At 36.9% G+C, this 136,667-nt stretch overlaps 16 protein-coding genes and 1 pseudogene across 25 annotated transcripts; 6 read left to right on the plus strand and 11 right to left on the minus strand.

Annotated features, from left to right (window-relative positions):
* Positions 1–586: 586 nt before the first annotated feature.
* Positions 587–4,580, minus strand: LOC113733290 (histone H3-like centromeric protein CENH3). Of its 3 annotated transcripts, none has more exons than XR_011841070.1 (7): positions 4,341–4,580; positions 4,177–4,217; positions 4,029–4,071; positions 3,743–3,870; positions 1,776–1,850; positions 1,409–1,562; positions 587–983 (listed from the first exon to the last, which is right to left on the minus strand). XR_011841070.1 is itself a non-coding variant. In XM_027259594.2 (7 exons), exons 1-6 carry the CDS (start codon positions 4,393–4,395, stop codon positions 1,453–1,455), a joined length of 411 nt encoding a protein of 136 aa, XP_027115395.1. In that variant the 5' UTR covers positions 4,396–4,580; the 3' UTR covers positions 587–983; positions 1,409–1,452. The 3 variants fall into 3 exon arrangements, 2 of the variants coding, with proteins under 2 accessions (XP_027115395.1, XP_027115394.1); XM_027259594.2 differs by having other exon boundaries at positions 1,409–1,521; XM_027259593.2 differs by having other exon boundaries at positions 660–983; positions 1,409–1,484.
* A 1,729-nt stretch (positions 4,581–6,309) lies between these two features.
* On the minus strand, positions 6,310–17,921 carry LOC113733292 (uncharacterized). The gene is made up of 17 exons (XM_072077909.1): positions 17,613–17,921; positions 17,417–17,490; positions 16,238–16,318; positions 15,009–15,093; positions 14,442–14,539; positions 13,589–13,676; positions 12,518–12,866; positions 11,487–11,735; positions 10,803–10,862; positions 9,482–10,181; positions 8,485–8,587; positions 8,289–8,372; positions 8,132–8,203; positions 7,969–8,043; positions 7,537–7,617; positions 7,074–7,319; positions 6,310–6,696 (listed from the first exon to the last, which is right to left on the minus strand). Exons 1-17 carry the CDS (start codon positions 17,892–17,894, stop codon positions 6,649–6,651), a joined length of 2,775 nt encoding a protein of 924 aa, XP_071934010.1. The 5' UTR covers positions 17,895–17,921; the 3' UTR covers positions 6,310–6,648.
* A 1,366-nt stretch (positions 17,922–19,287) lies between these two features.
* On the plus strand, positions 19,288–26,482 carry LOC113733293 (pentatricopeptide repeat-containing protein At4g01030, mitochondrial). The gene is given in 4 exon segments (XM_072081251.1): positions 19,288–19,724; positions 24,534–24,949; positions 24,951–25,188; positions 25,191–26,482. Coding segments are annotated over 4 exon segments (1,248 nt in total). The 5' UTR covers positions 19,288–19,654; the 3' UTR covers positions 25,715–26,482.
* Positions 19,719–21,854, plus strand: LOC113733294 (protein WHAT'S THIS FACTOR 1 homolog, chloroplastic). Its single transcript, XM_027259600.2, has one exon. It carries the CDS (start codon positions 19,850–19,852, stop codon positions 21,443–21,445), a length of 1,596 nt encoding a protein of 531 aa, XP_027115401.1. The 5' UTR covers positions 19,719–19,849; the 3' UTR covers positions 21,446–21,854.
* An 805-nt stretch (positions 26,483–27,287) lies between the features above and the next one.
* Positions 27,288–30,005, minus strand: LOC140037114 (abscisic acid receptor PYL9-like). Its single transcript, XM_072081252.1, has 3 exons — positions 29,690–30,005; positions 28,833–29,048; positions 27,288–27,895 (listed from the first exon to the last, which is right to left on the minus strand). Exons 1-3 carry the CDS (start codon positions 29,801–29,803, stop codon positions 27,683–27,685), a joined length of 543 nt encoding a protein of 180 aa, XP_071937353.1. The 5' UTR covers positions 29,804–30,005; the 3' UTR covers positions 27,288–27,682.
* A 12,141-nt stretch (positions 30,006–42,146) lies between these two features.
* Positions 42,147–45,784, plus strand: LOC140037115 (phospholipase A1 PLIP1, chloroplastic-like). The gene is made up of 5 exons (XM_072081253.1): positions 42,147–43,381; positions 43,645–44,172; positions 44,404–44,463; positions 44,556–44,972; positions 45,162–45,784. Exons 1-5 carry the CDS (start codon positions 42,728–42,730, stop codon positions 45,576–45,578), a joined length of 2,076 nt encoding a protein of 691 aa, XP_071937354.1. The 5' UTR covers positions 42,147–42,727; the 3' UTR covers positions 45,579–45,784.
* An 828-nt stretch (positions 45,785–46,612) lies between these two features.
* Positions 46,613–49,010, minus strand: LOC140037116 (zinc finger CCCH domain-containing protein 1-like; annotated as a pseudogene).
* A 1,956-nt stretch (positions 49,011–50,966) lies between these two features.
* Positions 50,967–62,350, plus strand: LOC113733297 (uncharacterized). Its single transcript, XM_027259605.2, has 9 exons — positions 50,967–52,284; positions 53,526–53,714; positions 54,506–54,598; positions 54,738–54,920; positions 54,999–55,101; positions 55,194–55,379; positions 57,094–59,552; positions 60,484–61,073; positions 61,730–62,350. Exons 1-9 carry the CDS (start codon positions 52,057–52,059, stop codon positions 61,737–61,739), a joined length of 4,041 nt encoding a protein of 1,346 aa, XP_027115406.1. The 5' UTR covers positions 50,967–52,056; the 3' UTR covers positions 61,740–62,350.
* Positions 62,351–62,839: 489 nt separating this feature from the next.
* Positions 62,840–69,686, minus strand: LOC113733298 (DEAD-box ATP-dependent RNA helicase 31). The gene is made up of 10 exons (XM_027259606.2): positions 68,326–69,686; positions 67,991–68,097; positions 67,336–67,391; positions 66,573–66,797; positions 65,611–65,817; positions 65,442–65,528; positions 65,219–65,314; positions 64,088–64,303; positions 63,330–63,512; positions 62,840–63,172 (listed from the first exon to the last, which is right to left on the minus strand). Exons 1-10 carry the CDS (start codon positions 69,531–69,533, stop codon positions 62,945–62,947), a joined length of 2,613 nt encoding a protein of 870 aa, XP_027115407.1. The 5' UTR covers positions 69,534–69,686; the 3' UTR covers positions 62,840–62,944.
* Positions 69,687–73,658: 3,972 nt separating this feature from the next.
* LOC113733299 (cyclic nucleotide-gated ion channel 1) lies at positions 73,659–79,895 on the plus strand. Of its 3 annotated transcripts, none has more exons than XM_027259608.2 (8): positions 73,659–73,848; positions 74,740–75,313; positions 75,588–75,800; positions 76,426–76,721; positions 77,695–77,806; positions 78,238–78,474; positions 78,612–79,006; positions 79,335–79,895. In XM_027259608.2, the coding sequence occupies exons 1-8, from the start codon at positions 73,820–73,822 to the stop codon at positions 79,636–79,638; spliced, it is 2,160 nt and encodes a 719-aa protein (XP_027115409.1). In that variant the 5' UTR covers positions 73,659–73,819; the 3' UTR covers positions 79,639–79,895. The 3 variants fall into 3 exon arrangements, with proteins under 3 accessions (XP_027115409.1, XP_027115410.1, XP_071937356.1); XM_027259609.2 differs by having other exon boundaries at positions 75,588–75,791; XM_072081255.1 differs by lacking the exon at positions 75,588–75,800.
* Positions 79,896–80,269: 374 nt separating this feature from the next.
* On the minus strand, positions 80,270–88,238 carry LOC140037117 (long chain acyl-CoA synthetase 4-like). Its single transcript, XM_072081256.1, has 19 exons — positions 88,059–88,238; positions 87,734–87,797; positions 87,550–87,639; positions 87,144–87,200; positions 86,710–86,758; positions 85,967–86,043; positions 85,834–85,873; positions 85,658–85,752; positions 84,791–84,958; positions 84,213–84,323; positions 84,054–84,141; positions 83,711–83,777; positions 82,658–82,733; positions 82,442–82,559; positions 81,840–82,088; positions 81,612–81,751; positions 81,182–81,364; positions 80,854–80,973; positions 80,270–80,505 (listed from the first exon to the last, which is right to left on the minus strand). The coding sequence occupies exons 1-19, from the start codon at positions 88,208–88,210 to the stop codon at positions 80,470–80,472; spliced, it is 1,980 nt and encodes a 659-aa protein (XP_071937357.1). The 5' UTR covers positions 88,211–88,238; the 3' UTR covers positions 80,270–80,469.
* A 2,315-nt stretch (positions 88,239–90,553) lies between these two features.
* Positions 90,554–92,003, minus strand: LOC140037118 (non-specific lipid-transfer protein A-like). The gene is made up of 3 exons (XM_072081258.1): positions 91,872–92,003; positions 90,867–91,257; positions 90,554–90,789 (listed from the first exon to the last, which is right to left on the minus strand). The coding sequence occupies exons 2-3, from the start codon at positions 91,217–91,219 to the stop codon at positions 90,774–90,776; spliced, it is 369 nt and encodes a 122-aa protein (XP_071937359.1). The 5' UTR covers positions 91,220–91,257; positions 91,872–92,003; the 3' UTR covers positions 90,554–90,773.
* On the minus strand, positions 91,665–98,391 carry LOC113733301 (beclin-1-like protein). Of its 3 annotated transcripts, none has more exons than XM_027259612.2 (11): positions 98,061–98,391; positions 96,389–96,753; positions 96,089–96,259; positions 95,616–95,740; positions 95,377–95,425; positions 95,045–95,203; positions 94,321–94,406; positions 94,080–94,151; positions 93,441–93,587; positions 92,120–92,366; positions 91,665–92,008 (listed from the first exon to the last, which is right to left on the minus strand). In XM_027259612.2, exons 1-10 carry the CDS (start codon positions 98,236–98,238, stop codon positions 92,141–92,143), a joined length of 1,578 nt encoding a protein of 525 aa, XP_027115413.1. In that variant the 5' UTR covers positions 98,239–98,391; the 3' UTR covers positions 91,665–92,008; positions 92,120–92,140. The 3 variants fall into 3 exon arrangements, with proteins under 3 accessions (XP_027115413.1, XP_027115412.1, XP_027115414.1); XM_027259613.2 differs by having other exon boundaries at positions 91,967–92,008; positions 92,124–92,366; XM_027259611.2 differs by having other exon boundaries at positions 91,665–92,366.
* Positions 98,392–104,433: 6,042 nt separating this feature from the next.
* Positions 104,434–108,177, plus strand: LOC140037119 (uncharacterized). 2 transcript variants are annotated; one of them, XM_072081259.1, is made up of 3 exons: positions 104,434–105,298; positions 106,132–106,744; positions 107,712–108,177. In XM_072081259.1, the coding sequence occupies exons 1-3, from the start codon at positions 104,568–104,570 to the stop codon at positions 107,856–107,858; spliced, it is 1,491 nt and encodes a 496-aa protein (XP_071937360.1). In that variant the 5' UTR covers positions 104,434–104,567; the 3' UTR covers positions 107,859–108,177. The 2 variants fall into 2 exon arrangements, with proteins under 2 accessions (XP_071937360.1, XP_071937361.1); XM_072081260.1 differs by having other exon boundaries at positions 106,135–106,744.
* Positions 108,178–108,924: 747 nt separating this feature from the next.
* On the minus strand, positions 108,925–112,716 carry LOC140037120 (putative RING-H2 finger protein ATL21A). Of its 2 annotated transcripts, XM_072081262.1 has the most exons (3): positions 110,746–112,716; positions 110,263–110,340; positions 108,925–109,637 (listed from the first exon to the last, which is right to left on the minus strand). In XM_072081262.1, exons 1-3 carry the CDS (start codon positions 110,924–110,926, stop codon positions 109,216–109,218), a joined length of 681 nt encoding a protein of 226 aa, XP_071937363.1. In that variant the 5' UTR covers positions 110,927–112,716; the 3' UTR covers positions 108,925–109,215. The 2 variants fall into 2 exon arrangements, with proteins under 2 accessions (XP_071937363.1, XP_071937362.1); XM_072081261.1 differs by having other exon boundaries at positions 110,263–112,716.
* A 1,380-nt stretch (positions 112,717–114,096) lies between these two features.
* LOC140037121 (probable F-box protein At3g61730) lies at positions 114,097–118,370 on the minus strand. Its single transcript, XM_072081264.1, has 8 exons — positions 118,246–118,370; positions 116,750–116,949; positions 116,597–116,641; positions 115,710–115,874; positions 115,557–115,604; positions 115,004–115,174; positions 114,594–114,701; positions 114,097–114,452 (listed from the first exon to the last, which is right to left on the minus strand). The coding sequence occupies exons 1-8, from the start codon at positions 118,332–118,334 to the stop codon at positions 114,370–114,372; spliced, it is 909 nt and encodes a 302-aa protein (XP_071937365.1). The 5' UTR covers positions 118,335–118,370; the 3' UTR covers positions 114,097–114,369.
* Positions 118,371–121,035: 2,665 nt separating this feature from the next.
* LOC140003796 (histone-lysine N-methyltransferase ATX3-like) lies at positions 121,036–132,135 on the minus strand. Of its 2 annotated transcripts, XM_072081263.1 has the most exons (24): positions 131,980–132,135; positions 130,265–131,461; positions 130,090–130,145; positions 129,814–130,009; positions 129,003–129,134; positions 128,844–128,912; positions 128,652–128,720; positions 128,470–128,558; positions 128,293–128,385; positions 127,095–127,230; positions 126,381–126,453; positions 126,180–126,279; positions 125,969–126,093; positions 125,738–125,883; positions 125,280–125,384; positions 123,695–123,759; positions 123,301–123,520; positions 123,097–123,183; positions 122,927–122,983; positions 122,607–122,696; positions 122,350–122,436; positions 122,132–122,206; positions 121,518–121,605; positions 121,036–121,335 (listed from the first exon to the last, which is right to left on the minus strand). In XM_072081263.1, exons 2-24 carry the CDS (start codon positions 131,243–131,245, stop codon positions 121,205–121,207), a joined length of 3,270 nt encoding a protein of 1,089 aa, XP_071937364.1. In that variant the 5' UTR covers positions 131,246–131,461; positions 131,980–132,135; the 3' UTR covers positions 121,036–121,204. The 2 variants fall into 2 exon arrangements, with proteins under 2 accessions (XP_071937364.1, XP_027115421.1); XM_027259620.2 differs by lacking the exon at positions 131,980–132,135 and having other exon boundaries at positions 121,505–121,605; positions 130,265–131,973.
* Between the last annotated feature and the right edge of the window lie 4,532 nt (positions 132,136–136,667).

Below are 136,667 nucleotides of genomic sequence, written 5' to 3' on the forward strand. Positions count from 1 at the left end.
GACGAGGCAAACTTAGAAACATAATAGTTCATCATCTCATCGGTGAGCTGCGTCCGAGATTGTGAATTTATTGATGCTCTTCGCCCCAATTTAAACAAGAGAAAGGGCCAAAATGTGAAACAAAAATCAAAACGCCGACTCCCAGCTAAAACAGATACAAGCCATTGCTTACCCCAATTTCTGCTCGCACACAAGAAGACCTTAGCAATCCAAGAATATCTGTTCAAAAAAGGTAGCAAGGCAACCTTCAAAGAAATGCGGACACGAGTGGTATTTTAAAAGGGGAAAAAAATTGATTCTCATGTTCACACCCACTTTAATGTTTGTTTAGGCTTATAGGAAAGATGCTTGCTAAGGCTCTTTACTCCATGGGGAGTTTTCGCGGGCTTGCCTCTGCCCCATTTGTCTGTGTGACAAATTACACACGTTGAGGATAGAAAATCAGCTAATAGCATTCAAAGGAGAAACAAAGCTGATGTGCAAATGTTTTACCCTTTTCCAAGTCTATAGCTAAAAAAAATGTCTAGATGTATACACTAGAGGAGTATCGTGCTCGAAGATGGTAAGTAGGGCGAAATAAAGGACATCAGACCAAAAACTCATCTCGTCCACCTTGTTTCTGCAAAAAGCAGACAGGTTAGTTGACCCAATCTACAAGATGACTGACAATTTTGTATGGTATGTATCAGCAACATAAGCTACAAAGCCGTCTTCACCACAGATGACAATTTTCATTCTATACTTGGCTACTCAATTTTCAGATTACCTACAGCTGAAGAAGTGTATCTAAATACAAAATAAAAAGAAGTCATAGCTTACAATCTGCACAACAGTGACAACAAAGCTTCTAAAGCCTCTGATACAGGCAAATGAATAATCCAGTAATTGGCCATTAAACATTGGGCAGCATTGCAAATGGGATGCTTCTCACCAAGGTTGGCCCTTTCCTCCAAGACGTCGTGCCAATTCCCAATCTTTTTTCACTGAGTGGCAAGAAGCAAAAGAAGATTCAATATTCTTCAAATACGAGAACCAAAATTATCAGCATCAATGTCCAAAGTGCACACAGAGGGATCCACTATGACTTGGAACTGAGAAAAAAAAATGGAAATCTGAAAATGGATTTATTTGTTTATCACTTTAGAGCTGGATGAGTAGTCGTAGCTCAGGAACCAAAGTACTACTCATGGGCCAGGTACTAGAACCAGTGCTTCAAACTGTCATATACAGTCCAAAATGTGAACACTTGATTACTTTGAGTTACAAATAGAGTAGATGACAACAGTCATATAAATAGCAAGTGTTATGACAATGGAAACAATGCTTCAAAAAACTTCCATAAAACTCACAAATGAATTACCACTCAGAAACAACAAATTGAGGACATTCAAGAAAGACCAGAACTTACTAAGTGTTACGCGCTTTGCATGGATTGCACATAGCATTGCATCCTCAAACAACTGAACCAGGTAATCCTCTGCAGCCTATGAGCGGAGTGAAATAATCCCCAGTGGTTATCCACTAGTGTTGATGAATGAAGAAAATGTATTTTACCATATACACTGATCAAAAACCAATAAAAAATAAAAACCACACAAATAATCCCCAGTGGTTATCCACTAGTATGTATTTTACCATATACACTGAATAGTGAAACTGAAAATTAAAAACAATAAAAAATAAACTGTCTACACATAAACCACGCAAATTACTGCAACTACTAAGACAACCAAAACATTGGAAAGACAAACCTATCAATCTAAAATCTTTCTTACCTCCTGAAGTGCCACCAAGGCTTCAGCTGTCCAACGAGTAACATCTAGTGTATAAAAGTTGCTAATTTCTTTCACCTAGATTATAAGTAGTAATCAGAACCTACAATTGGAATGAAGAACAAAGCAAGGAGTATACAACTTCCTTTACTGAATAAAATGACAGTCACAGACAGTAAAAGAAAGATAGAAAGTGCAGGGGATACATGTTGAAAAGCAAAGAAGAAATTGCTCTAAGGTTTCGTTTAGTTCTTAAGTTTCGCCTTTATGTCTTAGAAATCTGAAATCCTGGAAATGATATTCCAGGAATTCCAGATCCAGTCTGAAATAGTTTTTCTTATGATGTTGGTTTCACCAGAAAACTGACAAGATATCTGGGAAAAAAAATTATGTGCACATTAAGAATGAATAAGTTATCTCTAATGTTATCCTACTTACTTGTCACCCCAAAACTAATTATCTCACCTCCATACGATCCAATAGAAGTTAAACAAAATCTAAAGTTGCATTAGATTATCCCCCGTACAAACTTAGCCACACAAGGGAAAATACAAAATGAGTAATTCAATCACATCTAATGCTGTCTAATATTATGAACCAAAATGCGTCATGACCATAACATCTGGATCATTTGAAATGCAAGACAGCCCAAAAAGCTACAAGGAATTCTATACTATCTCTAGCACTTGAAATTCATTGTTTTAAAAAAATATACTTAGCATATCATAGCTGTAACTGGAATTTGCAAGGTATTGGAAATGTAAACTCTTTCTTTGCCAGTTTATTTCTAATTCCTAACTCAATCACGGATTCAAAATGATCAAGCCGTCAAATTCACAATCTCCAAACCAACAAAAATAATTATAGTCATAACAATAATAATAACCCCATAACAGTGATAACAACAAACTAACAAAGTTAAACATACAGCCTTCTTACACGCCCATGGCAAATCATGACCAAGATGCAAATCATGCAAATACATATGCATATAATGGATAGGGCGTGTATGGAAAAATAAGAAGAGAGACTAAATCTGGACCGACTGTATCTGCATGCATACTTGGAATCCTGGTTGAAAGACATCTATAGCCAGGAGGAGCAAACTCAAAGCAATTATATGACATCATCAGACCTTATTCAAGAAAACTAATTTGCTCTACTTAGCACTCATATTTTTACTTTGTAGTCATATTTGCACACAAATATCTACTAACACATGACAAGCACAGACATCTTCAAACATTACTCAGTTCATGAAGTTGTCAGTGTACACTACGAATTGACAATTAGTTGAAGCGTTCATTGATGACGTGCTTTCAAAAACAAGAGCTTATGCTGATTTAGTGTAGGAGATGTACCCTACAACATCAACAGTGATGCCCATGAGTTAGTTAATCAACATTCACTATTCTAATTTTCTAGCAGAAAACAAGTTTACTGAAGCAATTAATCAAAAAACAGAGTCATAACCCGACAACAATACAACTGACAACGTCAAGATCATGACCTACAGAAATTCAACTACATATACAGACAAGACTGCTGTAGAATGACATTGCAGAATCCAATTATCTCTTACAAAATTTGGGCAAGATATATTCAAAGCTCCGTTACAACAGTTAAAGCCTCAAACATCAGAACTATGAGGATGCAAGTACCCGTATTTGTAGAGCAGCTCAAAGTTCACATGTGTTAAGACATGAAAGGACAAACTTTACTTAGCTGTCAATGCTTTCGGGAAGTGGGTTCTAGGTCGACTTTCAGCCTAATATCCCCAAACTATATGTTTCATATGAAACTATTACAAGATTTCGAAAATATAAAACACCTAATATAACATTAATTAAAAAATCTAGTACAGATCTTTAAGTATGCATATAAACAGGTTGCCCCACTCATCGGCACACTCACAAGCATGAATCCTGGACAAGCCTATAGAGAAAAACAGAAACAAAGCGGAAAATTACAAGTCTAATGAAAGGAGCAGCAGGAATGAGGAGTTTCCAAGTCCTCTGGAAATGCCGAATTTCCCTAAGAGCCACCGTCCCTGGCCTGTGCCGATATTTCTTTTTCTGCCTTCCCGCCTGTCTCGGACCTTTAATCGAACACATAAGAAACCAAAATCAACATTTCCCCCAAAACCAGCCCTCACCTATAATTCTCTGAAGATATACTGAGTTCACATTTCCACTAAAAAAGGGGAAAGAAAATTTCACAGAAGAAAAATTTAACAACTTTCTAGATTTCGCTCACTTGTTTTTGCTGCTGGGCTCCTCGGACTTCTCCTCGTAGGCGTCTGTTAACTCCAAAAATATATATACATATACATAAAACAAATTAGTCAAACGGCGTAGTAATGCGTCTAAAAAATGGAGAGAGGGAGGGAAGTGAAAAGGAGTACCGCAGCAGCGGAAGAAGTGGCGGTTCCGGCAGTGGCGACGCCTGAAAATTGACAGGGGAAAAAATAAAATTAGGGTTTAAACAAAAAAAAGAAAAGAAAAGAAAAGAAGAATCAATTACTGAAAATTCAGAAAAAGAACGAAGAGATGGGAAGAAAGGAATAACCGGTGGGTTTAGTATGATTTCGGGTTCGTGAAGCCGGGTGTTTGGTTCTCGCCATCAATTTTACTTTTTTTTTTTTTTGGTTTCTTCTTGTTTTGAAGTAGTACTAGTAGAATAAGGAGGTGGAGGGAAATTGATGAAAGTTGAATCGAGTTGTGAGTTGCAACGGTAGGATAATCTTGGGTTTCCCGCTCGATTTCAGTTTCGATTTTGGTGCTGTAGTTGTTTCGGTTTGGGTTTGGGTAAAACCCGTATCGTCTCTGATGGTGATGGGTTTCCCGGCCTTTTGTAATCCCGTTTGGCAAGTAAGTTTTTTGAGTGTTTGTTTAAAATTTTACTGTAATTTATTGTAGAAGTTTTTAAAAAAATTGTTGAAGTGTATTTTTTTTGAATATTTTGAAGTGTAGAGTTTAAAAATTTTGAGAAATTTTTTGAGATTATTGTAGCTAAAGTTTTTAAAAAACTTGTAGCAGATAAACTTGACAAAAAACTTGTCTGCCAATACACTAATACGTGGCTTAAAAGTTCATTACTACTACAATTACGTGTTTAGATGCTGCTACTACTATACTTGTTAAGCTATAATGACATTTGTGTCATGGATCCTACTAGGATTTGTTTGATGATCTCAGAAGGGCTTTGATGATTAAGTTTTAGGCAAAGATTACTGCAACTGGTTAATTTGAAATTGATTTTGCCCCCCTCCCACCTAAGGAACAGCTTCATAATCAATTGCTTTTTGGCACTGTTTTATTCATAAGTAACCAAAGGTAGTACTCCTCATAGATGGTTCTTAAGCCTTGCATGTTTGATCATATTTTCTCATCTTCAATTTATGCATAGTTAGATTGATAATAGTGTATTGTGTCTGCGAATCTCACAAGGCATAAGGTGAAAAATAGATTATAGGAGTCTTTTGATTCTCCTTGTAGGGCTGCTGTCCCGGCGAGTCGAGTCATTCGCAATTAACTTGCCAGCAGCTTTGTCAAATGCTCAACTTGAACTTGATCGGTAGCTCGATGCATATAACAAGTCAAGTTCGAACCTTCATTTGTGCAATTCGAGTGCTCGTCGAGTAGCTTGATTATTAGTATATTATTTATCTTATATTCTATTTTAATTATGAAATGACTAATAAAGATTTATGTTTTAGGTAATTTACCATAAATGTTGTCTACTCAATAAAATTTATAAATGGCAAAAAATGTGATATTGTAATAACTGAAAAAGAAATGAGAATTTTAGATAGCTTACCATAAATTTTTGAGCTTATTTTTTTCGAGTTTTATTTTGCGCCCTAGAACTTGTTAAAGTTTGAGACTAGTCTCAAGCTTCAAGTAGCCGAGCTCAAGCTTGGAAATGCATTTTGTTGAGTTGAGTCGAGTTATATAATTTTTTGTCCGCTCGAGTTCAAACAGCCTCATATAGCATCGAGTTCGAACTCTAGCATAGCAGTACGCGAACTCAACTCGACTCATTAACACCCTTACTCCCATGTAGTCTAAAATTGTGAAAACATGCAACAAAATAAGAAACATGAGAACAAAAGAAATCTCCCCTTTCAGACTGAGCTGGGCTCTTTCATGACATAAATTTCTCGCAATTGAAATCCATCTAATCCTCTGCTTTCATGTTTCTGCATATAACACCTCAAGATTCAGAAAAGAAAAAGTTTTATTAGATCACATCTTCAGAGAGAGACCACGCATTGAACATTGCGGATTCATGCACAGAGCCATTTTTTGCCTGCAGATGCGATGGCCTGCTTGCAGCTGTCAGTCTATGTATTGCTTGACAATTACACAATCCCAAACAGTCCACCGGACCCGGCAGGTTTTGATGAATTGTGCACATAGTAAGATGCCCGAATCAGGCATATTTCAAAGACGCAATTAGGAATCCCTTGTTTAACACCAGACACTTCTAAGTTGTGGACTGTAAGAGCATGGATACGAAGGAAATGTAACGATACTAGCATTCAAGCATCATCAACTTTCTTCATTCACCCTTTGCTTACTGTCCGTTTCTCATGAGTTTAAGATGGTGAAATCAAGCACATCAGTAAACCCAAATAGATCTAAACCTAACCACACAACATATAAGATGTTACTCCAAACCAGAGATGCCGCAACTAACTTAAGTATCGTCAACTGATGGAAATCGTGTCCCTGGATCTTTCACTTAGGTAATCACAAGTTCAAAAATTTTCAGCGAGCAGCACATATTGAAGAATTCATGAAGTAGCTCTGCCATGTCCCGACTCAAACCTGCATTTTAAGTGCCTGAAGCTTAAAAATTTGCACTTCAAACTTTATGGTTGTGCAGGCATAGGAGATGCTGGAGGCTTCAGATCCGGATACTGCAATTGGATGAAAAAAATGGCAGAAAAAAGAGGCATTAATGAACTTCATCAAATTGTTTGCAGATCAACTTGGACGGTAAAAAACAAAAAGATTCGTTCCTAGGAGGGGAACAGCAGGGATAACTGAAGATATTTGGTTTCCCTCCATTGCTATAACCTTTAAACTGAAACCGTCCGACACATATTTTCTTTACCCATTGACTTTATCAAGTACCAAAATTTGCTGCCAAGTGTTGGCTTGAGGGAGGAACATCCTTTTGTGCTATCAGATGGCCAGAAGATAATGACCAGTTGGTTACAGGAAGATGTGCCTGCTGAGGGGCTTGCTTTGTTGCATAAACATAAATATCATTAGACAACCGCAAAGAACTTACATTAGGGTAAGGAGAAAGAGGTCTTGAAATTCCAGGCAGTGAATCTGTTTCAACTTCTGCTTTAGGAACTGAATTGATTTCTGCTGTTGGCTCTGCGACTGCTTCTACTTTAGATGGCGCATCACTCACCCCAGGAACCGATTCAACTCTCTCTGTCGTGCTACCAATTGTACCAGGGTTTGCTTCTGTAGGTGCAGGTAGCGCCTTGCTAGTCACGGGTAACGGTAGAAGAGCCTTCCCAATTAGCTGAATTGAATAGAAAGCAGAACGGAACATATCATGAATTGAATTAGTAGAACCAAATATCATCCTTTAGAACAAAGAAACCCAGTTATTAATAGAGGAAGGAGCAAAGCAAAAAGAAATTAAAGAACATACAAACTCGCATTCAAATAAAGGAGACAAGTTCACGAAACTAAGAGATAGATGCAACGGATTGGTAATTAAGTGTCATGCAGCTTACCTTAACATCACCTACAAGCTCCTTAGGGGCAACCTTCGTGGTCAAAAACTCGTCAACTTTCTCTAGAGTTTTCTTCCTATCCTGTCAAAACAGAGTGGAGAAATATTTGCACAGTTTCTCACGTCCAGAGCATGTTTTAGCAAAAGCATGGATACAAGGCTCTATTGGTTTACATAAAATGTCTCGAGGTATGCATAAATGCTTTTTTGGATTTTGGCAGCTAAATTTGAGTGCTATAAGAACAGGGAAGGACCTTTCAAGATCTTACTAAAGAATCTAAATAAATAAACAAAACACAAGTCATAGATGCTGCACAAATAAAAGGACCTTCAAGGTTGAATTGAACAAGTGGACTCTCATTCTCTCCAGCACATGGAGAGGGCAATTTCAAGGCAATATCATTGCGGAAACTAAAAATAGCATTACACAAACCTCTGCAAACAGGAATTTTTGGCCAATTAACTGGACAAGCGCAGCTGAACCTAATACTTGCAGAATTGTTTCGACCTAAGAAAGGTATAAAAACGTTAGCAGCAATCCTCCTAAAGAAACACGATCATTAGCCTTTGAATGAGAAAGCATTGAGTAGTCTAACCTCTGAGAATGCTAGCAATCCTAATCCAGTTGCAGCAGCAATGCCAAGAATTACAGATGTCGCATCTGCCTCCTGAAAAAACAAAGTGGATTAAAGCTTTTACTTCCAACTATCATAAAAGATTGACCTAGAATACAGCATGCATCGGGACACATACACCAACGGTACCACCAATTGTGTCAGTCAAATTGCTGAGATCAAGGCTGAATTTCTTTGGAAGAGTCCACGGAAGACCACTGCTCTGCATTTTCAACACTCAAAATATAAGTTTCAATTGAACTATTGCATAAATTAATAGTAAAGCCTAAATGCTTTTACATAATTGAAAAACGTTTTTTAGGTTATGCAGCAACCATCCATCCTCGGGATCCTTCTGCTCCATCTCTGATTGCATAAGCAGCTTTGAAGCCATTTGCTGTCACAAGCTCCGCAACCAGTTCTGAGTTCCCATTAAATCTGGCTTCACCAAAAGGTTAACAACTTACAATTGAAATTTATACGTCAATGTTCAGAAAAGAGCCAAAAGGGAAACTTTTGTAGACATGTTAGGGAAAATAAATAGAACAAGCATTTGCAAGCAAGAAAGCTCTGTGTGCAAAAGACCATCAGAAAATATAAGTTAAATATAGACCACCTCCGGCTGATGAAGAACATTAGATCTTGTAGTAACTGGATGACTACAAAATTCAAGCTTTGCTTAAATAAGTGTGATAAGTGTATGGTTTATTCCTCAAGAAACCTGAAAGTAGCCCTAATTGAATGACTACAACATTCAAGCCTACCTTAATTTTTCATGTGCTTAACCTCAGAAACCAATGCCGATGGAGTCCGGACCTATCACTGAAAGTCTATGATAAGGCTAATTACTGACTATGGCTTAGAAGGATGAGCTAGGGAACTTAAAATTCACTTGAATGATGCTTCAGCAGTAAATTTTTTAGCCGAAGCCCTCAATAATGACTACAACTGCAACAACTTCGTCAAATAGAATTTAACTTGATTCTCAGTTTTTTATATTTTTTATTTTTTCCGGCTACATGAGGCCTCATTGAACTAGTAAACAGTTATGGCATCAGAACAATGCAATGTACAACAGTTCGGCAATAGATTTTTACACGTTGGTCAGTCTGATACAAAGAAATTATGTGGTTTGGAGCACTAATGATGTGAGTCATGGTCAATGAAGGCATAATGCAAAGTGTCTGATTGAAATCAATGTGCTATCGAAGTATGTTTGTCTTTCCCCGACTTGTCGAGCTTTAACTTGGAATTACTATTGAACTTGGGAGACATTCTAGCCCATTGACATGAACAATAAGAAGTGAAGAAAGAAAGGGATCATAATCTTACTTGTCTAGGATGAATAGTGTAGTGTTTTCTGGTTCCTTAAACTTTAAAGACAATTTCTTCAAGAACCCCAGCTTATCATCACCTTTATAAGCAACAGCCACTGGCTTCTTCTTCAAACCTCGAACATCCGGACTGCCTACTCGCCTTAATTCTACCGGTGGTCTTATATCAAGCAGTTGAGCACTGGCATCATCATTCAATTTTGCATAAGCAGCCTTGGCAGACTCAACACCCCATGGCTTAGACTTACCAAACACCTGAGATAAAAGAAGTGGCACAGCCAAAATGGCTACACCCCCACCTACAACTAGAGGATTTTCCGCTACAAAGTTGGTAACACTATCAATAACTCCACTGACATCAAAGGCATCCAAGTCTAAACTGGGGAATTCCCCCAGTGACTGCTGTAATGCTTCCTCATATGATAGTGCTTCAGCTGATCCACTACCAAGAACGGAGGATAGTAGCACTATACCCGCACCAATAGTTTTCGGTAAAGCCCCAGCTACTTTTGCAGAATCCCTCCTAAAATTTGCTAATGTCGGGCACGTCTTGATCTGAGGAACTGCGTGGAACGGTAGATATTTTCTGGGTTCAGTTCTTCTTTCTGAAAGTACAGATAGTGGGGTCAAACCGACAGCATTAAGGGCCTCCATTGCATAATTCTGGATAATCAGATATCTATTGCTCAGAAAGCCTTAACCGCTTCAAGAATTGTAATTGAAAGGTTGCCTCGAGTCAAAAATTGAATCTTTTGAAGACTGGAATTCTGTCATGCCCAATTGAGTCAGTGGGTTTCGAGTTTGATGTTTTGATATTTCAGCTATGGTCATGAGTATGGAAAGTTTGGTGATGCGAACTGGGATGACTATCGAACCACTTGCGGGGTGACACGTGGCAAGTGAGGATCGCAGCTTTGGTGATCATGTTGGCTGTATGGTTGGATGCTTTCGTTGATTTGTGGCTGAGAATTTTCTGAGGAAGTTTATAGAATAGAAACTCTGGTGATGATGTTAAATTGTTCAAGCAGTACCACGATTTCAACGCTCCACAGTACACAGCCCTCTAAGGATTGACGAATGCTAATCTCTCCTACTTTAATTTTTTTTTTTTTTTTTTTTTTTTGTCAACACAGGGGTATCTGGGGGTAGCGGTCTGGGACGACTGGATACCTGACACCGCCATTAACCCCAACTAATCCCACTGCGCCTGAGAGAGCGGGCCCCACCGAATCATCAGGAATTTACCCCGGCTGCCCTTTCTTGGAATCGAACCCAGGCCCTTCTCACTCAATGGAGCTACAAGGACCGCCCGAGCAAACCGTGGGGGGCAATCTCTCCTACTTTAATGACTTTGAAGATGTTAACAAATAGCTGTTCTGCTGCAACATTACACGCAAGCAAAATTGCAGTTACTACTGACTGCCTAATCCTGACACTTGATGTTGTTCACTTTTGAGCAATTATACCAAAAATAGTACTGTAGTATGTTCCATTGTTCCAAGACTCAACCATTAATTAATAACATCCGTAAAGAAGAAAAAATCTCAACGGTTTTTCCCTCAATTGTCAGGCACAAGACGAGGTTCCAACTATAAACTTGACAGCGAATAAAACCCTCATCGATATGCCTTGTTTGAACTCCATTTAAGAGTTGTCGACTTGTCATCTGATAACACACATGCAGGCGGAATGATAAGTGGACACTGAATTGCCCAAACCTTTTAATATTACTGTAACAGTCTACTTTATCAGGAAACTATCTATCATAGAATCACCAGTCTCCACAAAAAGGTAGGAAATGAAGGGGAGCAAAAATGTGAACCAAGTAAAAAAACAAAAAATAGCAGTCGATTCATGTAAAGCTGCATCTCTTGTAGACTTAGAAACAACTAGTACAACTTTATCAGGAAAAACTACAAGAAAAAACATGTTACTTAGCTTACAAAATCATGGAACTCAGGTTACTGAATCTAAGAACACGGCAGCGGTGGGCAGTGGTCGTCATAAGATCTCAAAAAAGTAATCCAAACCTTGCCCAATCTCCCAAATCGAGATGCCAGCACCCCACAAACGAGCTTCCTCAAGCCGTGCAGCAATTGACATCAGTGACGGGTAGAACACGATATGCTTGATATGTTTGTCATCAGAGTACAAGAAAAAATGCTCAGCACTGTTCTTTTCCCATTGCAATACAGGCCTGTGCTGCTCCAGCAAAGAAAGATAATCTCTGCCTAGGATTGGTTCCCCACCTCCTGCAAATGCACATTGAAGGAAATGTAAATCAAATATTTTTCAGCAAAAAAACATTACATGTTACCAGGAATTCAACAAGCAGAACAAAAAATCAATTAAGCTCAGAATCTCATGCTTTGACCATATATTTCATTCTATTTTATCTTCTTCATTTTCCTTAGTGTCTCATCAAATGTAAGCCACATTTCAGGGGAGAAATCAAAAGGGAAAGAAGGAAGATGGTTTCTTTCACTTTACTTTCCTTGGTTGAACATAGAAAATAAGAGGGAAAGAGGTGTCAACATGAAAAACATTGTGTTATCCCCAGACTAGTTCCAGGTAAAAACAGGGGAATTTGATTGCATAAGCTACTTGTTAAGTATGTAAATATGAGGAAGAAATACTTGAAATCTACAAAGCTCAATATATGATAATGCTGCATAGTTTAATATAAATTCCCTGTTACTTTTTCCCGTAAAGACAATCCTTTGGGCCCACTCTCATCAGCCAAACTTCTCTAAAGCTACTTTAACAAGTAATTCTTGAAAATTTTATGTATATTACTTTATCTAGCTATTTCCAATAAGTACAAGTCTTGAATAGCCCTAAATAGAGTAGCTATAACGGTGCTTTAAGTTTACATAAGCTAAACGCAAGACTCCTGAATAGGTTTTCACATAACCATAGCTAGAATCAACCTATGTCAGGCAAAGTATGACAACCTCTTCACACACGTATGCTGTTAGATGCTACCCAGAAATGAACATAATATGGAGGGTAAATAAGAAAATCTTACTCATACCTCCCGAATGCATGAAATCTTTTCCATAGAAATTGATGCCAAGAAATATCTTTTTAGCCAACCCCTGACTGCCATTGTCAGAACCAAGAAGAAGCTTCAAGATGGAGCGGATCCACTTCAAAGGTGCATTGGGACCCGGATTATGAGGAACTGAGAAATCATATGTCATAAGAGAGAAACCATCTACGACGTTACTCAAGCTTAGCAGATCTTCTGGTCCAAAATCATGTGGCTGTAGTTGATCTGAATATGGTGGGCCTATAACATAGACTAAGAACAAAGTCTGCCCATTTCTCTCGAGGATTACTGAATGCATAGCTTCTCCTAGTTGCTTTATAAATTGCAAGGCCTAGACGTTGAAAAAGAAGTAAAGGCTCAATAAGTGGTAATAATGCTACTGTTGTTGTTGTTAACAAACAGCAAAAAGCACCAAACTGCATGAAGTGCTATTACTAAATCAACTCCGACATAACTATATATGTGCCATTTCAAAGATAACTGTCTGATAGGTAAAGCTATCTAGCTGTCTCTACAGATCATCAATAGCGTGCATCAGATATCACAATTAAATCTAAAGTTCAAGGGCTGATCCAGCACACTTCTATGCTCCTTCATAACTAAGGTTCTCACCACCTGTCCCAGCAAATTGAGGCCCATAACTGGCTTGGCATCTTTTATTTTCTCTTAGAATTTTGATAACCAAGAACCTGGGTCAGGCTAGGCTGTTCATTTACCAACTAGGGGCAACCTGAACCAGTTGCCAGGAATCAACCTGTAGCATGTGCCTAACCCTGAAAGTCAGGAGTTTTTCCCTTCGCCAATAGGCCATTTTGATATACTCAAATTGGTGACTAAAAAGGTTGAGCTTCATGACTTCATATGGTAAGAAGACTATTTGTCAGATTTTGAAGAAAAACATTTTTTCCCAAACCCAAGTTTATGTTAGTCATGAAACTAATCAAGAAATGGCGAAAATTGGCCAAGTAAGAAAGCTGAAATTGTGTCAGAAATACTTAAAGTAGTGTAACCCTCATATACAAGAAAAGAAAGGATTTGAGGAGGTAAGCATACCATCTTCCTCATTTCTGGATTATGCAAGACACCATAGTTTGCCCACCTTGACCAAGATTCAAGTACAATACCATCATAATCCATTTCCCTGTACAAAGGGTGCCAAAAGATGTTTAGACTGATGAAAACCATATCTAACAAAGAGGAGACTAAAACAGTCCACAATTTCATACAAGACCAAGGCACAGGCATTTGAATTCTAATTACTTGGAGCATGATGAACAAGAGAAATAATTTAAAAGAAACTAAATCCAAAGGCATTATAACTACTACACACAGGACTGCAGCCAGTTTGCCGTGAACTAGATGGCTAAAAGTTTATTAAATAATCATCCAAAGTGTGTCTGGAAAATGCAGCTTTTTCCTTTGCCCCTGTTATGTCCAACTAAAATATTGGTGGAAAATACCCTTCTGTCTTGCAGCAAATCATCATACCCTCTCACTGTCAGTCAGATTGCTGCTGAAGTTTTACCAATGCTCATACTTTCAGCCTCAATACACATACACCAAAAATAAATAAACAAATAAAATAAATAAAAAAATGGAGGAGAAGCCTGATAGAATTATGATTAATATGTCCATACCACATAATACAAGCTTTTTAAACATCAACAAGGGATGAGGTACTTATGTTTCAAATCAAGTTAGAACCTGACGTTAGATTTCCTCATAGAAAGTGTTTGATAATATCTCTCCATATTTAAATAAATATAATCCTTACCATTGACCACTGTGTCAAAACTAATGTCACATACAAAAACACAAGAAAACATGAAGCCAAAAGATGTAAGTGATTCTAAAGGAGCACCAAAATTTTATGAAACATCATCTCAGAGAAAACAAAGGTACTTACTTGCATTCTGCTACAATAAGGTTGATGACTTTTTTCCTTTGTTTCTTCTTGGTTAGCAGATCCACAGGGATTGCTTCCAAAACAACTCTTGGTAATATCTACTAGAGCATCAGAATAAGGAAACCGTCCTTAAAGTCAAGTATTGGAGAAAAAGGTGCAAAATGCTTCTAAAATCGCATTTAGAAGATGGTCAAGGGGACCGTTTAAATGCAGATACTCATGGAAGACTTGAAACAAATCAATCAGCACACCAATTATAGTAATTTTATGTACCAGCTTGAAAAATTACAATTGACCTGCGGAAAGTGGAAAGCTGTTCAAGGGTAAAAAGGGATCCTAGATATGGGCAAGAAAATGTGTTTGTGTGTGTATGTTTCAGTATAACTGAAGCTTTCTTATTTTCTTTTTCTCCCCTTTCCAGAGTATTTTGCATCAACCACTTGCCATTCTAGTACTTTTTCTATTGCAAACCGTGATTTCCAATTTTAAAGACCTAAGTAGATTCCTTAATTCTGCTTTAGAATGACAGAACATAGAATCTTCACATAACAGGTAATTTGGCCAAACCTTAGCATCACCCTTCATTCTAATATCCGAAATCCATCCAGTATCAGCATTATGTCTTCCGTCTAGAATAAATGTGCTTCCTTCGCTGCCATGAGACAAACTGATCAGCATAGAATTTGAAAGAGGGAAACAAAGCATTAAGGAAATTGAGCAATAAACTGGAAACCAATTGGCAGTGATCGGAATGACCCAAAGATCCCCATTATCTTTCTTAGTAGCCTTCAGAACTGATGCAGAACTTTTATCCTTTAATATACATATAAAAGAGCAAGATTTACATACATTTCTGATAAGATTTATTCAGCATGCAGCACTTGACAACATGAAGATCTGGATTTTATTTCTTTTGATAAAAAAGCTAACATACACCATGGTGGTTAAGGATAAACATCCAATACCCTACCCTGCACTCCACAAGGGTTCACAAGGTGCTTTACAAGATGTATATCCACTCAATTATTTATGACATCTTCACCCGTGTATTCCTACTCAAAACATAACCTACTTACACAGCTTAATTACAAAAGTTTCAGGTAAAAGTTGCTCTCAAGAAAAATAGTTTCTTCACTTCCTCCAGTTGCTTTCCCTTCCCCTATGTGCCCTCACATCTCTTGTTTGTAATTTTCCAAGCCTTCCAATCAATGATGCTTCGTGGCTTTCATTCCAAGTGCAAAATAGTGTCAAACAAACCAGTTAGCAGGTTAAATTATCATTTATCTCCTAAGTAGCATATGCTACTACAGGACAAAAATGCTTTGGTTATCTCCACACTTACAAGTCATTAACCTCATCTCCCTCCCTTTCCACCTAATTTTTCATTTTTAGAATAATTGAGTTGCTTTAGCATATTGCTTTTCTGAATATGCAACCACTATGGTGAAGGAATTATTAAACATCCCTCTGTTTATATCACCTTCTCTTCTTGAAATTTATAACTTTGCTAATAAAGTTTGATTTTGAGACAGTCAACCTGTCTTACACAACAACCTCTAGAAACCAATTAGCAGCAAGATAGGATCACAGGACCATCATAGACGTGCTAGAGAGATAGACAATAGGAACTAGTGCCTGCTGATCATCTTGAACAATAGAAGTGAACAAGTGCAGTAACAAGTGCAGTAACTTATAGCATGCATGAACAAGTGCAGTAACAAGTGCAGTAACTTATAGCAACTTATAGCATGCATGAACAAGTGCAGTAAATCACCATGAGACTGCAGATTCCATACCTCTTAAGTTCATACCACACAGGTGATATATGTGTCAGCTTAGAAGTGAACTTCTTGGCCAGGTCATATCCTTTTGAGTTCCTGCCCCATATATTCTTTAACAATGAAATCTCCATTTAAAAATCAAGAGAACAACAATTTTGCTAACAAAAATGTACTTAAACAAATGCCTGACACCAATACCATTAAACAGAGTCGAAGGTCAAAATTTTTATTTTCTATTTTAGAAAAATACAACAAAATAACTAATTGCACCTAATCTCCCTTTCATTCAGGTTTTTGACTCAATATTGCAAGATCAAACCCCCTACTTTCAGCTGGAGGTTCTTAAAAAGCAAAATCAAGTGTCACCCCAGTCTTCGATTCTGATCAGTGGTACAAACAATAGAGTGTCAGTATCTAGTGCATGTAAAAGTTTAATGCAGTCAAGAACTAGACTCTAATGTTCTTTGGGATTTTTGTTTCTATTTTTTTCTTTAGATTAAATTAATCCATCCTACACACACTCAGTATTTTACATAAGCGGATTTAGAATCAGGACTACAGAAATTACCTAACTGGATCCAGTTTATGACACCCCCCCCCCCCGGCCTTATAGACCATGTGGCATATTCAATAGCCACATGAGTTTTCTTGCGTCATAGTATATCGCTCACTAGTCACTACATTTAATATATCATCATACATTACCATGATCATGTGACTCTTAAATATAGTATTCCATAACCTGGGCTTGTAGACCGGATCTATTAAGTATTTTTTTACCAGATTAATTGGTGTATTTTACAGACTTACAATCAGCACAATGACCTCTGTTCAAATGGGCAAGTGTGGCATGCATCTAGAGCAGCACATTACACAGCCGGTGTGGTTAATTTTTATTCCAAATTGGTGTTAGAGACTACTAGTAGTACTTACTAAAAGAAAAAAAGAAAAATTCAGAAGTTTTAAGTTGATAATCCATTTCTTTAAACACCTATAAATTTTTAACTTCGTATATTATACCAATATCAGCAATAACATGAACAAAAAAAAAAAAAAAACTAAATACATAAACACAGAAAGCATCAATGAGGTATTCAAAAAAATTTATCTTATCAAGAAAGGTATTCAAAAAAATTAAGAACATATAAGATCTTCTAATGATTAACTTCATAAAAGTGTAATATATGAAAATACCAAGGAGTAATATATGCCAGCACAGGATTTTCAAACTGCCGCCGACTCACATTTTCCGAAACCTTCATATGCTCCTGCATTTCTTGAAAATTTGAGCAACGAATAAATTCCTCTCAATCAAAACTCAATCTTTTCAAGTAACACAATTGAAGAGCAGAGTGCCCTTGAAAAAAAAAATGAAGCGCAGAGCGCGTACAGCGAGGACTTCACGGTAATATACGTCAGTCTTAACAAGGCCTCTCCGGTAAACATCCGGTAGATTCGGGACCGTAGCCGTATACGGTGAGTAGATTCTACGGTAAACGATCGCTGAAATGGCGGGAAATATGATGAAGACGAGGAACAAGGTAATAGTTCGCTTGCGTTCTTGGCTCGTTGGAGTCTCCACTGAGTCCACGTGCCGGTGATCGGACGTTTCAACTCTGCTGGATCGGCGGTCGGAGTTGGGTCCGACTCGCCGGTGTGTTTTCTTGCCCATATCCCTCTTAACGGACCTTGCTTCAATCTAAGAAAGAAAGTGAGACTATATAGTACGAGTGTAATCTCACTAAGCCACATTTTTCCAGCTTAATTAATAATAAATTTTCTATCCAAAATTTTGATAAAATGACACTAATGCCCATACACGCTCCTACAAAAAAAAAAAAAAAAAAGGCCATACACACTAGTGAGTTTGTTTGGATAAGAGTTTATTTGGATGATTTATTTGAGATATTTACTGTAGCACTTTTTGTGATGTGATGTATGTGAGATAAAAAGGTGATTGGAAAGATAAAAAGGTGATTGGGATTTGTGAAAACAAATTTTGCAAATCAAATTATCTTTGTCCAAACAAACTCAGTACTGATAGTTGGATAATGCTTTATTGGGGAAAAAAATACTGGTCATATAGCATAAAAAATTTTAAAAAATAAAATATGGGAAAATATCAAAGAGTTGAAAAAGTTTGTTAAAGGGTTAGAAAGTTATAAAAGAATTCGCAAAACTTTTACACTAGTTTTCAGTTGCTTCTTCTTCTTCCTTTAAATTATAAGTGAATAAGTTTCGATAAATTTCGCTTGCTTTGTAGTCTCAGAAGATTATCACAAGTGAATAAGATGTGAATTCGTATTTTTGGGTTACACTTACACTTTGCTTCATATTTTGTTGGGTACTAAATTATTTGGTTAAAAATTGTGAGATTCTATAAAAACATTTTCTACTTTAATTTTTATTTTTCAATCGCCTTTTTTATTTCATATAAAAATGTTACAATAAAAAGATTTCTAAATAATTTTCATTTCCATAGCACTCATTAACTTTATTTAATCTAAAATAGGCACGTTATTAGTATTGAGATTGACAATTTGAGTTGCTTAGACTTTTTTACAAAATTTTTAGCTTTTTTGGTAAATTGCTACAAGACAAAATATATGGTGTAGTCTTCTTAAAATGAATTTAGCAACTATTGTAAAAATAGACATTTGTTAGGGTTACAATTACTACACGTTCAAAAATTAGTTAGGAACATTTTCGTCAAACAAAATATACCTTCTTCATCTTAACCCGTTAACAGATCAATCATGAGGGATAAAGTGTATACATTTGGAGTTTATGGAGGCAATGTGTCGTTAAGGGTCAAGTTCAAGAGAACAAAATGTAATTAATCCTTATATTTATTCATGAGATTTGGTGTATATTATCTTTTGAAATTAACTCAAGCTGCAATCTGTAATAGTAGTAGCTATATAAAATTCACCTATGAAATTTTAGAGTGATTATGGTCTAGAATCGAAACAAATTATTTAAGATATATATTCATCACTAATATATATATATATAGACACACACTATATATTCACTGCCACGTATTTGCACTACTATAAGTCCAACCATTATTGCAAAGCTCCTTTAGAATATTAGACGACTTCCTGACATTTTCATACCAAAGTAAAAAGGGCGACAATTAAACCTAGATCCTCGAGTAACCTTCAAAAGCCGGCAACTTTTGAAGGCGCCCAGGGGACTTAACCATTAGACGACTTCAATTGTTCGTTTTTTGTTAGCTTCAAGAAGCTTGGATAAATGGCAATCCAAACAAGCCCTTAAGCTTGCAACTAATGGTTCTTTTTTTTTTTTTTGGGGTCAGTACGGCGTTGTTGCAACTAAGGGTTCATGACATGGACAATTTTAACCCTCGACTGCTTTTTGTAAACACGAAGATAACAAGAGAAATATCTGCACAAAGGGGTTTAGCTGATGAACCCTACCCAAAGTCAATCATTTTCTCATCTTCAAACTTCATTTACCCATTTCCAAGCCCAACAAGGTCAGTTAAATCTTCAGCTTTCTTGACGAATTTATTCATTTGTATGCCATTGTAATTGCTCTCTGATGTTAGCTTATTGGCTGAAAAACGTGTTTGATGCATATTTCTGGAAATAAACTGACAAAATGGAACGTAATTTCTTGTTATCTCCCCACAAGATTTCACCACCCGTTGCTGCTTTTCCATTTTGCATCTCCTATGAATCCTATTTACGTCAAAAGCCCCAATGTTCTTTGAGGACACCTTTCTCAGTTTGTAGAAGAAACTTGGAAAAGACACTATTTTTGGGTGAAAGTTTGGTTTTCCAGGAAAAAAATGACTTTTGGGGTGATTCAAGGAGAACCCATGTGCCCCTCTTGCCTATAAGGTCAGGTGCTGTGAAGAGGAGGAAAGAGCTTCCTCTTGATAATGTAATCCAAAGGGATAAGAAGCTCAAATTGGTTTTAAAAATTAGGAAGATTTTGATGAGTCAGCCTGATAGGATAATGGCGCTTCGTCATTTAGGTAGGTTTAGAAGAGCATTAGGTCTGGATAAGAAAAGGCGATTTATCGCATTGTTGAGGAAGTTTCCAGCTGTGTTTGAGATCGTGGAAGAAGGGGCTTATTCGCTTAGGTTTAAGTTGACTCCTGAGGCGGAGAGGCTATATTTAGAGGAAATGAAGATTAAGAATGAGATGGAGGATCTCCTAGTTGTCAAGTTGAGGAAATTGTTGATGATGTCAGCTGATAAGCGGATTCTTTTGGAGAAGATTGCCCACTTGAAGAATGATATTGGGCTTCCTTTAGAGTTTTGTGACACGATATGCCAGCGATACCCACAATATTTCAAGGTTGTGTCTACTGGGCGGGGACAGGCGTTGGAGTTAACTCATTGGGATCCTGAGCTTGCTGTCTCTGCTGCAGAGCTTGCAGAAGAGGAGAATCGGGAAAGAGAGCTGGAAGAGAGAAATTTGATTATTGATAGGCCACTGAAATTCAGTAGAGTGAAGTTACCTAGGGGTCTTAATCTTTCAAAAGGAGAGATGAGAAGGATTTCTCAGTTCAGGGACATGCCATACATTTCACCTTATTCTGACTTCTCTAATTTGAGATCTGGAACAATAGAGAAAGAAAAACATGCTTGTGGTGTTGTTCATGAAATATTAAGCCTCACTGTTGAGAAGAGAACCCTTGTGGACCACCTGACTCATTTTCGAGAGGAATTTAGGTTTTCTCAGCAGCTTCGTGGAATGCTCGTTAGGCATCCTGATATGTTTTATGTCTCTCTTAAAGGGGATAGGGACTCTGTTTTTCTTCGTGAAGCATATAGTGATTCTCAATTAATAGAAAAAGATAGACTCTTGCTCATCAAAGAGAAGCTTCGTTCCCTTGTTGCTGTTCCACGATTCCCAAGAACGCCCATTCCAAAAACTGGCACAGGTGGAGAAGAAGGAAGTGAGGCAGAAGAGGCAAGCAGTGCAGAAGAGGAAGATGAATGGTTGGACATTGATAGTTTTGCTGGTGATAAATTGGATGATGATGAAGATTTTGATGAAGATGATCTAGATTTTGAAGACAATTGGAGCAGTGATGAAGATGATTTATCCCCAGACTTAAATGGTGATGATGGAATTATGAACCTTGAAGCACACAAACAAAGCAGGAAAATAGATGACTCAGAGAAAGAAGATAAGCCTCTTGTTCCAGTCTTTCCAGATGGCCGGCCAAGAGAACGCTGGTAAACTCATGGAGTGTTTTAAAATGCAAGAGGCTTTCATATTTTTGAAAGGCCCTGTGCCCTGGGAGAGTGACAAAAGGTGTGCTATCCTTTCAACATTGGGTTTGCACGAGGTTCATAACAGCGGAGAAGAGTGTTAGGCACTTTGTTTGAAAGGTTAGCATTTCTCAGAGACTAAGTTTTGGGACTTCACATCCACTGTAAAGTCAAAATGGTCCTTGAGAGAGAGAGTGAGAGAGGGAGGAGAATAAGATTGAATGTTTAGCATATCTTTCTTTTAAGTAAAAAAGAGCAGAAGATCTTATCTTGATGTTTGCCGAGCTCGCAGGCATTGCATTTCTGCTGCATCTGACAGCTTGTTCATATTATGTTATATTATTTCCATGATATGAACTACACACTTCTTTCCGAAACTCTTGAAATTAGAAGTAAAGTCTGCATTTTATTTGTTTGCTTTGTTTACAAGTACAAATTGCTGTGGTTGATTACATTTTACTCCAGTTCATGCAATTAACCTTGAGGAAGTTCTGGCGCTAGCATCCTACTGTTTAAATCTTAACTGATAACCATTCTTAGTCCAAGTATTAGATTTTTGTCGTAGTTTTTATATGAGGTTCTTACATGCAGTCTCTGCTTCTCTGATGACCTTGTCCACGTTGAATTAGGAAGACTATAAATCTCAATTTGGATAATAGTCCTTTGCAGTAACCAAAGGAAAAAGGAATGTATTCATCACAAAAAAGTTTGCCAAATTATGTGTTCATGGCAAGCTTCATAAATTTGAATAGAGCAATTTGATTTGTAAATCTGTTTGCTACACAATTCCAAAAAGAAGTTTGGTGAGCATGCTTTTCTGCGTTGGTCAGGAGTGACTTCCTACACCAGAGTTAATGGATAAAGACTTTTTGGCAAGGGGTGAAGTTGTCAGGACACTCCAGGATTCTCTCGACTATAAACATCGCTACAATCATGAGCTCATGGATATTCCCTTATGCTGATTCACTAGCTGCTTCCATTTCTTGAAGAGAATATAATGTTGCTTTTGCAAAGCAGCCGAAAATATCTTAGGTTTATTTTGATTAGGTATCCGACCGGTTATGGCTTCTTTAGGGGAAGTCTTGGAACTGAAACGTTGACTTTAGCTCCAGAGTTAACGAATGTCGACCTCCTCCATCGTTGGACTGCCTTGTAGTTAAGACTCTTTGTTCGATTTCTTGGACACATTTGAAGAATGGTTCCCGTCCCTCAACTTAATTATTTAACCAAGATATCTTGTTGGCTGTATTCTTTCATTTTCTTCCGTTGTTTCTTCATTTATCTGCAATCAAGGCATCCAATCACTCGTAAACCAATATTTTGGGGCCTAAACATATGCTCTCCATGTCATATATTAATAAACCTGTAATTTTAGTCTCGAGGAGCATAAAGATTATAAGCTTGCCGACCCAAATTACAGTACAAATGTGACTTTTTGAAAAAATTTAAGGGTGATTGCCCTCCAGTTCCGTTCCTTCTCCATATTCAGTGATCTCGTCTGCCATGTTTGTTCTACAGAGCTAAAGACATCCAAAAAACAATAATGTATGCAGACTGTTCTTATCAAAATCAAATTTACATGTGTCATATTCAAGCTCTGGTTTTCTGTTCATAGACTTCATCAGTGGAGATGCGGGAAGCCCTGATGTCCTAGAAAAGTCTGAGCTTCGAAACAAATAAGATGTTTCAGCTTTGCTCGTAGATGGCAGCTACAGAATGCGGGTGAAGTGTTCCGCATAGGTTTCTGCGGCGCTGCACAGAGATTTAGCGAAAGAAACAAGCATTATAAGTTTTATTGTCAACCCGTTGTATACTGAAAGAGACATAAGGTCGAATATTTGACACAAAATTTTGAAGCCAAAATTGGGGAATTAGCTTTGTATGTACCAAGCATTTTTTTTCCTACTCTCGGAAGCATTTTTTTCTAACTCCTTTGATGCATGGGATATTAACTAGGCTTTTGTGAGCCGTTAATTAAGGCTAATGACTAGTGGTAGAACGGATTGAAAGCATGTCAATATGAAAAGCAAGGCCAAACAGACATTATTTTGCCAGTCCAATATAATTCACTGTCCTCAAGGTCGAGGATAAAGAAGAACCCGTTCCAACTTGAGGCATATATATATCCGGCCGGCTTAAACAAAAAGATTGATAATAATCATTATGCACAAGAATTGTGCTTACGTCGGGATAATGAGATCAATATAGTGGGTAGGGGTGAAAATTGAAATGCTTTATCCGATGCTTTATTCTTTATGTCAGAAGGGTTGACTCTTAATTATCTTTGCAGGCCGAATCTTTGTTTACTTTAGGTGGACTTGCATCAGGAATCAAATGGATCTGGTCTTGCTAATAATGTATGATTCCCGAAGGATATTAAGGTCCCACCAAACACACCGTAACTAATCGAAGGCTCATGCTTTATTAGCTATAAATACCGCTTGCACTGGTTCCAAATTCACTGGATGGTATATATTATATTTGGTGATGTGGAAGCTTCAAACGTTAAGCCAGACATAGTAACCTGAAATTGCCTTATGTCTGGGCATTTGGCTTGTGGATTGTACCAAGAAGTTGTAAGCATTCTGTGGAAAATGCAAAATGCAGGTTTTAAGCCAAACTCAGGCTCTATAACTAGTGCCCTTCAAGCAATATCTGAATTGGAACAATTCAGTTTTGGGAAGGAAATCCATTGCTTTGTCATTAGAAGCGGCCTAGACTATGACCCGCATCTAGGTGCTTCATTGCTAGACATGTAGTAGAGAATGATGATTTAATAAATGCCCAAAGAGTCTTTGATAATATGGAGAACCGGAGTTTTTTTACTTGGAATTGTGTGATTTCAGGATATGTATATAGAGGACTTTTTGATGAAGCACTTAATCTTTTGGATCAGATCAAGGAGGAAGCACTTAAACCTGATTTAGTGACTTATAACATTCTGGTTTCTGGGTATTCAACTTTAGGCTGTGTTATGGAAGCCTTGGCCATGATTCGCCAAATGAAAATTTCTGGTCTGACTCCTAACGTTGTCTCATGGACTGCTTTAATATCAGGTTGTACACAGAATGGGTATTACAAGGATGCACTCAAGTATTCCATTGAGACGCAGAAGGTAGGCATCAAACCAAACTCAGCCACACTAGCAAGCTTACTTTGAGCTTGTGCAGGTTTGTCTATGTTGCAGAAAGGAAAAGAGGTACACTGCAATAGTATCAGAAATGCTTTTCTTCAGGATGTATTTGTGACTACGGCTCTTATTGACATGTACAGTAAGCGTGGCAGCTTAAAAAATGGCTATGAGGTTTTTCAGAAAATTGAGAACAAGACATTAACTTCTTGGAATGCCATGATCGGGGGTTTAGCAACATACAGCCTTGGAAAGGATGCAATTTCACTTTTTCGAGAAATGCAAGGCAGAGATGTTAAGCCTGATGCCATAACCTTGACAGCTGTCCTCTCTGGCTGCAAGGAACTCTGGCTTGATAAATGAGGCCTAGGAGTATTTTGACGGTATGGAGATGGATTATGGGATAATACCTACAATTGAGCATTACTCTTGCATGGTTGATCTACTTGGAAGGGCTGGGTATCTTGACGAAGCATGGGACCTAATTCACAAAATGCCAATGTTGCCAGATGCTACAGTTTGGGGGGCTTTCCTTTCATCATGCCGAATCCACAAAAACTTGGAGCTTGGAGAGATTGCAGCACAAAGCTTTTTAACTATGTCTGGCTGCTAACTATGAATCTATATTCAGCCCTAGACAGATGGAAGGATGTGGATCGCATCGGAGAGTTGATGGAAGCTAACCGTGTCAAAGTTGGTCATGTTTGGAGCTGGATACAACTGAACCAAACGGTTCACATATTCTCTGCTCTAGGAAAACCACATCCAGATAAAGGGGAGATCCATTTTGAGTTATATCAGTTGATTTCTGAGATGAAGAATTTGGGGTATGTGCCTGCTACTGAATGTGTCTACCAGAACGTTAACACAAGGGAAAAGGAGAAGCTATTGCTTAGCCACACCGAGAAATTGGCAATTACATTTGGGTCAATCCAAACAAAAGATAGCATACCAACAAGGGTGATTAAGAGCACAAGAACTTGTTTAGACTGTCACACACTGGTGAAATATATCTCTTTGTTGAGAAGACGAGATATCTTTCTCAAAGATGGTCTTTGTTTTCATCATTTCTCGGATGGTGAATGTTCATGCAACGACTTCTGGTGATCGTGTTTCAGTAATTTGCTTCTTCCTTTATGCACCAAGTTAACAGTTCCAGTAAAACTAAGAATAAGATCTAAAAGATATTTCATCTTGGCTGAGACAAAGCTAATCTGCACAGCAGGCAGTAAAATGAGATGAAGGAACAGTAGGATGCTGAACATAGATATTCCTGGGGAGCAATGAACCAAGCCAAATCCATGAAGTAAACAAAACCAAGAAAATACATGACAGTTAACTCTTGATTCTCCTCTTTTATCTACTTGAATAGCATACTGGAATACATAAAATGCAGCATTACTGGTTGTTGGGCTGCATTGTTTGCACAAATAGGTATCAGGTTCGACACTTGGCCTTTATATCAGAATTTATGTGTTAATTTCATATTGTTGGTGAAGTCTTTTAAGCATCTATGGCAGCAAGAAACTGGCAACCTTGAAGGATTAAGATGGAAAACGACACGGACACCACTCCACCACTAGCCGAGCTGAAACTCTCCTATACTGAGATAATTGCAGTTGGTGCGACTTCTGCAACTTGATTATCTTGAAAAAAGAGAGCTTCCCGCATGGAAAACCCACGAAATTACAAACATACGTCCATGGCCATAATATCTTCTTGAGATAGAAGTAGTTTTGTCAAACAGTTCCATACTATTGATGGTCTGTATTGTAAATTTGGTATATATTTCAATTTCGGTCTTCTTTTAGAGCAATCTTTTAATTTAATGAATTCAGAAGACAAGTGGTACTAATTTCTTTTTAGTTTTCTACATCTTTTTAAATTTCTGATTTCTAATTATCTTTGCTTGATTTCCTTGATGTTGGTGTTGCACTCCAAATTTCACTTCAATAAAATGCATAGAACCAGTACACTTCAGAAACCATTCCAACTGTTCAATTTTGGTGTTAGTTTGATTAACTACAGCATTAGTTTTAAGTTCCAGGTTAAACTTGGTCCCTTGAATTAATGGGGATGCTGTCGAGTAGTACCAAAATTGCTTAATGTATAGACAAGGGATGCTTAATGTATAGATTAAGAATGCTGTTGAGTTGAGCCGAACTCGGGTGGTACCATACTCGAGCTTTTGATCGCCGTTGACTTGACTTTCATGATTTTATCTAATGCCAGCGTATTTAAGAAGCTAATTTTAGATCAAAGTACGGTGGGCCTGCCCTAGTGTTGGTCTAATATTTCAATTGATGGCTCTACCGATTGTCGTACGGTCCCTTAGTTATCTCAAGCCGAATCCCCAAGACTTCTCAGAAGTTCTTCTTTTTTATGGTATGTTCCCCCGGGTAGAAGTAACTAGCCATAAAGAGCACTTATTAGGTTCTCTGCTCTGGGAAAGATATATCAAGTTGAAAAGGTAAAGGTCATTTAGCATTACGATTTGTCTTCATCCTAAAACACAAAAATTAGGACCGGACAACACAATTAGTTTACGCCTTTTCTTTGCTTTATCAAAGTGGGAAATTTCTCTTTACCAACATCTACATGAAACCATCAATAGCAGCGAGAAACATCAACATTTTAGAAGCACCAACAACTTATCAAGCCCAGGAATAATCAAGCACCGTAACAAAGAAACAGCGGCCACAGGTTTATTTTCTCTTGATACTACCCTAAACAAGGAAAGGCAACAAGACGCGCCACGGTCAAAGTTTCCAGACTAGAGCATTAATAGTTTGATACCCACATATATATATATATATATATACACAATATTTACAATACATAGCACAGACACTTCAAACAGCCAATCCAGGAACATAACGGAAGCAGATAAACTAATTTCCTATATCCACTAAATACCAGCGCTGCTAAAGTTCTCACTCCCAGAAGCAGTTGAAATTGAAAAGAAATGACCAATGGAAGCAAAATTGATCCGCTCAATCAAATCTGCCCAGCATTTTCCTATGGAACCTCTTGACAGAGTCACCAGGTTCCATTATTCCTATGACCAGCTCAAGTTCAGTTGATGGGCATAATGTTTTCCTGCATCGCCATCCTCTCAGAGACATCAGCTAAAGATTTGAGGTTGCAATTGATCAAAGCCTTGACAAAGTAGCATGTCTCATCTTGAGTATTCCCTTGTGGTACATCCACAACAAACGACTCGGTGACAACTGTTCCCGGTCTGCCATCAATTATCTCGGGATGCACGGTAAGGATGGAAGAATAGTTCTGCAAAAGAAGTAAACAAAGGATGGCCCATGTGAGCATAAGCTGTGTAAGCTGTGCCTAAGTATCTACATTACAGATCTGCAACACGTTTAACTATTATCCTCCTAGTTCTTCCTTTGTTTTTTTTCCAGGAGTGGGGGTATCTTAATGTTGGGGTAGGGGACAAGAAGCATCTGATTAACTGCATATGATGTTAGACAATCAAACACCATGCAAATAAAACAGGGAATGCTAATTCCAGATACAGCCAATATGATGAAATAGGAACTGCTACTTCCAGATACAAACAATATGAATCTACCAGCCAAATTATAGTCAAAACTCAGCAAACACTACTGTCTTTCGCTGGTTGTTCTGCAACCGAGTGATGAACGCAACCACAACATGGCTTTTAGAATTTAGAGGAATCACTTCAAGGAACTTGTGAATTAGATTCCGAAATTTCTTGCCAAGAGATAAAACACCAATTACAGATGTCTGAACAGTCTAGATTTCATTTAAGGATAAAACCAAGAAAGAAACCTTAAGACTGTAAAATTTTTCTAGTGACCACTAAGTCAAAATATTCATCACTCCATGCTCAAAGGACTTGCAACGACTGTGTAGTACACATGTAAGAGAGTAAAAGCTCAACCATTTATGAGCGGACATGTTCTTTCTTACTTCTTACCCTTTTGTTGAGCTTAAGAAAAAGCAAAAATGCATCTCAACTACACCAGAAAACAGTGTCACTTTGTCTGTAACTGCCATAGCCATCTTAATGGACCAAAATGCTAGTCGATAGTATTATGAATTACCTGAACTGTAGAAAACAATCATTTACGTTTTATCATCTCGTATTACAATGTTAATAGCATAACCCTCGTCATTCTTTTCTTCCGGAAGAACCACAAATCCAATCCATTTGAAACAAGCAGAAAGCGGATTGAGGCCTTACCTTGAGCCTGTGGTCACCACCAACAATCTTGATCCCAAGAATGTGCTTCTCATCATCAAGAAGTTCCAATCTTTCAGTGCTGGTGGTTGCAGGAAGCCCTGACCTCACATTCACCTCTCTAACACTCCCAATCTTAAGGTCACCTTTCACAATGCACGTGCTAACAAAGGGCTTATACCTCTGTGGCTGATCAAATCTCCTCACCAGTGACCAAACCTACACCCAAGTACAAAACATCAAATGTCTTGATAAATTTGAATACCCTTCAAGTAAATAGTATCAAATACAATTGTATACGATGTTTAGGTGAAGGGGACCAGAATTCAAAATCCCTTTTTCCAGACTATGTGACTTTCTTGTCAAGCAAACGAAACCCGACTAAAATCCCAATTCAAGATTCAAGAAACTCAAAAATCAGAAAACTCAATTATCCACCCACAGAAATGGAGTTTCCACAAAAGAATAAAAAATTAACCAAGATTCAAATCGAACCCGCCTAGTGTCAAGCCTTACAAAGTCAAATTATCAAAGAAAGATGCATTAAGGAAGTAAATATATTGAGGTTAAACAATCAAGAAGCCAAACTGAGCACCAAAAATTGAATCTTTTATCCCATCAAATACAAGAAGCACCACCAATCATCAAACTTATATGTAAGGATTGCATTTTCCAAGAAATTAATGCAAGCCCTTTGCAAGAAATAAGAAAAAAAAAACAAAGACAAAATCTTGTAATATACTATTGGATTTTTAATCAAGAAAAACAAGCATACAGGGGAGTATGTGACTGCAGGCAGTAATATGCACCATTTTTTCCCCTTTTTTGAGAGAAATAAGCAAGAGGGAAGGAGGGATTACGATATCGACAGGGGCTCTAATGTGTTTGACAACAGAGGAAGAGCACGGGTGCTCGGTGGGCTGGTGGCTGCCCTGCATGCGGTTTCTTCTGTTTAAGTAGCTGACTGCCTCCATATGAAATTCTTTACCCAAAAATCATAAAAATCCCAGTTATTTTTGGGTTCTGTCTAGCAAAGAAAAGGCTCTACAAGCAATTGTTTCGGCTCCTTGTGTTTGGGTAAAGTTAACACGAAAAATATGAGAGAGAGAGATAGAGAGGAGAGAGAGCAGACTCGAAAGGTAATAAATGCGGAGAGTCTTGACTTGTAAGTGGCTCAAAGAAGATATGTTTATCAGTTTATCTACTACTCCTAGTCCTAGAAGCAGCAGTACCGGTAAATAATAATGAAGAAATTCAATGCCAAGAATGGGAGGGAGAGGGCAAGGGAGACTCCGCCGGCCGTCCAACCAATGGGAGTAGAAAAACAGAAATAGAGAGGCCCCCAACAACGCAAACCAAACCTACTCCTTCCCATCCCCAATTGGTAGAAAGGGCCCTCCACTTTTTTATTCACGTTTTATTCTTCCTATTAAACAACCTTATCTCCATGACCTACCTCAACTCAACCTGCATGCATGTCGTTATTGTTCTCCAGTACAAAAATTATTAGTATGTGTTTTTATTTTAGAAGTGCATCAGTTTCCCCACTTCTATGCCGGTACATAAATGGAAGATAGAGAGGTAATAAACTAAACACTCCTTAGTTACCACGAAATGCTCTGCTCAGGTAAATAGTAATAGTACACTACTATTTTTGTGGGTGGAATGAACAACATTTGCTTAGATCGATAATCTGTACTTATTTTGAAGGGGTTAATTAAACTACAAAAGAATCTTTGTGTGTAAACTCCTACAAATTTTTAAGAATATTTTAACAAGAGCTAATTCAGTAATGTAAAAAAAAAAAAATCATTTGCCATTTGTCATGTAAGTACGTACTATCATTAGTAAATACCCGATTTTATCCCCAAGGAGGAATATTATTATATTTTTAGATACTCATTTCTTGGCTTCCAATTCGATGCTAGTACTTTTGGCTTTCTCTACTAGTAGTGTTCAGTCTGCAGTGCCGAACTTTTGAAACCTTATGAGAAATATTTTTTTTCTGACTGTTCGGAGTCTCCAAGCGTGCAAATGGTAAAAAGACAAGTTAGATATACTTTGATACATACTAGATACATGAATGCACCCAATAATATAACTGCATCATCTCACATGATCAGTACTAGATACATGAATGCACCCAATAATATAACTGCATCTTCTCACATGACCAGTACTCTGGTAAATTTTGTTTTTATGTCCCAATATTTGATTTTGATATTGACTTCTTTTTTTTTTCTAATCTTTTTCGTACGCGTGTCTCGTGGTGATTGGATTATAAGTAGTACAATGATTAGTCATTGCTCTGTCTTCCAACGTTGGGATTTTAGCGCCTAGCATTTGTAGTAATCCCCCCTGACCCTGGCCCTGTTTGAAACTTGAGTTTTTTGGGAGTTTGTCTAAAACTTTAGTGTAGTGCATTGTAGAAGTTTTTCAAAAAGTTTTGTAGAAATTTTTGTAAAGTGAAAAACTTTTTTTTTCTTTTCTTTTTTTTCTTTCTTTCCTTTTTCTTTTCTTTCCTCTCTTCTTCTTCTTCTTCTTCCTTTTTCTTCTTCTTCTTTCTTTCTTTCCTCCCGGTTACCTCCCAACAGCAACTCATGCCCGCCACCTCCGCGCCACCCCTCTCCTCCCTTTCCCCTTCTCCTTCCCTCCGCCTTTCCCCCGCTCTCCCCCGCCCCCCCCCTATGCCCACCATCCCTTTCCCCCACTCTCCCCCGCCACCCCCTGTGCCCCACCACCCTCCCTGCCCTTTTCCCAGCGCGACCCCCTCCCCCCGCCACCCCCTGCCCTTTCCCCAGCGCGACCCCCTCCCCCCTGCCCTTTCCCCAGCATGCACCTTCTCCACAGCCATCAACAAGCCAGGCGCATCTCCGCAAGATGGGGGACGAAACAGCGGTGGTGGTCGACACCGGCGGTGGTGGTCGACACCGGCGGTGGTGGTCGACACCGGCGGTGGTGTGGGTTGGGATAGGGGTGGAAGAAGAAAAAAAGGGGAGGAGATTTTTTTTTGTGTTTTGGGTATTTTGAAATGTGTAGGTAAAAATCTTTGAAAAGATTTTTTGGGATTCCTGTAGCAAAAGTTGTTAAAAAACTTCTAGGTAAAAAACTTGTCCAAAAACCTGGCTTCCAAACAGGCCCCTGGTTTCACATGATCGTGGCTGAGGATCAACACTAGAGCCCGCTAGTGGAGCACCACCATGTGCACGGCTTGTTTTTGTGAAACGGTTCAAACCAAGAATCAAGACCACCCCTACCGTGGCGAGCTCTATTATCGTGTACTAGCACACATGTTCCAAAATATTTGTCATATGGTACGGTACTGATATGGTCTCCATTAATGATGCAAAGTCGTCAGTCCATCCTTCTTGCTCCCCCCCATCTCACAGCGTTGGTGTGGCTAATGGAGTAAAAAGTACCGACCCCTTTTTTTTTTTTTGGCATGCTCTTCAGCAGTTGAATGAATGGGGTCTACAACCAATGGCGCATAATATCCCACGCCTACTGGACTCCTCACCGAGTTTACTTGGTCGATCAATGTTAATGTTGCTACTGGATTCATCTGTTTTCACTCACACTGACAGCGACATGCTTTGGCAATTCAAAGTTCTTTATTTTTTGGGTAAAAAATGAAAGATTACGTGAGTTTTACTCCCATGATTTCTACAGAGATTCTTACAAAAGTTCCACCAATGGACTTCTCACATCAATAACGAAATTGGACACGCATTATTTTTATTAGAAAAGTCAGCTCGATCATACTAAACGAGCCAACTTACATTGATGTCAATTCAAAGGATTGAAAAAAAGAAAAAGGTTGCGACAAGCAGCACCTGCATCTTTGCAATAGAGTAGTGCAAATTCTTTCTTGTATCATTTTTACCTTCTTTGCTTTAAAAATACTTGCAAATGGATCAAAATATCCTGTTTTTAACTTTTAAGTCACCTTTATACCGTAGCATAGGAGATTCAGTTGCTAGAAGGAGAACTTGAAATGTAGGTCTTTTCAAGGACAAGAATAAATGCTGACCTCCACCACATTGATGATTGATCTTTATCTACACCCATGCATTACACTAAACGGGTGTCAGCAAATTCTGACAGAATTAATAGTCCAAAAACTACATGGGTGTCACCCACGACCCCCACCGATGATGATCGTGTTTTAAATTTTGAAACCTCAACCTTAATGATGGCAGAGTTAGATAAATGCGTCTCAAGGAAATACTTCTAAATCAGCTCAAACATCTCTTAGTAATAACTCGCGACTATTTTATGAAGAAGATGGAAGCCAAAAAATATGATCACAGTCCATATTAAGATTATGTCTACGCGTGGCTATCTGGATTATGTCTAATAATCAATCAAAAAAGTCAATTTTGTTCAATTAATTGTCCCAACTTTATTCGCCTGCCTGAACTTGGAAATGGTATATTCCTATTACTAGTATTACAGTGCGTTATTTGAGCATGCAGGGGAAAAAAAACAAAACTTGAATAAGAAAAGGACGGTCACTGCCATTTGATCCAGTGGTCATCACCATTAAAGGTGATGCTGGAGGTCAGGGGTTCAATCCCTGCCTCCCACAATTTTGTCACACTTTATGGCGGTCTTAATTGACCTTCATCGATGGAATCTGTACTCACATCGAACCCCCTTCCCTTCTCCTTAGATTAGGTTATAGAACATCTATCGTTTCGACAAAAAAAAAAAAAGAATAAGAAAGGGACGGTACAAAAGCGTTGTCTGGCCCAGCTCTATAGGTGGCATGCTGCAAGTCCAATCAAATTATTTCGGATGCTGGCCCATTTCCGGTGTTCCTAGAATCTGGCATTGAAATCCCGTACTCAAACTCGTGTTGGAAAACAATTGGCTTCTTAAAATCCGAAAAAAAATTCTCATGCAGATTGGAGACGAGGAATTTCTGATCTCAAAAAGTTTACTACAGTACCTTTTTCTCAAATGATGACTGATCCAGGAGGCAGATTACTATTGGTTGAAGCCGAACATAATTGACCATTGCTTTTTCTATGACTATTATCCCTTTGTTCCTTCCTTAGTCTCCGCCCTTTTTTTTTTTTTCCTTCAAATTGAAGAAAACGCTTTTGGTACGATTGACCAGTTCCAATCATTTCTCTCTTCTTCTCCTTTTGTTTTTTAGGGAATATATTCACACTCTCATTTTAATCTCTACGCCTCAATTTTTTCACTTAATAAATAATAATTAATATTACTGCCCTTTTTTTGTCAAAACGGCACCAGAGACCATCACTTTGCTCGACTGCGTGAAAAGTGAATCTCGTTAGCTCTGACAGTGAATCATTCCTTCGTCAACTTAGAAGTGAGGCATATATATATGCTTGCTTGAAATGAAGCCAACTGAACTTCTCCAATGATGTAAATGCACTCGCTGCTTCACTCAGCAAAGCCACTAGAACGGTAAAGATAAAATGCAAAACGGATAATACTACGATTTATCCCAAAAAAAAAAAGAGAAGAAAACTTTTAATTTTATCTTTTCCACACCCACTCTCGTAAAAGATAAGCCACATAAGAAGTGATCCATGATTCTAGAGGTATCAATTACAATCCTATTATATTAACTCATCAAAAATCGCCCACTAATAACCCTTTTAGACCCGTCAATTAAATATATCTAATTAGTGGGTAGTGGATTGATTCGACTCACTCATTTATGCTTATTTAAATATAATTATATATTTAAATTAAACTTTTAGTGAGTATTAAGTAAATAAATTTGAATTTCTTACTGATGTAATAACAATAAAATACAGTTATCTTTTGTAAAACAACGTATGAAAAAATAAAGAATAGAATTTTAAATGACTCATAAATGAGTAATTGAGTATACATATACCCATTTATTAAATGGATATAAATGAGTTGATTCATTTATACCCATTATTCAATTATAACATGCCAAAACCTGTTCGAGCCACTCATTTTGACACCTGTAGTCCTAATTAAGTAAGGAGTTAAACTTAGATCATCACAACTGCCCTCTTTCGTATGAATAGAAATATGGGTTAATACCACTTTCCGCCGCTTCAAGTACTCTTAGATTCTCACTTTGATTCTTAAATTTTAAAATGGGATAATTTAGACCTTAAAGTATAAACTTTATATATCTTACTTGAGTAAAATATGTTTCATATTAGTACATAAAGTATAAAATCTTTTGTGCTTCAATACCTAAAGTGTGACTAATATTATATTTAGATGAGATAGATTTCATACTTTAAGGGCTAAAGTGGAAAAAGAATTTACTTAAGTGTGATAAATTCTATATGTTGGAGACTAAAATATCACATTTTAAAGTTTAGGGATCAAAGTATAAGTCTGAATATAATTGAAGAGCGCAAAGTAAAATTAAACATATAAAATATTGGAAAATTATATGGTAAAACCACCTTAGTGGTAGCGAGGCAACATGACATTCCACTTTTATAACGCGGATATCAATTAAACCATTGACTCGGTCAAGCCTACGACGATGGACCGTCATTGTTGCATTTTGCACCTGTGATACACCTGAACGTTGCTTTAAACAAGCGACTTACTAAATGAGTCTGTCTAACACGCGCGTATATTGGACATTGGTTAAGATGTATTTCAAATGAATGTTTGAAAAAAATAAAAAATAATTAGAAAAAAATGTATAAATATAAAGAAGAATGATAATTGTTAGTATGTGTATATACACGACAGGTTATGTGAAATTTAGATTTGTTAACGAATGTTTATTAAATATTCGTTAAAAAATCCTTAGTAAATTTGTTCGAGAACAAGCAACCATGCATTAACATGCCGGGTTTGGTACAGGTCGTATAGAGGCAAGGGAATAATAATATTGATTAGATTATACAAATTGTTATCATCGTTGTTTGGAAAACAAAAACAAAAACAAAAACAAAAACAAGGGAACAAGGGGCAAGGGAAGAATGACAAGCAAAAGTCAGAAGTTGAATTCGTGACAGGGCCATTAAGCATAGAAGCAAATGGAAATATTAGGCCTTATCCATCCGCGTTGATTGAAAGCAATGGACCTGGACCCATCCCTCCCCCTAATCACGGTATCAATCTTCTTTTAATCAAATCATCGCATATCTAGCAAGTGACATCTACTTGAGTTTCCAACATCAAATTCAGGTGGAAGATATTTTTTTTAAAAAAAAATTTCAACCTCAATGGGAAGTTACATTAAATCAAGATAATACAGAAATTCTTGATTCCACTGTCAAAGCAATGAAAGGAGCAAAGAGAAAATGACATTTTTGGTGGGGATATTTTCTAATTATATCTTATGCAGCTTTATCTTTTCCTTTTCCCTTTTTCCGTACTTTCTTCTTCCCTTAAATTTGCTCACGACAAGGCTGACATAGACAATGCAATTACTAGTGGCGGAGTCGAATGACTTTTCTTTGGGTGCAAAAATGCATAGCAAGTCCTTCAACAACATCTATATTCCATGTCTTAACCCTGGATAAGTTCATATTAAGGGTGTAACCGAGTCTAATTACAAATATTATAATGTTCACATTTGTTTGACTATTTTATTGAATTTAAAAATGTATTTAAACTTGATTCATTTATCTATCAAGCAAAATTCAAAAGAAATTTTATCGAGTCAAACTCGAGTCGAGATCGAATAATTTGAGATTTTCATCAATAAATTCAATTTTGTGCCAATCGAGCTAACCTTGAATCGAGTTTAAAATTTTATTGAACATGAAATATTGTTCAAATTTGATTTGATTTATTGGCGAATCAAACTTAAATAAGTTCTTACTGACCAAACTCGATTTGACTATCGAGCAACTTGGTTCTTACTGACCAAAATTTTGTCGAGGCTCACAAATTCTTTTTAGGACATACACTTGGCTATAATTGATATTTTACACGACGCAATTGAGGCACGTAGGGGCATGAACGTGATTTCCTTTATTTTCATATATTGCTTAGGTATAATTAGAAGGAAAAATCACAAAAAGTGCCCCCTAAGGTTTGTAGTGTTTTATATTTTACCCCATAACATTATCTTTTTGGCACTTTTATCCCCTTTGTTAGTCCACTTTAGCAAATAATCCATTGAAACATTAAACTAGATGAAAATATCCCTTATTCGAACAGTTAAAATTTCGAACGAAAATGCCCCCATCTATTATTTATAAAAAAATGTTTCCCTTCAAGTCCATAAATATTTTGTTATCATTTTATCATTCATCAGAGTCTTTAATCTTCCAAGTCCTATATTTGCAGCTGAAAAAGGGGGAAAATGGCCCAAAGTTCTTCAAATTCATTTCGTTGCTCTTCCTCTAAATGTTGTCCATTACAGCATTTAAAAGAATCAAATTAAGAAACCTGTGGGTGGATGTTATAAAATAGCACTCTTAAGAATATTATGGACACCAAAAAAAATTCTGAAAGGATATTTCTTGGTTGTTCAAATTATAAGGTATGATTTGTATGATAAATTAATGTTTTTTTTTAACTTTTAGACAAAATAATTTGTAAAACAAGAAATCTGTTTTTTTAGAATCATCAAGCATATGATTTTCTTGTTTTTCTTTGCAAAATAGATTAGTAAGAGCGGGCTTTTTCCTCCAATAAAAGTATTGTTGGAAAAAATATTACCCGATCCGAACTCATAGGCAATTTTGTCTATCCATTTACCAGGGATACTATTGTCGTTTACCTCTTAACTATCAACACAGTTGAATGCTTTAACTACCAGTCAAGGGATTGAGTGTCAAAAAAATAATATTATGGGGACTTTTTTTGATTCCCCCTAATTGGAATTGTACTTGACTCGTTAAAGCCCAAATGAACAGTAGATTTAGCAAAGACGTCAACAGCTACTTACACCTATAATTGTCAATGGTAATTGTACCATTCGACCAAGATACTAGCAGAATAAATATAGACGTTGAATAATAATGGTAGATATTAACACAATAACGTGTAAGAATACAACAAATTTTTTCACTTTTTGAAATTTGCATCCAAACATTAGGTTACTGTCTCCATTTGTTATTTTAAAGTATCTATATTATATGATGCAATTGTCAATAACGCCTTTGGCCCACTCACACAACTTACCGATAGCTCAGAAATCAGCCTTTTTTTTTTTTTGCACTTGATGTCAAAGTATAGCCTTGAAATTAACTAAAATTAAGCACAAGCTGCAAAATCAATTATAAAAGAGCAGAAGTGTCCAAATATTAGGATCGTTTTGTTTCATACAAACAAAAATAAAGAGGAAAAGAAAAGCAAAAAGTATATTCGCAAGAACGAGTTTAAATCCGTTCACGGGCTCAAATGTTTAAAAAGCACAAGTCAGTCAAAGACGGGGGAGCGCTAATGAAAATATTGCAAGGCGTAAAGTGAAACTCGGAACAATAATATTATTACAAGGGGAGTTTAGTATGGTTTAACCAAATCGAAGGCTTAAAATCCACTTTGGACCTTTTAAACTATAGATGCCTTTCCACTTTAGTTTTTAAATTTCAATTTTAGACATTTTATCCTTAAAGTATGATATACATCTCAAGAAACTGTCAAAATTAATGGAATAGTAGATAAGTGATTCTCAAACTTTAAGAACTAGAGTGAGATAAATTTTATACTTTAATAAATAAAGCATTCAAAATTAAAGTTAAAATTAAAGTGAAAATACGTCCGTAGCGTAGATTAAGGGTCCAAAGTGAAATTTATCTCAAATTCGAACATACCAAGCTTTTAAGGTCTGCTAACCTTCCCCTCCCCATTTATATGTTGCAATTACCAATCATGCCCCAATCCAAGGGTAATAATGGACTGAACTCAAGCAGCAGTAGTTCAAGCATGGAGAATTTTTTTTTGATCAATTGTCATCATCTATAACTACTCTTACTTCTACTCTAACCAATTATGGGGATGACCCAATAGGGTCACGGGGAATCGAGGGGAGTTGAACCACTATCGGACCATACGGGTATATTACTCACCCATATAAATATAAGAAAGATCACATTAAATGGCAACTTTTGATAAGATGTAAGATTTGAACTTTTGATCTTCCACATCACAATACGTGGTTGGTGTATATACAGTATTATTAGGGATGTCAATAGGGGCGGGTGCCCGCGGAGGGCTCTCGGGGCGGGGGTTGGGGCAGGGGGTGGGTCGGGGGCGGGGGGGAATTTTTTCCCCCCGTTTAGAAACGAGGCGGGGGGCGCGGGAGTATACCCCCGCCCCGCCACCCGCAAAAAAAAAGTATATATATATAAATAAATATATATAATATGTAATTTAATTAGTTATAAACTTATGATAATGATATTATTAGTTAGATGTATTATATAATGTATATTAGTGTATGTAATATAATTGATATTATCAATTATATGAATAATTAGACATGTCTATTAATAGAATTTATTAATTAGTTATACTAAATTTACTAATACATTTATACTAAATTTCTAATTACACTTAATAGAATAACACTTTTTTTTCAAAAAAAAGCACAAACACAATAATGAATTAGTGATTGTATTTGTACCAAAAGTGAAAACTTGACTATTTTAGTTGTATTTATTTCATCATGTTGGATTGTATTCAAATAACTTTTGTTTGATTGTTTTTATGAGTTTCAATTGTAAAATTACAATGAATAATAACTTAATGATGTGTTGATATTTTAATACTTGATTATTTATTAAAATTTAACTATAATAAAATTTTATTAACCCCGCGAGGACAATTTTATTAACCCTACGGGTGCCCCCACGGGGGAAGCGAGGCAGGGCGGAGGCAGGGGACGGGGCGAGGGTCGGGGGGAATTAATAGGCAACGGGGCGGGGGTAGGGGAGGGGTCCCCGCCCCAACCTCGCCCCGTTGCCATCCCTAAGTATCATCATAGTAGTAGTACTATCTACTGTCGTTTACCATTTTGACACTGTAGCAGTTAGAGGGAAGAATAATGCCAGTAACCGCCATGCAGAGGATTAATGCACTCTACCATTTTCCAGTTTCATTCGCTTTCCAAAAGGGCGCTGGGATTCTGGGAATAGGTCCGAAACAGCCAACAAGAAGTTAAGGCTGAAGCCCATTCCCTCCCTTTAACCGCCATCTGTTTTGGAATACGTGTTGATTTCTGGTTCAGCACTGCATGCAGCCCAACATTTGGCCGTTGTCTCTTTTTCCTTCTTTCTCTTGTTGGGAAGGTTTGATTGGATGGTCCGGAAAAAGAAATTGTATGTATGGGACTCTGCGTTCAGACTAGGGATGTAATCGAGCTCGAGCTCGACCGAGCCTAAAAAGTTGTAACTCGAGGCTTGACTCGAGAAAATCCCTTTAAACTCAAGACTCGACTCGATAAGGCTCGATCTTTAGTCAAGCCTTATCAAGTCGAGTCTAATCAAGCTTTTTGACTTGACTCGGAAAATGTACAATTCTGCTATTATGGAATTTTATTATAAAGAAGAGTATATTGTAAATTCAGTATAAATTATACCCATAACAGTCATTTTATAATTATAATATATATTATTTAAATTATATATATTATTTAAATATATCCCGACTCGACAAGCCACAAGCCCCAAAATACTGAGTCGAAAGTACATTCGAGTAGCTCGAGACTTGACTCGAACTCGATCAAACCGAGTTCAAGCCAAACCGTCACTCGCAAGTAACTCAGCTCGCGTACATCCCTAGTTCAGACCTCCCCATTTGAAGGATAATGCAATTGAAGTTAAGAAGAAATAAAACTCTTTTTTTGTTTCTTTTGGAAGCGAAGGATACGAAAGTCCAACCAAATTTCAGAGACTTAGAAATGATAAATGCCTTCTAAGAGTTAATCACATCACTCGGCCCACTCTACTCAGCATCTTAGAAGAGAGTAAGTTGTTTTATAGTATAATTGGCATAAACAGGTTTTAACAAAGAAAAGTCTGAAGGTCTCCATCCATCTCCAATAATCTGCAACAATACTACAATATATATATATATATATACACACACACATAAATGCGTGCACAAAATCCAGGTTGATCAAAACCAACAATAATCATAAGCCAATCCAAAATTGAATTATGATTTACTTGCATTTATGTGAAAGAGCAATAACATTTGACTGAAAAATATCTTTTATAACACATGTAGAACACATTTACTTGCATTTCTGTGTGCACCTGTATAACACATGCATTTTACCTTTTATAAAATACTAAATTCCTCTCATGTAACTCTACTGAAGTTTAAAATTTAACATAATATGTTAATTTAACATTATGTATGTATTAATTTTAGTTTGATAATAGTTAATTATCTTTTTTTTTTTGGAATTATTTAAATTAGTGAGTAGAAGATACCTGATAAATAATTATAGCTTGAGAGCAAGAGGGTTTGATAATGAAAATTAAAATCTGTATGATTACTTGGCCCATAATTTGATAGAAATCTTAAATATGCCGATTAGAGTTTGATAAGAGAGATTCTTAAAGGTACTCAATCAATCTGCTGTCATCCCTACCTACCCAATGCTCTATATAGGTTTTCGAAAATATAGGAACATGACATAGATTTCATCAATGTGTATGCGTGTTTTTTTTTTTTCTGGATTATGTCGTAATTATCAATTGATCACCCCATGCCAATAACAGAAGTGATTTGTCGTGGCCGTGTTGTGTTCCGACAAAAAAATTGTATACCATAATAGAACATGACATAGATTTAGTAGTTGAGGAGTGGGAAGGACATAGGCAGAGGCGGAAGCTATGTCAAGGTGCAGAATATTACCATAATATTTTTCCGCACACATTGGATCAAGTACTTCTCACGTCAAGGAATTTATGAACCGGAGAAAAAAAAAAACTGAAATTCCAAGGAATTAAGAAGATACGGAAGTTGTTGCTGGAAAACTGGTTTCCTAACTTGCTTGAAAGCAACAAAAAACTTAAACAGGTTTTGGACCTCCAATCAGATATGCTTGTTGTCGCCGTTATACTAAAATGTGTCTGAGAAAGAAAGACGAGAAAGAAAAGGAAGCATCAACCGGAAATAGAACTTACATTTCTCTTTGTTAATTTTCTCCTTTTAGATATCCTAGTCCAAGAATAATGGAGTAAAGTTTTCATGGAGTTTGATCCGAAAGGCACACTTCGACTTTGATATTTGTCTTGCTATTAATCTATTGAGGCCTCTTGAATTCTTTTTCATTTCAGGTCGTCTTGACGACGGCATCCTAGTTTAGAACGGTGAAGGTGAGCTCCTCCATTAAACTAAACAGCCAAACAAAAAGCGTCTTCTGATTTTTTGAATGTCTCCAAGAATAGTTTGTCATTGTCCATTTTCATGGTAAGGAAAAAGGAAAACAATGTCCAGGAATGTGCTTCAAGTATTTGAAGACAACAAAAGACAACGCTAGAAATGTACCGGACTTTTACCGCAAAATATGACACGCAAAAACTTGAATAGCCCACAAGGTGGAGTATGTATTCAAGTATTGCTCAGGGCTTCAGCCTAGTGACGGTGTTCCACCTTGGTAGAGCAGTAAATTTTGGGTTTAAAGTTCCTAGACGTCTCCTTAAACGATGATAACCAGACACAGATGGACATATTTGGTTGGTATTCAGGTTATTTTGAAACTTTTCAAGCCGTATTGCGGTTATAAAATGGCATCTCATATTGAATGTCTCGTTGGGAACAAGGTGTGTTTTGTCGATTATTCCCCCTTTAAAAGGTTTCCTTGCTTCACGTTCTTCGGTTTCCAAGAAATGATCCGAGAAAACCAAAGTTCATATGCAATCAAAATGCTTAAGGCTAAGAAAAATGTGCTGGCTGTTTCCTGATTTCCTAGGTTCTCAAGGCCGCGGAAGGGTGGGATTGAGGTTATGGCTGGCTCTTGGCTGTTTATAACTATCACCCCGGTTACTTCAACCAGAAACAGATGCAGCCTTTTCCGCTCGTATCAGCAACACAGCTCGAGCAGACATTCGTATGCTAGCAGCACATTACGGAGGTCATGCTCCTGTAACCAGCTTCCTTGCTCTATCAATCGTGTGCGGGCATCAACAACAGAGCCCAAGCGCAAGGACAGTGCTCTCACTGTGGACATATTCAATTTCCAGCTTTCGAGTTCTCTCATTCCTAGTTCTCTTCGATCATTCTTGTTTGATCCGTTAACTAAGAAAGCGGTAAATGTGGAAGAGAACATGGTGGGAAGAGACCGAGAATGCAATAAGGTCAAGGTTGGGGAGGAGTTGAGGAGAGCCAACTGGGTTGAAAGGATAATTGAACTTCAGAGGCAATGGAGGCAGAAGCAGCTCAAGGATGAAGAATGCAGCATACAGGAAGCCAGTGAAGATTGTGATGGAAATGGAGCTGAGGATTTTTGTGAAGTGGAATACGATGATGATGCAGCTGAAGACAAGGTGGAAGCAGAATCCTTCCGGAGGTTGATGAGCCATGTTTCTTGGTCAGACACCGAGCTCTTCGCTAAATTGGCTTCTCTGAGCAACTTGGCCTATGTGATCCCAGAGATTAAGGTACGTTCATCAACTGGTTTTATACTTCTCAGTGGTAAGAAAACATGGGTTGATATAACCACGAAGCTTCTTTTTAAATTGGATGCAATCTTTGTATTGTCAAAACTTGAATAGGAATCAAAATTCACCTCCAATCTGTCCGCCATATGAGGTTTTACAATTACTGCGTTCATCTGCAGACCAACATAATAAATATTATTTCAAATCAATTGGCGTCGTAACTAAAACGCCAACCAAGCAACGGTTTTTTAATTTATTTGCAGGCCAACGATCAAAGGAGATGCTATGGCCTAGACTTTGTAACTTCTTCCTTAACAAAGAAGGCAGAAGCAGCGGCCCTAAAAATGAAACTTGACCAGGATTCAACTAGTGTACCCCTGGAAACATCAGCAACTACAGAATCAGGAACAGAGAAAAGGCAGAATTCTAGGCAGAACCATCTCCCTCACCCATCAGTTGCATATGACATTGCAGCTTCTGCAGCATCTTACGTCCAATCCCGTGCCAAAGACCTTTTATCCATTGGTTCTGAACCCCAGATGGAGATCTCTGATGCAGTTCTGCATGCCAAAGGAAAACACCAGATAGAGGAAGAAGTGGGAACTCCTCCAGGAATACACAAATCGGAGATGGCTGCTTACGTTGCGGCATCATCAATGACAGCAGTGGTTGCAGCTGATGAGAAGCAAAAACAGGAGGCAGCAAGGGACCTTCAATCACTTCATTCCTCACCTTGTGAATGGTTTGTTTGTGATGACTCGAGCATCTATACACGCTGCTTTGTCATTCAGGTAACAATTCAAGTAATCCAAGATTACATCCTCACACACTAGATTAACCTCAAGGTCCTCAACTGACAGTTGGAGGGAAAAAAAAAAGAATAAAATGATGATTTATCCAGGGACAATATTATGTTACTGAAAGAGTTAATTATCTGACATAAGAGGAAACCGAATAGCTTCAAAAGCTTGGTTAGGTAGGATGCCATATAGCTTTACAAACCTCTTACTTGCAAGCTGCAGGGGTCAGACTCCTTGGCGTCATGGCAGGCAAATCTCTTCTTTGAACCAACTAATTTTGAGGTACACATACAAAACCTATCCAGATCTAATTTCTAAAGAAGTGGCTATATTGTAGCTAAGCAAGTACTTAAATTGATAACTGCATACTGCAGGGAACAGATGTGTTGGTTCACAGAGGAATTTATGAAGCTGCGAAGGGAATATATGAGCAATTCATGCCAGAAATTACTCAGCACCTGGAAAGATTTGGTGATCGAGCAAAGCTTCAATTTACCGGCCATTCCCTTGGTGGTAGTCTTTCCCTTCTAGTCCATTTGATGCTACTGACAAGGGAAGTTGTTAAACCCTTATCTCTTCTACCAGTTGTCACTTTTGGATCACCTTTTGTGTTCTGTGGTGGCCAGAAGGTCCTTCACAAACTGGGTTTGGATGAAGATCACGTTCATTGTGTGATCATGCATAGAGATATTGTTCCAAGAGCATTCTCCTGTGTTTATCCAAACCATGTGGCGCAAGTCCTAAAGCGCTTGAATAGCACCTTCCGCTCACATCCTTGTCTAAATAAAAATGTAAGTATGCTCATGGCTCCCTCTCAAGATAAAGAATTACAAAAGGCAATTCAGTTAATATGCCTAAAGAAACAGGTAATGGAAGTATAATAGCCTATCATTAACATGTCTAAGATCTCCAATGCCAACTCTTTTCTATAACTATGCTATCCCCCTGTACCAACAAATTTTTTCTCTTTTTGGGTACAGAAGCTGTTATACTCTCCCATGGGTACAATATTTATTCTCCAACCAGATGAGATGTCATCCCCTCCACATCCATTGCTCCCTCCAGGCAATGCTCTATATGCATTAAAAAATACTCAGTCTGCTAATGTAGCAAGTGCTCTCAGGGCCTTTCTAAATACCCCACACCCATTGGAAACTCTCAGTGATCCTACAGCTTATGGTTCTGAAGGTACAATTCTGAGGGACCATGACTCCCGTAACTATCTTAAGGCAGTGAATAAGGTTATCAGGCAACACACAAGGCAGGATATTAGGAAAGCAAGAAAGCAGAGAAACCTACTCCGGCAACTCTTAGCTTCAAAATCTCCCCATACATGGAGCAATGATTGCACTTCGGAAGAAAGGTTGGCAACAAAGGAACCAACTACCGGTGTCTAAGTTCTTCTAAACAAACTATTTTTGCACACAAAAGGGGCTGTTATTAAGAGCACAAATTGTTATAGTAACTAGCATCATTAATGATGTCAATATAGGTAGAAAAAGATGTTACTTCTAGTTAGTTGGAAAAATCCTTTTCAGTCCAATATTACAAATAGACTGCATGTGATGGCATTAAGGCCATTTATAAGTTACCAAGACCAAAATCATATTTCAGTCCAGTATTACAAATGGACTGCGTGTAATGGCATTAAGGCAATTTATATAATAACAAGAACAAATCCTTAACTCACAGGCAATCTAATAAAATGCCTCAAATTATATGAGACCATGACAACATTTTTTAAACTGGAAAAAGTTTATGACCTTACAAATCAGCAGGACACCTAGGACCACAATTCTCAATCTACTTATGACCAAAAAGACAGAAACATACTTCAGGAAATACAAATCCAAAAGCTTTGAAAACTTGCCAATGAAAAGAATTTACCAAATGGCAAAGCCAATACGAGGCCCAAAGAATGGCTTATAGATAACTAACTACCTGAGATAGCACCACTTTAGGACTACAGCAATGGCTTGGCAGATTCAAGGAAAGTAAACAAGATGGCGAATCTTTATGGCTGTTATGTTCATACACTCCTGAAGGCAAAGAATAAAAACTTGATTTTGGTACACAAATTCATTATTGAGGCTCAAAACTTATAGACTTGAACATAAACCCAGTAAGAACCCAAAGATATAAAGCAAACAAGACATTCACGCCAATAACGATAAGGAAATTTCCTAAACCTTGTTATCATAATGCATAAATTCCAATATCATCATCTTGTTGTCATGGTGCATAAATTCCAATATCATCAAAACTGATGTTTGCAGTTTCTCAAAGCATGACTTCTTGCAAAAGCTCAATATTGCAAAAAATTGGGTATTTCGTCGTAATGGGGTATAAGTTTACATTAGCATCACATGCACATGGAAGTGAATGGAGATCATTGTACAAGAGCATTTATTCAGCAAGAATATTGTAGAGGTTTGTGAAACAGCATTTATTAGAAGCAATAACTGTATCAGAAAACATGTGTAAATTGGTGATGTCTGCTATCCAACAAAATACAAGCATGGAACATATTATTATAAAAGCATGATGTACAAGGCAAATGGCTTGGTCACATCATTTCCCTTCAGCTGACTTTTTCTGCATATCTCAAATGCAGTGTTGAATAGCCCCAGGGTTGGCTGACTGCACATGAAACACTTCTTGTTTCTAGCATGATGCTGCAAAGCCAAAAAATTGTGGTCAACAACATATTTAAAAGTCATAGAACTAGCTGTTTACATGCAGTATTCGTTACAAGATAATCATTTAACTCTGTCAAACCAAGCATCTAGGGTTTACATATTTTTTTTAACAAAAAGCAAATGAAAGCAATTTGGAACAGAAGAAAGACATAGATGAATAACTAATACTTTTAGTGCACAATGCTCACAAAAGCAGTGCTTGCACTTGGTCACAACAGGATCCACAAAAGGTTACCTACAAATGAAACAAGCAAAAGGCAAGGAATCATCTTCATCCTCATCACTCTTCTCAGCGGTCCACTCATCCTCATCATCAATTCCCAAAGCCAAATTCCATTTCCTAACCCTCTCCGCTTCATCCCACTTCTTCTCTAGCTGCCATCCAGATTTATAATCCTTGCAGATATCTGGTTGATGGTCAAACCTTGCTGATACTCTAATGTGGGCAGATGCTCTAAGGGGTCCATGTGCGCCACCAGCTTCCTCACCGGAGAACATATGTTCTCGCGAAACCCAGACTTGTAATCAGTGTCTCCATGTATCCCTTTGTACAGTTTTTCATCATTAGTTGATGTGCCTTTTCCTTTCAATCCCTCCTCTGCTTGCTTGAGAACTCTCTCCCTGATTGCCTGAGCATCTCTTGAGAACCCAGTCTCAGTTTCTAATGTTGCTGTTGCTCTACCATCATGATGAACCTGAATTTCTTTAGAAGATTCAAAGCAAAAAAAATGGGGTTCTTGAGTCTACAATAGTTTCTATCTCAATGGAACGCTTTGAGGATCCAATAGAGAAGTGTAACTTGTTGTTAGCTGCTGCTGGCTTCTTCTTATAAATTACAGAGCTCTCTGATGTTTTTGCCCTTAGATGGCTTTTTGAAGAAAATACAAACTGCAAACACATAAATGAGTCAATGATTTTATGTCAAGGTAAAAAATTAATAGTAGAAGTATACAACTACACAAGCTAGTAACAGAAAATCTTGGAAAAAACAAAATACAAAAAGCAGCACCACCACAAAACACATACTACATGATATACACTCCTGATACCTGGATGACGAGGGATCATTTCCATACACAAGTCCTTTTACTAGACCTTATTACAACTGACTAGCAACCTATCAGCATTTGGCTTTCAGAAAGAACTTTCTTTCATGAATTTCTGTTTACGTAAAGGAAGCACTGGAAGGAAGAGTTGATAAGGGAGATGATGAGTCTCGAAGACTTGTTTCAAAAGATAACGAAAAGGATCCTTAACAGTACTAGATTATATTCGGATTTCCAGCTTTCAAGCAGAATTCACACAACTAGAATATTTACCATGATCATGAATCAAAGGAATATGTCAGCAACAGCAGAAGTCAACAACAATGACTTATTGCTAAAAATTTGAGAATTCGGGTGTTCTCACTTTTCAAAATTATTAAACAAAACAGTGAAAATAATATACGTTCCACTTTCCAGCTCTCCAAACAAGCTGCAAAAATGCAGTCTTTAGGCTATCACTACGCATAGATGCAAAACTGCAAACGTGCTCTGGAGAAAGAGTATCAATTCCAGCACTCGGGAGTCACTTTTACACACCTTCTATAATTATATTACTCCATATAAGCCAAACCCTAGAAATCAGGGAAAACCAAGAAAGCAGGTGAAAGAATACATCACAATGAAATAGAAATTAGCAACAGACTTAATAGCTAAGGTCTAAATGGGCAAAAGAAATCGCAAAAGAAGAACAAATATCGAACATTGCTGTTGTTGAGGTCCGACAGAGTCTGCCATTGAACACTTGACCCGAACCAAGTGACCAATTCCGGGCAGGCGGGAATTTAAGTGGACTCAGTAAATGTCGGCGATGATGACGTGCGCTGGCGACGATGGCATGGCGGCGGAGCCTGGTTCTTCGGGGTTGTAGGGAAAGAGAAGAGGAGCTAGAAGTGAATTGACGCGGGAGGAGAGCCGGTGGACTGGCGATGGTTATTAAGCTTTGAGAGAGTTCAAAATTTCAGTCCGGCGTTTCCGTTGCTGGGGAGATGGCGAAGAAGCGTGACTTCCAATTTGTTCAGCATATCGCGCCTTCGGGCTTGACATTAGTACAACCCGTGTTGTCAAGAAGATTTGAGTAGAATTGGGGTTGTTTTTATTATTATTTTTTGTTAAAAATAAAGATTTTAAATAAAAATTTTCATATATCTAAAGGCCAGAAGTACTTTATTTTTTAGTTAGTGATTTCATAATTTAGATTTCATGAATAGTATCATTCTTGATATTTTTAAATTCACGACCAATGAATATTATTTTTTTATTTTCTATATAATTTGCCCTCTTAGTTAAAATTACTTAGTTGAAGGGTAAAATATTTATTATTTACTTTTTTGCATTTAATAGGTGTGGTGATGTTTCCTTTCTATTTAACCTCATATTAATAAAAAAAACCTTCATATTAATATATTTCAAACAAAATTCCTCTATGAGTGGAGCCGCTTCTTACTTTTTGAATTCAAAAGACATGAAAGGATATATAATAATTTTAAAAAAAAATAAATTTCTATAAAAAAAAAAAAGAATGAAGTGTTAGAAACATTTTGACTTAACCATACTAAAAACCCATTCTCAAATTTATATAAATATAGATTTGATTGATTTTTACTTTTCAAAATGTTTTGGGACGATGAACTTTATCTTGGTAAGGATTAATTACTTGATAAATCCAATAGTAAATGCTCCAAATAAAACCGAGGAGTCTATTAGTTCCACATCAAATAAACTCCAAATAAGATTGTAGTGTCTACTTTAAAGAAAATTTTTGTTTGGATAGTAGATTATTTGGGATAATTTTTTGAAAAAAAATACCGTAGCATTTTTTTTAATGTGATGTGTGTGAAATAAAAAAAGTGATTAAAAATGTATTAATGATGCAAACAAATAAATTTTTGAAAATAAATCATAATCCAAACAAACCTTGTAGAAATTTTTGAAACATAACGATAATACTAGTGCACTTTTTAATATACGCAAGAAACGTTTCAGAATTTTGGAAATTGGAGTGGCGTCAATAAAAGAAAAGATCACTACATTTTGTCGAACCTACTGCCACTTGGAGCCGTGTGGGCATGAGTCTGGCCGGGGTTTCAGAATGAGGCCCAAAGGCCCAAAACAACGACCACCTTAGGGCTCTAGACACAACTAACACTAAAACTTTTTAAAATGTTTTTGGGCCAAGTGACTATCGCGCGTGAGGTGCCTACGCATCCTGGATAGAGATATTTTACACAGTTTTTCTTTTATATATATAAAAAACAACAATCCAATAAGACAATTAGGTTTGTTTGGACAGCTGATTATTTTTTAAATATATTTGCTTACATCATCATTATAATTTTTAATATATTTTTTTATCTTTTCAATTATCTTTTTATCTCACATACGTCACATCACAAATAAATACTATAGTAAAAATATCTCAAATAATTTACAATCCAAACAAATAATAAAACCAGCTCAACAAAGGCATCGCTATATTTTTTTTTTTATTGAAACGATAGATGTCCTATAATCTAATCTAGCCTAGTCTAAGGGGAAGGGGAGGGGGTTCGATGTGAGTACAGACTCCATCGATGAAGGTCAATTAAGACCGTCAGGCAGGGATTACTTACACAAAAAAAAATTTTCTTGCTTTTCTTCTGCCCCCACCGGCCCCACCCCAACCCTCCAATCCCCTCTTTTCTTTTCGAGATCCCCTCTTCATCTCATCATCGTCATCATCATTTCTATTAAATTTTCCTAAGCATTTGAAAAAGCAATTAGTGGTAGTATCTATTGCTTAATCTTTTTCTTAAGTTTTCTACGAAAAATGGCAATTTAATTTTTTCCACAGAAAATCTGTAAAATGCCCCATGCCTTAGTCTCTCTATCTAAGGGTGTGTTTGGATTGCATTTTTCATGAAAAAATTACTATAACGATTTGATGTATGTGAGGGAAAAAGGTAATAAAGAAATGTGATAACGAAAAATAACGTAATTTTTGGACGAAAACCGACAATTCAAATAAAGCCTAAGCATTTCCACGCGAGGAAAACAAAAAGGCAAAATTGAATTATTGTATTCCCCCTCCCCCCCCCCCCCCCCCCCCCCCCCCCTTTTTTGATACAAAACAAACAATTGCAGAATAACTTCAAAAACTTGTCTTCTTCCCAACTTCCCAAGTCCTAGTAGAGAGTAGAGTAGTATAATCTTCTTCCCAAACAACGTCAAACTAATTTCTCCTTCTCGTTTTCCTTTTTCTTTTTTATTTTCTGATGGATTTTACTATTCTCTAATCTTATACTTAACAGTCTAGTAATTATTTTCCCCCCCTGGATTCCGATTTCCCTTAAAAATCACTGCCTCCCAATTCACAAACACTCCCAAAATAGAAGCCACTGCCCAAATTTTCCCCCTTGCCTTGCCTTCTCTCTTCTCTTATTTTTCTAGAAATTCACGATCCCTTTACTCCTTCTTCACTCATTTTATTAGTCAATCCTTTATTCCCGTCTATCTTGATTATTCAGCAAAAGGAACCAAAAAAGCTAGGAAAAGAATTGGGCCTTTTTCTCTTTTTCCCCTTTTTTTTTGTTTTCTTTCTTTTGGTGTTTTGCTTTTTTCTTTGTGTTGGGGGTTCTCTCAGATTCCGGCACCATTGCTCTGATTTATTTCTTGCCCGCGACAGCTTCTTGAAAGGCTTTATGTTTCAGTGTTTTGTATTTAATTTTTGATTTTTCTGATCAGTTCCTCCTCTTAGGTATTAGGATTGCCTCTCTGTTTCGGTCTTTTTGTTCCTTCCGGGCAAATTACAGATATCCTATTGAGAAATACAAGTTTCTGGTGATTTTTCCATGTCATGGACATCTGATTGTTGAATTTAAGTTTTTAACGTCGTTGTTCCATCTATAAAGTTCACTGCTTCAGTGTTTTTTAGGGTTTTTATCCATTCTATAGTTGGCTCAGGATATTTACTGGACGAATATACGGCTGGCGAGTGAAACTTCTTTTCTGGTTATCTTGACTTGAGATACGAAAGTGGGGTTCCTTTTCTGCGGGGTGTCTGGAAAGGAAAGTTGAAAACTTGAGTTGGGGTTTGATCAAAAAGATTTTAAAGATTGAATTTTTTTTGTGGTATTTAACAAAAGTTATAGTGTATGGGAGAACATGAGGAATGGCCAGAGCCTAGTGGGCTATTGCCGAACGGGCTATTGCCCAATGCAGAACCGGTGGCTCGCCTCCTGGACTCAGAGAGATGGTTAAGGGCAGAGGAAAGAACTGCAGAGCTTATTACCTGCATTCAGCCAAACCAGCCATCCGAGGAGCGCAGAAATGCTGTTGCAGATTATGTGCAGCGGCTCATCGTGAAGTGCTTCCCGTGTCAGGTTGTTGATTCCCGGTTTAATATTTAGTTGTTTGCGGTACTATTACTTAAGAAAATTTGTTTTGTGTTTTCTTACCATTACGTGCTGTTAGCTGCTATGTTACTGCTTTTCTGCGCACTGTTAGGAAATGGCATTAATATAGGAATGGTAGAAGGAAATATTTATGGTTTTGTATATGTGCTTCATGCATGTATTATTAGAGGACCACGCTTTTAGTGTCTTCCACCATGCATGATCTCGAACAGAATGATGAACCTGTAGTTTCAGATGTGTTCTCTTAGTTTCTCTTGATGATTTTCTAGAACTTTAAGCTAATTACTTCTCATTTGGAAAGCTCGTAGTCTATCAAGCTCTAAGGTACTTGTCACTTGAATGAACAAGAAAATTAAGTAACTAGTACTTCTTTAGATTTCCAAGTGATTGTGAAGTGGTGCCTGATTTCTACTCCATTTTTGTGAAACAATCATCCAGATATCAAGGATTGTACATTCCTTGTCAATTTTTTTAAGTTGTAAAGATGGAGGTTTTTCTTTTCCTTGGACGAAACAAACATCATGCTCTAGAATGGTTTCTTAAGCTTTCATGGCTGCTCTAGAATGGTTTCTTAAGCTTTCATGGCTGAGTTGTCTATCCCATTCTGCAAAATAAGAATGGAATTTAACATTGAAAAGTTTTCCAAGATAAGGCTACTAGCATTTTATGGTTATAGTTGCAAACAATCATCCAACGTGAATAAGTAAATGCGTGCAGTTGAAGATCACTTCCGCACAAGTTTACCCACAATGAGAAGGTGGAGTGCTGTAGACATGGTGAAAACAATGACATGTCTTTTTGTGCTGCTGAATCTGTAGAAAAATTTGCTAATAGGCAACAGTTGGTGACCTTCTTTCTGATCCCATTTTGGAGCCCCAAAATATAGCGCCACTCGTGGAATTTTATATTTTAAGTAAAAGAATTTCCAATTATGTTGCTTGAAAAGTGAAAGAAACTTTTCCTTCTGATATTTGTGTTGAATGACCATGTGGAATTGCTGTGCTTGGATGTACTTATACTGACAAACTCAATTGCTCTTCCCATAAAACCTGTATCCAAAAAATGGATGAGAGGAATTTCTTTTATCCGGTTTTATGGATGGATATATGTGCACTTCTCTTTTACTGTCAGTTATCTTTTTGGACTTCTTGTCAATTATGTTTGATCATTTTTTGATATACTATCTTATGCATTTTGCCCATATATAGGTTTTTACTTTTGGCTCTGTACCCTTGAAGACTTATCTACCGGATGGAGACATCGATTTAACTGCTTTTAGTAATAATCAAAGTCTGAAAGACTCATGGGCCAATCAGGTGCGCGATATGCTAGAGAATGAGGAGAAGAATGAGCACGCTGAATTTCATGTGAAGGAGGTTCAGTATATTCAGGCTGAAGTATGTGTTATGTGCATTGTAGTTTATCAGTTTTAAATTTTGCGCCCCTTGAATTTTGCTATATATCTGTTGCTTAGTCTTGAGAATATCAGGCATTCTGCTTCTGTAAGATGTTATAGATGTCCTTTAGCATTTTGATATGTTGCTGCCTGGTTTTTTTTTACCATCACTTTCACATGTAGTAGAATCAACTTGCCTGATATTGTTCTCCTTCTGAGAGAAATAGTTAACATTAATGCTTCCTACAATCAGAGAAGGTAAGCTTTGTTATGGCTTGTGGCTGAAGTGTAAGGTTGGCTGCCCTACTCTGTGATTCTGCTTTCTTCTAGCGGAAGAAGGCTGCAGTTTGCCACCTCTCAGGACCCCCCTGAAACCCCTTACTTTGTTATAGGAGTCTCTTATAATTCCCTTCTTCTTTCCTTAATGTTTATTTGTCACCTTTTCACAGAATTTGAAGTTCGTAATCAGTACATTCTTGCTTGCCATCTTGATACTATAGGTGCTTCCTCTTTTCTAAGACTGAAGTCCTGACTATAAGACTTGGCTTTTACCTGTGCAGCCTTTGTACTTTTCTTAAAATGGATTCTGAAAAAAAAAATTTTTTTTGGCCCTAATCTTTACAAATCAATAATCTCATGGGCACTTGTGGGTTGTTCAGGGGGTTGATTTGAATTTCGTTGTGATCACTTAGCATTCAGTGTATTATTCTAAATTGGATAGTTGTTGTGTTATTTATCTTCTTCCTGTAACTTTATTTTTTATATCGTCTTTTTTCTCCCATGGGGTTGCAGGTTAAAATAATAAAGTGCCTTGTGGAGAACATTGTTGTGGACATATCTTTTAATCAGCTTGGTGGACTATGTACGCTTTGCTTCCTTGAGGAGGTCTGGATTTGCCTATGGTGTTCCTAGTGGCATGTTTGAATTAGAATATTTATGGTGCCATTGTTGCGAGACTTTGATCATGTGATATTTATGTTTGTTGAGGAAGAAAATACTTGATGATGGTTTTTTTTTTTGGCAGGTTGATCATCTGATAAATCAGAATCACTTGTTTAAGCGCAGCATCATATTGATCAAGGCTTGGTGTTACTATGAGAGTCGTATACTTGGTGCTCATCATGGACTTATCTCAACTTATGCCCTGGAGACCTTGGTGCTTTACATATTTCACGTTTTTAACAATTCCTTTACTGGACCACTTGAGGTTGCTATCCGGTAATACATTTCTGTGGAATTTAGCCTCTCTTGTCTTCCCACTCAAGCTATTTATTTAATCTTTCAGGTCCTTTATCGTTTTCTGGAGTTCTTTAGTAACTTTGATTGGGACAACTTCTGTGTTAGCTTGTGGGGACCTGTACTGATTAACTCCCTTCCTGATGTAACTGGTATAAATGGATCAATTTCTTCTTGTTAACTGGCTTATCGACAATCTTGTCTAATTGCTAATTCCAATTCTTCTCATGGAAATGTGTTGCAGCTGAACCACCTCGAAAGGACAGTGGTGAATTGCTACTCAGCAAATTGTTTCTTGATGCATGTAGCTCTGTATATGCTGTTTTTCCTGGTGGGCAGGAAAACCATGGCCAGCCTTTCGTCTCTAAACATTTCAATGTGATAGATCCTTTACGTGTAAACAATAATCTTGGACGTAGTGTTAGTAAAGGTACCTGAGCACTATTTTTTCCCTTAATGTTGCTATCTATGACTGAACTTCTTAATTAGTTTTTGTTTTGTTTATCACGTTTTTGCCCTGGTGACAGGTACCTTTTATATATATATATATAGGTGTGTGTGTGTGTGTATGTGTTTGATATCCTACTCAAAGCATACAAAATCTCATTCAGTTAATGAGCAGTACAATTTTCAGATTTTATTCCAGTAATGTCGTAAGGTTCTTATCTTTGATGGTCTTAAATAAGTTTTCCTTCATCCAAACTCTCTCTCTCTCTCTCTCTCTCTCTCATCATGGTAAATATTTGGTTCATTATCTGTCTTTAGGCTCTTAATATCCATTAACTTATTGTACCACCCCAAAAAAATTTGCTTCTGTATTTTTCTCGTGTAAGGATGATGGTTAAGTAGGTTACAGTAAGCAGCTAGCCCTCTAGTGTGATTGGCTTGATACCTTCAGCAATTAGTTTTTTGTGTGGATTTGATTTAGATAAGCTGTTCTTGCATGCTGGACCAATCACCTCTTAGATTATAAATATTTCTCCTCGGCCTTATACTTACTTTAGTCTCTTAAAGCTGTTTGGAAAAGGTGAATATCTGAAAAATCTTTTCAGTTAGTTGAAAGGTTATTTTCTTCGTGGAAGTTTTAAAATGCTAAAGCAGTGTTAGATAATACTTTCAAGGTCCTTTACGCAGAGAGTTTTTTGTTTTGCCTTTTGCATTTCAAATTAAAATGAACTAGAATGATATTGCCTGTTGAGAAAACTTGAATTTTTTAAATAAGAATAACTAGCTTGTCTAAGCAATGTAGGTTTTTTTGCCCTTGTGTGTGTGCTTTTTTTTTTTTTTTTGTGTGTTGTGGTTTGGGGGGGGGGGGGGGTGGTTGGTGGTGGTTAGTTTTAATGAGTTTGTTATGGAATATCTTACAAGTGCAGTAGGCTTGGGTTTTAGGCATCTGGATGCAGAATTTTTAGCCAATGACTATGCTTCTGTACAAGCAGTCCATCTTTGTGTTGACAATTGAAAACCATTTGCTTTAAACATCTCAGTCCTCTACAAATTGCTTGCCTGTTCTCTTATCTATTGGGTAACTGGAACTTTCAAAGTCTATCTTTTTTATTCTTCCTTAGTAAAATTATAAGCTTAAGGCCATGTAGCAGGTCTTGGGTCCTTCCCTGCGTTGTAGCATGAGAATGGGGTTGGAAGTTTTTTTTTTTTGTTCTCTCCTTCATGGACCATGAGGAATAATTTGCCATGGATTAAAAAGCTACTAAATCTAGTTTGATTAATCTTTGGACACCAGAAATGAACTTTGAGGCCTTTTCGTAGGGGAAAAAAAATAGATAATAACTTCTGTCTCTTCATGATAATTGAAGGATTAATATTACACTCATATGTTCCTTCCTTCAGTTTCGTCTCTTACAAGCATAGACTATTATTGATTGGTTAGCTCTATGGCATCGTTGAACTCTTTTCCTTAAGTGATTTATGCTGGTGAAAAATAATTGTTTCTCTTGATACGACAATAAACTTTTTATTTTGTTTGATATGGTTAAAATGTTTATTCTTGTAGATCTGAAATGTAAAAATTACTTCTTTAGGAAATGTTCTTATCTAAAATTAGCAAATAATTATATTTTGGTAGTTGATTCTGGTTATTCTCTCATTCAATCTTTTCTCTGATTTCTTTAACTTTTTTTTCCAAGGTAATTTCTTTCGAATTCGCAGTGCGTTTGCATTTGGTGCTAAAAGATTGGCTAGATTACTTGAATGTCCCAAAGAAAACGTAATTTTTGAAGTCAATCAGTTTTTCATGAATACATGGGACAGACATGGCAGTGGCCATCGGCCTGATGCTCCAGTAAATGATTTATTGCGGCCGAAATTGGAAATTAACCTATCTGAGCCTGAGAATACTATGAGTAACACAAGAGTGAAGAAAATGAATGATAAAGTTTCAGCTGATGAGGTGGATATAGAGGAGACCCAAACTCATTTTAATGCTCCCCAACATGGTAAATACTCTTCTGGAAGCATATCCAGAATGAACAACTCTTCTGCTTCATATAGTCAAAGGCAAAAGAATCATGGAAATTTAAACAGCTCAAGGGTGGCTGATCATGCAAGAGAATCTACTTCTAATCAGGTTGAGCATTCTGAAAAAGGTCAGAGAAATATCAAATCTGATCAGTTGGTAAATGACATTCCCGGAAGAGTTATGTTGGCCAGAACATCCTCTAGCCCTGAGCTGACTGAGACATATGGTGATGTTTCCTCTCAACTGAGGCGGAATAGAGCACCTGAGAGTGCAAAAGTGCATGTTACTTCCACAAGGCTGGATGGTAGTAACAGGAGGAAGAACCCTGGATCTGAAAGTTTGGCCAGCCATAGTGGCCGATCTTCTGATGAGTCCTCATCTGTCAGGCATGTCCCATCTTATCACAGTCTTGATGCTACGGCTGACTCAGTGAGTGGCTCAAATAGCTATGTGCATGATTCTGGTTTTGATACTTCAAATGAAGAACTTTCCTCCAATATTGGAACCCAGGGGATGCATCAAGAGGAGCAAGATCTTGTGAATATGATGGCATCTACTTCACTTCATGGTTTTAATGGTCAAGTTCCCCTGCCATTTAATTTGTCCTCAGCTCAGCTACCTTTCCCAATTTCCCCGTCCTTTCTAGCCTCAATGGGATATACTCAGAGAAATATGTCTGGATTGGTTCCTGCTAATATTCCATTGATTGATCCCTCTTTCTCGAGCATGCAATTTCCACATGGGTTGGTCTCTCCACCGCTAACACATTACTTTCCAGGAATGGGGTTGAGTACAAACTCAGAAGAGGCAATTGACCGAAGCAGTGAGAATTTTGGTTCCATAGAGATGAACTCTGGGGAGGCAGAAAATGATTTCTGGCAGGATCAGGAAATAGGTTCCTCAGCTGGATTTGAGCCTGACAATGTTAATCTAGAGTTGCTGCAGTCAGATGACAAGCAACACTCGACTCTGTCAGGTTTTAACTTTGTTTCCTCTCCTTGGGTAAGTGGTGCTGGAGGTTCTATGATGGCACAACAGAAGCATAACAAGGAAAAACGTGGACCTCTGCTGGAAGATCATCCGGATAACTCTCAGTTTCAAGAGAACAGAGGAAGTGAAATTTACTCTGAAGAGAGATCGGCAAGTTCGAGGTTTTCTTCTGCTGCTCATAGTAATTCTGTTAGAAGTAGAACCTCATCTGAGAGTTCTTGGGATGGATCAGCAAGTAAGGTGTCAAAATCAACAAGAGAGAGACGAGGAAAGAAAGTTGTTGCTGGAGATTCAACTGCTGGATATGGAAAAGGTAAGATTATTTCTGAACGTGTACATAATCACGCTGAAGATGAAGATCAAGATTGGAACCCACAATCAATTGTGGGTGCTGAATTGACTGAGAGAAGTCTAGGGGCTCAATCTGTTGCTTCCCTGCATGGCCCTAGGCATCACATGCCTGGTTATGAAGTTTCCCAGGCAAGTGGATCAGATTCAGTGGCACCTATTGCACCAATGCTCTTAGGTCCTGGATCTCGGCAAAGGATGACTGACAATTCTGGTGTAATTGCATTTTATCCCACGGGACCTCCAGTTCCTTTTCTAACTATGCTTCCAGTATACAATATCCCTCCTGAAACTGGAGCTTCTGATACATCGACAAGCCATTTTGGAGGAGAGGGGGTCTTGGAGAACAATGATTCTGTGCAGCATTTTGACACAATTGAGGGTCTTGATCAGTCTGAAGATGTAAATTCTTCTACTTCCTTCAGAGTGCCTACTGCCATCGAGACATCTGATGAGCACAAGCCTGATATACTCAACAGTGACTTTGCCAGCCATTGGCAGAATCTGCAATATGGTAGGTTCTGCCAAAATCCTAGGTACCCTGGGCCTCTTATTTATCCCTCTCCAGTGATGGTGCCACCTATGTATCTTCAAGGTCGTTTCCCTTGGGATGGTCCTGGGAGACCTCTTTCGGCCAACCTCTTCACTCAGTTGATGGGTTATGGTCCTCGGCTGGTTCCAGTTTCTCCTTTACAGTCTGTTTCAAATAGACCTCCTAATGTCTATCAACATTATGTTGAGGACATGCCCAGATATCGAAGTGGGACTGGGACTTATCTGCCAAACCCTGTAAGTTGGATTTTTGTTGAACAAGTTCTTCATCATTCCTTTAAAGATTTCAGCTGCTTATTGTTGTTATTTGTCCCTTTTTGTTTCCAAAATTTGGCTACTTATTAATTAGTATGCATGGATAGTGAAGCAAACATATGAGTACATGAAACAGGGTATTTTCTAGCAACAGCGGTATGGGTTTACACCATCAACCCAAGGTTGTCTTTCTAGGACTTCTTAGTGGCAGAATCTTGTTTCTGTTGAAGTGTCTGTGGACACAGGTTACTTAGGTCTATGTGCTGTATATATTCTGCATCTTCAAGTAGCCTCACTTAGTTGGATCATACTAGTCTTTCAAGGCAATGACCATTTATGCGTCTCCCTTCATGAAAATGGCTTATTTGCTGGGCCTATTTGGAAGGGTTTTATTGAAAAATCAATTGGTTAATTTGGAATTTTAAGAGAGAGTCATCGTGACAGTTACTATGATATCATCTTGTATTGAATGTTTAATACTTTTGTCTTAGCTGAATTTGGTTTCCTTTAACACATAAGTAGTCGATTGAACTATGATGTTGATGATATTATATATAAAAAGAAGGGAGGCTGTATTTTGGTGAGCATGTACTTAGAAATTGGTTATGCTAGCCTTAAATTGATTGGTGTAATGAATGCAAGAAGTCGATAGTGTTGGAGCCTCAATGGTACTTGTCTAGACATATGGTAGGAGTATCATCTTACTTGTAGAGTTTCATTAGAAATTGTTGTCAAACAAGGGTTTCTTCATTAATATTTGCAAAATCTATATTGCCTCTCTTCTTCTGGCTAGGCGGAGTTATGTCAAGTTTTTGTCTTACTATTGCTGGTGGTTCATTTTTGTTGCTTCATTACTGACTCCCTTTTCACCCATCAACTGTGTGCATGACTTTTCTACTTTGCTATTCTTCAGAAGGTTTCCATGAGGGATCGCCACTCTTCTGGTGGCAGGAGAGGGAATTACAACTATGAAAGAAGTGATAGCTATGGTGACAGAGAAGGGAACTGGAATGGGAATTCTAAATCAAGAGCTGCCGGCCGCAGTCACAATCGCAACCAAACTGAGAAGTCAAACTCAAGATTGGATCGTTTCTCTTCCAGTGACAACCGGGCAGATCGATCTTGGCCAGCGTATAGACATGAGTCCTTGTCTTCTTATCAGAATGGTCCCTTGCGTTCTAACTCTAGCCAGAATGGTCCTGCTAATGTGACTTACAGCATGTATCAGTTACCACAGATGGATCCTAGTGGAGTATCTTCAAATGGACCTGCTGTTCCACCGGTGGTTATGCTGTATCCTTTTGATCATAATGCTAGTTTTGGGTCGCGTGGTGAACAGCTAGAGTTTGGGTCTCTTGGTCCAATAGGCTTTTCTGGTATGAATGAACAACCACATTTAAGTGAAGGAACCAGAGCTAGAGGAGCATATGATGATCATAGGTTTCGTGGAGGCTCTGGTCAAAGGTCTTCACCAGATCATCCATCCTCGCCTCATCATCACAGGTAATTTTTCTAACTTCTGTTTTCGTTATGAGCCGAGGGATTCTTGTGGTTGATTTGAGAGTTGAAGAATATGTAACACTGTTATATTTAGTTTCAATTTGGATTGTGTGATTTGTATGTCCCTGGTTTTCTGGTTACAGTGGTCATGTTTACAGATGTAAATACTTGTAATAAATCAAGTGCACTATGTTTTTTGCTTCGTGGATCGAAATGGTGTGGCATGCTCATATAATAATTATTCTCCGGGAAATTGAAACCTTTATGATGATATCTAATAATTCCTCTGATAGGATGGTTTTAGCCCAGAGAAGTGCCTCATGTTGGCTGACTGTTTAACTGAAAAATGTGTAGATTATTCACCTGATTGTTACATTGGTCTAGGAATCTTTGGATATATTATTCCCTTTTTGTTACTCTGAGACGAGGCAATCATTCTTTGACCTTTGCCCTTATGATAGCTAATTCGTTGTGGAGCTTTTGCAACGAGCATGCATTATAACAATTGTTTTTGCATGGTTGGATTCACGTGTATTTCGTATGACCGATCACTGGTGATCTCTGCTTCTTTTTTGTTTCTTTTCTTTTCTTTTTTTGGGGTTGTTGGTTAGGTGTGTGTCACTACATTCTGTAACATACATATATCATCTTATTAACAGGAGGACTTAAATAGCTTGCCAGGCTGAAAGGAGCTGCCTTGGAAGGAACTATTAAGATTTTCCTCTATTGTTGAACCATGTAGAGGAGAACGGTGGAGCCGTAGCAAAGTGCCATCCCAGAAATCAGGGAAATGTAGTGAGTGTCACCATGACCATGCGTGAAGGATCTGGTGGGTGCATATTGATATTGGTTGTTTTCTTTTCAAGTTAGTTCTTGATTGGTCTCCTCTTTAGGTCTCAGTAGTTCCTGTATGTAATCTCTATCAAGTCATATTCTAACTGCGGCCATCTACAAAAGATAAGGAAGCACAGCAGGAGGAAGTAGTAGGACTCACATTGGAATTTTATTCCCCACCTTTTCCTTCTATTAGGAAGTTACATACTGTACTTTCATGAAAGTAGAGCCTTTTTTGAGGTTAAAAAAGAAAAAAAAATTAGAATTTTTTAATCTGATATATAGTAGTTTTGTCAATGATGGGACACCGTTCCCCATAGATCCTTCTAGGTTCTAATGATCAGTTGCTTGTACTAGTTTCATCCACCATCTGGATGTATAACAGTGTAGTAACCTGAATGGCAATGACAAGTTTTAAAAAAAAAAAAAATGTCTATTATTTTTTATGTCTTATAGCAGCGTACTATTTTAACGGATCTTCTGTCTAATGTTCTTAAAAAAAAAAAAGAAAATATAGGGCATGGAATAAAATGCCCTTTTTATTTTCAGCAGCATATTATGGTCTATGAATGAATAAAAGGAAATGGTAACCAGCGTGAAAAGGGAAAAGGTCAGGAACGGTTGATTTTCTTCCGTTCTGGTTAGACGGAGTTTGGCTGTTTGAGCTAGGAGACGGTAAACCGTGCTTGTTTATTTGTTTTTGTTGTATCACAGTTGCAGAAGCAGCCCTGGGATCCATCAAATTACTCTCTTCTGTTAAAAAAGTCGATCTAAAAATTCTTCCCGCAAACAGAGACGAATTTCGGCTAAAATTGTTTGCAGAATAAGTTGAAATGGAAAAGGAATATATTTGCCGAGTTGTGGAAACTGTTGACTTTTGGTAGGCATAAGTTGTGGATTACTTTGGTTAGAATCATCAAAGAGAAAGCCAAAAAAAAAAAAAAAGGCATATTTATAATCCCAAGGGATTTATAGGATCCCTATGTTCAAACCACATGGAAATAAAAAGTAATTTGCCTATTTGAAGAATGCTGCCTCAACTATTTAGAGCGCAGTCCAGGAATATTCCTCAAACCCATTTTGCCTAGCACTAGCTTGGGAATTGCCGGAGGATTGTCTAATCCCATGCTTCGACTGAATTCATTGGCGAGCTCAACAAGCCTGTACTTGTCTCTACCCACAGTCTTGTTGGAATTGTAATAACCAAGCCATGCTTGATACGCAGCTTCCTTGTTTTTCATCTCCACGTGGGATAGTGCTCGTTCCACCTGTGGATACAGTCTGGTTATAGTACAGAAGGCCTCAAATGCATATGATTGAGTTGCAGTCCGCTTATACTTGTTTCATAGAAGTGTGCAATATGCTAGGATACAAGCCTATAAATGGGCTTCAGTACAATAGGCAAACATTAAATCTCAGACATACCTTTTTCCTCGTGTCTGGATCAACCAAAGGTACCTCTGCCTTCGTTGTTGGCAAGTCTTTAATGGTTGACAAGAAGAATTCCTCCCAAGGGGCCAATAGTAACATGCCTTGACCTTCTTTGCCTTTGCGCCCAGTTCTACCTAGTCGATGTATATATTGCTGTCTATCAGCTGGCAAACCAATCTGCAGGAACAAACATTTCATGCATATTCAATGGCATTTAGATATGCTGGTCTGCAAACAAATTAACCGTCTTCGTAAGCATATAATTAGCAGTCTCGCTAGAAAGTCAAAAAACGGGTCTCCAGTGTACATTATCAAAAAAAATCTAGAAAAAAAAAAATCCCTCCAATTAAAATACGTCGATTTCCGGATGCACCAAACTGGCCTCATAAAGGTAGGAAGGTAAAGAAAAGATTAAAAAGAGAGTTCAAAACACAAATGTTTAGACACTACTGTCATTATTAAAGCTTCAACTACTCCTTTGTCAATTGATTGTTCTACACCAGCGGGATGTTTCTATTAAGCCAAACACCTCAATTCAGTACCCTCCTCCCCTCCAGCATGGCCCTTTCATATATCATTCTCTCATGAGAGGACTTCTAAGTGAAAAAGCAAAGGACAACAACATCAAAATGACTGCAAAAAATTGCTGAATTCTTAAAACTATAAACACGAAACTGTTCTCCAAGTTGTATCCATAACAAAATCCAAGCATCTCCAATTTGATTAAATGCAAGGTCAAGCAATATTATTACCTGAACAACAAGAGTCACGTCTGGATAATCAACCCCACGTGCAGATACATCAGATGTCACAAGAATTAGACCTTTTGATTTTCGAAATTCATCTGAAATCCTGGTTCGGTAACTCTGGGGCTTTCTAGAATGAATTTCTCGGACATTCAAGTTAAGTTCAGCAAGCAGGTCAGCAACAAGTCTTGTGACCATTGCAGTTGTGCAAAACACAAGAACCTGTGTTGTCAAAAACCAACAATAAGGCAACTCTTACACTATAATAATAATCACAATGCATTGAACTGTAACCCAGGTGAGGCACAACACATTGCCTTGCATAAAAAGCACCAGCGCATCACCCTCCACACCCCCTCCCATCACCCCCAAAAAGAAAACGAAAACAGACACGCACACAGAGATGCGCCACCAGGTAGATGCAGACAGAATCCAATAAACAAGAAAGCCATAAGTATTTCTTTTTTATGTTATTCTTTACTTGTGTACTATAAATGAGACCCTATACACCTATAGCTTTTAAGAAGAGACAGATTAAACGAAGTTCTTATCTTTCTTCACAAGAATCAGTACCACATAACAAGTACAGGCATCAATTATGATTTTTTATTTGAAAACATGTACGCAGACTGTCCTGCGATGCACAACATCTAGCGCGTGTTCAACATGAAAATGAGATCAAGAAATTCTGCACAGGTGGGCACCTACTGCTCAAGCAGTTATAAACAAATTATGCCACGCAAGTACCCCAGCAATTGAACCCCTTAACAACATGAAGAGTCATCACTGACTTTCCATATTAGTCCTAGCAACCCACTCCCCACCACCATATTCTGAACGGGAAAAAAATTTTGTAAAGCAGCATGAAATTGTAATATAATTTCATTTCTCCTATAGCCACCCATTTAAACAATAAGCATTAGGGGCTGGGCCAAAGCCAAGATATAACATGCAACACATGTTAAATAATTGAAGCAAATTTTTGGAAAATGACTATTAAATTTGTCTGCTAAAAGAGCCAGCAATGAACATAAAGTGGCCTCTAAGATTCCCTTTCACCACTTCTTTTCCTATAATACCGGATTTCAGAATTCTGCTGAGTATCTCATGTCTGGAAATGAGCAAGTTACACAGTACCTTATAATCAACATCATCAGCTATATGCTCTTTCAGTAGAGTATAAAGAAGCGTAAAATGCTTGTCTAGAGGAGCAACCATATGCATCTGTCTAACCTGAAATATAGACCATTACAAATCTCAATAGGAAGAAGTATATCAGCAGAAGATTAAATGTTGCCAGAGCTTTTGATACAGTACATAGAGGTATAAACAAATAATAAGTCAGTAAGCTAGAGCCTACTTGTGAATGTGTCTCTTCACTGCCCTCTTGAACTGTGTTGATGAACTCATGATCTCTTTTTAAAGCAATATGACATATATGACGAACCTGCAATTATTTCAAAAAGTTTTTAACTTTTTCTATTTGTTGTGGCTCCCCACTATTATTAAGAATAAAGTGATAGCCTGACCTCCTGTGGTATGGTAGCAGAAAAAAGAAGTGTCTGGCGCTGTTTTGGAACGGCATCTATGATTCTCTCAATATCTTTACGAAATCCCATATCTAACAAATGATCAGCTTCATCAAGCACCAACACTTTAACACCCATCAAACGAGTTGCAAACCCTGCTGTATTCTCAATATGATCTCTAAGTCTTCCAGGTGTAGCCACAAGAATCTGAGATTTAAAAGCACAAGACACTTCCAATCAAACCAAACAAACCAGCAAAAGTAGCTTGCAATGTGTATTGTCTTGCAAGAAATTGAGCATAAAAATTGCATCCAATACATCAAAGTTTTACTAAGGCTAACCAAAGCTACACAGAAAGTTGATGGTTTGCCTCCAGACTAGGGCTTCCATTAAAATGAAGCTTCATACTGTAGTAAACTGCTTTTGAATGAGATGCAAAATACTCACAGTTGTCACTGATGCAACTCTTACTTTTCCGCACCTTTTTTTTTAATAAAAGTTGGGGATGGGAACACTTGGCCATGGAAAGGAAAACGGAGCTCCTATATCAGTTAAGTAAGAAATTAAAATGTGGGGCAGGGAAGAGGAGGCTGAGAGTTTCAAGGTTATTAAGCCATGTGTCTTTCAGGATTCTATGAAGTTCAAAGACTACAAAATTTTGGATCACTGTCACTTCAAAAAGTTGAGACTGAAAGCAGCATTTTGGTTGAAATTTAACTTGGTTCTACTTAATTCCATACAAATTGATGCTACACACAGGTAGTTGTTCACTCTGCTTGGCCCTATAAAGATTCAAGTTTGTATGGGAAGGTACCCCATTATTTATTCAGAAAATTCCTATTGGGTATAGAAGTTAAATTTAATGAACACAAAAGGTGAACCAGTCTTCTGGCACCATCCCAATTCAAGAGCTTTGTGATTATTAATGTTGCATGGAGAGACTGCAAAAATGAGGTGCATACCTGGCATGGATTTGCTTGCATTCTTTTCTGTTCCAATGCAAGCCTTGTACCACCTATTACAACTTGAACACCTATTGAAGGGTGGTATTTCAACAATGTGTTGGCCTCTGTAGCAGCTTGACTTGCAAGCTCCCGGGTTGGGCAAATGACAAGCACAAGTATTGGAGGTCGCTTCTGATCACGAGCTGCAGGTGGTGATTTTGTAATTACCTCGATAGAAGGAAGCTGAGATTGACATTTCAGCCATAAGTACAAGCACAAACGACACACTCTCATTGATGAGATAGATTATAGCTAGATAAAAGTTTCCCCTGAAACAACCAATTAGCTCAGAAATGCATATACAAGGCCAACCCAATTATGTTAGCCAACAAATTCTAAGTATCCAGAAGTTTCTCATTCATTGATTCCAGCCAAAAGATTAATGAGCACAGTCAAAAGATTATGCCCAAGACCAATTGACAATATTTTCATTAGTCAGAAATGCCTCTCCACTGTTTATTTCATCTTCATTGCTCATAATTTTATCACCTGAAAATAACTCTTCATTTAGGACAAGTAAAATAAGAAAATTTGAAAATTGCACACTTGTTATGTAACATATCAAAATATTCTTCCTTACATAGTCCATATGCAAACCAACAACTTAGCCTTATATCACAAATGCCACAAGAAAACTCACCCTTCTCCTTTTCCTTTTTCTTATTTTCTTTTGATCAGTAACAAGCATTTAAGAATATGCATTAAGATATGAGCTTCTTACCAAGAATGCCACTGTCTTCCCAGTGCCAGTTTTTGCCTTGGCCAGGACATCCTTACCTACCAAAAAAAAAGTGGTTATAATGAGCAACCTGATCATACTAATCTAGAAATGACAACTTCATTCATAATTGAAGCACCAATGAGAACGATGTAGAAGCTGCAATGCAGACAACATCAGTTTAAAGACCCTCTTCATTATTTTCCCATCATCTTTCACCTGGCATAAAACTTAAATTAAAATGGGACAACCCAGTTAATTTCCATTAAACTATCCGGAAAAGTTTGAATACTCTCCTCGCTTTACCAAAAGATTAAATTGCAAAATCTTAATCTTCTTCCATACAAATTCCAAAACATTAAAACTTATCCATATCAGTTTTTCACACGAACACTAAAATCTACATCTTTGTTGGTTCAATTGAGAACTCAACTAAATTCACGCTGGTTAGATACTATAGGCCTGCAAAAGCCAGGTGACCAAATTGCACATTGTACTGGTTCTCAAATATTTAAGATACCATATCAAGAAGCATAGACATTCTTTTTCCCAAAGTGGGTAGGCAGGAGCTCTCAAGCATCAAAGACTATAATATGTTAAGCTAAACACGAATGTTTTTCATTAAGTCCTTTGGTAGAAAAAGCTTATCCGAGAATACCTTTTAGAATGACAGGAAGGGTTGCCTCCTGTACTACAGTCATCCTCTCATAACCAACATCTTTAAGTGCTTTGATGGACAAGGGAGAGATAGAGCATTCTTCAAACCTGTTGAATTCACACACATTAATTGGTGAAAAAGTTAACAAGAACTTAACATATGCAAGCAGTCTGCTTTTTCCCTTCTTGTTCTATGGTTTCCTCTCTTCCACTTTAATAAGTATAATTACCTTCTCATAAGGCAACATATGGTTATTGCGTGCATGCAGAGATACAAATAACCTAATCCACTTTCACACAATTCATAATATACATATATAAAACCATATTGAATACCTTGTTTCACTAAGGTATGAGTCACTTCTCTCTGAAGAACTTGAGGGTGAAGCCTTTGGCATACCATCACCCTCACCCTGAGAGAAGGCGCTTTCTTTCTCGGACACATAATTGCCAACATCATCATCATCATCATTAAGTTCTTCACTGCTTTCTTCACTATCAATCAACTCTTTAAACCTCATATACCCCTTCTCCTCCTCGTCTTCTTCCTCATCTTCATCGTCCTCTTCATCAGATGCTATCGATTTCCCTCGCCCTGCCCCTTTCCCTCTAGCATTTCTTCCATAATTCATGTCAATACCTTCCATTTGCTCTCTTGGGGCCCCATTTTTCCGTCTATCCCTTAAACCCCGGGAAGATGTTTTGTTTGAAAGTCGAGCCCTTTGCAAGTCGCTACCATTCTTTCTATCCCTTGAACCTCTTGAAAATATCTCATTTGAATCCCGAGCTTCTTCCCTGCTAAACACGTCATTCAGTCTATTACCCCTGGGACCCCTCGAGAATCTGTCATCTGATCCCCAAGCTCTCTCTCTGCTAAAGATAGCATTCTCTCTACCCCTCCTCCGGAAGATTGGCTCCTTGTCATCCTCTGCTCCCCACTCACCACCACTAAACTTCCCTTTCCTCCGTGGGAACGATCCCTCCAAATCACGAGGCCCACCACGCCTGTTGGAAGCCTGAAAATCATCGGAATCCCCATCTCTCCTCCTCTTCCCACCTCTCTCTTCCCTCCCCCTTTTACCCCAATTACCAGCAACCCTATCTCTACTAAAAACACCACCACCGCTAGTCCTATTCCTGCGACTATTTCCCTTACTATCGTCGTCCTCACTGTCACTAAATACCTGAGTTTTGGAAAAAGACTTAGAACTCAACCCACTGACCCAGTCACTGAGGTCAGCCTCGTCCTCAATCAAACTCTTGGAGGAGGGCCTGGTGGCGGAACTCGTTCTTCCCCGGGTAGAGAGCTTACGAGTGCTACTAAAATGCGTCCGAATTTGCTGCTCCTGGTCATGGCCATTGGTGGATAAAATTGGGAACCTAACAGAATGGTACTTTAGCCTGAGGGGGAAGACCCGGGAGAAAATGGGTACAGGGCGGGTGGGTTTTAACGGTGGGATTGACATCATGGATGTGAAATGAGCCACCGCCAGGGAGGGATTGAGGGGTCGGAGGCCTGGGAATAGGCTTAGCCTAAGTGGCATGCTATGGCTTAAATGTGAGGAAATAATGTTTTGCGTAAAATAAATAAGAAAATAATAATAACAGAAAATTCAGGACGTGTTGGGCTGCAGGAACGGCATTCCGGGAGTCTTTTGTGGGGGGCGTGGGCGGGGGCGGGAGCGGGAGCGGGGGATGGAGGAGGGAGATGAAGAAAGGGAGTGGAGGGTTTAAGAGCCCTGTTGTTTTCTGTAGCTGGGGATTGATCAGGGTTTAAGGAGAACATTAATTTAATTAGCCCAGTAGTCTTATCCGGAAAAAGGTTATAATCTCCATTAAGCAGCTAAAAGCGCAGCCTCCGCATCCTTGAAATATTCCCGCCTCTCTCTCTCTCCCTCTCTCCCTCTCTCCCTCTCTCTCACAGGGGTAGTAATAAAGGAATAAAAATGTGTTGGTATATCCTTTACGGCCTAAAGTTATATATATATATATATAGTCAATGTAAAATTATTTTTTTATACGAGTAGATTTAGATTACTATCACATAATATACATACACGTGTGACATACATCTAAAACTAATGTAAAAAAATCACTATATTATCAGTAGTATACAATACTAGCAATTTTTGAATATTACACTTTCATTCTTAAATTCTGCTGTATTTACTTTTGACTCTTAATTAATAATAATTTCGATCATGTCAAATGCAAACTACTCAATGGATTAGTTTCTTATAAAGATTACAAAATGTTCTTCATCCGTAAACATGAGTACAACCCCTTTTACAAACAATCATGGTAAGACAAAAAGTATATAACTCTAGTAAGCAAAGAAAAGAAAACTATCAAAGTTTGCTCATTTTAAGCAAAGACTGAGTTTGGAAGTAGTAAACCGTGGGGGGATCAATGAAACCGCCTACGTATTGCGGTGTCAGCTTAGCACCGTTTTGTGACTTTTTAAAATTAACTTTGTTTGTCTACAAAATTACTAGATAGATGGAGGGATGAGAATCTATATCTATATCTATATGTATTGGAGGGAGGGTTTTTAAAATGGTTAATTCAGAATGCTTTATAATTTCTCATTCTTTTTTTTTTATAGAATTTTAATTTTTTAATTATTATATATCATTTTCATGTCTTTTGAATGTAGTCCACTTATATAGGAATTTGATTTGAAAATTATTCGTGTGAGGGTAAATAAAGAAGAAAATCACCAACCGTACTAAAAGTGAAAAACAATATTTTCCTTTTTAACTTAGTAATCCTAATTAAAGGGACAAATTATATAAAAAATAAAAAGGAAATAATATTCATTGGCCATTCCACTTAGATAGGAATTTGATTTGAAATCTATTCAAGTGAGGGTTAATAAAGAGGAAAATCACCAACCGTACTAAAAGTGAAAAACAATATTTTCCTTTTTAACTTAGTAAACCTAATTAAAAGGGAAAATTATATAGAAAATAAAAAGGAAATAATATTCATTGGTCATAGATTAAAATATCAACAATGGTACTATTTGTTAATCCTAAATTATGAAAGTACTAAATAGAAAACAAAAGTAGTACTAGCCTGAAAATATAAATTATGGATTTAAAGGGTTTGGGAGAATGGCGAAAGGGAAAAAAATAAGAAATTCGGTGGGAAAGATAGAAAATTAGAGGCTAGAAAGAGAATAGCAAGAAGTTAAAGAGCGGTGAGAAAAATCGAAAAAGGAAAGTAAACTAATACAAGATTGGACGAAGAGAGGGAAGAAGAAAAAATGGGATTGTAGGATATTACAGGAAAGATGACAGCGTGGTAAGAGGTCTAAGAGTTATAGAAGGCAGCGGATAACCAATTAGCAGTTAAGAGATGATGGAAAAAATGAAAGTTTTTAATAATTTTGAAAATTTTAAAAACACATATTACAAAGATTATTTTGAAAGTCATAAAAGGCACCATGGTAAGAGGTTTGAAAGTCATAGAATGCAGTAAATAGCTACTTAGGAGGCAAGAGATAATGGAAAGGATGATAATTTTAAACAATTTTGAAAATTTTAAAAACACATCTTACAAAGATTATTTTAAATCTTTATTGAAATTATGAAGAATATTATTTTATAAGAACCCAACAATTTTAGAATTACAAAATGAGAAAAATTTTCTAAAATCAAGGAAAATGAAGTAGTTATACTTTATATTTTTAATGCTAAAAATTTTAATATATGGGTATAACATGATATATTGATAAATAAGTTTATAATTGCTCTATCATGTAAATGTTGTAAATTAAATCATTTTATTCAAATTGTTATCATATATTGACAGACAATAGGTTAAAAAAGTTTGGTTTCAACTTATTTAAGATATTAAAATTAAGAAAGTCCATTTTGTACTTATGAAATAAACTTTTTTTTAAACTTTTTTAGTGGACTTGTCACTTAATGATGAACATAATAGGGACCATAGCACAAGAATTGGTCCCATAACTCTAAAAGCTTATTTATTAGTGAACAATGACAGTAAAATACTAAGATTGAGAGCTAGCCAATAATTTTTATATGTAAATCACATAACCAAATTTCTTAAATAAAATATTTGTAGTGAACTATGACTTTGAACATTATTAATCAACCAATTAAATACGTCCATGTTTTTTCTTTTGCCTTCTAAAAAAGACGTAGTCAAAATTTGAACTGAACCATTTGTCTGGATTTTGGAGTTGAATTGTAGGAGGTTTCAGTGCAGCATAGTATTGGCCTACTAGAAAATGCTTTTTTGGAAAACGTAACAATTCTTCTACCAAACAGGGTAGTACTACTGACCCTTGAGGAATTGTGCATGGAATTGTCGTCACCTGACGACTACCAGAATGCATAGAAAAAATCAAATGGAGTCGGGCCCACTCGAGCTCGGTCCAAAAAAAAAAGTTTGAAGAGCCAATCCTTCGGTGAGTTTGACTCATTTTGAGCCTTAAAATTAGGCCTAAATTAAATATAATCCGAACTTGAGTTTTATTAGACTCAAATTCAATATAAATTCGCTCCTTTAAGGACCAACATATATAATGATATATATAAAAATAATATAATATTTATATTTTGATATTATATATAATCATATATTCAAATATATTATTACTAAATATTAAATATATACAAATTTCAAAATACAAAAATAGATCTGAAAATTGAAGTCTCAACATTTTTGGGACAAAAGTACAGACGAAACAAAGGGTCAAAAGCCCTTGCCCCAATTTTCTTGATACCGATTCAAGTCATAAGGTTACGAAGAAGTTCCAATTTTTTAAGATGTATTGGTTTACGATCGCATATTTTATTACTATTTTTTATATATTTTGAACGAATTAGATATAAATATTATTAAAAAATTATTTGTTTATATACTTTTTAAGAACTATTACTTATTCATATATATATTTTTAATGTTGTAATCGATGAATGTTAAATTAGTTTTACAGCTTAATAATTATAATAATTATATTAAGAAAATTGAGAAATAATGAGTGAGTTTGTGCTAAATCCGAATAGGATTCAAAACTCAAATATTGTGTGAGTCAAGTATGAGTTTCACATTTATCAACCTGAAACTTATAATTCGCAACCAGAAAGTATTATAAATTAAATTAATTGAATCAGAACTTATGAAAGCTCGATTCAGATGTCCGATTGACGAGCCTAACTAAAAGCCATTAGTATTCTACAAAGTATTCCTGATTCTGAACGCAAACTACGTAGGAGTACTCGCTAGTACCCAGGGCTTACAATACTACGTAGGAGTACTTTTTTGGCTGCGTTCAACGTGCAGTACGGCTGCTGTACGGGGAAGTTAATGGGAAAACGGCAAAAGTGAAAAAGACAAAAAAGGGAGAGAGAGAGCTAAAAGAGAAAGTAGGCTCACAAATCACAAATGTCAAGCTACCAGCAGGCCCAGGGTCAAGCGCGAAGCTACCTGGAAAAATGTTGCTGCTTTTTCCTCTTGGACTATTCTCCGGCCAAGTCTTCAGTCTTTCGTTGGACTTGGAGGAAGAAGACCAATTCCTTAAACTTAAAATGCACTCCTTGGAATTTCCATGGGGCCATTCACTTGGAAACTTCTCAATGCCACTACTTTTAACCAGTTATGCATGCACTCCTTGTTCATAAACATCCCCCCAACCCCCACCCCCCACCCAATTTAGCAGCAACTCTTCACCCCCATCAAAAATTCAGCTTCCGTTTGCCTCAAAGTTCAAAGAGAGCTTCCTATATTTGCATCACTGTATTTCATGTCAGATTGGTTGGCTGGTCGCTTGCTTGCTTCCTTGTTTTAGTTAAGAATTATGGAGCTCAAGCAAGATAGATATGTCAGGTTAGTTTTCATCTGGGTTTTTATCTACGGGTTTCTTGGGGTCTGAGGAAAATAGATATATAAGCTTTGGTTTGTTTTCGAGTCTAGATAGCGGCTCTCTTCCAGTTGGTTTTGGAATTTGATTTGAAAAAAAAAACTTTCTTGAACTTGAGTAAATTCTCTTCTTTCTGCTTAGTGCTTAGCGTATGACCAAATGCCAGTTTAAGTTTAGCATATGACAAAATGCTAGTTTAAGTTTTTGGTACTCTTGTTGCTGCCTTTATTCCTGATCATGTTTAGATGGATGCTAAGGCTGGTGCCACTTTAAACAATTGGGTTTTTGACCTTTTATTTTGTCATCAGGTATGAGGCCTATGTGAAAAGAAAACATCATGTTCCCTGGATGTTCAGTTCGCATTCCAGACTACCAATATGATTTCATTGTTGTAACTTTTGTCTAGCAAAATACAATATGCAAATTTTTTTCCTTTTTGGATCATCAATCAACTATAGGTGAAACTTTTTGTGGGGTAATTGGTTTCTTGTTCTTCTCTTTAGTCATATCAACATCTTTTGTCAAAAAGTGGTGCTTTTGAATACGGAGGATTAGCCAAAAATGAAGTCTTCAAGTTGTCTTCTTTACATAGGATGAGATGAAAAGGAAAACTTTTGGTACCACTCATTTCAACTCGTTCATTATTCAGAAATTCTTCTTGGTATTTTGCATGCTTGCCTGAAATGACATTTAAGGTACAATAGACAAGCCAGGCTATAGATGGTTTCCTCTATTGTATCAAGAATAGGCGAGTTTTTACTCCACCTGTTTTAGTTCTGAGTATAATTAAAGTACTTTAGTTCATTGTAATTTTTGTTCCCCACTTTCTACACGTTTATATACTGATTTCTGCCCAGGTTTGAGGACTGGAGTTCAGAGAGGACATCTTTCAATTCCAAGCAGCAATTTTCTTCAACTCGTGGACTACTTTCTATAAGGAAACCCAGTCTTGGTTCAATGATTAGCAGTATTAGAAGAGGATTTGAGAGGGGTTCTGAAAGGATGAAAAGCTTAAAGAGGTCTCTGAATGCCTCGCGGACAAGCGATCAACCAGCAGAAGATCCAGGCTCTAGGGAAAAAGTTTTTGATCCTCAGGGTGCATTTCTTCAGCAATGGAACAAAATCTTTGTAGTTGCATCTATTATTGCAGTGTCACTGGATCCCTTGTTCTTTTACATCCCTGTTATTGATAACAACAGGAAGTGCCTTGACATGGACAATAACTTGAAGATAATAGCTTGCGTTCTCCGCTCAATTACTGACTTATTCTATACATTTCATATAATCTTGCAATTCCGGACTGGGTTTATTTCTCCGACTTCTCGAGTATTTGGAAGGGGAGAAATGATTCAGGATTTGTCTGCAATAGCCAAGCGATACCTGTACTCCTACTTTTTTGTTGACATTTTAGCAGTTCTTCCCCTGCCACAGGTTGGTCTCCTTTTCTGTTCTCTTGCATTTTGTTAAATTGGTGTCTTGGTGTATCAAATGTAAGACTTGGTTAAAAATGTAACTCTCTAAAAAAGGAATGGCACCATATAAGGATGACTGTGACTGATTGAAGAAGATATATATATTTTGACTCCTCTGATGCATAATATTTTCTTTATTCAGAACTTCAGATTAGTCATTTGACACCTTTGCCAAAACATGATTCAGATGAGATATATTTGGTGTACATTTTAACTATTTTTAATCTTTCCAGGTGATAATTTTAATAATTTCCCCAAAAGTTAATGCCCCAGCTTCATTGGTTACGAAAGACCTATTGAAGATTGCCATCTTCGCGCAGTATGTTCCAAGACTTATTAGGATATATCCGTTATACAAGGAAGTAACAAGAAATTCTGGGATATTTACTGAAACTCCATGGGCTGGTGCTGCTTTCAATCTGTTCCTTTATATGCTGGCAAGTAATGTATGTCATTGCTTTTGATCATTTTTTCTAATCCAGAAAGTTGCATACTCATAAACAGTCACACGTTATTGGTCCTTTAGGCATAAGTTACTTACAACTTACAAGACTATGTGACAAAACCATGGGTTTATCAATACCAATCCAGATTTTTAAATGCATAAACAAATAAGTACTGCATGACTGCAAATTACCTTTAGCGGAATATACTGGATAAGGTATGTGATATGCTCAATATGATGCCTCAGGTGAAGCAACAGTTTCTGTAATTTTAATACAGGCACTATGTTTCTGTGTATAACATGCTATTGGCCCAAAAAGGACATGCACTAGGCCATCCAGAAAATCCCTGTACTGGGCCATTTAGATGATTCAATCATTCTTTTAAGTGATTTTGGGAGCTTTTGAAAAGCTTTTGTTTGTGAAGACAATATATTCAACTCCTGGTAAACATGAGAACAAGTAATTTGGTTAGCCTTTAATTAGAGATCTAGATTCTTGAGTAAACATTGGTTGCTAATTCTGCTACTTGAGTGCATAGTTACCAATACTTTTCTTTCTTGTAAGTGAAGGTACTTAACTTACTGCTGCTTATTGTCCTAATTGTGAACGCAAATATTTACATCAGGTACTTGGAGCATTTTGGTACCTGTTCACAATAGAGCGTAAAGACAAATGCTGGCGTGTTGCCTGTCATAAACAAAATTCTTGTGATCTTTATGCTTTGTACTGTGGAGAAAAACATAAAGGAAATTATTCATTTCTGAATACTTCTTGCCCTCTCCTAGAACCAGAGCAGATAAAAAGCCCAAACGACTTTAATTTTGGCATATTCCTTGAGGCTCTCCAGTCTAAGGTAGTTGAAAAGCGAAACTTTTGGGAGAAGCTCTTTTACTGCTTCTGGTGGGGCCTGCGAAATTTAAGGTTTGTCCTTCATTTTTTTGTGATTATGTAATGTTTTCACATCCTGTTCGATTTTTGATAGAAGTCAACGTGATACATGCCTTTGCTATGACAAGATGGCAATGACTTTGGACCTTAATCTATTTTATTTTGAAGTCTATGGTACAGAAAATGATTAGATTTACTGTGAAGGGATAGTATATAACAAGCTGGTAAGAGCAGATAGATATTTCCTTTGCACTACAAAGTACTGTGTGTAACATAAGATAGCTTGATATAGCATTACAAGCAAGAAAGAGAGAGGAAAAACAAAAAGCAACCAATAAACAGACTCTTATCATAAAGGGAAAAAAGAGAAAAAGAAAAACAGCTTGGTCTGCTGTGCATGTTGTTTTGTTTCTTTAAACACCAAATGTATATGGTAATTTCTATCAAGTTGTCATTGCTCCTAAAAGCTGGCTACCATACTGTTCATGTGAAACGTTTAGTGTGGTGCATTCCTTTTTTTTTTTTTTTTTTTTTGTTTATGCTGATTCCAAATTTCCGTCGTGTGATTCACACCGAGTTTTTCAGACAGATCCATTCTAGCATATTGCAGATGTAAGTCAGTCTAGGGATGTTATAATCATTAAAATTGCATGATTATGTCATTCGAATTTGTACTAAAGCTTCTAATCTGGTAATGGTCTCCATATTTAACACCCTTACCTGCTTTACTTGTATGTGCATGGAGGACATGATTAGAAAAGAAAAGAAAAAGAACTTGGTATATGTGGTATTAAAAATTACACAACAAGTTTATGACTCAGATTTAGTTTAGCTCCTAATGTTCCAAAATGATGCTGTCAATTTCCTACAGGAATTAAATTTTCTCTGTTTTGGTGACAAGTATCCGGGTTCTGATAAGCTATGTGCAAAAATCTACTGAACAATTCACCTATTGGATTCCTTGCACAGGGAGTTAACATGTATTTTAAATCTTTCTCTTATTCAGCTCCCTTGGACAAAACCTCAAGACAAGCAACTTTACTTGGGAGAATCTGTTTGCCATCTTCATCTCAGTCATCGGCTTGATTTTATTTTCATTGCTTATTGGCAACATGCAGGTGCACAATCTATTCTCATTTTCAACTTTATTATTTTCTGGTGGTTCTATAGATTCTAAGCTGATGAGACCTCCATGAAATGCATGGCTTCTCATCTAAGTATGTCATCAAGAAGCCAGCCCTATGTATTGTGATAAAAAAATCAAGTGCAAGTTAAACAAGCATATTTGCAGAGCCAATCTGCAATTTTCTCCTTGCTGATACATTCTCTACATCACTACATGCTATATTCTGCTTTCATACTTGTAAAGTTTCAACATTTTTCTGATCTGGTCCTTGTGATTTTCTTCTCAAAAAGACAAATTTTGCACATATCAGATGCCTTTTATCTGTTTTTAACGCCTGCTTATGTTCCCAAATCAGCATGTCGTTTTTTCTGGATTTTTTATCTGAAGTGCTAAACATGTTTATGCAACTTTTTGCTGCTACAGAAATATCTGCAGTCCATCACTGTTAGAGTAGAGGAAATGCGAGTGAAAAGGCGAGATGTAGACCAGTGGATGTCACACCGTATGCTCCCTGAAAATCTTAGGCAGCGGATTAGAAGATATGAACAGTACAAGTGGCAGGAAACCAGAGGTGTTGAGGAAGATTCCCTGATTCAGAATCTCCCGAAGGACTTGAGGAGGGATATAAATCGTCATCACTGCTGGGCTTTACTGACCAGAGTAAGTTCCGTCTTTACACTTGCAGTGCGCTTTCTTTTCTATATATTTTTGTGCATGAGCATCTTTCATTGTTATGAGTTCTATGCTTTGTCTTTTTATTAAGAAATCAAGTAAATTGGTTTTATCATTCCTTGCAGGTGCCAATGTTTGAGAAAATGGATGATCGCTTATTGGATGCATTATGTGATCGTCTCAAACCTGTTCTTTACACTGAGAATAGCTGCATATATCGTGAAGGTGACCCAGTAGATGAAATGCTTTTCCTCATGCGGGGCAGTCTATTGACTACAACCACCAACGGTGGGAGAACTGGCTTCTTCAACTCTGTTTATCTCAAGGCTGGTGATTTTTGTGGAGAGGAGCTTCTTACTTGGGCTTTGGACCCCAATTCCAACTCCAGTCTTCCAACTTCAACCAGAACAGTCCTTGCAGTGAAAGACGTAGAAGCTTTTGCTTTGAAGGCTGATGATCTGAGGTTTGTAGCCTCCCAGTTCAGGCGTCTCCACAGCAAGCAGCTCCAGCACACCTTCAGGCAAGTCTACAGTTAATGTTGTAGAAGTTCATTTCAATGGGCCAAAGGTTTCCATGATGCATAAATACTTTCTTGTTTAAGTACTAAATTTCATGATTGCACAGAGTCCTTGTGCCTGTCCTTGTCAGAAAAGGACTGTGGAGGTGGATATTATGAAGAGAATGGATCATTTCTTGGAATCCCCATCTCTTTGAACTAATATTTTCATTTTTAATGCAAATTTTTGCTCCTTTTCCCTGTTTCTCTGTCCAAGTATCCAAACATTTTGTTCTACTTTGAGAATGTACTGCTGTTGGCATCAACTTTGACGATGTATACTGTACCTCAGGTTCTACTCCCAGCAATGGAGAACATGGGCAGCTTGCTTTATACAAGCTGCTTGGCGCCGTCATTGCAGGAAGAGGCACGAGAAGTCCTTGCGAGATGAAGAGGATAGACTGCAGGGTGCATTGGCTAATGGAGGAAATTCACCCAGCCTAGCAGCCACTATTTATGCGTCGAAGTTTGCTGCCAATGCACTACGTGCATTGCGCCGCAACCATCCACGTACTGCTAAAGTATCTCCCGTATTACCTTCTCTACTGCTTCAGAAGCCTGCCGAGCCTGATTTTAATGCGGAGGATCGGCTATAGTTTTGGAGCCTTTCAATTGTTTGGTGTAAAGAATCTTTCGAGGCTGGAGAAGCTTTGTATGCCTGAGTGGGAAGAGGTTCTCTGTAGCCTCCCATGTAACTTTTAGTCTCGGGGTATTTTGTAAAGTAGCACCTTGTTTACTGGGAAGCTCTGTTATCGAGATGTGTATTCAAGTTGAATGTCACACTCCTGTCGTTGTAGTACTTGCATTTATTCTGTACTAACATAATTTTCAGGAGAATTCTTCTTCGTCTTCATGTGGTGAGATCCCTCCAAATTATTAGCTGCATGTTATCTTGGGAATTATACACTAGCATGTCGAACTAGCTTGTGATACATTAAGATTTCCAAGAAGTAAAACTGACTTCTCGTTAAGTACTCCTCGTAATAAATCACATTACTAAGATATTAGTGAATTGAACAATGGCCGCATAGTTAGTGTCTGCTTTTCTCATAGCCTTCGTGAATGCTACATAAAACAATGCCCTCTTTGTACTTAACTTCCCCTAAATTATTAGGATTAACCATTAAGGGTGGGTCCATCATTGTGCTCGCTTAAAAGCAGAGACTGTGGAAGAAGAATGTATCGACATCCGTACAGAAAGTTGAAGGGAAGTGAATGAGAAAACAGTGAGTGCTGAATCCAGTATTCGACTATTTTAGTAAGTATGAATAACTTTTCTCAACATGGGCATACACGTACGCTGTCTAGCAAGGATATACGATCTCACATAGTGTCTTACAATTACAGATAAATTCAGCTGAAGCTGAGGTGGTGAAAAGTGGCAGCAGATTCTTGGAGCAAAGTGACAGAGCTTGATTTTCTTGAGCTTATCTTGCACTTTTGTACAGACCATCAATCACATCCTGCAGTTGAACATTCGTAAAAGATCAGCTACAGTTACATCTATCCATCTATCCCTGCAATGATTTATCCACATTTTTTTTTTTTATGGAAAAGGATATATCCACACTTGGTCCCCCATTTTCCGGAAAAACCCACTAGTTTTCAGTTAGTCATGTCACTTTTGTCTGAGAGCAGATGAGAACTGGTTGTTCTATGTCATTCCATTTGTTACTCTGGAGGAGGAGGAGGAGCAGTTATGCCATTCCATTGTATTCACTAGCTAGATACTGCCTAAACACCCATTTTTAGAGCTCGAAATTGACGTGAATACAAAATAGTACAAACAAGCGATTGAGCGAAAGGCAAACCTGATAATATCTGAGAAACTGGGACCTCTTTTTCTTATACGTGGGCGTAAGAAGATCGCGCTCCATATCGAATGGTGTGGGATCCAGGTGTACAGCTTTGACAAACTCAAAGCCTTTTAACTGTCAATGCAATGGAATAAACTATATTCCCACCAAAATATACATACATACATATATATATAGATGTATATGTATAAAGTTATGAGCTCAGAAGGTGAAAAAATGCTTCATTAATCATGTACCACTTGGACTACTGCTGTTGCCATTATTTTAGTCCGAAGAGCGCATGGCTACCAGCAAAAGCACAACATAGGAAACACTAATGTACCTTCTTTTCTTTGCCAATCTTGCTTAGCTCCTCCAGAATATATGCTTTGGCTGACGGGCTCTCACATAAAGCACTAAAATGCCCAGTTTGCCCATTCTCCTCAGCCCAGCGTTCCGCTGATTCGATATTTGGGTTGACCACAGCAACAAGAAAGGACTCGTAACTGTTTCCATAGATCCATATCTGAATCAAGCGAGACAAGGAATCCCTTCAGCTAGTGACAGAAACTCAAAACTGGAAACTTTAGAACAATGATGACAATCATAAAAGTATAAGGTGTACTCCTGGAGGATATCACTCAAAGTCTTGTACCATGGTTAAGATCACTCAATTCAAGTAAAAATGCCCAAATGGAAAGTTGAAATGTCTACCCTAAAGGAAAACAAGGGAAGCGCATATCCACTTATCTTCAACAGAGAAAGACACTCACCGCATCAATACAGGAGGCAAGGGAATAATTGTTTTCCAGATTTTCCACTGCAACATATTCTCCCTGAGAAAGCTTAAAAATATTTTTCTTGCGGTCAATGATTTTCATGCTCCCATCCAGCTGCCATTCACCAATATCCCCTATCGCAAGATTTCTGTAAATTTGCATAATAGTCCAACCAAAGAACCATGACAATGTACAACGAGTAATTGAAACAAACTGACTCACCAGTGTGGAACCATCCATCAATCATTACTTCTTCAGTGAGGTCTTCACGCTTGTAGTAGCCTGAGAACAAGCATTTGCCCCTTATACAAATTTCCCCACGTGGTGGAGTGCTTGCTAGGGCGTCGTAACCCATTTCAGGAACTGATTTAAGGCACACATCGACAATTGGCAGTGGAGGGCCTACTGTACCAATCATTGCCAATACATCTGGTTGTGCAACAAACGATCCAGCACAGGTCTCTGTCAAACCTGCACAACGTTTGATGGAGTAATCATCCTCGTTAAGTTGAATCGTCTATAACATACATACTCATTTAGTCACGCGCAAGGAAAACTAAGCCACTGATACAACAGTGAAACAGACAGGTATCCATGCAAATTCTGCTTGTTGATTTTCTTATATTCTATACCGCAACTTTTCCTAGTTATTTCATTGAAATACCTGGAATCTATATGGAATACAACATATTTACCAGAACTCGTGACACAATGTGCAGCTGAAGAAGTCATTAGATTCAGCTATGAAGTGTTTCATACTTCAAGTCAACCAATGGGCTGAAATTAAGACAAATTGCAGATAATGATATAAACTATTTTTGTACCATATCCTTGCAGAACATGAGCACATGTGACAACTCGAAGAAAGGTTTCCACACTGGATGAAAGAGGAGCTGCTCCAGACAATATGAGACGCAGGTTTCCACCTAGACCTTCTTTCACCTATGCAGAAACCAATTTTGCACCATATAGAGCATTGACTATTAAAGAAGAAAAAAAAGAAAGAAAATAAAGTGGATTTCCAATGAAATATTTTTTACCTTGTTGAAAATAATTTTGTCAATTCTGGGTGCTGCATCTACATGTTTATATCCTTTACTCATGTTCCGCAGTTTGCTGCAGATTAAGATATGTTATTTGGAACGTAGCATGACTAAAAAATATAAGCCTTCTCTTAATTGAGAAATAAGGCAAAGTGTATTGTTGATTTAATTAGGAAATACAAGCTTCTAGTAAACAAAATACATTTTTAAAGCTCCTTGTAGGATACTCATAAATCATAGGTAACTGCTCTGCGTTTGAACTGAAAGCATCTTGCTCATGAGGTGCAAACAAATATAGGCCATAACAGAGATTTAGGAGAGCCTTACCAATTATTCTCCTTATTATATAGTGAATCAGTGAAAAATGCCCAAAATTTCAAATGTTTTCCACAGCAGTACGGTCTATTCAAATGAAAAAATATTCTACATGTCCAAGCTAGTAATTTAAATTACTTTCTTCCATTTACTGTTGCACAAGAAAAGGATGATTACTTTCTTTTACGCTATCAAGATTTTCCTGGAGGACTTGATTTTGCAGCAGGTTCTGAGTCAAAACTTTCTTATGCTACCCGAGTGCTCGGCTAGCATCTGTCATCTATCACCTTACTCTTGTTTTTCCTAAATTAGAATTCAATTCTTTGTTGCTTGTCATTTGTCAAACAAACAGATGTACAGCTTCTGTAACTACTGATGGATCTAAAACACATATGTAAGCATACAAGTGCATGTTTGGGCGTGAAAGAAGATCTCATCATAATTGTTTCCTGAATAAAACTCTTACAAGTTTCAGGTTACTGTTACAGATAGGCTTGTATGTATGTTACTATAGGGATAACACCAGTGAAATATTAAGCTTACTTATCTGCTTAAGTACATACTCGACAAGCATATCTTTTTTTCTGGTGTTGCCGGATAACTGCTTTGTTGTAACACCATCTTTTAGTTTTTTTGCATTTTTTTATTTTCATTTTCTAGTTAGCTTTGCATTGGAAGCTCCCGTTAACTAAAGATATTGAACTGCAAAAAAATTTGGAAACTGATTTATCTTACTATGAGTAGGCAATGTTGAACAGGGTATACTTGAGAAGACCTGCTGAAGAAAGCTTCTCTACCAAACCTGTGGACATAAACAGTTGCACCCATAAGATCTAACTGCTGAAGTGTGACACAAGTCACAACACACTTGTACAAATTGGCACTTGTGATTCATCAATTAATCATGATCCCTACCCCATACTGATTTGCAAGGGTACAACAACTGAAAATGATGCTTAACCTATAACCAAAAATTTGAAGACATGCTAGCTGAAGATCGAAGACTTGGGAAGCTTAATATTGAAGTGAAATCTTGGAAAAATCAGGCATCTTCATGAGATGTAAAAGTACGGTTTACCTGAATATATTCTGTCTAAAACACGAGGAACAGAACAAAATACTGTCGGTCTAAGCTCTCGGATGTCATCCACCAATTGTTTGACGTCCTGAAGATGTGATAGATATATATTACTTGAAATTTCATATGACAAAGCGCTCATCTAGTCTCCGGACTTACCTTATGCCAGAATCCTATGGCAGCTCCTCTGAAGATCAACAACTCCTCAATCACCCGATCAAATATATGTGCTAAGGGAAGATATGACAAATACACATCGCGTTCGCTGAACTGTCATTTATAGTTGAGAATTTAAATGAAAAAGAACATCAGGCATTATCCAATGACGAGTGCACTATGCAAACAGAAGATATAAAATTGCATGTAACAGCTTATTATTGTAAAGTAGTCACACATGAGTCAAGCACAATTAAGCTAGGAATTTAAGCAGAGTTGAGTATTTAGCAGTTATTATTTAGGGAGTTAGGCCTCTCATTTGTTTGTTTCCTATTCCGAGTGATTGGGTCATTTCTGGGAAGTCCAGAGCTGAAGAGTTTTTGAGTCTGAAGTGCTGAATATAATGAGAGTTTTAAAACATCACAATTCTGTTATCCAAGCTGAATTTGTTTTCCCTGCCCAATGTGCTTCTGTTTACAATTATCTCAATATTACAATTGTAAAATGAGTTGAAATACCTCACATATAGGCTACTGTATCTGGAGCTAAAAATATGGAATGAGGAAATATCTCAACTTCACCTCTTCATTTATGCTCTCTAGGTGGTGATTTACGCCTGATATAATAGAAAGCACGGCCTCGTTGGATATCATCACTCCTTTTGGGTCACCAGTGGTTCCGCTTGTGTACATAATTGTACAGGTATCTGTCCTTTTCTTTATTGGAAGGTCATATTGCTGGCCCCATCCCTGGAGGAGAAATCACGTATGAAATGAAGTTATAGATCATCAAAATCAATATCAATTTTTAGATGGCTTATTTCTTGTATTTATTCAGCATGGCAGTTAGTATAAACTTCTTGTTTTGAACTTGAAGTTCTACACTGTAGGTTCACCTAGATTAGAAGTTCTACAAGGATAAAGGAATGTAACGTGAAGAGGCAGGTGGAGTGATTATAAGCTAGCAGAAAATAGCCTTTGTCTTCCTGAGGCAAAGTTCCCTTTATGTACATCTATATAGCCAGAAAAGATTTCATAACAAACTCAAGCGATCCAGATTCAAGCCTTGTCAGTAGAAGTTGGAATACTGTTGTTACTAGAGCAATATCATTTATGCTACCTAAGAGGTTTTAGTGCATTTTCAAGTATGCAGTTGTTCTAATGTTCAAGAGAATATTTTGCAATACTTAATGCCAAATAGACAATAGGATGACACGGTGGGAGAATTTTGATTTGTTCTCATTCTCTGTTGCATCAAAATGCAACAGAGACTAATTTTTGATGACTTCAAAATGCAGTTTGTAGTTATTAGTGAACCAGTCCTGCTAGCCTATAACCCACCAAAAAGCTTACCGCTAGAGCAAGTGACTGAAGAATACATGGAAGTTTTTTTTTATATACAAAAGGTCAAATAGACAAAAATGATGGTAGTCCAAGCAAGTAGCTTACCAAAAGCAAAAACTCGTCCCAAGAAAATATTTTCAAGCCAAAAGTTCCAGAAACCTCCTTTTGTTCATTGCTAACCTTCCCAAAGCTCACAACAGCTGCATGATGAATTCAGAGCGTTAATACTTAAACTGACCCAGATCATGAGCTCAGAAAATGATGGTCAATAATGAACTTACTTTTTAGATATTTTCCTGTAGTTGGAAATGTTTTCAACACCTAAGAACAATGCAGTTTGAAAGTGAGTTCACACAAATTTGGTATACATTTAAGAAAAGAGGCGCAGAAAAAAAATGAGGAGGGGAAGAATACCTCAGAGATTTTAGTTTCTTCAACAAAAGCAATTGAAATCTCTGCATGGCAAATTATGTACTCAACTGCACCAGCACCTGAAACCACAATCAAGCACATATTAAAGATACCTCAAATCCTAATGGTATTATCATCCATCAACTGATTCATTTTTACACACTCCCTTATCCTTGCCCGGACAACAGTCCACATAATGGTAGCCAGCAAGAACTAAATCAAATGTAAACTTTGGAGATTTGGTTTGAAGGGAGTCGTGCCCAAAGACTCAAATCTTCTGAAGATCTTCATATTCTCCATTTACTTTCATTTCTAGTCAAGTTATCCATCTCCATGAGGTTCATTATAAATTACGGATGACCCATGATTTAATTAATATTGAAGCTCCCAGAACTGGAAAGTATGCATGGTAGTGTGCAAGATTGACAGTTCAAAAATAAGAAAGACTATATCATTAGGATGACTCAACTATCTAGTTTCTTCACTGTAATCAGAAAGAATGATTATACTTGGAGGAAGAATAAGCGAGTAAGACACACAGAAACATTTAATTTGCACTCTGATTACAAATCTTCCCCTCACATTATGGAGAGTGAATAACTTGTACTTATTCATCGATTTGCTCGTAGAACTTTGTCTGGCGATTGTACATCTATACTCTTTTTCAAGCATGCTTCTTTTTGTGTGTGTGTGAGTGCGTGGAAAAGGGAGAATATAGTTTTTATTTTTAGTGGTTAAAAACTTACCTAACGTATCATACAGAGGCACACAGTAAAGGCCATGAGCATTGCATGCCTGCAAGAGTCGAAAACATTTTACTTTACATCTGTAATAGGACTGTAAACCAAGATTTGTTCTAACTATAACAGTATGATCCCACTCTTTCCATCTTTTCCTGCCTGTCCTTTCTAAGCAGTTGCAAGGATTGTTGGAACATAAACCAATACGTATCTATACTACTTCGTATGGGTCAAGGAGCTGCTGATTGCAGAACTAGAGCTAGACCTCGAAAGTATAAGAATCTAAATAACTCAAAACAGGCTAGATGTGTGTGAGCAGAAAAGTTGTGCAATAAGCACATGTTGATTCAGAATGCAACAATCCTACAGGATGGACCCTGAGTGACATGGGAAAGTAACTTTGATGTTTTCCAGAATTTACACCTCGCAATGCCACTTACCTGCATACTTACGACCCATTTTGAGCAATTGGCACCATAAATTCCGCATTTATCACCCTGGACATGAAACAATCAATTGTAAAAAGAAAAAGGAAAATTATTATAATCATGATGGGACTTTCAAGAAAATGCTCCAGGCAGCTGCATAAAAGAAGTAGATAGAATGACTTTTAAAAGAAGTTCTCAAACAGAAAGGAAGTATTAAACCAATACAGAAATATTGATCCCGCGAATTTTAATGCTGCTACCGAGTACTAAGTAGCCAATACAAAGTAATCTCTGATTTTTTTTACATGAACTTTGTTACCGATGCTATAGGTGTATTAAAACACCTGAAGTAATCCATTTAGCATAAAATGCTAATAGCCATTAAACACTGAAATTAAGCCACATGCCAAGAACTTACTTGCACGACACCACAAGTGCGAATGGAATTTCCCACCTCCAATACCAAGTCATACACTTGTTTGTAAGTCAACCACGAGTATTCACCAGCCTGCAAAAACAGCATTCAAGGCATAAAGGAACAAGGGATGGAGAAGCACATAATTAAGAGTGAAGGTGGTGAAGCATTGTAGTAGGAATAATACCTTGCCTTTTACCATCTCACGCTCCCCCAGCATCCGATTGTTGGGATACTCTTTCACAGACTCGCTGCCCACCAAAAACACAAGACCTTTTTTACAACCCAACAACTTCACTGAACAAAGATCATATATATATGGGCACTACTTTTTATTAGCAAGGACCATTTGAAGTAGCGGTGGTAAGTAGTACGAACGTAGTTGTACCTTTCGAGACAGAAATCCAAAGAAATAAATTTTACCATTGGTTGTTTTTTTTTTTCTTTTTGGGTTGCTCTATGTAAGAAGGCATGCAGTTTGATGAGTGCTAATTAGGAAGAATCAAACTCACAAGAAAATATCCCAACAAGAGTGGAGGCCCGGAGGAAGAGGCTTAAATCCATCTTTTGCTAATACATTTCGATAAACTGGACCTCTTGATGCTCTGCCATTTTCACCTTCTTTTGCTTCCTCAATCTTCACAATGAATTTTTCTGCTGCCATTATTCAACTCTTTGAGCAGCACCTACTGATATCAAAATTCTTGTCTATATTGTTCCCAATTCTGCATTATATATAGAGAGAAAGATTTAGATGCCAAACTATAATTTCGTGTGTAACTTGTAGCGGTGGGAGTGGTAGCTTTTGGTGGCCAAATTTGAGAGACTAAATTGCTTTGGCTGAGTGCAAAAGCCAACGGCTCGTAACGCTCTTGTTTTTTTTTTTTTTTTTGACTAACTTGTTGACCAATCAAGACACTTTCCCAATCAATTACACTTTTAAGGAGTAACGAGCCATTGGTCAAGCCAAACCGCATTTACGAGTTGACCAATATATTTACGGAAGAAATTGTACGTGTAATAATAACGTACACTTTGCCGACCAAAAAATTTAATATAGCGTAATAATATACGGTTTGGCTTGGCTAATGGATCGTTACTCCTTAAAAATGTAATTGATTGGGAAAGTGTCTAAAAATAATTATGATACAATGATGCTATATCTTTGAAAACAAGAGACACAATTTTATTTTATATTTGACTATATTATTTATTTATGTAAAAGTATGACAAAATGGAATTAAATCTTCTATTAATATTTATATGTTCATTATATATTTTTCTGAGTACAATAATTAGTATGTAAAAGCATTTTATTAGATATTTTTCTAAGTATATTAAAATTACTATTTTACATTTAAAAATATTAAATAAATGCCCATCGATTTAACCAGTGATCTACAGATTGAACTAGTGATCCATTGATCCGGTCCGTTGCTAGGTTTAATAACAGATTGAAGGATGTATGCATGTTAAATTCTTTCCCAACTTAATTCCGATCATTTTAGGCAAATAGTATAAATAAAGTGATCCATTCAACATTTCAAATGTTTTGATTGCATTCTTTTATCTAAGGGAAATACCCTTTATTTCTAACTGCAAATCATACAACAACTTTCAAACACAATTAGACAGACCCAGAAAAAGAAAAAAAGAGTACATGGGCCATTTTAGAGTAAAGTGCATGGGGATGGGGCTTATTAAAAACCAAAATATCAGAATAACTATCATATACTGATATGAAGAGATCATCTTATGCAAAAAAAAAAAACTAGAGGATTGGTGGTATTTTGCTTGCTTATAGTAAGCAATTTTCCCACGCTAAGTAGAGAAAAGAAGTTCGGGTGGTTGTTATGTTAGGTGACCCTTCCTTGAGCGGAAGCATTGTAATTTGCTGATTAGATTAAGGTGGATAATCTAATTCTCTCTACCGAAATCCTAAATTGATTCTGGGGAAAACCAACCTAAAATAGAAGCCCTGTATAGTATAACATCAACACGTGTTCGGGAGAAGGATGAATTCCTACTTCCTACAGAATTCAATCTATGCGCTCATGTATTCACCAAACAGCTGATATTGTTTTGTGATCTCAAAACACTTTCAAATTGAAAGCAATCGATAGTGTTTTTCCATTTTAATTAAATTAAAGATTCTGTAACTCCTTTATAGAATGCACAGTAAATAATCTCTTGATCTGTTGATCAAGAAGTGTGTTTACCAATGATGGTACGTAAGACTGCTATATATGTATATATATATGCTGCTGAAGCCGAAATTCTGCAACAGAATCCGCTGAAAGCAACAAGTGGTTTTTGAGTTGATCATGACGTCCTAGTGCTCACGATTTGATTTGAAACAATTTAAAACCTTTGAGTATTGAATCACTCAACTGACATATATAGCAGATTGATTACTCGAGGAAAAATGTCCCGTGTAGCATGCTGCATGCTGATTTTCTCACAACTGTTCTCAGCAGCAAGCGCATCAGGGTCTTGTTCATGGATTACGTTCAACTTAGCACCTTGCATGCTGTATTTGAGAGGTGAACTCTCCGGCGTGGAACCAAAGATTGACCGGCCATCGGAGCTCTGCTGTTCAGGGGTCAAGATTTTGGCTCGAAGAGTGAATAACCAACGTGGCCGGATGGTTGTCTGCACATGTGCAAAACGAGCTTTGGCAGTAATCCAACATTATGATTGTAAACGGATACCACTTATTCCCCAAAAATGTGGGCTGCTCCTATTTCTCCCATAGATTATTATACTCGTTGTTCCAGATGGTAATTGACCTCCAGCTAGCTACCATGTTATACCAATATAGCAAACTTATCATCTCATTTTTCACTGCGAATTGAATTATTGCAAGATGTGGTCTTCTATTGTTGAGTTTGCAGATAAGCAGATTTATGGATCAGTATGCAGATCATATGCAATTGGAATGAGTCCAAGCAATGACTTGTATCCATGTTTTTATTATCAATTTGAGATACCATGATTAACTGTCATGAGAAATTAAGCATGATTAGAACAACTATCTTTCATTTATAATGAAAGTACATTTGTCTTTGGTAGCTTGATTAAGCTACCTACTGCCTCTTTGCCTTTCCAAGTAGTTCCCACAAAAATTCTAGATAAACGGGCACAAGTGAAAAGTAACTTTATTTAACTGGTAACGAGTAAGCCATCACAGAAGTTGTCCTTCAGCAGAGCAGCTCCGGTGCAGTCAATCAGAACTCAGAAGCCCTACAAGAATATGTCAAATTAATATTATGTCACGCGCACACACACACAGAGGTTGGTTCAAGAGGGGGTTGACTTACATGGAGCAATCGTAGTTGGAATCAATAGGAGGAAAGTTTCTGCTGATTCCACAAGCTGTTGGGAGCCCAGCAATGCGAGGGGTGTCAACCTTTCCCATTTCTGGCAAATCTGCTTTGATGCAGTTGCAGACTGCTACAAGGTCTGGTTTGGACGGTGCATAATCAAGAACCCTTTGTACACCTTCACAGCAACCACTGCTTGGTTCACTGACTTCGTCGGTTACGTATGGCAAGCAAGGCACCAGGTTATCATTAACAGACATGCAAGAAACTGCAGCAACAGCTGCTGGCCTCGAAGCCGAAATAATGGCTCCCACTGTTGCAATCAAAACCAGCACGATCAACCTTGCCATTTCTGAAAATGGTGAATCCTCTGGATCGCAGATCAACACTGTGTGTATATCAAGTGTGTTGTATGCAAATCAGAAAAATTTCGTTGAGAAATAAGATTGCCTAGTGGCTGGTGGGATATATAGTTGCTGGTTCCATAAAATTAGGTGCTTCATTTACTTGTAGCTTTCTTAGTCATTGCCATATCATGATCAGTGTGTTCGAACGGAGACGCAAAGACAAGGCAAGGCGCGCGTTTCCTATTGCACATACCGTAAAGCATGACACACTGCGGCACTAAAATGCCCATAGTGCTTATTGGTGACTGGAAACAGACCAAAATTTATTGCGGACTCCAAGCAATGTTAGATATGTTGGAAGTTTAAGAGTCAGTAAAAGGACCAGATTCCACAGATTTTGCCAAGCTCAAATTTACATTGAGATTATCCAAGTGAGTGACAGACGGTATTAATAAGTTCACATCATCTTTCATATTCAAGATTCAGCATGAAATTAGAAATTTCTTTTTGTAGTATATGCCAACAGACTTTACGAATATCTACACACAGCTATCAATCCATAACATTACTTGAAAACAAAAACAATAATAACTGTATATATTCACATTTCATACTGCTGGAAAATAAGGCCCAGAGTTCCAATTATAGCCCTTACATGTCCTCTGCTTGCCAAGTCAGGGGTAAACAGAACCTGTGCCCGAGCACCACCAGAAAAGCTCTCTAATTGCCGTCATTGTCTTTGTTTACCTCTTTCCCTCTCTTTCACTCTCATCTCGACGGCTATTCTCCAAACTGATCAACCGTAACCCCAAAAAAACAGAGATATACATCAAGGATGATTTGATACATCATTCAAGTTAATTACTTTGTAAATACAGAAAGCTTAGCAATTAATATATTTACACACAATAAGGCGATTCCACGTCAGAATTTGGCATCACCGGTCCTTTTACCGTACAAAGAGCTTCCAGCTGTAACTTCAGTATGATGAGAGACAGGAGGTGAAAGCGGTTGGAAATTTGTGTTCCCTATAAACCAGTACAGAGCCCATTTCAAGTTGCACAGAGTGTACTTGAGAGCTTTAGTCCAATTCTCCTGTTTATTGAAGCTTTGTGTAATTGAATAACTCTCCACTTTGTCATTTTCTATCCTGCAAATAATGCAGTGATTGTGAGCCAATATTATGATTCGAGAAAACATCCCCAGCAAACGAAATTCGAAGTTCTTGCTCCAAACACAATTACCAACATCTCAAGGTACCAGAATACTAAAAGAACTGCTTCATAAATTGACCATTTACACCTTTACAAGGATATAACTGGGTAGTCAGGTCAGAATCCAACATTTGATTGACATACAAATACTTTTGTTTTGTTGTTTGTTCCTTCCTTCTATGGTCCAGAAAACAAGGCAATCGGGAAGCCAGGCAACAATGAGAAAACTGCAGATTTGCATTAGCTCCTCTAAAACAAGCAAAAAGAAGTGACTCCTACTAAACAAACTTGAAAAATCTGCATACATACTTATGTCCTAAAAGATTTTTCTTTAAAAGGAAAACGGGCAGAAACCGATCTCAATGCCAATTTGGAAGGTTTGTTTGCAGAAATTTTTTTTTCTAGTTTAGGTAGTGTAAGTAAATAAGTATGCTTCGAAAGAGCTTATAGCTGAAACATACAGAATCAGATTACAACAATCCCACAGAAACAATCCCCAAACCCAAGCTACTCTGGATGCCCGCCTGTTATTAGATCCTCTAAATAGAGTAACTATGCTCCATGGATGACTTGCAAAGTCTGGAGGTGCAAATAGCATATCAAGTAAAGATGAACTGGTTAAATTGTAAATTGACCATTATTGCCAAAGTACCAAACCATCTATTGCAAGGTTTTTTTCTTTGGTAGAGCCACAGAAACTAAAATTTGAACCCTAAAACACTATTGTCAGGACAGCATTATCAGAAAATCAAGAACTTCACATTTCGTGCCTTATAAATCACAAATCCTTTTCCTTTTGTTATACAGCAGCAAAACTACCCAAATTATATATAGTACAGAGGCCATTTCTGAACTGTAAAAAAGACAAGATTCAACCTGCAATAGTTTTCTCCCTTTATCCTAAAGCTTGACAATAGCATATAAATGTGTGTGTGTGTGTGTGTTTTTTTTTTGGGGGTGGGAAAAGCAGAGACAGATAGACAAAAGATTTCAATCAACCAAAGACTTACTTGTAAGGTAGCTTGAAACGTTTCTCAGGAGGAATGTTCTCTTTATCCTTGGCATTTGCAAACTCAGCAAAATCCTTAAGGCACGTCAAGAACAGTGTCATTGCCTTGTCATAGCGTGTACTCCAGAATAAATTAACTGGACCAAAGCTGAGAAACATTCATATCAGATGCATGAAGAGACATGTGAATCAGAAGATGACTAGGTAAATATGTCTAACCAGAAGCTGACACATTAAAGCTGGGAACTACTAAATATAGATGCATGAAAAGAGATCCATATCAAGTAATGACAAATAAGGAATAACATTTCCCCTACACGAATTACAGGCATTGAAAGACACCATCAATTTAGTCCAATACCACCCACCAGGTCACTGGAATTTTTGTCGTACTCCTTCAAAGAGCCATAAGCAATTGGCACTGAGAGAAGTTGCAGGCATGCCAAAATGGAAAACTTAAGCTGAAGTGGTGCACCACCATCTTGAAAATACCCATGCCCTCCCCAACATGCATCAAAATGAATGTCCTTTTTTTTTATGGCAAACTAACTTGAACATGTCTATTAGAGCCTTCATCACCTTCACTCAAACTGTAATCTCAAAGAAGCCAGTAAAGTTCAAGCGACCATTATCAACTTACAGTTCATAGGTGTTGTTGCCTGTGTCCATGATGCGAGGATAACTACCCATGGGCAGAATTTTTATCCGATATCTGAAAACCAACGGGTTAAGGAGAGCATTATAAAGGAGGACAATTTAGACAACCATGATTTATCGGCCTCCAAAGCAGAAAGAATTGTAAAATCCCATATATTCCTAGATAAGGAGTACTACAAACGCAGCAAAGCTTTAGCACCAATGAACTACTAATAAAAGGATACTGAAACTTTGGCCGATAATACTGAGCCATTGTATGAAGGAGAAGGCAAGCTTGACCCCAAGCAGCATTTATCTCATCCCACTCAACCTAAACCATAAAAAGGTAAATGGAAGTTCCCTATAAGAAATTTTCACACAAGTATACAGCAGGTAAATGGTGGATATGAACTGACTAGCCAAAGATGAATAAATAAATAAATAAATTATAAAAAGAACTACATGACATGACATCCTCGTGGAGGATACAAAACTCAATGACATGAACCAATAACTGGATATTTGCAACATGATCACAATGCTGCAATGCATGGTAATTTCTTTTATCTGCTCTAGTGGATAACTTGAAAACCATACAGGGACCTTGTATGGGTACTTCAGCCACATATGCTTGCTGTTCATATAAAAAAATAGGATAGCGAAAATGTCTGCATGGATCTTCTGTAACACTCTTGGTTTCCACTCTCCTTACTTAGATAATTTCCTAATATGTGCTTTAAATAATAATATCAAAGGGTACTTAAGTTAAATTCAAAAAGTGGACACATGGCACCATAACAATGACTTAAAAGGATGGGGAATGCAGAATTAGAAAAGAAGATCCTTAGCCCAAAACATAATGATTTATCAAGTGGCTCCAAATATGGTGCTTCATGAGACCAGTTCTATAAAAATGATGAGCAAAGGAAAGAGCAGATTCACTTATTCAAGAGAGCTCCATTCACATACAGGACACTTTGGAAGTCTCCCCAAGCGAAAGTTGTTGATTGTTCCAAAATCTTCATCATATCCAATTGGGAAAGCATCAGTTAGCACATTAGTACGCTTCAACAAGTCTAGATGAGCTTGTGAAACTTCAATTTTTGCCAAAATTGCATCTCTTTCTTCCTGTAGAGAAAGAAGTATCATCAAGCAAAAGGAAAAATTAAAATGAGAAAGCAACAATAGCTTGGTCCAATAACTTCAGCAAAATGCCACACTAAAAAACCTGAAACACCATGCAGACGTAGGTACAACAATATTACAGAAAAGATGACCAGGAAATAGTAACCCTAACAAACCTGATGTGAAATCAACTTGAACTGAAAATTATTGAATTCCTGCCAATACCTACATAAGGAAAAGGCGCAGAACTTTAATAGCACAAGTTAAAATGTACTAATGAAAGAAAAAGGCAGGAATAATAAAACAAAACAAAAATCAGTAACCTACAATAGAATTTATCACCATGAGAGTACTTGTATTAGAACAATTTGCGAATACAATTCTTTTAAATAATATAGATTCTTGTCTGGCTTACCGCTCCTCCAACTCTTTGAAGCGACTTGACTTTAACTCCAATTCTTTCAATTGAGCAGTAACTTCTGCACATTGTTTTTCTGTTTCATCAATGGCTGCTTCAAGCTTTTGTTCTTCTTCCACTATCTTAAAAATAGAACACAAGTATGAAAGTGGAAAATACGAACCCAGAGGGAGAACAAGAATAAACTAGAAACAGCACATTCATAAACTTAAAGAAGCAAAACCAAAGAACACCAACAGTCTATCAAAAGTACTTTGCCCAGAAAATCATTTCCAAAACACAAACAGATAATAGTAAATTACATCTTTTTCACCATAGTAAATTCGGTAGCATTAGCTTGGTCTCTGTGGATGTATACAAAGGACACACACGCACAAACAGAGAAATGTCATGATTCAGGATTTAGTTCTTTCTGTTCTTTATGCCAAGGAAAGTAGTTATTCATATAATAATTGATCTCAAGTATGCACCTTAAGTTTCTCCTTAAGAAAATCAGCCTCGCCAAGAACCTTTCTCTCCTCCCCCTCCAGTTGCTTCAGACAGGCTTCATATGCATTTATGTCCCTGTTCACATCTTCAACCTCTTTATCAAGCTTATCAGACAGTACTCGCATGCACTCCAGACACAAAGGTTGTTCAACCTGGGAAATAGAAGAGACAGAGCCCATGACAGATCAATCAAAATAAAGATCATTAAAAAACATAGCTGTCATTTGTTGATTTCCATACGTAAGTTCATTTGCCATCAACAATCTGGTTGACATAGCTACCTGTGTCTGTGTCGTGGCAATGTCAAATGCACGTTTCAGGACGGTTATGGTGGTGTGGAAGCCAGAATTATTTGGCTGAGGAGGAATATTAGTTTGGCCACCTTCAGGTGATGGTAGATGAGTTCCAACTCCATCAGCAGCAGACTCTGATTTATAAACTGAAGCCGCAGGTGGAGGCAAAACTACAAATGATTCTTCCATTGCCCTGACTGACTGACTAGCCTCAGGTTGAACGGCTCCAGCTCGGGGCCGAGGAGGCACCCCTGGAGTCTGACTTTTTTGCTTTGGCAGCACAACATATGAATGATCCATACGGGTTGAAGCTAAAACACTACCAGCCCCATGCATAGACGAACCCTGCATCCCTGCACATTCACTTGAAATCGTCAAAAAGCTAGATCCTGTGTCACTTTACCACCATGCCCCACCTTCAAGGATTATCAATTGTACAGTCTCAAATCCTTTTGCTTTATTGTCCATGTTCTCTACTTTGTAAAACTTTTAGAAAACTGAAAACCTAAATCATGCACATAAATTTGGATAACAGTACAGTTTATTTAAAATTCCTTAAACGGAGTTATAAAATCATGAACATTGTAGATGATTATAAACTTTCCAAAAATCAGAGATGTTTGGCAACCCAGTGATTACATAATTCGCTGCCAAGTTTCCAACAATGCACAAATTGCAAATAAGACAACCATTGAAAGGAAACTCTCTAACACTACAAGATTTGAAGATATACACCAGAGCAAGGATAAAAACAAACTGTATCATCAGCAAGGCAACTCAATAGAGTGAAAGGCCACATAAGACTGCTGATACAAAAAACCAAAGAATAGTTTGTATATAAGCACATTTTTCTCTTTTCTGCAAACCTCAGCCAGAAGCATCATGAAAGGCCCGAAACTAACCTCTCATTTAACTTGACAACTTTAACTGAATTTATGGTGGGGACTTAGTCAGTGAAGTTGTTCAATGGTGCCGTTACACTGATGCCACTTTGAAAAACTTTCACGGAATAAGAAAATCAAAACGGAGCTAGCAGGCTAGGAAAAATACCCAAAAATTCTCCAGCACTTTCACTGCCTAACATTTAATAATGCTATCTTCAATATCATCTATACGATGGAGTATCCAATAAGAAAAAGTTCATATTTTCATTTCATTAATGTTTTGTTACAAAAAGAGTAACATAACATAAATTAATAAGGAATAAAAGATCATTAACGATATTAACCATCCAAGTTTGAAAAGTCCCCACTTTTACTCGACAAGTCCATTAACCTCTCTTAAAGGCTTCATTCATCAGTCCCTAAATACAGTTGATCGTTCACTTCAGAACGAATTTAAACCACGAGAATCCTTTGACAAATCAATCGATACGTCCTTATGCCAAAATAACAGTTGCAATCTGAATCACAATCTTTAAAGAACTAGTGAAACCTATCACCCCACCCCAAGAAAAATTATAACTTGAGCATCATAGTGTTCCAATTGGCATTATATATGCCAATTAAAAGTAGCAAAATTTAGTAATCTTAGACATGAACCCAAGTAATAAAAACCCAAAAAAAAAAGTTCTCGTCATTGTTAATTGGAATAGAACGAGTAACATTAAAAAAAAAATTTGGGAATCAGGAAAAGAGAGAGTGAGAGTAAAAAACCTAACCGGAACGAGAAGCGTCGGAGGAGGGGAAATACTTGTCGGCATAAGAGTCGACGCCGACGAAGCAGAGGTAGTTGTGGCAATTCTGGCAAAGGTATCTGGGGAGATTCGGGTCGACGGGTAAGGTCCGACCCTTATCGCCCATGTTGCTGTTGCCGCCGCTGCTGCTATTGTTCTTCATGTTTTACTCCCTGATTTGGGTTTTCCTTGTCATCAAAGGCACGCCAATGTATACACAGAATGCGTGCATTTGGAGAATCAGAGAATTTGAGAACCCCCCAAACAAAAATTAAGATACAGTGGAGGTCAAAATAACACTACTGGCCTCTAGTCTACTACTACTTCCCAATGCATAATTTATTAATACCCTTTCTTGCTCAGTACTTGTGCGGACCGCTCTGGTGGCCTAGGAGAATGGGCTTTACTAGTTGAGATGCAAAGTAGGCTTAGGGCTTCTGAATATGGGCTTGATGGCTGACTTATGGGATAAAAGGGTAAGGTTGCCCGTGCACCCAAACCCCCTCCCCCGCCCCCCCCAACACAAAGCACCAATCCTTCGAACACCGTCCACTTTCAATAATTTCAAACTTTGCAGTCACTTGGCAATGTGAAATAGTGCTGCAAATTCGTGGATCCTTTCCTGCTTGAATTCGGTTATACATTCAAGTGTCTAATATGGGAAATTTTTCTTACGAGTATTAGGGATGGACAAAATTAATTGTTAACCTGAAAATTTGTCATATTCGATTCGATCTGATCTGAAATTAGGATGTCCGATCTGTATTATTTAATCGGATCAAAAGATGATCAGATACCCATTTAGACGAGGGTCGAGTTAGGATTACATAATTAGAAATCCGTGACTACCCGACCCATTCTCATATATTTTTTTATTTTTTGCACATACTATAAAATACCCACAAATACCACCATAGCTGAGGTCGGAACATTCCAGGACAAGAAAAGATCACCGCAGGTGGGGTCAGACGAAAAACCATTCCCATTGTTTTGAAATGACCAAGAACCAGGCATTGCCACAGCGGCCGCAATTACATTGCATGCATTCATTGCTCTTCAAAATGCCATGGAAGATGAAGCTATCACGGAGACTGCTTCGTTGTTGAGGCAATCAATCTCCAGATGTTGAGAACGATAAAGACTCGGACGACAACCAAGAAAGGTACTCGAAATTCTTGTAAAAACTACCCACAAAAGGAGAAGACGAGAGATTCAAGGTCAAAAGCCGGCTTGGAAGGCAATCGTTGGGATCGTAGAGTTGTACCTGCTGCGAAAGATAGCTGATGTTGCGGACCAAGAAGTCTCCAGAATTAGGAAACGTAAGAGAGAATTGCATCTTAGGTCGTTGAATCCAGGAGAGCCACAACCTTGAGGAGGCTGATGCAACACTAATTCATAAGGGAATTGAATTGGAGCATTGTTACTGCCGCAGAAGGAGACTGAACATGAATCTTTTTTAGCAATCCCGCAAGTGTACCTGGCAATTGCGCGGTTGATGTTGGATTTTCATTTAAATGAATTACATCCAGTCTGCCCAACTTTAGATTGAGTTAATTTTAGATTGGGTCATATTGGGTTATCTTAAACCCATAACTCAAATATGACCCAATATATTAAATAATAGATTTTGATATATAAACTCTCTCAAATATATTTTCACATACAAAAAAAAAATTCACACACATAAATACATTTTTACATAGATAAATATATTTTCACACACTAAAACACTCACAGATACAAACACACACTCACTTTTGAAATACTTGATTTTATTATCCTTTCAGAGTAATTATTTGACATGTTAGCTCCCGAACCAATGAAAGAGTTTGACATAGATATACAAAGATCTCACTCGATCTCATCTAATATGTCAAGTTTGAGGGTAATAGTAATCTACTGACCTAGGAAAGTTTTATGCCGTTCCAGAGCAACTATTTGGCACGTTTGTTCCCGAACCAATGAAAATTTTGACATAGATATACAAAGATCCCACTCGATCTCATTCAATGTGTCAAGTGGATCCCACCTAACATGTAAATTTCCAATAGTCAAAAATAAAAATTTGTTGGATGGGAGTGTTTTTTAAAAATTAATTTTTCAAATACAATAAAAATTTTTAAAAAGTATTCTAAACGGTAATCTAAAAATTAGTTTAATTTTTTTTAAAATTTTAAAAAATATCTCAAAATATATTTTAGAAACTCTTCTACTCTTAAATATCTCAAAATATTTTCTGAAAATATTCCAAAATATAATCTAAAAACTCTCTATTACAGCAAAGTTTTTTAAAAACACCCCAAAAAATAGATAATCCAAATGGAGCCAAAGCTATTGAAAATCTAGATATTACTAACATTTGTAAATATGGACGTTCAAGTCGAAATTTCATCTGCGTCCACATGCGTGTTCGCATTGCGTTCTCATTGCCTCTAGTCAACTTCTATTTCCTACTTTCTATGCAACTAGACATCTGCTTAGTATAAGCTAGAGGTGGCAATATGGATAAATGGTTCATAATTGGTTTTGACTTAATGGATGGTGGATGAAATTTATCCAATCCATTTAGATCCATTTAATAAATGGATCTAAATGGATGGATCTAAATGGATTAAATAAAAACCAATTATCCATTTATAATCCATTTAAATATTTTGTTACTTTATTTTTGTATTATCATTTCTTGTAATATGAAGATACTTTTTATGTACTTGTAAATTTTAGGTGTATTTGGATGAGAAAGAGGACAAAATACTTAGATCCTATCAAATCATTTTTGGACATGTATGTATTACAACTTTCTTATACATTATCAAACAGCTGCAAAATGTTAAGAACTTAGGTCAGTAAAGGAAACTGCAGGCAGCAGTTATGTGATTTGCACCTCTCAAAGAGAAGAAAGAGGGACAAAGTTCTCAAATATAATTAGCGTAATTGAGTCCTACAGTGTACTTATCCATTGCTTCATAGCGGAAGAGAGGGGGGGGGGGAACAGAGCATTTGGGGAGCCACTTACGTCAGCATAGCTCGGGTGAAATACTGGAACGGTTGGTTGCGACAGAATAAGCTCTTCATAGTAGAAAGCTGCGGGCCTTTGTATTGGATCAATAATTCTCGAGGGTCCTTTTTAGTCATTTCCTTCCCATTTCTTTTAATTGGTTTTTAAGTAAATGGATATATGTGGTTTTTGTGGATAATCCATATAAATCCATTTAGTTTAATGGTTTTACTTTGATTAACCATTTAAAACCAATACTATAAATGGATAATCCAAATCCATTTATTTATGGATTATATGGATGGATAAATGGATCTCAATCCAAATTGCCACCTCTAGTATAAGCCATGCATTCTCATCAAGTTTGGTTGTACCTTCATCAATTCTAATCACTTTCTATTATCACATTTAAGTAGAAACATTTGTACCTTTTGTCCATGAATGCTAGATAACCTATTTCGTCCGTGAATGCCGGATGGCCTATTCCGTCGGTTAATTATATTAGATTTTAATTACAAAAAAAAAGATTAAAAATTATGACATGTCTATTTGATAGATACAAATATGAAAGTTAAATGTCATTCCAACTTAATCAAAAAGCACTTAAGAAAAATATATTATCTTCATTGAGAATTTTTGAGGTAGTCCTGACATTTTTCACATTTTTTGGCTAATGATTCCCTTATTTTCTATAAAGCAAGTGCGTTTGATGCCACAAAATTGATGAAAATTTTAAAATCTTGAAGTGGCCACAAAATTGATGCATTTTGCATTTTATTTGTTTTTTAATTTAAGTTGGGTAATGGGTGCCCAACACAAATACTCAAATCGCCCAAAATATTATTACCCAACCCAAAATTGACTCAATACCCAACTACCCAACCTCTCAAATTAATGGGTGGGTTGGGTGGGTTATTGAGTTTTAGGCATAATTGCCAGGTCTATCCATAAATATAAAAAAACGGGCAAAGAAAGAGGAGGATTATCAGGAGTTTCAAGATGCCCATAAGTATTGGGAAGCTAAAAATATATTCAGGGATAAGGAAGTGAGCTGAAACTCATGAAACCCTTCCTAGTGAACATGTTTTGTGGAAGATTTTGGTTCGAGAAAAGATTAGAGCAGCCTAAGTCAATTTCCTTAATTTAGGATGATTTTATTCTGGAAAACACAAGACAAGTAACCACTTTCTTATCAAGATAATGAAGGTCGGTTCTCTATTTGCTTCTCATTGTCTAGCAACCTCATGAAATTGATGGTTGAATCAATTCTCTCTCAAAGAAGAAAAAAAGAAAGGAAAAAAAAAAAAAAAACAACCGCAACAATCAAACCAGTGCGAGTACTTTAGCTCCGCATTTTGAATTTGTTGAATGATTTTTCCAAATTGGGAAGGATCTTTCTATTAATACTCCTTTGTTGCATTTCATCTTCTGGAATGACACAGAGTAGCAGGTGTAAATTTAAATACAAGATAGGAATTTTATAAGACTTTTCTTCAAGGACTAAAGGGCCAAAACATCAAAGAGCTCAACATGGAAAGTATGCAATGCTGGAATTACAGATTGAGCAATGTGTGCCTTTTTTTCCTTTTTTTTTTAAAAAAAAAAGTTTTTTCAGATGATGGTAAAGATACAGTGCATAAAAGCAGAATCACTTCCAGAACACCATTAATGTTTTTCTTCATAGATGATGATAATGAGAGTTCTACTGAAAAGGTTATTGTTAGAACATCAAAAATAGTTCTTGAGTTCGACTGAAAAGGTCATTGTTACAACATAAAAAAGAGTTCTTCATTTGTTAATCGTTATTGATGCTGATTGATTTTGTCCCTTTCATTGCTATATGTTTTGGGGGATAATTTCACAAATCTCCCTACGTTTTCAATAATTACGTAGAGCTCTTCTCAAGTTTTAAAAATTACATATATCTCTCGTACTTTTACTGTTTATATAACAATGCAGATCCAACAAACTATATTTTCACTCAAAAATCCTAAATTGCCCTTTTGTATAAAACTAAAAAAAAAAATTTTAAGTATACTCAATCACTTACTGTCACACTTTGCACAAATAAGGTATCCTAATCCTTAATAACCATCCAAGTATAAACTTCAATTCCAAATGCAAGTAACTATCCAAAAGATCCCAAACTGTAATATAGTATCAATACTTATTGTGCAAAAAAAAAAAAAAAAAACACACACACACACACATATACAAACATATATATATATATACACACACATCCCTCTATTGACAACCAATTTTATACTCCAAAATTAAATCTCAATATTTCAAAACCTTTTTAATACAAATTAATCTAATTTAGAACCACCATTGCAATAGTCCTATATTTTTAAAAATATTAAGATCTAAGAAGTAGAGAATAAATTTTACCTCTATAACAAATCATAACCAACAATTATTAATCCAATTAAAAAATCCTTATGTAAATTAATTACATTTTACAAAAAAATTTTCTTGATAATAGATAAAATACGACAAATTTTACATCCTTGGTCCTTCTTTCTATTTCAATCATCAATTTCCTTATTTATTTCTCTGTCACTGCAAACTTCTTCATTTCCTTTTAGTTTGACATATAATCTGTTCTCCCTGTCGATTTTGCAATTTCAATTTGCTAATATTCATAATAAAGATAATAAAAAAGAGGGTATAGCAGTAAAATATCTAGAAATGAGAGGAGCGAAAATAAACTCGAGATAGAGAAATAGGATATTTTTTTTTGGTTTTGTAAATGTATTGCCTTAAACTATGAATTGTCAACCAAGTGGAGGGCATTATAGGTACTTTATTATGTTAAGAGAGGTAAGTGTGATTATGTAAACTTGAGGGGAGCCGAGTGAAATTATTAGAAACCTCGAGGGAGGTTTCTAAAAGTATCCCTATGTTTTTTATGATAGCATATTCAGTCGATTTCCTTTTCAGAAATTGTTGATTGACAATAAACTTTTTGGCTCCACCAAAGCTTAAATGGATTAGCTAACTGTGTGATCAAGGTCAAGAATTAGTACAAATTTAGAGAATGTATATATTTTTTTTGAAGGATTTAGGGAATGTATTCTCCCACATTTTCATCTTCATGCTACTGAGCCTAGTAAGTAAAATTCAATCCCAAACGCTCCTCCCATTGGACGGGGCTAGGAATTGCATCACATCACCCTCATTTTTGCCTTCTTTACTTTTGGGATGACTGATAGAACTACGATGTCGTTTAAGGATGAGTAACCCCAAAAAAGTGACGGTAAAATCATAGCGTCGGCGATTTTCCAAATCCTGCGGCGGCATAGGCAGAAACGACACCGTTTTCGGAATTGAAGTCTACTATAAAAAAAGAAAAAAAGAAAAAAAGAATCATTGGCCAACTTCCGCTCCCCTTTCCCCTTGAAGATTCCCCGCACGAAGCTCCGACTTTTTGACCTAAAAATTTCCCCAAGCGGCGAATCAATCAACGCCGGCCATCAACCAATCTGACCATGGAAATGAATCAAGAATCAACAGGCATCCATCAAATCCTCCTCAAACTCCTCGACGGAACTCACCGATTCCTCAATTTCACCACCCCAATCATCACCACCCATTCCCTAAAGCAACGAATCCAAACCCTAACATTCGTCCCCTCCCACCACCAACTCCTCCTCCTTCTTGGCCAGTCCAACTGCCCCCCCGCCCTCCTTACCGACGATCACAAAACCCTCAATCTAAGTCCCTCTTCCGGGCCCCACTGCAAAACCCAGGATTTAGATGGGAACTCCCGATTCCCTTTGGTGGTTCACCTGTTGCTCCGGCTCAGGGGTGGGAAAGGTGGGTTTGGGTCGTTATTGAGGGGGGCGGCCACCAAAGCCGGACAGAAGAAGACTAACAATTTTGACGCGTGTCGGGATATGAGTGGCCGGAGGCTGAGGCATGTCAATGCGGAGAAGAAGTTGGAGGAGTGGAGGGCGGAGGCCGAGGAAAGGAAGCTGGAGAAGATTGCCGAGGAGTTTATTAAGAAGAAGGCCAAAGAGATGGTTAAGAACGGGAAGGGTAAAGGGGGTGTGGATACGGATAAGTATGTTCTGAAGTATAGAGAGGATTCTGCTAAGTGTATGCAGGAGGTTGAGAGGTCGGTTAGGGAGTCGCTCAAAGGCCTCGTGTCTTCTTCCACGAAGAAGAAGAAAAGAGCTTCCAAGGGCAATGAGTCTGATGCCAAGAGGTTCAAGATATGGTAAGTTATTTTACTAGATTATATATCTTATTTGTTCCCTTTCAGTTGCATGTGCTTTTACCGTATAGCTTTTTTGAAATTGAAGTTGCATGCTCATAGACAGATTGACCCTGACATTATCTGTCAAGTTAATAGTAGCATAATTGTCAGGAGAGAGAGTTTTGTAGAGACTCGCATTCCTTTGTTTTTCTTCTGTAATCAAGTGTTCGTTACTGAGGTTATTATCTTGAGTCATTGTTGTGGGTAGAATCAACTTTTCAGATGTCAGCTGTCCAGCAAGTCATTGGTGCGTGTTTTGTTTGTGAGTGAATTAAAGGTTGTTAGCGTGGGAATTATATGGAATTAGCAAGAATATAATTGAAGGGTTCTTGACTGCAAATCACAAGAAGTGGGTGGGGTAATTGATGCATGCGTGATCAAGGTTTTCTCATGGAAGCATTTTGACTGGAATAGGTGGTGACTGTAAAACTTTGAATTTGCCTTTGTGCTCTCTCACTGGCCAATATGGAAAGAGTATGTTGTGCATTAGAAAATTAGAAAGGCGTGTAGTCCCAGACTCCCAGGGGCTGAGTTTAGAACACCTCGCTCTTTATACACTCTCTTTTGGCAAAAATTTTTGTGGAATTTATTTATTTTATGATAAAAGTATCAAAGACAAGTAAATGAATAAATAAAAATAAAAAAATGTATTGTTTTCTGCCTTGAACATTTTGGTCTGTCAGAGTTGCAAATGCAATGCAAAACTTTGTCTTGATAGATATTGTTATAGATAAAAGGAAATTTTTTTTTTTAACTTGACTAGTTATTGACCATCTCGTCTAATTTGCTTTTAGCAGGTTTGGTAAGAGAAAAGTAGCTGGTAGTGATAGTGAGGATGACAGTGATGAGGATGAGGATGAGAACAACAAATCTGTTGTTATAGATAAAGGGGATCAATCAGACTCCAGTAAAGAAGCTGAAGGAAGTTCTGATTCTGTTACAGAGGCTCGACGTGATGCGATTTCATCCGATACTGGCCCTTCTGAAAGCAGCTCTGAGGAAGAGAAGGACAATACTGTTAAAGAGGGTCGAGAATCTGGCGAAAGTGAGGTTGATCTCGTGGAAGCCGCAACTGTGATTGAACTTGAACTAGGAACTTTGGAAGAGAAGACTTTACAGGATGGAGACAAACTTTCCTTGCAGGCATCTGTTGTGGGAATTGGAACTATCCATGCCAAAAAGGAACCTTCTGATAAATCCTGTTTATCTGATGCGGGTGGTAGAGTTAGCCAGGCACCAACACAGTCTATTTCAGGGGAGGATGAGGCGTCAGCTGTTGTAGCCAGCAATGATTCTATCTCTAATCTGGCTATGCACGATGAAGTGGTGACAACTATAAATGCAGAGGCCTTGAATTTGGAGAAGCCAATTAATCTTGAAGAAATTAATTCAGCTGCTGAACTTGAGGTATTGTGCTTTCATAAACTCTATTTAGGCTATTTTCCTTTGCTATTTGACTAATTTAAGTAGTTTTTTGTGATTCTGCTTTCTCATATATATACTTAATCTATAGAAATAATGTTTGCCATACTTGCATATCTGTTTTACTAAAATTGTTTTTAATATTTTTATAAAGGCATTTCAAGGATTAGCACACAGGAAAAGGAGGTGGGCCCATTATTTAAATTGTAAAATTACCACCCACCCCCTAAATTGCAGCACTTCAAAATTACAGAAATCTCCTGTAACCTTCTTGTTGATATCTGTTGCACATTTTGTGCAAAACATGCCAAATGGAAGAACCTCAACGTTGTATCAGTGCACTAAGGGCTAGTTTTCTTACCCCTTGACTAGCATGTCTTCCATGTTTAATTCAAAAAGTTTAATGGTACAAAAGTTATCTTGAACTAATTGTCTTGTGAGAGGTCGTGAAGAAATAAAATAGATTTCGAAGAGATGATAGTGATGGCTATTCTTTTCATAAAGAGGTAAGGGTACTTAATGCAACCGTAAAGAGATATTTTCAACTTTGTGGCAGTCTTTTTTTGGTCTTCAGCTTTGCCTCGATCAAACTGTAGTGACAAATTTCATGCTTTTTAGCTTTTATTCTTGTAGTTCTAATTGGCTACTATTGTTTGATCTTATTGGCATCTTTATACCACAAGTTTGACTCAAGCTTCTAGGTTGCTAATCTTTTTACTTGAAGTTGTGTCAGTCAAAGCTATCTGATCATTTCAAGTGATGCGCTTCTTGTAGTTTCGTGATGATTTTATTAAAGGAAAAATGCAGTAGTAGCAATTCTTGATGGCTAATCTGTTATTTTACATTACTCAGATCACAACTAGAGACTGCGTATGCTTGATGAGAACTGGAGTTTGAGTTCTTCCCATTATTAAATTTGAGCTAACTGTGGTGATACCATTACTGGTTTTAGGTTCTTGGTTTGGAAAGGTTGAAATCAGAGCTTCAAGCACGAGGACTAAAATGTGGAGGTACTTTGCAAGAACGTGCAGCAAGGCTTTTTCTGCTCAAAACTACCCCTGTAGAGAAGCTTCCAAAGAAGTTACTTGCCAAGAAGTGAAATTATTTGGAATATTGTTATTTGTAGAGATGCCAAATCGAATAACCTGGAGAGATGCTTGCATTATCATAACTGCAACCTTGTGTCCTGCTGGATTGTCCTGTACCGTGTTTACTTATGCAAAGGATGTTTTACATTTGTGTTAAAAAAAGTTAATTGTGAGCCTTAGTATTAGGTCCTAACGAAAAAAATATTGACGAGTTCTGGAGAAGCGTTGACGCTGTGTAAGGTTTAAGCCGTATGGCCCATCAAGCATAAGATTGTATATTTTCTCATCCGGACTTTATTGCATAATCGAGTGATCTGCATTTCCTGTCTACCCTTTCTGGAGCCAATGGCATCTTTTCAATTTCAGCCGGGAAGCTAATTGACATTTAACGCTTAGGTCAGTGGAAAAGCAATGGAATGTCTAATTTGAGGTCAAAATACCCCAGTTGGGAGTAGGAACGGATGTGCATAAATTATTTACCCGTCGAGCACTTTTTGTTTTGCACGGGAGGTATAACAGATAGTTTTAATTTCTGACATCTCCTGTTGGCTCTCTCTACGATTGAGGGTGATAATTCTCTCCAATTGCCAGTGGGAACTGTACCATGTAGCGTAAATGCTTGCTTAAGGAATATAAACATCAGAACAACAACAGTAGATACCAACACAATATAACACATGAAAATTTAACAAATTTTTTGGACACAAGTTCCAATGAAAGAAAAGATTTGTTGTGCTCTTATTATTATTATTATCTTAATGTCTATATTTATTATTTTAACGTTTACATTTATTTTGATAGTGTCCACACTACATTGTACAATTGTCACTAGTGATAATAATTATAAAGGCTGTTGGTCCATTGGTTTGGGATCAATTGCCTTACAATAGTCAATTGTTAGTGGAACTTGTACCATCTAGTATGGACGCTAAAATAACAATATGCACAAACATAATTAACATTTTTTTACTACAAATGTTAGCAACTACATTTAGGCACTGCCAGCAAATTGCAGTAAAGAAATTCTTGAGAGCTGAAATAGCAGGTAGCAAATGACAAGTGACAAATCTTTCGGAATTATAGAGAATAACTTTTAGACTAAAAATTTCATCTATAAACTGTGTTGTTGTTTCAGAAAAATAGAGACAAATTCAGGCTAAAAAGTCTTTTTTATACATTGTGACGGAGGTTTTTTCAATTCAATATTTTTCCTCAAGAAAAGAATCTAGTGCTACGTCCATCTTGTGTTTAGAACTTTAGTAGGTAGGTATGTGCAACCTCTAAAAAAAAAAAAAAAAATTCCCAGAGCTAGGACAAGGAAAAGAACTCATCTTAACGGGGCAGACCGGGTCATGTAGATTTCACGAGTTAAAGAGTAGCAGGGCTAGGAGAATTTCTGCAAACTGGACATGACCCATTCAATCGCAACCATTCATCAATGCAATCAGCATGGAAACAGTGGAGGCAATCGGGTATGCACCTGATTGCGTCTTTAGGGCGGTAATCTTGTAGACATATAGGGCAAGTAACATCAGCAAACCCTGGAAGGCGTCGGCTTTCGCCAAGAACTACTCTCTCATAGGTTTCAATAGTGGAATCATCGAGGCCTGCCACCGCCACTGCCGTGGTGGGTTGCGGTGCTACAGTAGCTGCGGTATTATTCTCCCGCTGAAGCCTGCGGGCTCTCATATCCGCCACGCATTTGTAACAATATAGACTCACTGAACAAGAAACGGCTGGTATAACAACAGACAGCGCAATAATTCTGAAGATTTCTAGACCTCTTGAACCTGCATATCAAATTCACGATTCAGCCGCGGTAGTAATGAATTCTTTCTCATCCATGTAATATCATTCATAATACAAGTACTACATACTATATTATATTCACCTGCGTGCAACGGGGTTAGACCTAATCTCGGCTCAGCATTAAACTTGGTTATCCCAACCTACCTCCTTCACCCGTCAGAGTAGTAAATACGAGTTTTTAATGAACTGATACATCATCCTCTTTTAGATATCTTTCAGCTGTAATCGAGATGACAAATTTTACCCTTCACGTCTCAAGTGCATTCACTTTAATGCCTATGGTTTATAACCTTTATATTGTTTCTGGTAAAGTCAAAGTGGACAAAATCCTAGTAGCATTAAATTACCACTAAAATTAATAATTAAAAAAAAAAGAGAGAGAAGAGAAAGGAGGAGGGAGAGAGATTGACCAATATCAGGAGTTAAACCCTGGATAACCACCGTCCCTCACCAAGAATATGTTGACCCAATCAGAATGTCAGAACTTCCTTCAAGCTTTATGCAACTCATTAATTTTGAACTTCGCATGTTTACACACTCAAGATTATTATTAGCTGCACAAAATTGGGTAAAAACACCCAAAAACTGAAGAATGAGTATCTTTACCTGTTACAGGATCAAAACAGATGATCTCTCGGCTCGTGCTATTTGCAAACCCACAAAATTCGCCTTTTGCTTCACAACCTGAACAACTTGGAAGATCCCAAGACAATAGAAGATCACCATCAAGTCTAGATTGGAAACCAACCTCATTTTCATTCGGCCAAGAAATTGGAATTGGCAAAGTAACAAGTACAGCACACATGTTCATTGCTCTGGCAAGAGTCGGGGAAATAGCTACTATGGACGTTGTGGAGTTGCTAAGGCAATCAATAGCGGTGAGCTTAGACCTGACGAGGTCTGAAGAACAACTAAGGATGGTGTAATTTCGAGAATAAGCGGCCATGAAAGGAGAAGACGACAGGTTTAGGTTGAAAAGACGTCTTGGTAGGCAACCATTTGGATCATAGAGCTGTATTTCTTGTGTGAGATAATTGATATCGCGCACATAAAAATCTCCAGAGTATGGAAGAGTAAGGATTGGAATACCTTGCGTGGTGCAACTCAGATCAAAACCTGGATAGCCACAGTTTTGAGGTTGTTGTCCTACGTTGAAAGGAAACCTTATGCTGAAGCTGTTGTAGCCACAGTCAGAAGCTGGGCAATCATTTCTTGCATAGATGACCAAAAAGAGGAGGAAAAGAACCCAGGTGACTATCAGAATGCCCATATGCTTAAAGATTTCACCACGAGCAGGATTTTAGATCCTTTAGAATTATAAGCACTGTTTATGCTGAGGATTATATCACTAAAATATTACTTTCCAAAAGTCAATACATTGTGGTGAGTTGAGATGCTGTGGGCCATTCCAATGACACTCGGGAATAAAAGTCAGACGAAAGCCACATAATTTAACCGCGGATAAGAGCAAATGGCAATAGAATCTCTTTGGGTGTTTGGACAAGCAACAGAATGGAGAAGCATTCAGTGCTATTTTTGAGACAATGCAGCCCTAATGTCATGAAAAGAAGTTTAAGCGGAAGATGCATTGTAAATTAAACCTAACAATTTCACATTACTATAACGAAACTTGCTTACAATATTCATGCATATTATTGTTGCATTGCTCCTGCTCAGCTTCAATACATGCTGGCAGAATCATTGACATGACATTGTTTACAAGACTAAAGTCCGTTATCTTACAAAAGAAGAGTTCTACTAATTATTACCGAGCAGACATTGACTGAATAGTTTGGTATCTGCATCCTTGCACTGGTTCTTTTTTAAAGGGTCTATGTACATGAAAGAAAAACTGGACACTTTAGAACTGTTTCCTTTTTTTTTCGTATGGCAGAAAATAGACCTAACTGCACCATCTGTTGAGGTATTAAATGCAGAAGTAGACTTCACGAAAAGAACCAAGTGACCCAAAATCTATCGCTGTAAACATCCAAATAAAATGCACAAATCTAAGCGTTTCACATGCATTGAGACCACAATTGTTCTTAAATCTTTCTATCTGCTACAGTTTTAATATGATATACGGTCCTTTCTATTGATCCATTCCCTCTAAGAAATATATTAAGTTACTGCCCGATATTAAAAATATGAAATTGTTAGCTCTTATGATACCCCATAAGTATTTGATATCAACTTATGGATCTAAAAGTCAAATGAGAGGCAAGCAAAAACCTGGAAAACTTGTCGTACTGTAGTAGTGAAAACCAATTACAACAGAATGGAGGTTTCATCAAATATTGAAACCTGTTAAGTAGTAGCAACAGCTGAACTACAAGTATTTTTAGGAAAAAAAAAACTGTTAAATAGATTGGACTAGTTCACTCAAATTTCCAAAGAGAACCTAGAAGGCAAAACCTATAAATACATCAATATATGCTTATCCTTCTTCAAGTTCAACTCAAATTCACTATTCTAAAATACCAAACTCAAATTTTCAAAAAATAAGTAAATAAACTAAAATTAACCAGAATTAATCAGAACAGCCTAAAGTTAATAGTACAAATATATTCCGCACTACATGAAGTTCATTTGCGCGGGTCAGGAAAGCATTGAACTCCAAGTTTTATCAGCCTTCAGAAATTTATGCACCGTGTAAACAAAATCCGAAATTAAGAGAGAGAGAGAGAGAGAGCCAAACAAATTTCCAGAGAGAAGGCTTTAGAACCAGAGGGCGAAGATGGAGTCAGAAGTGACGAGATGAGAGGAGGATTTTTCAAAGAGGATCGATGGCGCAGCTGGAGCTGATTGGTTTAATCCTTCGAACTTGCAAATTGCCCGGTTCTCTCTGGCGATCAGAGAGAGAGAGAGAGAGAGTTCAAAAGTTAAAAGCGTGAAGTTGTGGTAATGGAGCAAACGAATTATAGCTATTCATGGGCGCGGGAACGTTTGGATACGAAGTTCGGATTGCTAGGCTGAATTGAAGGGCTCGGACATGGGAGCAATTGAGAACTTCAATGGGAATATTTGTTTTTTTTTTTTTTGAAGATTTTAAATGCAGAATTTCCTACTCGTAACGCCTCTAGAGACTTAACCATCCAACTCGAGGCGTAAATTAATAAAGTTACTCAATTCGAACTCATGGATGATTCGATCAAATTACTCTTACTTTACCATCCAACTACAGATGTAAATTAATTTAGTTACTCAATTTAGACTCACGAGTAGCTCGGTTAAAGGTTTGACTTGAAATCAGTTTGAAATTTGAGTTACTTAATAAGATAATCGAGTCAAACTCAAGTAAAAAAAATCAAATCTCGAGTATTCATCGAATCTTATTGAGTAGTATATTTGTTATCTAATTTTTACCTATTTATTGTAAAATTATAAGTTTTTCTAAAAATATTGAGCTTCAGAACTCGATTGAGCTCAATTTGGTGGACCTCTAGCTTCAGCTCGAGTAAGGTGAAATAAGCTCGATCTCAAATTTAAGCTCAACTTTGTATAACTCGATGAGCTCGAGTTCAAATTCATGTTCAAGCATTTCTACTCAACATTCGAGCTCAACTCAATTCGATAGTAGCACTACACCTAGTCCAACCCTCCCTACAGTGGGATGGGATTGCAGACATGCAACTCTTTATTTGTTAATTTGTTTATCATTTTAAAGGGAAAATTGTGATTCTCTCTTTTCTCCTTGTTTTGGTGAATTTTGTGTTTATAAAACGTTATGATTTAAGTTGAAATCAAAAAGATTATCCGTGTTTAAATTTGAATATTTCTATTTTACTTACATATGTCATTTTACGTGTTTCTTAAACGTCGATTTAGTGCAATAACGTTTATCAGTTCTTGCAACAACAAAAGTCACCAAAAAAAAAAAAAAAAACAGCAGCAATATTTCTGAAACAGGCTGAGGCCTAATTATGAAAACAAACTGGGCATTTTAGTTGAGAAGCCCCTACGGCAGGCGTGGAGGCAATCATTTTCTGCAACAAATGACAGGAGAGAGGGGGACAAGGATCAAGAGGACTCTAGGAAATGTCCATATGCTTGAAGATTTTATCAGGGGAAGGGACTTTAAACATACGAGCACTTATACGAGGATTACATCAATCATATACTCTTCGAAGTCAATACTTTATGGTAAGATGCTGTGGGTGACAAATTGGAATATACCAAGGCAGAAGATAGCCATGTACTTTACCAAGGAATAAAATATCTGTTTGGAGTTTGGACACACTCAACGTGCAACGACATATAAGAGCAAGGAAATGCTTCTACAGTGTAAATTATGAAGCTTCAATTGAAGATCCCTTGCGATTGAAGACCAAACATTTTCACATGACAAATAGGGAAAATTCTTTAAAATGTTCATGAATAATGGATATTGCTGCTGCTCAGATTGAATATATGCTGGCTCAATACTTGACGATGTTTACCTGACGAAGTCCAATATCATTTCGTGCAAAGAATATTGTCAATCAATTGTTACCAAAGCATACATGAATTACTGGACAGAACATCTTTGTACAACTTGTTTTTGTAAGGGAGTATGCACATGAAACTATGGACTCTGTGAAGTGAACCTGACTGCATCTTTTGGTTAGATATTCCTAGCACTAGAACAAAAATCAGGGAGAAAGAAATATCTGAAACTTCATTGGGTCGAAGAGAGGCCGTCGGATTAGCTAAGCTTGTCATATCTGGAAAAGATCACAGAAGCTGCTTTGATATTCTGATCGCGATGATTTTACCACCTTTTCCAGCTCTCATTGCATGATATTTGACATGTAGACCTGCAACAGCGAACAAATAGGAAAAGAAAAGCAGCATTAGCTTCTCTTGACTGTAAGATTGGGGATTCAAACGTTAATTGGTAAAAGGAACTGATCAAAACTAATCTGGGCGGAAATTATCAATATACCCCACAGTTTTACCTTCATTCGTTTGTAGATTGGTGTTCACAGCTACTGCATGATAAGTTATAATGGCTTTTGGTTGCCAGTCATTTGCTTTTGCCACCCAAGACTTGAGATTAAAGACTTCTGAGATTTCATACGTATCAGAGCAGAGACACACGTTTTTAGTGTGGGGCAGTAACTTAGCATAAGTAATAAACGAAAGGGGAAAAAATGGATTATTTATAATTCCAACATTTCTGCAGAGAGTCAAATGTGTAGTTGCTAGTCCCCATCCCTGACAATAATCTTCTTCACAATATCTAGAAAATACTAGCGTCTTTTAGAAACAAATAAGGCCTCACTCAAGAGTATTAGCATGTAAAAAAATTTGATACTAATAAATACACATCTTTGGTACGTAACGGATAAAAACAAGTCACGGTTACCTGCAGTAGACTGATCATTCAGGTGCTTGATGTCAAAAATGCCACCAGTGGCTGCAGCAGCATGCTTCTTGTTCTCATGAGATCCCAGTAACTCATAATCCCAATTCCCCTCCAGGTATCCGTCGCAGAGGAACAGCTCAATATGCCTGGCATCCAATATTTGCATCGTTCCTGTACGACAAGGCAATATCATTTAGTGCAATCTTTTACAGTATATATAATCTCAACCTCCATAGATTGAACCAGTTCACAGGCAGACACAACTTAAGAGCTCAGTAATGCATGTTGTAACAAATAATTTGATCAGTGAAGGGAAAGCGAATCATATTTTGCTGTCCAAGGGTTATCATTTCGTCTTATTAAATATTGTTCCTTAGGTTCCAACAAAATAGCACCTGTGTCCTTTGCTTTATGCCTACTTTCCGTCAATGGTTGATTGAATTGTTTACACAATAAAAGCACATGGTGTCTAAAAGTTAACTGCACTGGAAGATCCAAACGATGAAGTCCTGCTGCTATAAACTTACATATAATATGCATCTATTTGACTTACCATCACAAGTATTCAGATCGCATACAGGACACCGAACAAGCTGTAAATCTGTTACATTGACCAGATAGACCAATTAGAAACTTAATTCTGAATCCAGTTTACCTACTAATGACAAATGCTGCTATTTGCAACACTAAGACATTTTGAAATTACCGGCCAACCAGATCCCAGTTTTGATATCATTCAATACAACACAGCCATTCAGCTGCAACATTTTCTCTAATGTCTCTCCTTTTGTACTTTTAGGCAGAGCACTTATATTCTCCGTCAGGAGTGCAGTGGGTGAGTCAAAAAGAAATGATCCAACACGCATCCAATCTGATTATTCAATAACCAAGTAAATCAATGTGTTTGGATTGAAATGTTTTGCAATAAAATAATTTACTTCACAAATTCTAATTACCTTTTTATCTCACATACATCACATCATAAAAAATGCTACAGTAATTATCTCAAATAAATCATCGAAATAAACTCCTATCCAAATTTAGCTGTTCTTCAAATTTATGTTGTGAGATAATATTTTTACAGCACAGAGTATATGGTTCTTCAAAAGATGTAATCTGATCTTACAAGCAAATATCATTAGCTCCCTGTTAAGTGTGGTTAATTCTATCAGACAGAAGTGAGACTCTATGATGGAATCAAACAGCAGAATGTGGCTGAATGAAGAAAAAATAAGGAGAACAGGTCTTGACATGCTCAATACTTCATCCATCAGCAGTCATCGTTTAATGACTTGAGTGCATGTGCTGGATTTCATATATGACACACCCACAAAAGCAACAAAAGGAGACAAACATTAGGACTTTCGAGTGGATGGTTTGGGATATCAAATTGAGTCTTGATAGCATTTGTCGCTATACTGAGAATGCCCTTGGAATGATTATAAAATTCAGAAGTGCGTGTATTATTCCCCAAAATTTGCATTAACTAGCAGCTAATGTAATCTTAAAGAACTTGATGCGCTACTGCAATCACCTAGTCATTAGAGTGAGAGTTTAGTTACTGTCAGAGCTATAACAAGAAACGATGGTTACCTATATGCTTCTCCTGCTGGCGGAACATGTAAGAATGACTTCCATCTGCAAAGTATAACCCATTAATTTGAGCAAATAACAATATTCCGAGAATATTTTTTTGACCCATATCTATTTGGAACACAATTTTAGGAATCAAAGGAGCAATATTACCAAAAGCCGTGGCATAGAGTTTTGTCCATTTGAATCCCACTTGTCGAGGATCGGGAACCTGGAGATCACGCAAGCAAGCATACTTCCATATGCTCTCATGCATCAGGATGCGATAGAACCACCGGCAAGTCAATGCAAGCATCAACAGAGATTTTCCATCTAAGAATTTGGCAATTTCTGTCCAAGCATCGTCTTCATACCTTTTAGATCAGACAAAGAATGTATTAGCAAGCTCATATACTATTTCCAAAATTAACCACCAGACCAAGCCAACCACAGTAGTAAGATATCTACTTGTTCTTAAAATTGTCATTACGACTGTTTCAGCTTCCTAAAATTTCTACAAACTTTAATCCTCCAATATCATGATGCTATTTAGTTACAGAACCACATGCACAGATAATTCACGACTGTTTCCACAGCTTAATAAACAAGTTACCAAAAGCAAGGTACAGTTAACTTTTTATGCTACTAATAATAAGTTAAGTTGAATAATCATGAGAAGTCATCCATGATCTAGAGAATTACCAAAGTCAATGCCAGAATCAGATATATTATTACATCAGACTTCGTGTTCAGGATTATAGAGCGAAACTTCTCGATCTATTAGTTGCACACAAAGGAATCTGAAGAAGAGAAATTAAAGACGCTGATGCATTTCAAACTGCGCACTATCGTACTCAAATTTCCAAATGTCTGCCTGATTTAGCACTCCAAATTCAAATTTTCAAAATAGTATGGATTCCAATTCAATTATCAAAATTTCAAAACAGTATGGATTCCAATTCAATTATCAAATTTATGTTGCTTTAATCATTCAAAATCTCTCATCATCTCCAAGTATAATAAAGCGAATTAGAAACTGAAGCAAATCTAAATTTAGGTAACACAAATTCACATCGCTGGGCCTAAATTGCATTGCGCATAACAGAGAAGCGCTAATATTCAAATGTCGACATTTTTTATGCATCACAAGCACATACAAATTTCAAACTACGTAGCAACAGAAACAGAATAGACTAATTTCTGGTCATTACGGCATCAGATCAAAAACCGATCACGTAATGCTTTTTTTAAACAAAAACTTTATTTAGCTAAAATCAAATCGAGTTACTAAAAGCTAATTAAATACTTCAACAGTCAATACGCCTCATATAAATCTAAATATTGGTGGAAAAAGTAATTAACCACCAGCTAAATTGAGTCAGAGAGAGAGAGAGCAGAAAAAACGGCCGCATGAAACCCAGAAGTACTGAAAAGATATTGCTAGCACAATTATTTTGAATTACAGAGAACCGATAGAGAATTAACTGAGTTTACGTGCTTTTGATCTCCGATCCGAAAATGATAATTCAACCGGAAGCTTAAGTAAAATCATTACCGAACCGAATTAAATATAGGCTTGCGCTGTTTGCGAAAAATAAATAAGTCTAGTTTTAGCTTGCTCGCAAGCTAAAACTAGACTGAGGAAGAGAGATAGAGAGAGAAAGAAGAACCAGGAGAAGCTTGAGTGAGGATTGAGATAAGACGATCGAGGAGATACGCAGCAGCTGATGGATTTTGTCCTTCGAATTCGCTTCCCCATTTTCTTCTCTGTCCGCGATGAAAGCCGCGTGAATTCGAGCAGTGGAGGAAATGAGGTGAATGAATGGATCGGAGGTATTTATAGGCGCGCGAACGTTAGGATTCAAATGGCTGAGCTGTTGGCTACGATTATATGATTGTTGGTGCATCGGAAACTTCAGTGGACTTGCAAAATTGCAATTTGTTGCTCTATGTGGTAAATGGATAACAAAATTAAAATTTTTTCCCTTCATTTTCAGTAGATGATTTTTATGGTAATACTAATTTAATTTCAATTGAAGTTAAATACAATTTATGCTCGAATGTGACTAATGTTCCTACTTTGCTCTGAGGTATAATTCGTTTTTAAAAAAAAAATATTAAATTGAATTTCGTATTATACTGTTTGTGTGATTTTGGTGTTCTCTTGTTATTAATCTGGCTTTATAGGGATTAGCAATAAAAGAAAAAGGATCAGAACCTACAAACGAAGAGTCTCATCTTTTGCTAAGCATTGTTGGACCAAGATAACCTTAATTTATTCTATATTTCAAAAAAGTGGAACTTGTACACAACTACCATTATATTGTTCAAGTGAAAATTGCATATACCCAAAATACCATGATATATTATAAAACATTGAATCTCAAATTGCCATTGATATTTTTGCCTTTATTATTATTATTATGTCTAATGGGTGCTCATTACGCACTCATTAAGTTATACTTCAGGTGTTAGATTTTTAGTAAATTGGCTCTATTTGGATTCAAGAGCTTTTCAAAAACTAGTTTTTCAAATACTATTTTTAAAAAGTACTCCAAAAAATACTCTAAAAGTAATCTAAATTTTTTTAAATGTTTAAAAAATATCCCAAAATATATTCTAAAAACTCTTCTACTCTTAAATATCCCAAAATATTTTCAAAAATATACTATAAAAACTCTGTTACAGTAAAATTTTTAAAAAACACCTCCAAAAACAGCTAATCCCAATGGCCATTAATCAGGAAAAGTTTATAAATTCAATGGAGGGTAATAATAATTATAATGATAATAATAATTATTATTATTATTAATTTTGGCTTTCTAGTGAAGAGGGGAGGACTTTTTTCTCTGCAAAATTAAAAAGAAAACTTTGTAATATGTAAGGTCAATGGTACCAATGAATTCTGAAAGAAGTTGATCATATATTTGTGTATTGTTAACGAGAAAACCAGTCCTTTAAATAAAACCCTAAACCGACTAGTAGTTGCCAACTCTATACTTTCTAAATCCATGAAACTGACTCCAGCGATACGGTGGTACATAATTGGAAGTTTCCTAACGATTAAGCGCGCTCTTGAACCGTTTCCTAATGCCGCAAGAAAAACGCTTTTTGAGAAGTTTATGCTTCTGGAAAGTTGATTTCATATAGGATATAGGATTCGGAGAAGCTCTTGCATGAGGCCTTCAATATGATATCTATATAAAGAGCCCATAATACTTAATTCCTTCGACTTCTTTAGTTCTCATCACCATTAGCATTCCTTTTTATTTTCCAGTTCGTATTATTACTGAGTCTTGATCCGTGACACCATCAAGTGAATGGAGGCGGTGAAAAAGATGAGAAAGACGTTTAAGCTATTTGGAGCGATGATAGACCACGACGTGGATGATGATGATATGGTCGAAGATGCCCCCGCCGGTCTTGTGAATCAAGAACGCCAAGAAACAGAGACTATCACTTCCAGCAGCAGCCGAGCAGTAATAATACCTCGTCAACGTGTACTAGAGCTTCCTCCGGGAGCATGTTTTATAATCAAGAAAAGGTTGGAAGAGTCGGACGTTAATCCAGTTCAAAGCAGATTTCTGATTCCCATTTGCCGGGAAATCACGCAAATATTGACTGAACCAGAGAGAGTCATGCTACTGGATAATAATGGGAGTCTTAAAGTCACGGTGGTGGATAGCGGACAACGCTGAAGGAATGGCGAAGCTTGAGAAAGCTGGTTCTGAACAACGGGTGGATGAATCTTGTTAGAGCCAATCAGCTCAAGAAGGGTGATGTGGTAGAATTCTGGTGCTACAGGCATGACTCTCGTTTGCGCTTTGCTATGGATATCTGCGAGCGAAGCAAAATCTCCAGCACTGATTTATCGTAATATCTTGGCGAGTTTGCCACAATTCTTTAGATTACTCATGATTTTTGTTTAGTATTATACTCTTTAATATTTTGAATGATCCATGCAAACTCTTTACCATTCTCTTAATGTACGGCTAATTCACCAATTTTTGGCAATTTTTTCGTACCCCCTTTTTACTTTGACTTTATCCCGTAGAATAGAACTCCTTTTCTGCATGTTCATGTCGAATGATAGAAAATCATTTTGGCCTCGGTGAACCTGAATATATATATATATATATACATGGCACGAGGGTTTATCAACTTAGGCATCACAAGTGCTGGAAAAAAGAGGTAAAAAATGAGGACTCTCGTCTGCAATTCCACTTTCAGGAAGAGACTGGGCAGGGTTCAGTGTTCTTGCGAACAAACGCAACCCCGATACACACCTAGGAGCGTCCCTTCCTGCATGTCCATGCAAAAACCCTGGTAGGTGGTGGGTTACTAGTCGTACAATATTTGATACTTCATATTTCGAGCTTGCCATTACAGAAGGATAAGTAAGTTGAAATTCCTTACAAAGGTCACAATTCAATATTGTTATACATTTTCAGAAAACAAGCTAACAAAAAAATTGAGAATGTTTTCATTGATGCGAAAAGAATAGAATAAAATATTACAAGGCCAAAAATGCCAGCCAATAGCTGGTTTTGTTAGCGCAAATTAGAATTAGGAAGACTACAAGCGACGAGCAATTACCAAATTTTCAAAAATATGATTTTTGGTAAAGGCTCAAAGCTGCATGGTGCCAAAATACTCTGTACATTCTTTACTAGTTAATATACCTCCTGCAATTCGGAGCTCTACACAGACAGGGAACCTTAAGGTCATCATGATCATCAGGATCAAACAAATAGTCATACCTGTTGGGCAAATGTCACGGCAGATGCTCAAGTCAGAATACAAATTAATACCAAAGTCAAAAGGCAGGGAATTGGATTACGGGCATTCATCAATGCATCCGCTACACAAACAAAGATGAATGTACACATGCATGCATACGAAGAGGGGAAGCAAGAGAAGAGGCCATACGTTAACTCTTTACCAGCAGAAACATTGGTTTTAGCTATAAGAACTATTCGGCTCTCTTCTTCTCCCACACTCATAATTCTCGCATAGCAGTTTGGCAAACACTGAAAGATAGAAAATGTGCATTAGGCGCCAGTACTGGAATCAGAACATAAAATATGTGAAAAGTAGATTGAAAGCCAACACAGTAGAGATGTCTTCATAACAAATCTCAATTGATGGTACCAAGGTACACACACAAGATCCAAGAAAGCATAACAAGACCACATTGACTAAAATAGAGGACTGTTTGTTCATATGATCAAAGCCAAAGACAATGTTAGACTTGTACAGCAGGTAAATATTAGGCCAAAGAGAACAAAACGGCTTTGGAAATTAGCAACTTCATCAAGAGATGGAATAATATGGAAGGCCACCCAGATTCCCAGTAATTTAGATAATAAATAAGAAGGGGGGAAAAAAAGAATAAATCGGAATCCCTCAGACTTGTCACTTTTCCCTTTTGGTGTTCGTAAAACCATTAGCAATATGTTTAAAAACGAAAAATAAAGTTCATCAACTTTAAGTTAATAAGCTACATCACTACATATCATGAATGTTTCTGAATGCATCAGTACAGAAAGAACTTACAGAATGATTGATCAGGCGTGCAATATTACCCTTGACGGTTGCATCAATCACCATTTCCTCACTGATCTTAAAAAGCTGCATGGAGATTCAATCAGAATATGAAAATGACAAGAGGACTCCTTAATAATGTGAATTTACTAAAATTGAGGCTGAAATATTCATCATTGCTTAACGATGCATGACTATTAGAAAAGAAAGTCAAAAAGATATAAACTCACATAACAATCTTTGCCTTCCCTGCGATACCGTGCCTCCCGAAGGTCTGCAACACTACGCCTTACCTGCTCACCACGATACTCAATAACCTGGAAAACTAGCCATGGTTAGTATTGTGCCACTTTAAACCAAAGAAGAATACAAAACACAAATAACATGATAGAATATCTCATCAACGTTCTATTGCAGTATGTCATAGTAGCACCAAAAAAAAATGAAATGACATGTATAACAACAAAGAACCACAGTAAAGTAATACCATGTCGCCTTCTTGAATGTTTTGTCGTGCAAAGAGGCCCCATCCATGTATTCCAGATTTACCAAAGCAGACCCGACTATTTTCTGTCCTCTGCAGCAATATGTAAGAATAAGACAATGAACCCATTAGAAAACAGAGAGATAAGGAACCATAAGAAAAAAATACATTGTAATGTAACTCATATAGGGAAAAAGGCAAACTCCAATGCATTAGGTACATAAACCCAGCCCACTATAGACACTGGGGGCCTTGTGCATAAGGCTTTTGCTTTTTCAAAAATCTATACATATACAGCCATAAACTCATGAAGGAAGTTTTGCCTGTAAATGTTCCAATCTCTCTTTAAATGTTGAAAAAGCTTTTACATCTTGAAGTTCCTGCAGGAAGGAACATATCTTGCATCAAAACCAGATAGAAGACCAAAAACAAACATTATCAAAAAGACAATTCTCTAGAAGATAAAATTTGATAAACTTTTAAGGAATATTACTCTTCGACAGCTTAAGCTATCTATCACATCTAATGAATGATGAAGTGGCCCCATTAGTCGGTGGAAGACTGGTTCTGGTAGGGTCCTCTGGAAAATGCATAAAAAACGTCAAAAGATGAGACTAAGAAAAAAGTGGGAAGACAGTGGAACTCAACAAGGGTAGGAAATGCTAAAACATGCAACGCAAATGCACAAGCAACTTACCTTGTTGCTTGATCTTGCGAAAACACGGCATCTTGCAGCAGAGAGTGGCTCAATCTCATTATCCTCAATGACAGAAGTATCTAAATGCTTAGCATTTTTAGATGATACAAGTCTTGAACCCCTCAACCACTGTTCTTGATTTTGGTTATAGAGCACACTTCTTGTAGAGAAAACTCCATTGGGAGTTCTCATCACTAAAACATTATCTGCAGATGGGGCACTGGAAAACATAGGCATCAAAAGCCAGACAAAAAAACAAATGATTATCTTGTCAACCCTTAATCAAAAACTGACAACAAAAAAAACCAAATACAATTTCAAACCATAAACCGTACCATCTAATGAATCATACAAGTCAATACAAGTCAAAAGAACAAGAAGATAACAAACATACCTGTGAAAGGCACAATAAGAGACCCATCTAGTTATTTGTGCACCATTCTTCTCTGAACAATGCAACTGCATTTAAAGAGCAAGGGCATAAGCATAAGCAGTTAATAAGACAGCAAAAACATGCACATGTTCTTCCTCTCAATTATGTTAAGCGTAAAATAATGAACCTGAGCAAAAGGAAAGGGACAAAAATCTGAAGCTTAATTATTTAAGTTGGTGCAGAATATTCAACTTAGTTCCCACATAACTATTGCTATTTGCTGATTGCTTGCTGTAGTGCTTCTTGTACGGTATAAGGAATATTGAGCTTTTGGCTTTATTCCCTGAAAGTGTTTTCTACTACCAGAACCAATTGATGAAAAATGAAAAGTCCCTATTTATGAAAGAAGCAAACGCCAACTATCAGAAATTGGCTTGATTTTGTTTTCTTCTAAAATACATTTATATCACTTCTGCTGATTATGGAAAGAAGCATACACCAACTATGAACATTAATGTTGTCCTCATTGTATTAAATGTGGAAGGATTGGTTTTACATATCAGCAATGGGGATTGCACCTTTGACTAAAGCAAATGTGGAGCATGCATCTAGCAAACAAACTTAAAATATGAGCATCAATATTGTTTTGTAACAAGTCAAGTCTTATGTGGGCCATATACTTGTACTGTTGTACAGAAATACAAGGGATAATTAAGCTTTCGGCTCGGCATTATTCTTAGAAGTGTTTTCTATAACCAGAACAAATTGGTGAAAAATAAAATCGCTATCTAACATCCATTTTCTTCTAAAAGTTCCTTTATCACTTCTGATGCTTGTGGAAAGAAGCACAGACCAACTGCCAACAGTAAAAATGCCCACATGATTTATGTTAAAGGATTGACTTTACATTGGGTATCGAGGGATGCACCTTTGACTAAACCAAATGAAAAGCATCCAACTAGCAAAAGAACTTCAAATACGAAAAGTAGAAGTGAAGACAAATTTCGTGCCAGAGAATGTGGAGAATAATCAGCATAAAGGTAAGGACAGCTAAGATTCAAACTGTGCTAGGTAAATTTTTGTCTTTCAATGAAACAATCAGATATTTTTAAAGGTTCCAGAATGTCCATAAATATTAAAGGAGACAGAGAAATGTGAAGTCAGCACATAGTCCCAACAAATGCATAGCTATATTAGAAACTCCTGCAACCCTACATTCCTTGATATGTGATTGAAATACTCACTATTAAAAAAGATATGTAGTGTAAAGATCCAGTCTACAAAATAAATTACTAACATCATGACAATAAAGGTAATAGAAAAGGTTGACAATTTATAAGTATATATGGTTCATTAAAAGGAGCTCTGGGTTAACATCCTCACACTTTTCTTTCTGATTTTTATACGTTTCATAATGTGTTTGAAACATTTCTTCTATTGTATTAATTTCAAAAGTTCGGTAGAATCTATTTGTCTGCTAGAACAAGATGGCATTAAACTAACAGTAAATGGTTAGATTGATAGGTAAGACTTGGTCCACGGACCACCCATCTATAGATCAATTCAATGAATAAGTAGTAAAGATGATTGAAGCAACGAAACTTACTTCCATGAGGTATCCAGCTCGCAAAGCACACATAGCATGGAAGTATGTGGAACACTTGCAACACTGCACGCAAGACCCATGAATTTGCTTGCAGATTACGCATGCCTGGAAGTAAACACACAGAGTGTCTAAGCGACTGATAAAAGATACTCAAAAAACAATCAGCTAAACTACATAAGCCATAACACAAACTGATAATTAGATAAGAGACAAGATTCAAGGTGCTCAATTTAGTCAACATCCATAGCTTCAAAAGATGACATTTCTAGAATCAGCTATGAAAAAACCATCATCTGACTTTTGCACTGTAAAAGATGATAACATTGCAATAACCAACTTCAATTTTGAAATCTATCTCTCAGACACTTCCTGAGGTATGAAAATACCCATGCAAATTTTCATGATTGAGTCAAAAATATAACAAGATGGGTCTGGCAATTATTTGACATAACTTGTACCTTAAGAAAAGAAATTGATGGAATCCTAAGGAGCCCAATGGCTGGCTCCATTTTCTCAACATTCAGAAAAGCAACTTCTGGCCGAAACCATGCACAAGTAACATGAACCCACAAGGTTTCGATATCAGTTGGCTTTAATGCACCTCCTGCAAAAGCACCACTATTACAACCAAATTGAGCCTCGAATCGGCACACGCTTCAAAGGATGGCCAAGAGATGTACAGTGGTTACCTTTTACAGGACACAGGCAACAGTCCCTCTCAATTTCAGGAGTTTCACATGCTCTACAAACCCATGATGCAAAATCCTGAAGATTTCTTGCCCCATAGCATTCTTGGTGTACAGCTATTTGACACCTGAAGAGAGGAAAATGATAACTTCTTCTGTCTCAACAGATTAAATTAAAAATTAAGCCAAGACAGAAACTGCAAAATCAAGACACCTGTTGCAAATAATCATTTTATTGTACTCCCAATCTTCAACCCATCTACAAATAGCACAGCGTTCCGATGTCCATTTTGCATTTACAGGTATGTAATTCTCTGAAAGCAACAAGGAAAAATTAATATCGACTTTGGCACCAAAATCAAATCAGATGAAGGAAAACCTTCCATACATGAAAAATAAATTATAAACACATTACCCTGCAAAAATCTAAGCAACTGCTGCTTATCTAGTCTAACTGGATCAAGGGAATGCGCATTATATTCTGAAATCTGCAGCATCAACACCCATAAAGCATAAAACACAAATACGCAAATCCTAAGCATTAATTCATATATACAAGAATCAAAATGAAACACAGGTTGCAAAATCAGTCAAGACAAGTTGAAGACCATCTTGGTCTGTGCCCTTTGGAGATTGGAGTTGTTGGAGGACAGGGTGGAAAGAGAGTAAAAGTAGTCAACTAAAATAATAAGGCGAAGTAGAAGTTTAGACTTCACAAAAACGCTTAGACCTTAATGCTTCTTTTTCCAAGAGACGACACGTGACTGATTACTCATTATGTATCATCACTGTCTGGTTGATTTTTCACATGGAACAAGTTATCTCACATAGACTGTTAATCATACACAGATGTAACAAATTTATCCTATCGGCACAACTAGTTACTCAACCATGGGCTAAATGGTTGGGGAGATTAGGCTGCCAAATGACTTTTATGCCTCCAGAAATCCCAGGTTTTTTATCAACATCTATTGAGCTTTTCTTTATGTTTAAAAATGAATCAATATGCAAAGTCACTGTTGCATCCATTATCCAGCATCAAAGCGAAAAAAGTGTTCAGAAGCCCATAGTGCAAACTTTACCAGAGTAAATTCTTAGAGAAATTAAACATATACTGATATATACACACCCATTTCTCCAGCGGCAGCAGTGTAGCCTTCAGTTTGACACTGGATTTCCACTTTTTTGCCCTACAACCTGTATGTCGTTCCCATTCAGCAAGAGCTAGTTTCTTTGTCCCACAAGAGCCGCACTTACACTGGACTCTGAAGGAAAACAAATACCGAAAGAACTAAATTCCTCAATAAATTCACACAAAATGAAATAATAAAGGATATCATCAGCCAACAAAACTAATTTAATTGATGGTGCATTAATCATTTCAACAAGAAGCTGAAGAATCTGCGGAGTGAAAGTAAACAAGTGGAATTTGGAAAGCAATAGAGAGATTTTGCAACCAAAAAAACCTGTTAGACCAATCTTGCCTAAAGCATTTTCATTGCATCAAGCTAGACCCCACTTATGGCAATATCAAGCTATGACATGCTGAAAACATAAAGAATAACTCCAAAAAACATTAGCCTAACAGTTAATGAAGCTGAATCTCATGTTTTTCAATTTCATCCCATTTTTCTTTATTTTCATTTTTCACTTTTATCAGAAGGTAAGAATGTTAATATTTTTGTCATTTCTTGCCAAATTGGATAAGAGTTTATCCAGATTTCTGTACTTGGACTTTAAAGAAGTTTAAACACCGAATTTCTTCTGCTAAAGGTAACTATCACGATTCTTTGCAATATACAAAAGTTATTTAGCAAGATCGTCTCAGATTCAGCATATCTCAGATCAAGCATGCCCAAAACATACATTTTATACCAGTCAATATTCATGAGTCTACACTCTCATGATGAACAGTGAAGTTTATACTACTGGTCAAGAAATAAGATATCAAGAACAAAAATTTTTCTGCATCTATTATTATTACTTCCAATAACCATTAGTTCATATGAGAAGCCCTCCTTAGCAATATAAGTCATCAGAAAAGAATTTCAATGCATTGAACTGTTTGTAGAGTCTGCTTTATTCTACCTAAAACTTGAATATTTGTCTAAAATCTGTTCTCTAAAATTTGACACATTAAATATTCCCAATGTGTAATGATGAACATCAAAAAATTAAAACAACTACACCAAAAGACAGCCTGATAGCTGTACCAGACATTGCTGCTTTCTGGGCTAAAAAGGCCCACATATCAAGATCTCATGCATAGGACAAAAAAGTATAAACTTCTGCGAAGTTCCATGTGTTTTAAAACTCTAAGCACTTACAGATGAAGACTTGGGTAATAAAGCCCTTCAATGCCAGCGCAAACAACCGCTATTGTGTCAGGTAAGAGAATTTGTCCATTGTTTTCTCTGCACCTGTTGGGAATATTTAATTGCTTAAGCGCTTTTCCAAACAAGAAAATTTACAAAAGAGAAATGCAGGGGCAATAGCTCAGGTACCTGAATTCGGGCTCCACTTTTGACACCAAAAGTTTATTATTAGACTTTGCTTTACATTCAGGGCAGAAGTAATCAATGTTCTCCAAATCCTGTGAAACAGAAAGTTATAAGCTACTAAAAGCCAAAGGAGAGCACCCACTGGAAACCTAAACCTTAAGAACAGGCACAGGCCACAACCAAACCTTGAAAAGCTCAGCTGAAATTCTAGCACACTCAGCATGAACCCAGACATCACAACCATCACAGCAAACCTAAACCACAAGATTTTATTCACACATAAAGCAAAAAACAGAGGTCAGAATATCATTCTAAACTATATAGTTGTTGCCATTGTTGTAGGCGTGTCACTATACAAGAGAAGAGGGTACACTTACCCAATTCCCACCATCTGAGTGGTGCCAAATTAGCTTGCATATGCCACAATATTGTTTTGATTTCCTTAACTGTCATAACACATTCAAAAGTAAAACTCTTAATGGGAAAAAAAACAATTAATGGAAATACCAATGGAAAAATTACAATTCTTCTTTTACCTTGACACAGTGCTCACACCAAAAATGAGATTTAAATGTTGTTGCATCTTTCATTTTCTTCATTGTCCTGGACAGAAATGTTAAACCACAGCTGTCGCAGGCTTGTGTCTCTTTTCTCTTGCCAATTGTATCCTGCAAAAATATGAGAATCTTCATGAAGTTAAATGAGCTCCAATGCATTGCTGTTTGCGATAAGTACATAGAGCTGTACAAGTTACTAGCAAAATATAAACATCGATTGGTGTATGGTCAAAATAGTCAATAATAAATAGTAAATGTGATTCAAAATCTGGACCAGGATGGTCCTACTAACCTACAATAATCCTACTAACCTACAATAAATACCATTCTAACTAAATCTACTAAAATGACATTTCATCAAACGATTGTTGCACTTCATCGTTGATGGAAGTACCCATCAGCATAATGACAAGGATGGATCATTATTACATTTAAACACAAGTTAAAAAAAATATCATCTTTCTTATAATTAAAAAGGAGACAATGTTAACATAATATACATGATAATCTTATTGTGTTTTCAAGTATATATTGGACACCAACAAAAAAAATAGATCACATAAAGAGATTGATCCAGTCTCTATGCTGCAAACGGTTAATACAAGCAAACAAGACCAGGAAATGCTACTTGATAGTAAAAAATATATATACAAATGAAACAAGAAAACTGCATCCAAATTCACGAATACCTAGCTCAAGTGGTCTAGCAAATCCAGTCTGTGCCATGCTTGAATTATTACACTGAATGTCTACAATTGGGAAAAGATAAGTTGGTTGTGTGAATACTTGCCTGATCAAGATAACCCAGTTCCTCCTGATTAGAGCCCATAGCTTCTTCAATTTCACTTTGACTCGCCACTGGAGAGGTTTCAGGTTCAATCCCAGAACCCGGGTTTACATAGCCACTCTCCACTAAAATTGCCTCCTCTATTGCCATGTGAAAATCAACAGGCTTGCTACCGTACAACTTGGTCTGCCCCTGAAATCTGGACGAGAAGAAAAATTCAAAATCACAATATCCAGCATGATTAAGCTTTCATTGTGCAGGTAGTAGAATTATACAAACCTTTCCATGTACTCTTGAAAAGGAAATACCATTCCCTCCTTAATCCATGCATAATCCTACAGAGGACCACGTTACTACTATTACCATAATGCAACATCGAAACACAATAATGACCCAGTTACTTAATGTGCAGGGCAAAAACCGGAGACGGGAAGGTAAGAGAAACAAAAGTTACCCTCTGAGTTCCATTTTTTGAGTACCCATAGAACATCACGCAAAGTGTGCCAGGTACACAAGCCCTTAAAACAGCCTCGGGAGCTTGCCAAAGTGGGTCAATCACAACAGCAGGCCACGCAGGAAACTTCTTTCCGCATTTGGCCCAAACTATATCACCCAAAACAAAGTCGCCAGGTTTAAAAAAGTCCTCCTTCCTTTCATCCTTCTCCTTTAACTGTTTCCGGTCCATCTTCCCCTTCACCTGTTTATTTCCACCAGTAAAACTACTCACTGCCCCTGATGCAAAATTACTACTTTGCACTGCCGACGGCGAGGAACAGCCTTCACTAACTGACGTCACTGAGCTCCATGAACTGCAATAGACTCTACTGCTACTACTACAATCAAAATCCTTGTATCTCATTTCCGCTATCCCAGGGTTCAAAGAATTAGGAATTAATTCAACATTATTAAAGATTTGGAAGCCAGGGTCGCTGCCTACTTGCGATTTCCTGTGCATTTTTGCGTCAGGATATACTCCTTCATGCTTTAATCTCTTCTTACTATACACGGAACTCTTTCTAAAACATGACTCGTAATCATACTCAGCTTCTGACTTATCTTTCTTCCACGAATGCACGACTGAATCACTGAATTTTGAGGGAAGTACCTGCAAACGCCCGCGAGAAGACTTGAACAACGGGGGCTTCTGCACCTCAATACCATTATTTACACTCTTCTGAGTCTTGGAAATCGATTCCACGTCACCAGCATCAAATGAAGCCCCGGCTGGCCACAAATTTGTGAAATTACTACTATGTACATCAAATTCATTTACAGGAACTGTATAAAAACCATCAAAAGAATCGGTTTTCTGCTTCTTCAGATAGGCAGCAGGACAAAACTCTTCATCGTTTTCGCCCTCGTCGCATCCCTCGGATTTGCAGCGCTTGAGCTTCGGCATTTCAATTATCGTCGTCGTCGTCGTCCGCCGTATCATGCTCTATACTTCCTCATCAACAGAACATTAAATAATCCCAAAATCCAACTCAAAAACCCTAAGTGCTTTCTGAACAAATTACGACGAGAAACTATCAGCAAAATCCAATGAATCAGCAGCCACGAGATTCGGCTAACTATCCTGAGAATTTGACCCAACCCAAAAAACAAAAATCTTGTGTTTGAGGTGAAGTGCACGACGATTCGCCGTGAAACCCTATTCCAAAAGAAAAGAGGAATCAAACTTAACCAATTGCAATCGAAAGAAGGGGGCGGGGGGCAGGGGGGGAGTTATTTCCTCTGATTGAATTGTCCGAGAAAATATAGGCACTCTCAATTATTAGGAAAATTATCAAATATATGTGGTGAAGAAATCAAACGGACAAAGAAAAGTAGGAAATTGTCGAAAGCAGTAACGACTCAGTTGTTAAATATAGGATGGATGCAGATAAAATCATACTTATGTTAGAGTGTGTGTAAAGCAATTAAACGATTAGTTTTAGGGAATTATTTAAAAGAAAAAGGAAAAATAATTGAATTTTGAAATTGGATTTCTAGGGAGCTTTGGCGGCTCCAAGAATGCTGCGAAATTGGAACCGGGAAACGGAATTTGGGGAAGTTTGGGAGGGAGACGAAAGCTGGTGGACGGTGGACCGCGCGAAACCCAAAAAGGGGCAAAAAAATGCAAAAACGAATTGTTGTAGGGTACTCGGTAGCATAGAAATTTGGTATTACCGTCGGCGAAGGAATGGGGAACTATAAGGCGTATAAGTACGAGGGACTGAGATCTCCGATGCAGGTGTTTAGTGCTGCAACTGGACGGGACCAACTGGGGCCGGTTGCCGGTTAGTTGTAAGTCTTACAGTCCTTTTAACGCTGTCAGATTTTAGAGTTCCAAATTTAGGTCTGATAATTAAGGATGCAAAAGACAACCACCGTTAATCTCCTATATTTTAACAAATTAACAAATTAAGGTGGTTCAATCTCCTATCCCCCTATATCCAATTGGATCTCCCTTTATATTAGAATAGTATATAATATTATAAATAAAGTAACGATTGATAAAAATAATAATAATAATAAGGATGCCAAAGACATAAGGAGATATGTGAGGTGAAAAAAAACTATAAATCTTACCCATTATCAATATGGATTACTCAAGTCACGATCATCAATAAAAAAAGAAAATATTTTTATGGGTTATAATTTCTTTTGGTGCTTTGAGTTTTGACTTTTGCCACGAACAAATCCTTACAACTACTTGTACGCAGCAACTTCAATTAGTCTGAAGTAACAATCTTTTGAGGTACTAGTTTATTCAAAGAGAAGGTCTAAGTGCCAAACTACTAATGCCACTGAAAAGGATGCTAGAGTTGTGGTGTTTAACACTAATAGATGTGGCAAAATGGGCGGGATTTTGTTTGGATTCGAAATGGAACCGAATCATATGGATTTGGATCTAACCTTACCCATATGTGTTTTGAGACTAATTTGGGCGGGATCATTTTGGGATGGGTTTAGATTGATCCCGCTCAATACCCAAATCTATTTTCTATATTTTTTCCCTTTAATTTTTTTATTTTTTATATAACTTTAATATTTTTATTTATTAAATTTCTTTTGATCTTATTATGAATTTATATTTTCCTGAATTCATTTACACTCTAGAACGATCAATGGTTACTTTTTAAAAGACATAACATTTTGGTAAGAGTGAACATATCTTCTCCCTGTATTAAACCAAAAATTGGATTATCAAATAAAGGAAAATATAAATATACAGCCATATTCAAATCTTACTCATAATGTTGTCTGACACAAGAATTAGAAACAAGATTTTTTAACACCAAATTCATTCTTACTGGCATTCTTAAAATTTCCACAAAATTTGATACAAAAAAAAAATCACATAAAATGCTGAATAAAGCTAGCACAAAAACGAATAAGTTGATTAAAAATTGATAACAGGATTGCATATAGAAATCTATGTAGATAGTTCAACAATTAGCATAAAATCAACATAAAGGGTGCCAACAGTTGTTAGTAAAATATTGATTCTTGTAGATATCAAAATTTTACCGATTCATTTTATTTTTATTGTTATCTTTATTTTTTAAAGTTTTTTAAATGAAATCATTTTTACTTAACTGGTTTTCTTTTGTAGGAAAGTGAAGAAAGGAAAAGAAAGAAAATAGAAGTGGAAAAAAATCAGATTTTTGCAAAAAAATAAAATTGGGATATGAGTATATTGTAATTATAATTAGGATGCATCCCATTTTAAACCTAATATCAAATTACAATACCCATCCAGTCCAAAGTCCTTTTGGGCATGGATAACTCATTGAAACTTGGGACAAATTACTAGTTGAGCTTGAATTGCTTGGTTGGAATCCGTCCAAAGTCCGAATGTGTAGGAAATACTCTATCAATATCCACAAAACAAATACCATAATGACACTAATATTCTCGTTTTTGCAAACTACATAGAATATTGTTTAGGATGTATTGACATCATTTGTAGAAGCACTAATACCGTGCACGGGGAGTTTATGGGAATGATTATTCTTGTCTAAGTAATTTAAACTCAGATCGTATTGGTTAAATTTCAATTCCATTCAGAACTGGTCATGGTGTCAGTCCATCTGATTAATGAAAATGGTGAAAATCGATTAAATCAATTTAAACTCATTTATAAAACTGATCAAATATGGTAGATTGAAACACCTAAAGGTTGTAAGTGCCTCATCCTAAGAAAAAATGCATTTTTTCCCTTTATATGATTTAGTATTAATTACTAAACAAACTGCTTGGTCGATTAAATCAATCAACCCAAAAATAGGCAAATTTATTAAGTTCACTCATCATTCTAGTCTTAAAAACATTGCTCTTGCATCCTGACATTTTCTTACGAAAGTAAGAATTTCGGCAAATAAACCTAGATTCCCGAGCAATCTTCAAAAGTCGGCAACTTTTGAAGACGCCCAGGGGACTTATCTACCCAAACCCATCCCTTCCCAAAACCGACGTGGGATTGAAACCCCAACAAGGGCCAAGCCTCCACGGGCTGTTGCTGCTAAGAAGTAACTACCTTCCACAAACCCAAGCTAGACGATCCTAATGGTATGTTTCTTCCTGACATTTTCTTACGAAAATAAGAAGTTCGACAAATAAACCTAGATCCCCGAGCAATCTTCAAAAGCCGGCAACTTTTGAAGACGCCCATGGGACTTATCTATCCAAACCCATCCCCCTCCCCAAGACTGATGTGGGATTGAAACCCCGACAAGGGCCAAGCCTCTACGGGCTGTTGCTGCTAAGAAGTAACTACCCCCCACAAACCCGAGCTATACGACCCCAGTGGTATGTTTCTTCTTAACATTTTCTTACGAAAGCAAGAAGTTCGGCAAATAAACCTAGATCCCCGAGCAATCTTCAAAAGCCGGCAACTTTTGAAGACGCTCAGGGGACTTATCTACCCAAACCCATCCCCCCCAAGACCGATGTGGGATTGCTATATTGGAGAGAATAATTTGGCATAGCATACAACTGTTGGATGTATTCCTTGCAATCACTATATGGAGAGAAAAACTAAAACAGAAATAAAAGAAAAAAGGTTCTATAATGTGATGCGAATTTAGTTTGTAAATGTGAAATATTATTGTCTTGATATAAATTAGCAAATTAAGTTCTGCAAATAATATATCTCATATACAGTTATAAATTGTAAATCTCAAGCCTTTCCTTGTTGTCTTCGTTTTATTTTCACTACAAAACGTGTGAGGTATCCATCATTTCCCTTAGAGAATAAGCCATTTCAATTTAAGACAAATATTTGTTATACAGTTATATTTGATTACATCAATGTACATAATATACTCTACGTGCAAGTAATATACATAATGAAGTACATAATATAGCCAAATAATGGCAAAAAATATTTGCTTACATTACAAATACAATTTTCAACATAGTTTTTTATTTTCTTAATTACCTTTTTATCTCACATACATCACATTACAAAAAATACTACAGTAATTATTTCAAATAATCTCCTATCCAAACACTAATGTTATTAGTTTTTTATGAAGCAATACTAACATTGAGAACTAAGTGGAGATTATTTGTACATTTGAGGACAAATAAAGCATTTTGTTCTAAAATAAATGTATGTACCGTAAGTATTTGTGCAACACAATTAGACATAATATAAAGTGGAATAACAGCTCCAAAGATGCGCCAAAATATTGGTCAATTTTTTAAAATTTTCTAGTCAAATTTGTAAGATATTTGTGTTTTTTTTTTAAGTATAAGGATGGTGTTGCATATATGTGTCTCTATGCGTGTGTTGGCCAAATTCTAGTTCAAGAAAGATAAAATATATTACACGTTTGCTATGCTATTTTTATTATTAAAATGTTATGCTTTTAAGTTGTCTTTCAAAAATTTAAATAGTTTTTTTGTCCCCTCGAGCTTTTGTGTGCTTTTTGCAAAAAAAATTCTTTAGTAATAATTCTATAAAATGTGATTATTTTTTCCTTTGGGATACCCAATGTATATGATATCTCATATAGAGTATCAACATGTTTTTTGAGGCATTATTTTATATTCCAATCTTATTGTTATCTGATTCCCCTTCCATGGACAAATGTTGTAATGAATATAGTAAAATATTATATTTGAGTAACCTATTAGGAAATTTACAAAGTGCGAGGGAAAAAATGACATTATCATTTCAATCATTAAGTTTTATATATTTTTTAATAGCAAGCATAAAAAAAAAATATATAAGGAGTGTTTTCTATTCCAACCTCTCTCTCTATACCTACTTCTCATCCTTGAGTCTTAACCCTCCAAAAACAGCAAGCAAGGTTTATACTTTTCTGGGAAAGTGGACATTATATTACCAAAACTTGCAACAACTTTTAGGGCATGTTTGATAAAATAGAAGTCTAAAAAATGAAATATAAAATCTGAAATTTGAAATTTGAATATATTAAATTATTGAATTATTAAATATTAACTATAATACATTTGATTGCATATCACATTTAATAACAAGTAAATAGGTTGTCACTTATTTTTTAAAGTAAGTTTTGTCTAGAAATTTGAGTGACACTTAATTAATTTAGATATTCAATTTTTGTTATCAAACGCATTTGAACATGTTAAGATCTGAGTTTATTAAGTGTAAGTACTGAATTCAATTATTAAACAACGCCTTAGTCTATATTCTTAAATTTCAACTATTTAACCATTAAATTTTAATTTTTGCACCAATTGTATACACCAAATTTTTTTTAATTTTTAATGTTTTCTCAATTTTTTATATTTAATGAGTTATTTATTTTCTTGCATTTTAATGTGCATTTTTCTCATTTTTGCAGGTTTGTTTTAGGAAAAGAAAAAAACAAAATAACAAAAAA

This window comes from Coffea arabica, chromosome 2e, assembly GCF_036785885.1.
Source record: "Coffea arabica cultivar ET-39 chromosome 2e, Coffea Arabica ET-39 HiFi, whole genome shotgun sequence".
Lineage (NCBI taxonomy): Eukaryota > Viridiplantae > Streptophyta > Magnoliopsida > Gentianales > Rubiaceae > Coffea > Coffea arabica.

What these genes read in the sequence shown, in the direction of transcription:
- LOC113733290 (XM_027259593.2), bottom strand. Translation starts at nt 4,395, where the DNA reads ATGGCGAGAACCAAACACCCGGCTTCACGAACCCGAAATCATACTAAA. An exon ending in CCACTTCTTCCGCTGCTGCG is followed by an intron (nt 4,072 to 4,176) that starts GTACTCCTTTTC and finishes TGGAGTTAACAG; the next exon opens with ACGCCTACGAGGAGAAGTCC. An exon ending in CCTTGGTGGCACTTCAGGAG is followed by an intron (nt 1,485 to 1,775) that starts GTAAGAAAGATT and finishes CTCCGCTCATAG; the next exon opens with GCTGCAGAGGATTACCTGGT.
- LOC113733292 (XM_072077909.1), bottom strand. Translation starts at nt 17,894, where the DNA reads ATGGGCAAGAAAACACACCGGCGAGTCGGACCCAACTCCGACCGCCGA. An exon ending in CTTATTGTAGCAGAATGCAA is followed by an intron (nt 13,677 to 14,441) that starts GTAAGTACCTTT and finishes CCCTTTGTACAG; the next exon opens with GGAAATGGATTATGATGGTA. An exon ending in AAAAATTCCTGTTTGCAGAG is followed by an intron (nt 7,618 to 7,968) that starts GTTTGTGTAATG and finishes CTGTTTTGACAG; the next exon opens with GATAGGAAGAAAACTCTAGA.
- LOC113733294 (XM_027259600.2), top strand. Translation starts at nt 19,850, where the DNA reads ATGGAACGTAATTTCTTGTTATCTCCCCACAAGATTTCACCACCCGTT.
- LOC140037114 (XM_072081252.1), bottom strand. Translation starts at nt 29,803, where the DNA reads ATGGAGGCAGTCAGCTACTTAAACAGAAGAAACCGCATGCAGGGCAGC. An exon ending in TTAGAGCCCCTGTCGATATC is followed by an intron (nt 29,049 to 29,689) that starts GTAATCCCTCCT and finishes ACTTGGGTGTAG; the next exon opens with GTTTGGTCACTGGTGAGGAG. An exon ending in GTGGTGACCACAGGCTCAAG is followed by an intron (nt 27,896 to 28,832) that starts GTAAGGCCTCAA and finishes CTTCTTTTGCAG; the next exon opens with AACTATTCTTCCATCCTTAC.
- LOC140037115 (XM_072081253.1), top strand. Translation starts at nt 42,728, where the DNA reads ATGGCTGGCTCTTGGCTGTTTATAACTATCACCCCGGTTACTTCAACC. An exon ending in CACGCTGCTTTGTCATTCAG is followed by an intron (nt 44,173 to 44,403) that starts GTAACAATTCAA and finishes TGCAAGCTGCAG; the next exon opens with GGGTCAGACTCCTTGGCGTC. An exon ending in TTGAACCAACTAATTTTGAG is followed by an intron (nt 44,464 to 44,555) that starts GTACACATACAA and finishes TGCATACTGCAG; the next exon opens with GGAACAGATGTGTTGGTTCA.
- LOC113733297 (XM_027259605.2), top strand. Translation starts at nt 52,057, where the DNA reads ATGGGAGAACATGAGGAATGGCCAGAGCCTAGTGGGCTATTGCCGAAC. An exon ending in TGAAGTGCTTCCCGTGTCAG is followed by an intron (nt 52,285 to 53,525) that starts GTTGTTGATTCC and finishes GCCCATATATAG; the next exon opens with GTTTTTACTTTTGGCTCTGT. An exon ending in CTCCCTTCCTGATGTAACTG is followed by an intron (nt 55,102 to 55,193) that starts GTATAAATGGAT and finishes AATGTGTTGCAG; the next exon opens with CTGAACCACCTCGAAAGGAC.
- LOC113733298 (XM_027259606.2), bottom strand. Translation starts at nt 69,533, where the DNA reads ATGCCACTTAGGCTAAGCCTATTCCCAGGCCTCCGACCCCTCAATCCC. An exon ending in TCATACCTTAGTGAAACAAG is followed by an intron (nt 68,098 to 68,325) that starts GTATTCAATATG and finishes TGAATTCAACAG; the next exon opens with GTTTGAAGAATGCTCTATCT. An exon ending in ATCCAGACACGAGGAAAAAG is followed by an intron (nt 63,173 to 63,329) that starts GTATGTCTGAGA and finishes CTGTATCCACAG; the next exon opens with GTGGAACGAGCACTATCCCA.
- LOC113733299 (XM_027259608.2), top strand. Translation starts at nt 73,820, where the DNA reads ATGGAGCTCAAGCAAGATAGATATGTCAG. An exon ending in TTTATATGCTGGCAAGTAAT is followed by an intron (nt 75,801 to 76,425) that starts GTATGTCATTGC and finishes TATTTACATCAG; the next exon opens with GTACTTGGAGCATTTTGGTA. An exon ending in GCTGGGCTTTACTGACCAGA is followed by an intron (nt 78,475 to 78,611) that starts GTAAGTTCCGTC and finishes CATTCCTTGCAG; the next exon opens with GTGCCAATGTTTGAGAAAAT.
- LOC140037117 (XM_072081256.1), bottom strand. Translation starts at nt 88,210, where the DNA reads ATGGCAGCAGAAAAATTCATTGTGAAGATTGAGGAAGCAAAAGAAGGT. An exon ending in CCATAGGATTCTGGCATAAG is followed by an intron (nt 84,142 to 84,212) that starts GTAAGTCCGGAG and finishes TCACATCTTCAG; the next exon opens with GACGTCAAACAATTGGTGGA. An exon ending in TCATGTTCTGCAAGGATATG is followed by an intron (nt 82,089 to 82,441) that starts GTACAAAAATAG and finishes AACGTTGTGCAG; the next exon opens with GTTTGACAGAGACCTGTGCT.
- LOC140037118 (XM_072081258.1), bottom strand. Translation starts at nt 91,219, where the DNA reads ATGGCAAGGTTGATCGTGCTGGTTTTGATTGCAACAGTGGGAGCCATT.
- LOC113733301 (XM_027259612.2), bottom strand. Translation starts at nt 98,238, where the DNA reads ATGAAGAACAATAGCAGCAGCGGCGGCAACAGCAACATGGGCGATAAG. An exon ending in TTGCCACGACACAGACACAG is followed by an intron (nt 96,260 to 96,388) that starts GTAGCTATGTCA and finishes TCTATTTCCCAG; the next exon opens with GTTGAACAACCTTTGTGTCT. An exon ending in GGCAACAACACCTATGAACT is followed by an intron (nt 93,588 to 94,079) that starts GTAAGTTGATAA and finishes AATGTTTCTCAG; the next exon opens with CTTTGGTCCAGTTAATTTAT.
- LOC140037119 (XM_072081259.1), top strand. Translation starts at nt 104,568, where the DNA reads ATGGAAATGAATCAAGAATCAACAGGCATCCATCAAATCCTCCTCAAA. An exon ending in GCCAAGAGGTTCAAGATATG is followed by an intron (nt 105,299 to 106,131) that starts GTAAGTTATTTT and finishes ATTTGCTTTTAG; the next exon opens with CAGGTTTGGTAAGAGAAAAG. An exon ending in ATTCAGCTGCTGAACTTGAG is followed by an intron (nt 106,745 to 107,711) that starts GTATTGTGCTTT and finishes TACTGGTTTTAG; the next exon opens with GTTCTTGGTTTGGAAAGGTT.
- LOC140037120 (XM_072081261.1), bottom strand. Translation starts at nt 110,926, where the DNA reads ATGGGCATTCTGATAGTCACCTGGGTTCTTTTCCTCCTCTTTTTGGTC. An exon ending in CTGTTTTGATCCTGTAACAG is followed by an intron (nt 109,638 to 110,262) that starts GTAAAGATACTC and finishes TTTGATATGCAG; the next exon opens with GTTCAAGAGGTCTAGAAATC.
- LOC140037121 (XM_072081264.1), bottom strand. Translation starts at nt 118,334, where the DNA reads ATGGGGAAGCGAATTCGAAGGACAAAATCCATCAGCTGCTGCGTATCT. An exon ending in CCAGCAGGAGAAGCATATAG is followed by an intron (nt 115,875 to 116,596) that starts GTAACCATCGTT and finishes TTGAATAATCAG; the next exon opens with ATTGGATGCGTGTTGGATCA. An exon ending in GAATGATCAGTCTACTGCAG is followed by an intron (nt 114,702 to 115,003) that starts GTAACCGTGACT and finishes ATGAAATCTCAG; the next exon opens with AAGTCTTTAATCTCAAGTCT.
- LOC140003796 (XM_072081263.1), bottom strand. Translation starts at nt 131,245, where the DNA reads ATGATACGGCGGACGACGACGACGACGATAATTGAAATGCCGAAGCTC. An exon ending in TTGCCTGTGTCCTGTAAAAG is followed by an intron (nt 125,884 to 125,968) that starts GTAACCACTGTA and finishes GTGCTTTTGCAG; the next exon opens with GAGGTGCATTAAAGCCAACT. An exon ending in TCTTATTGTGCCTTTCACAG is followed by an intron (nt 123,521 to 123,694) that starts GTATGTTTGTTA and finishes TATGTTTTCCAG; the next exon opens with TGCCCCATCTGCAGATAATG.